The 144,179-nt window shown below is 39.0% G+C and overlaps 2 protein-coding genes across 2 annotated transcripts; one reads left to right on the forward strand and one right to left on the reverse strand.

The window, feature by feature from the left end:
- Positions 1-3,158: 3,158 nt before the first annotated feature.
- LOC110198147 (uncharacterized) lies at positions 3,159-66,355 on the reverse strand. Its single transcript, XM_078153259.1, has 3 exons — positions 65,481-66,355; positions 21,731-21,817; positions 3,159-3,533 (listed from the first exon to the last, which is right to left on the reverse strand). The coding sequence occupies exon 1, from the start codon at positions 66,108-66,110 to the stop codon at positions 65,529-65,531; it is 582 nt and encodes a 193-aa protein (XP_078009385.1). The 5' UTR covers positions 66,111-66,355; the 3' UTR covers positions 3,159-3,533; positions 21,731-21,817; positions 65,481-65,528.
- A 277-nt stretch (positions 66,356-66,632) lies between these two features.
- Positions 66,633-92,183, forward strand: MEX3C (mex-3 RNA binding family member C). The gene is made up of 2 exons (XM_020972317.2): positions 66,633-67,669; positions 89,110-92,183. Exons 1-2 carry the CDS (start codon positions 66,877-66,879, stop codon positions 90,333-90,335), a joined length of 2,019 nt encoding a protein of 672 aa, XP_020827976.1. The 5' UTR covers positions 66,633-66,876; the 3' UTR covers positions 90,336-92,183.
- The last annotated feature ends 51,996 nt before the right edge of the window (positions 92,184-144,179 follow it).

The following is a 144,179-nucleotide window of genomic DNA, read 5'->3' on the forward strand; positions in this document are numbered from 1 at the left end:
TCTATTACACTTCCCCATGCCTTCAGGGATGTAGAGTGTTTGACTAGTACTTCTGGTGTGAGAGTTGCTGAGCTCTTTTCAGGGCTGCTTTCTACCTTTGATGTCCAACTGGTCACCCTCTAACCTGTGGCTACAAGAAGCTGTAGCATGCACAACAGCCACACCCAGTACCTAGATGGGCAGGTGGATTAAACCAGGTTGAGGGCAACCAAGGGGTCTCAAATCCTTCAGTGAGGGGGGGAGGGGTGTCTACGCCAAGCATGTGAAAACTTCCCCCAGCAAAATGAGCAGATTTGTTCCAACAATTTGTTCCAACAACCATGAAGGCAGCTGAAGTAGGTGCTGTGGAGTGCTTAGAGCTTGGCTAGACATCAAAGACACCAAGATCATACACTGCATCTTACCACCAGTTGTCTTGACTTTTGTCTTGCCACTGGACTTCAATGACTCTGGAAGACAGAGTGAGCTGAAAATCTTACGCAACTCTGCCTCACTTAAAACCAATTTATACATGACTCAAAAGTCATCCTCCATACCATTTTACCATTTTTACCATTTGGCGACAGGCAAGTGATGAAGCAGCAGGTGTGGATACACTGGGAGTTGTAGCCATAACCCTACCCAGAGGTGGCTCAGACCATAGGGTCATCTTGTCACTGAACTGAAGCAGCAGTAGGATTTGGCAGCCCCCTATGTGTCTGAGCAGCCTTTTTGAAGAACCACACTAATTATCTCCGGCAATGAGAAAGGGGCTAGAAAAGGTGCCCAAAAATTGTCTGTTTCAACCTACCCTGGCCAGCTTGACATGGCAGACAAGGAGCTCACCCTGCAGATGAAACACCAAAAAAACTTTTACTAAGATGATTCCACTCACCATCAGCACATTGAACGTGCACATACTTATTACAGACAATGTGAAATCCAGTAGACCTGAAAGACAAATAGCTCTTGTTGGAAGAGAATTCAGCAAGTATTGCAACCAAATAGCAGCCTGAGTGAAACAAGGCTGGTAAATGAAGGCCAATTTGCTGAAATCAGAGCTGGATACTCATTATTCTGGAGGAGCTGCAGTGATGGGGAGTGCCATGAGGTTGGCATAGGTTTTGTAATCAAAACCAATCTAAGTCAACAAGCCTGTATGACAATGCAATTGCCCCTTACAGGAAAGTGCCATACCACTATCATCAGTGCCTATGCTCCCACCATGACAAACCCTGAGAAGGTTCAGAAAAATATGGGAAGAACTAGAGACTCTTATCAATGTGGTGAAAGAGGGAAAACTTAGAATTCTGAGTGACTTTAACACTACAGTAGGTGCAAACTATCAGACATGGCATGGAGTATGCTTGGGAAGAATGAGGTCAGAAACAACAACAGCAATGGTCACTTACTACTGAAGCCTTGTGGGTCTCATGACGTTCTCATCACCAACAATGTCTTCCATTTACCTAAATGCAATAAAACTTCATGAATGTACCCTCACAGCAAATATTGGCATTTACTAAACTATGTCATCATAAGGAGAAAAGACAGACAGGATGTGAGAGTGAGGAAGGTGATGTGTGGTGCAGAGTGCTAGACTGATCATAAACTTATTCTCTCTAAGCTAAATATTTGCATTCAACAAAAGCAGCAGCCCCAAGGCAAGATGACTACCAGAAGACTTAATGTCAACATCTTCGACTGCTTCTCCCTGCTGAACAGTCTGCTGCTAACTTGGAAGAAAAGATAAGCCAAAACATGGGTGGCAACAACAGAGCAAAAAAGGAGTCGGCAACTTTCAGAGATCTGGTGTATTGCACCACATCTACTCATCTGGGCCAGAACATTCACAAACATCAAGATTAGTTTGATGAAAATGATGGGGAAATTCAGAAGCTTCTAAGAGAGAAAAACAAGAACTCCACAGGGTTTATCAGCAGGATAGTCCATCCATCTCTAAGAAGGCAGCATTTAACTCCATCAAAAGTAAAGTGTAATGTTGTGTGATGACTAATATTGATAGACTTAACCCCTCTCAGCAATACAAGGATCTAAGACATCTCCAAAGGCCTCATGGTGGAAAATGCTATCCACAAAGAAGAACAAACTATAGAGTTTGAAAGCAGATCGAAACATACTATTTGCTATTTTTTTCTTCTGTTGTGTTTTGTTTCCTCTTTCTGGTGGTTCCTCCTATCGGTTCTAATTCTTACTTACAATATCACTAACGTAAAAATATGTTTAATAGGAATATATATGTATGGCCTACATCAGATTACATGCTGTCTTGGGGAGGGAGGTGGGAAGGGAGGAGTTCAAAAATCTAAAACTCAAAAGCTTATGGAAGTGATTGTTGGTAACTCAAAATAAATTAACTAAAAAAAAAAAAAGTAAAGTGCAAGTATGGAGAGATGCAGGATTCTTGGCTCAGTAAGAAGGCAGATGAAATTCAGTTCTACACTGATAGTAACAATCCAAAGAGCTTTCACAGTGCCTTGAAAGCTATTTATGGGCCAAAGATCTATGGTGCATCTCAACTACTCAGTGCTGATAGAGCCACATTGATTAGTGATAAGGACATTATCCTGGAGAGATGGGATGAACACTTCCCTAGTGTTCTCAACAGACTGTCATCAACCAATGCTAAAGCCACTGACCATATACTTTAGATGGAAGTCATCCCTCTCAAGTCAAACTTCTAACTGAAGAAGAGGTTTTGAATGCTATTAGGCTTCTCTCGTGTGGCAAAGTGCCTGGTGCTGATTCTATTCCTTTTTTGTTGTTGTTTTTTTGTTTTATTTTTTGGTGAGGCAATAGGGGTTAAGTGACTTACCTAGGGTCACACAGCTAGTAAGCATCATATGTCTGAGGCTGGATTTGAACTCAGGTCCTCCTGACTCCAGGGCCGGTGCTCTATCCACTGCGCTACCTAGCTGCCCCAGCTGCTGATACTATTCCAGCTGAGATTTACAAGGCAGAGGGTCCACTGTTCATACAAAAGCTGAAAAATTTTCTGGACTATATGGCAAGAGAAGGTTATCCCTCTGGAATTCAAGGGAGCCTCCACTGTCCATCTCTATAAAGGAAAGGGAAATAAGTTGTCTTATGACAATCATGGGGAGGGAGACGGGTCTCTCTCTTATTCACGGCCAGCAAAATTCTTGCCAGGGACCGCCTTAATAGGCTCATCACTCACCTTGAATCTACCTGAAAGCCAGTGTGGCTTCAGAAAGGGCTGAAGAATGGTTGATATGGTGTTTGCTGTTCAACAATTCCAAGAGAAATGCCAGGAGTCCAACAGAGGTCTGTATGCAATGTTCATCGATCTAAGGAAGGCTGTCAGTCATGAGGGCTTGTGGAAAATTATGGCAAAACTTTGTTTCTTGAAGAAGTTTATCAATAATTTGTCAATTTCATGATGGCATGCTTATATGAGTTCTGGATAATGGACGATGCTCTCACCCTTTCCCAGTCACCAATGGAATGAAACAAGGTTGTGTGCTTGCTTCTATGCTTTTTAGCATGATGTTTTCTTCAACGTTGTTGGCCACCTTCAATGAGGAAGAAAACAGTATTAAGGACAGCTACGACACTGACAGGACGTTATTTAAATTGAAAAGGCTACAAGCCAAGACTAAAGTGGAGAGAGAATTGGTGCATGATTTTTTTTGTTCATAGATGATTGTGAATTCATTGCAGCCTCTGAGTCTGCGATGCAACAGAGTACGAATCTATTCTCTGCTGCTTGTACTAATTTTGGCCCAAAAATTAACAACAAGAAAACAGAGGTTCTCCACAAGTCAGTACCATGAAATCCATATGTGGAACCATTGGTTACAGTAAATGTAGAAATTCTGAATACTGTGAACAAGTTCATTTATCTTGACAGTATACTTTCTAGGGATGTCCACATAGATGATAAGGTTGACACGCATTGCCAGAGCTAGCTCAGTGTTTGGGAGGCTCCAAAGGAAGGTGTGGGAGAGAAGAGGTATTATATCGCCTACCAAACTGAAGGGCTACAGAGTCATGGTTCTAACCTCATTGTTGTATGCCCATTAAAGCTGGACAGCCTATCATCACCAGGCCAGGAAACTGAATTGCTCCCATTTGAATTGTCTTAGGAAGATTCTGAAGATCATCTGGACAGCTAAGGTACTAGACACTGAGGTCCTTTCTTGTGCTGACCTGCCAAGCATTCAAACTCTACTGCAGAGAGTACAACTCTGACGGGCTGGCCACATCATTCAGATGCCAAAAGTACATTTGCCTAAAAGACTACTTTACAGAGAACTCACACAAGGCAAGCACTCACACAGAGGTCAGAAGAAGCAATACAAGGTCACCTTCAAGGTCTCTCTGAAAAGCTTTGGAATCGATTGTGAGATATGGGAGACATTGGCACTGAACCATCCAGCATGGCATAACCACATCAAAGAAGGTGCTGTGTGTGCTCCATGAGCAAGGCAGAATTGCAGTAGCTCAAAAGAAACATGAGATACACAAATTTAGAGACATCTTCACTCCAAATGTTCATTTGGACTATTTGTGCCCAACCTTTGGTAAAGCATTCCAAGCTCAAATTGGTCTGATCAGCCACAGTGGGACACAGTGTACCTTGACCCCAACATAGTGACGTCATTTTGGTCCTCTTCAAGAGTGAAGGACAGCAACCAACCATGCCTTTCCTGGAAGCAGTCTCCCCAGCCCCTTGCACATGAGACTGCATCAGCTCAGCAAACTGTGCATGTTCACCAGCACCCACCCCCTCTCCATCACATGTATGTGGACAGATATCTCTTATCTTTCCCAAATTTTTTTGCAAGTGTCTTGAGGATATGGACTATGTCTTACTGTCATGTAGGTTATGGAAAGGTGTACTGATAAAATGTTAGTGATTTTTATTGTTTGAAGGTGCTCCTATTATAGAAGCTTTCTATTTTTGAGTTCTTGATATTGGATGCTACAATGATTTCTTCAGTGGAAGTAGTTTCCACAGCAATAAAGATTATCATGTAGAAATCCTAATTATCCCTTGCTGATATTGATGTAACACTTTTTTTTAAGCAATACATATCAGATCTTCTTAGAAAGGAATAATTCTACATTTGATACAAGTAAACTAGAAAGCAATTGACTATATCTTCTATAATGGAACTCTCTAAATAGCTGCTTTGGAATATATTAAAGAGCTTATGCTAGCCATCTTCCTAGAATTTATGTGGTGAGAAACAGTCCTTCAACCTTAAACAAAGTAGTCCTGAATATAAAATATGTTACAGTCCATGATTGTGGGACCCAAACATATGCCACAGATAAAAGATTCTTTAATCACTCCTACTTTACCTAAGACTTAGACTTTGGAAACAGTAGAATTAGTGAAAGCATATTTCTCACCAGCACAATCAGTCACTGTGCAAAGAAAGAAATTTCACAAATACAATCAAGAGTCTAGCTAAGGCTTTCATTGTAGGGCTGTGTCATCTATTTCAACAACGCAATTTGGGGAATTTCCTGTATATGTGGTAGGGATAACCTTTTATATGAAGCTCATGATGAAGCATTCCCAAAATCCTCTTGACTGAACCAAATTTTACATTTGTAATTGCCTTAGACAAAGTGCTACCAATTACACCACAGTCTTACATCAGGAGAAAATGATCTCTTCTTTGGAATTCTATTAAAAATAGTGCCTTTTGTTTCCCATAATCTGCTTTGTAGACTCATAGGAACTTAGAGTTGAAAGGCACTTCAGAACTCATCTAGTCCAATCCTTTAATTTTACAATTGAGGAAAGCAAGGCTGAGTGAGGTTGTGATTTTCCCAAGGTCACAGAAGTAGTAGTTAAATGTCACAGGAACTATCCGCTTCTAATTCCATGCTGGCTATAAAACTCAAAGTGTGCTTGCCTACAAGTCAGTAAAATATAGGCTATGCATGCTTCACAATATTTACAAACCATACAAGCTCCTTCTCAAACTATGAAGTGTTAGATCAACATTGCTCACAGACAAAAGGATGTGGAATCCAGAAAAACTAGAAATTCACATGGTAGTTTATATCACCTGGAATTTTCCAGGTGTTTTGACTATTCAAGTAATAGTGAGACCCCCAAAACTTGATCATATTCAGACAGTTAATGACAGGATGCCTCAAGATACTTAAACATTAAGTGACTATGAATGCAACTCTAGTGTATCACGTATTTGCTCATAAGATCAATTGCCAAAACCGATAAGATACCCACAGGTCTTTCATAATTACAGTAATCTCCCAGGGAGTGGATATAGCATGTAGCTGAAAGAACACTTTACCTAGAGATCAGATACCTGCATTCAAATCCTGTCTCTGATACTTCCTCACTTCCCAACCACGGACAAGCAATCTGACCTCTCTGATTCTCAGTTTCTTCCTCATCTGCAAAATGTGGTTAATAATACTGATACTCATCTCATAGGGTCACTGTGGGGGAAAACACTTGTAGCATGATATAAACATGAGCTGTTAATATTATTACCCAGTTCATATTGCTGGGAGCTCTGTTGTATAACATGGCTCCTTCATGAGAAAGGTCTTGCTCAGTGTTTCCAGGAAGAGATGTAAAAACCTCTAAGAGGAAACTGGCTCATAGTACCAGCAAGTAATGCCTAAGCGTTTTTATGATTGAAAAAGCCCAACTACCAAAGGTTTCCTGGGGACTTTCCAAGAAACTAGGAAACCTTATAAGGAGAATTCAGAGTCATCCCATCCAGATAGAGACAAGGAAGCCAGAAATGTGCCTTTTGTGCTAAGGGGAAATAGTGAAAAGCTTGAGCATCTAACTAAAGTGCCCTTGAGGTAATAACACCTACCTAGTGGGCTACATCTAATGTTAATGTGAGGCTGTGTAAACTGCAAAGGCATTCTCAATAAATACTTGAGTAGAACTAAATGTGAATATTTTTCCCAACAGTTTAGCTCCACATCTTCTCATCCAATTTAACTCTTGCTTATTTCCTCCAATAAATCTTAGGAATCTACCCATCACCATGCTAGAAGCCTTCTTCTAAGTATCTTAACATTACATGTTGCAGTCTAGCATCATGTGGACTCACCATCTGTTATTCTTTATTCTTGCTACATGACCAGCTCATCTCCTTTTCCAAATATACATTTTCTGGGTGTCTTTGTAACTACTTTTTGGGTTAGGGTTAGGCTTAGAGCACAGCCTATTTATGCTTAACACCCCCCTCTTTGTCCTTTAGGTGACTAATAATTTAGATTCTTTAGATATTGTGATGAACCATAATTCTCAGCCATAGAACATTATTGGATGACTACTGATGTTAAAAAAGGTTTGGAGGGCAGTTAGGTGTCACAATGGATAGAGTCCTGGAGTTGGTTGGATCTGAGTTCAAATCCAGCCTCAGACACTTGACACTTACCAGCTGTGTAGAACTGGGCAAGTCACTTAACCCTGACTGTCTCACCCAAAACAGAAAACAAAACAAAACAAAAAAGCAAAGGGTTTTGTTACAAAGAGGATACTAGCTGGAGTCAGGAAGACCTGAGTTCAAATCCGGCCTCAGACACTATCTACATGGCACCGGGCAAGTCACTTAACCCTCATTGCCTCCAAAAGGAAAAAAAAAAAAAAGGAGATTAGCATCATGAATCATGACAGCATTGCAAAATTTCCCAAGTGCAATTCAGCCTGATAGCTTCCTTATATTCAATTTTGGGCTCTGTCTATGATCTATATGCAGTACATGTCCTGTACAGATGTGCTGAAGAACCAACTGGAGAGTCTGTCCATTCAACTGGACATCATAGTATGAACAATAAGAATTTTTATATACTTGTCTTTTCCTCTGTGGATTGTTGTGATAGAGTTTTTTAAGTGATTGTGAATTTTATTCAGAAGTCTCTGTTTGATGCAATAAATGCAATGTTGTTGTTTTTGTTGTTTTACAAACAAGAGCATATGGCAGATTTCACCATCTCTAGAGAATCCTTCAATTTGGAATCTTCCCTAGATATCTTTCAAGACAGTGACAAAACACATTCAGTGAGCATATTATGCCTCTATATTATGCTTTACTTTTATCTTTGTTGTGATATCCATCAAGGAATCTTGTATGCTCTTAGCATAAACCCATAAAGAGCCTTTCCAGAAATCCACCATGATCCAATGATGCTTTGGAATCAGAGAGACTCATTAGAAAGATGGTCCAAATGGGGAGACTGTTCTGACCATCCTGGCCCAAGAAGCTGCATGTAGGCAAGCATTGTGAAAAGACCTCTGAAGAGCAGGAAGATACTTCTTTTTTAAGGAAGCGGGGAATAAGGAATTCCTTTCCATGCAATGCTGCATTGAATCCTATGGAGTGTGAAACATTAAGAGCTGCACCATTCTTTTGAGCTAAAGACCTTTGATCTTCATCCCCTGCCAAAAAAAGATGTTGGCCCCATGTAGGTCTACTCTCTGTACCTCCCTGTTCTGTGATAGGAGTAATATTCCTGTGGCTAGTAGCAGAGCCTTGGAGATCCTGAAAATGCAGCTTTCCTGTGGTGAGCAGTGCTTAGTCCAGGCCTAGTCATGGCAGTGAGGAAGAGGAGGAGGAGGAAGAGAAACACTGGTTTTCAGACTGGACAGCTGTTGCATCCCTATGGTGTTGTTACCCCAGTGTTTTTGTTTCCTCCACACTGAGCACTGCAGTAATAACTGGGGCTTTGGTAAAAGGCCCATGTCTTAGAAGGTAAGAAATGGTTTGGTGGGCCATGAGTATTGCATAATTGTGTTTTGTTTTGTTTTGTTCCCTAAAAAAAACCTTTCTTTTTTAAGGAAGTTATTCATTATCAGAGGCAATTTGGTATAGTAGATAGTGTCCTCAATATAAGAAGGATCTGGATTCAAGCCCTAAGTATGATAAGATACCCCATCATTTAGAACAGTGACTGGCACAGTAGGCACTTAATAAATGTTTATTGATTGACTGATTCATTGGTTGATTTTCTTTAGGTATAGGAAAGGTAGAATGTATAGCATTCTGTTTCTTTAATCAAAGAAGTGACACCTTTTTATTTTAATCTTAATCTTCTGTTAATTTCCATTGCAGGTAGAAATAGTAGTTGCAAATTTTCAGTTGGATTGATTCCCTCTTTAGTTTATCCCTTGGATGATATTACAACTTCACATTAATTTAATTAATATTAACTGGAGGCAAGGACAGTAACAAGCAATCTCAGAACCAGAAGGGACATTCATTGGAGGCCATCCAGTGCAACCACTGCCTGAATGAGAATCTCTTCTACAGTATTCTTGACCAGTAATTCACCATAAAGCCTCTGTGGGAGACCTTTAAGGAACTCCACCCAAATGGGTTCATGAAGCATCTGACATGACTCAAAAATGACTGAACAATGACAACAAAAGATTTCCTACTGTACTGATTTTAATTGCTATTATAATTAGTGCCTGACATCTGACTGCAAATTGGATATTAACAAAGTGTCCACAAATCATTCACCAAACTAGGATAAAGATTATTCTTGTAAAAATATATATACATTCTTCTACCTCCCCCTCCACAGAGCAGGGGAAGGGCCTGAGCCTAACATTGCCTGTATCAGCTAGGCTTAGAGCACAGATTGCCACCTATTATATACCTAGCATATAATGGATATTTTTTACATTTTTTTATTAATTTATTTTGATTTATCAACAATCACTTCCATAAGTTTTGAGTTTCAAATTTTTCTCTCCCTCCCTTCCCACCTCCCTCCCCAAGACACTGTGCAATCTGATTAGGCTATACACATACATTCCTATTAAACATATTTTCACATTAGTGATGCTGTAAGTAAGAATTAGAGCCAATAGGAGGAACCACCAGAAAGAGGAAACAAAACACAACAGAAGAAAAAAATAGCAAATATTATGCTTTGATCTGCATTCAAACTCCATAGTTCTTTCTTTGGATATGGATAGCATTTTCCACCATGAGGCCTTTGGAGATGTCTTAGATCCTTGCATAGCTGAGAAGGGTTACGTCTATCAACGTTAGTCATCACACAACGTGGCTGTTACTGTGTACAACGTTCTCCTGGCTCTGCTCACTTCACTCAGCATTAGACCACACAAGTCTTAACAGGTTTTTCTGAAGTCTGCATGCTCACCATTTCTTAGAGCACAATAGTATTCCATTACATTCATATACCACAACTTGTTGAGCCATTCCCAGATTGATGGGCATCCTCTCAATTTCCAGTTCTTTGCCACCACAAAAAGAGCTGCTATAAATATTTTTGTACATGTAGGTCCTTTTCCCATTTGTATGATCTCTTTGGGATACAGCCCTAGAAGTGCTATTACTAGGTCTGCACATTTTTATAGCCTGTTGGGCATAGTTCCAAATTGCTCTCCAAAATGGTTGGATCATTTCACAATGCCACCAACAATGCATTAGTGTTCCAACTTTCCCACATCTTCTCCAACATTTATCATTTCCCTGTTTTGTCACGTTGGCCAATCCGATAAGTGTGATATGGTACCTCAGAGTTGTTTTGATTTTCATTTCTCTAATCAATAGTGATTTAGAACATTTTTTCATATGACTATAGATGGCTTTAATTTCTTCATCTGAGAACTGCCTGTTCATATCCTTTGACCATTTATCAATTGGGGAATGACTTGTGTTCTTATAAATTTGTCTTAATTCTCTTTATATTTTAGAAATGAGGCCCTTATCAGAGAGACTGGTTGTAAAAATTCTTTCCCAATTTTCTACTTTCCTTCTAATCTTGGTTGCATTGGCTTTGTTTGTCATATTATGAATATTTAAAGAATGTTTATTATTAAGAACAACAGTCTTGACTGGAATTTCTCATTTTCCAGTGGGTCAGGGAATAAAAAGCCTGTTTTTTCATTCCTCCCTGGCCACACACACACACACACACACACACACACACACACACACACTACTCATCACCCAATTCAAGAAACCTACTATGTGCAAGGAACTAGACCTATTATATATATATGTATAATATATTATACCTATCTATACTATATACTATGTCTATCTATGTATTATACCTATCTACCATATAAGGTAGGTATTATAGTTCCTTGCATATAGTAGGTCTATTGAATATATGTTTATATACACATATGTGTTTGTTTTCTAAATGATGGGGAATGTCTATCAATTAGTGAATGACTGAACAAGCTAGGGTATATAAATGTAATGGAAGACTATTTTGCTTTAAGAAATGATAGAGGGGATGGTCTCAGAAAAATTGGGAAGATTTGCATGAACTGATGCTAAGTGAAATGAACAGAATCAGGAAAACAATCTACATAGTAACAGCAATATAGGAAAGATAACCAATTTTGAAAGACTTAAGAAATCTGATCAAGAAAATGATCAACCACAGTTCCCAAGGACTTATAATGAAAGATGCTATCCACCTCCAGAAAGAGAGTAGATGGACTCAGAGTACAGATTGAAGCATATTTTCTTCTCTTTCTTTCTTCCTTTCTTTCTTTCTTCTTTCCTATTTTTTCCATAGCTAATGAAGGAATTTATTTTGCATGACTATACATCCCTGTAATGGGTTTTATTTTCCTTGCCTTCTCAATGGGGAGAGGAGGGGAGAGAGAGGAAGAGGATACAGAACTGAAAAAAATAACAAAATTGAATTTTTAAAAGAGAATGGGGCCACAGGGCAATAGATTGATACACCCTGTCCAGGAAAAATGGCAGAGTTGATCTGACCATGGTTCCTGGTTCTAAAACTGGAGAGGTGATAGAGAGTACTTGTGTGTTAATAAGGTCAATAGGAGATTGTTCTGAGATGGAGCCAGCCAGAGAGTAGGGAATTAAGTGAAGCATGGCTGGGGCTTTCCTGAAATAGTGGGACAGGAAAAGTAATCCCCACTAATCAGAAGAGTGGGGCCCCAGGGTGAAAGTTATTTTTAAAAATTTTTAAAAAGGTAAAAGAGAGAAAGAGACAGATGACAGAGAGGTTGTGGAGGTAGATGGTGAGCAAAAATGAAAAGTTGAAAATGACTTTAAGTGTACGAACCTGGGTGACTAAAAGGATGTGTCTTTGTACCTTTGACAGTAATAGGAAAGTTAGAAGTGGTTTAGGGGGAAAGGTAATGAGTTGCATTTTGGACATATTGAGTTTGAGGTACTTGTGGGACATCTAAGTAAAGTTGTCCAACAAGAAATAGAAACAATAATTGAACCCATGGAAACTGATGAAATCACAACTGGACTTTTCCTACATACACTCAGCCCTATTCACATTTAGCCACATTCTTTTCATCCTTTGAAAGGTCTCACCTTATTCCCCAAGTTACAGGAAGCTATAGAAACCTCCTGCTCCCACCTCCTTCATATCCATACCCCAGAATGTCTATCAGACAACGGACAGCTTCCTCTCCTAGTCAACTTCCCAGGGGTGTGGGGACCCAGGCAGCACTCTTCAGCAACTGCAGAGAATCTCCAAGTGTCCCACACACTTCCCCTTAATGCCCGTGGTCACAAGGTTCTGGGAAAGTATTTTCTACTGATCTCTCAACTTGTCACACAAGTTCTCCATTCTAACTGAACTCCTCTGCTCCTCATACCTCAAATTCACCTCCTGCTTCTCTACCGTCTTTGATGTTTTCTACATGAAATGCCCTACATTCCCTCCCCACATTTACCACCTCTCAGAATTCTTCAAGTTTCGCACATCCAGCTCAAATGTCACTTCAATCATGAAGGTTTTTCAGCTGCTACTCAGTCTCAATGCTAGCTTCTCTTTCTTTTGAACTCTTGTAACACTGTCTATATCATCCAGGTGATGGATGGCGCATCCAGGTGGCACATATTATTTAGTCAATTGGTCAGTCGATAAAAATTTATTAAGTGCCTACTTATGTGTTAGGCATTGTGCTAAGCAATGGGGATACAAAAAGAGGCAAAAGACAGGCCCTGCCCTTAAGGAGCTCACAGTCTAATGAGGAAGACAACAAGCAAATATATATGTACAAACAAGCTACATAACAGGATAAATAGGAAATAATTAACAAGAGGAATTGTTAATTACCTACCTTTTTTAGGTATTAGAGTTCATGGCTTTTGTCTCTACTACCACCAACACCCCTAATATCCCTCTTGGTTGTGGCCCTATTTACCAAATCTTGGCTACTTGATACAACTTGGCTTTTGAGGGGAGCCCCTTTCTTATACTATTATCCTTAGAGCCAGCTCAATTTGGAATGCAGTACTTCTCCAAATTGGGGCAGCAATTAATACTTCTAAAACTCAAATTGTACACTGACCACCCCTTCCACCACTACTCCCCTCCACACACACACATACACACACACACACACACACACACACACACACACACACACACACACACACAGAATCCCACATGCACACATTCACATATATACTGTGGCTAGAGCTGACATCTCTAAAACAAGACAGAGAAGGTAGGTAACCAGAGCAGCTGTTCTTGGTCACTTAGACTCTTCCCCGAATGCAGAGCTCTCCTTAGCTATAAAATAAGAGGGTTAGACTAAATAACTTCTAAGGCAGGGGTGGGGAACTTGTAGCCTTGAGAAAGAAAGGAAGCCCTCTAGGTCCTCAAGTGTGGCCCTTTGACTGAATCCAAACTTCACAGAACAAATCCTTTTATTAAGGGGATTTGTTCTGTGAAGTTTGGATTCAGTCAAAGGGCCTTAGAACCTCAGGGCTTACAGCTGTAACTCTGCATTCTTCAGCAACCATTCTCAAAGTTTACCATGTTGCCAAAACCTTGCCACTTTTCCACCCAAACTTCTTTTTAACTAATACCACCACATCCTCAGACCCCACAAGGGAAGGCCTGTCTGTATTCTCTCACGAGCAGGCAAAGACAAAAGCAAAGATCAGAGGCTCTATGAGCTAAGATTACTTCCTATTGAAACTATTCATAACTTCCTTCTGTCTCTCCAAAAACTGTTTACAGGAAAAAATTTTTGCTTTTGTTTTTTTAATATAATGTGGGTCAACAGATCAACCTCTCCTCCCAGTGCAATGATACATTCATTATGCACCATAATTTCCTAAATGGCCATCGTGAAGCTACACAAGGCCAAGGGAAACACAAGGAAGTGGAAATGTTGTTCTGTTTAGGCCTATCATGTTTATGAAGCTGAAATTCAACTGTTCAGGAAACTGAATTAGCTTCTTCCAGGCAATAAGGAGGCAACCCACCCGCAGGCTCTGTGTCTGTAACTGGCACACTTACAAAACACGCAAGGGAAAGGACTAAATCGTTATGTGGTCTGACCGTAAAATGAAATTACACTCTGGGCAAGAACGCTATTCTCTGAGGCAATGGAGACAGAGCAGCTGGTTCTTTGTGACAATGAATTATAGCTGACTGATACTACGCAGACCTCTCAATTTTTCTTTGGTCTTGAAAAAAAATTCATATTTTCCTACAGCTTCATTGTTGGTCCTATACAGATCATCTGTCCCATTCCCCTTACTCCACAAGCACGTAAAGTCTGATTATCCTACCTTTCCAGAGAAGACAACAGAGAGGGGTCACACCCTTAGTGATAGATAGACTAATACTGGAACCCTGGAATCCTGCCTCCTCCTTCACTATTCTCTTCACTATTAAGCACCATATTGCCTTTATGCAATGTATATGTCTAATTTGTGTTTTTTCTCCATCTTTCTAGGTTCCATACTTCTGAGAGAATCAGCAAATTAGGAAGGAATATTGATTACCAGCACTTATCCAAAAAGAGTACAGTTATTCCTTCCACATTGCAATTTTCCACACTGCAGTTTCTATATATCATGGGTTGGCATAAGAAATTAAACAGGAGTTTTGGGGGAGTTTTGTAGAAGCCACAGATGACATGAAAAGGCTAGCAGATAACACAAAAAAAGTTTAGAAACTCAGAAATGCATAAAATATATGTATAATATTGTATAATGTCAACATATTTTATCTTTTAATAACATAATAATTCAGATTTCTTCTTTGGTACAAAAGGAGGGCCAAAAAATTTTACATGGATTTTCCAGATTGTGAGGGTGCCATGCCCCTAACTCGCATGATGTGAAAGGGATAACTGCAATATGAAATATTGATTGTGCTAGTATAAAATTGCTGTAAGGCATGACTCTGAGAGCTACAGAATATTGTATGGGATGGCCACATTTTCAGGAAAAGGGGTAGCAGGGAAGAATTTTAAGACAAATCAGGATGATGGTTGGGATTGGAGGGCTGGGAATTATAGTATGAATAATTGAGAAAAGCAAATGGGAAAAGTAGCTGGAAATGACATTTGGAACAGCTAGAGACTGAGGTGGTTGCATAATCAGAGAAGGAGGTAAAATGACTAAAAAACGGTTGGGTTTGGACAGATGAGGAAGAAGGCTGTGAAGTAACTCATTTGGACTGAGAGTTTGAAGTAGTAACTATATCAGGGCCAGTAGCTATTCACCCAGGACCTCATAATCTAATGGAAGAGACAACAAGCAAACAAATATGTACAAACAAGCTATATGCAGGACAAAAAGGAAATAATGGAGGCAATAATTTATTACCTTACTTTTTAGGAAGATATATATGAGTTGATGCAAAATGAAGCAAGCAGAATCACAAAAACAATATGCTCAATGCCTGCAAGCATGTAAATGAAAAGAACAACAAACTACATGAAATGCTATGAAATAATAATGACCAAGATTGACTACCCCAAGAAACAGATATGAAAAGGCATCTCCCTCTGCTTCTTTTCAGAGGTGGGGTACCATGGGTAGAGAACGTGACACATGACATCAGATTTTTTTTTAAGTTAGTTTTGCCAAACTTTTTTTTCTTTATTATAAGAGACAGTTCTCTAGTAGAAGGAGAAGGGAGGAAAATGGAGGCTATGCTTTTTTAAAAAAAAAAAAAAAAGAGAGAGAGAAATCAATTAAATTGTAAAAGAAATTTTTAAAATTAATCTAGAAAAACCACCATAAAAACAATTTTAAAAATGAATGTTACAAAATTACAATGAACAGCATCAAATAAGAGATATGAGAAAACATCTCCCCCATTCCTCTGCAGAGGGTGTGAAACATTGCATATTAGGTCCTAATTTTGGTCATGATGTGCAGATAGTCCATTGATTCTTAAATTTTTTTCTCCTTGATCTGTTTTCCAAGTCAGTTGTTTTTGCTATAAAATACTTTAATTTTTTTTCCATTTTTTTTCAGCCTTTTGACTTCATTTTAATATTTCTTATTGCCTCATGGAGTCATTGACTTCTTTTTGGTCAATCTGAGTTTTCAAGGAGTTTGTTGCTTAGGCAAGGACTTGTATCTCTTGTGCCAAATTATCAATTCTCTTTCCAATTCTTTCTTTAATAATTCTCATTTATTTTCCATTTAATTTTCAAACTTTCTCATTTCATTTACAAAAACACTTTTAACTCTTTTTTCAAATCTTTCTTTATCTCTTTCAGGAATTCTAATTGAGCTTGTGCCCAAGTTATGTTTTTCTCTGAGACATTGTTTGTAGGTGTTTTAGAGTCATTCTCTTCTATGTTTGTGTCTTGAATGTCCCTGTCACCATAAAAGCTCTTTATGCTAGAGTTCTTTTTTTGTTTTCCCATTCTTCCAACTTATTTCTTAACTTCAGACTTGATGTTAGGAGCAAGCTCTGCCCCAATCCTCAAGAAAATATCTAGGTTAGTCTTGTTGTCTTTTGGGGATATTGAGTGTTGCGCTATTCCGGGATCCCAGAAATGAGCTGGGAACCTGTAACCTTTCAGTAATCCCCAACTGGTCTGATCCAGGGAAAAGTCTAATTCTGTTCCCCTGGTCTGAGATCTTCAAGTTCCTACCCTGGGTCTGGGCCTGAGCAATAATAGATGGCTGCTGGACTCGGTCCCTAGGTAGTTCTGCTGGTTCAGAATGACAGAACTGCAGGCTCCCCTTCAGTCTGGGATCCCCATTCCATTTATTCCTCTTTGGAGTGGGCCAGATGCTAAACGTGTCTCCTGAGGTCTGAGTCCAACCAGTTGCTTCTGAACTTTCTCCTCTCCCAGTATACTATTTAGCTCATCTCTACCCAGGAAGGTCACACCAATGCACACGTCCCTTTGAGAGGGGTATCTGCCTTAAATCTGTGACCCAGAACTGGGAGTGAGAGGAAAAGCTGCCAAGTGACACTTGTCTCCATCTCAGTGCCCCAGTGTGGGTCTGGAAACTTCTCTTGCCCTGGTGCACATCCCCTCCCTGGCCACTGCAATGCCCCATCACGCTCCTGCTCTGACCCAGTCCCCATTATCAGCAAACTTCTATCTCTATATGCTGAACTGGGCTGGACAAAGGACTCATTGTGATTTTTTTTTCTGTATTTGGTCTGGTGCATTTTTTAGATCTGTTTAGAGAAGTTGTAGATGGTAGCTCATCTGCACCGCTTCTTGCTATTCCACCATATTGGCTCCCCACCCTTAACATGAACCATGCTTGATAAAGTCATGCTGATTTTCAGTGATCATTGTTTCATGTCCACAAGTCCACATACCATTCCTTTATGAATGTATTCTGGGATTTTTCCAGGAACAGAAGTCAACCTACGACCTGGGTTTGCTTCCCTTTTTTTAAAATTTGTCACAATGTTTGCATTTCTCTAGTCCTATGGAATCTCTCCCATTCTCAAGGTTCTTTTCAAGACCAGCAACAGAGGCTCAGCAGCCACATCATCCAATCTTTTCAGTAGCTTGTGATATAATTTTATCTGGGTCTAGAAATCTGTACGCGCTGAGAGAAGCTAGATGCTCCTTGATCATTATATTGCTTTTCTTCAGTTTTCACTAACTGCTAACCAAAGTTTGTTCTATCCTTCTAAAAACAAAAGCCATTCTGTTTGGCACAGAAAAGAGAAACAAAACAAGTGCTCTGTCTTCTCTCTATTATCTGCCATCTACCCCAAACAGTTTAACCCCTTTCATGATCTTTCTCTTGCAGCCAAAATAGTTAAAAAGGAAAAAAAATACCCAACCCTTTCTGTTGTCCATAGTACTCATTGGCAGCCTCTGATCATTCTGGCCTTTAACAATCCCGACTCAAAGCTTATAGGATCTTATCCTGCTCAGTTATTTTCCCTAGATTCCATGATAGATAGATAGGTACGTAGATACATAGATAGCTAGGACAGATTTATGTAGCTATATATCTAGATACAGATAGATAAATACAGACAGATAGATATAGGTATCTATGTAAAAACCTAAGTTTGTCAATGAATTCATTGTCAATGAATTAGATCAGTCTCTTTAGGCATTGGTTCTTTTTCCTCCCCATCTGAATCATTTCTACTTATATCTTCATTTTCAGTCTCAGGTGTTTCTCATTTCTCTTAAGTCGATTTCCTCTTCAAAATACTAATCCATTGGGTCCTGCCTATTCTTTCTCTGAAACTTTTGACATTTGCTGTCCCCAAATCTAGGGTGAATCTCAAACCACACATAACTTTGATCTCCTTTACTATTATAAAGTCTGTGATAACAGTAGTCACTTGCCTCAAGGTTCCTTTTATTTATGTGTTAGGAATTATTACATTATTGTTCAAAATCAGATCTAGAATAGCAATTTCCATCACTCCCTCCATGTTTTGAAGAATGAAATTATCATTAGGACAAATCACAAATGTATGAGCCACTCTGCCCCTGGAAGAAAGAAAGCTACCACAGATGTCCAGATGATTAAATTCCCCCATCACTACAATATCATTCTTCCATCATAGCTTTGTAACCTGCTTCCCAAGATCTTTATCTAATTCTTCCTTCTGTTCAGGTGGTCTGTAATTTACTCCATGACAACCTTCTCTTTCTACCTCCATTGATCCTCATCCAAATGTTCTCTAACATAGTTCTTTCCTCAAGGTTCTGGATTTCTTCACATAAGCATATTGTTAATATATAAAACTGGTCACCCACTGACCCACTTTAATTGATTCTCTTCATTTTAAATAAAATATACTCTTCTGGAACCAAAATCAAGTTATACATTTCAATACTACCAAGTCTCTATGATACATGTAAAGTAACATTTGCCTCCTTACACTAGGTTCTTTATTTTTCCTTTTTTATTATCTATTTTTTGTGCATTTGCATATAAACATCTGAGGCCATGGGCCACTGGATTTGGTAACTTGGAGATCACTGGTAACTTTGGATACAGCAGTTTCAATGGCATGATAAAGTCAGAAGCCAGATTATAAAGGTTAAGGAGAGAGTGAGAAGAGAGAAACTGTAGTGCCATTTTTGAAGAGTTTAGCTATGAAGGGCAGAAGAAATACAGGACAACAGCAGAGATGGAAGGATCAAATGAAGGTTTTTCAGGCTAGGCAAGGCATGTTCGTGGACAGTAGTGAATGAGCCGCTGGGAAAGGAGAGAGCGAAAATAAGTAAAAGAGTGGGGATGACATAGGGGACAATCAGTTGTAGGAAACAGGATAGAATGGAATCACTTAATCGGGTAGAGGGGTTAGCCAGAGATATTTGGCAATTTTTAAATAAATAAATTTTACACAGGTAATGACTTCAGAGTAACCTAGCCTTTGGAAATTAAAATCAGGAGAGACAGAAAATGTTTACCATAAGCAAGGATAGAATAAAGGCTAGGACAGACAGACCCAACACCCTGAACCAGGAAGTCTAGTCCAAACAATAGATAGACTCAGACTTAAGAATAAAAATACTAAATACTTAGCTTTGACAGTTTCTTTTTCTAAAGAGTTTGGCACCTGAAGCTGAGAATCTACAGCTAAAACTGAGATACCTCTAGCCAAGATATAGAAGAAAATAAAGCATCATTTCATAAGAGGGAAAAAATCTGAGAAGGATATTTTCCTCAAGGCTGAGGACAGCTATTTCCCTAAAAGAGCAATAGCTTCTAACTATTGAACTAAAAGGTCATTAAAGAGCCTACTCTTCTGCTAAGAGACAGAACCATGGCCAAGGATTTCAGCTAAAAACCAGAAACTGGATGGCAGAGAAAAGCTCTACAGCTGGGCACCTGGTCTTGACTTAGAGATATTTAACTATATCATTTCTATCTGTAGACTCAACTTCAGGCACAAAACTCTTGAATATAAAACAGACTCTGTAGCTAAGTAGCTAGTTAGTACCCTAGGTGGCTAGTTCTCTAGGTAGTTTGTAACCTAGGGAGCTAGTACCCTAGGTAGCTTGCACTCTATGCAACTCATCACCTAGACAAGTAGTAGCCTAGGCAGCTAGTACCCTAGATTACTATTATATAACTAATACCCTAGGTAGCTAGGATTCTAGGCAGCTTGTACCCTAAGCAGCTAGTATCTAGTTCTCTAGGTAGCTTGTAACCTAGGGAACTAGCACATAGCTAGAACCCTATGTAGCTTATACCCTTTGCAACTTGTAACTTAGACAGGTAGTAGCTTAGGCAGCTAGTACTCTAAGTAGCTAGTACCCTTAGTGGATAGTGTTTTAAGCAGTTAGCTTCCAGCAGATAATACATGTCTAGCCAAGCAACACCTAACGGACCCTGTGTACATCAGAAAATAGCAGAACAACATCCAGAGTAGTAAGATCTGACACAGACTCCATGTCTGGTGGAGACCAGTAGGGAGCAGGCTAAGGGGAGCAGCAGACTATCACCAGAGACTTCTGCACCTTCCAGTGTAGATGGGTGAATGTCCCTTCACTTAACTTCTCTATATGTATGTCCAATCACACTTGTGGCAAAGACAACAACCAATGAGGAAAAGGCTGCTAAATGATGTGGGTGTTGGGGTGGAAAAGGTTGGGATGGAGAGGAGGAGTTCACTTCAGTCTTATAACTGGTAGTTTCCTATTTGAACTAATTAATCTTATTAACTAAACTAATAACAGCTAATGAGTATATAGTACCTACTATGCACCAGGTGCTGTGTTAAGCACTTTACAAATATTATCTCATTTTATCCTCAATACCAACCCTGGGAGATGGGTGCTATTAATAGCTCCATTTTACATGTGAGGAAACTGAGGCAAATGTGAGTTAAGTGACTTCAAAGCTAGTAAGTGTCTGAGGTCACATTTGAACTCAAGTCTTCCTAATTCCAGGCATGGCTTTCTATCTACTGTACTATCTAGCTATCTCCGCTATTGAAGGACTAAACTAAAAGTGCTGTCAGAGGGCACTGCCACTCTGATACTCTGGGGGCTTATGGCCTGTCCACAGGTATGCCTCTCTATACATATTCCTTATGTGCATCTACTCTTCTCATTGATGATATGTTTTTTCATGGAAACTGTGCCACCAGTTTATGGGGAAATATTTTGTTTTTCTTTTTCTTAATATGCTATCTCATTAAATACCTTTGCTTTGAACTTTGTCTTGTGGCTTACTATTAGAGGTAAGCACATTGATGGACCTATGTGGAACTACAAAATACCTTGAACCTGGGATAGCCAGCATCCATATGAATTAGGGTAGGGAGGGAAGATGCCCCCAGGTGCTACATAGACAAGACACGAGAACACCAGACAAATTCTAATTATCTAATGAGATCTACAGACTTTTCACTTTGTCACTTCTCTCCACTACCTTCCCTCTCCCTCCCTGGATCCTGGGTTTTTTGGCTCCACTTGGTAGAAGGCTTAAAGTATTTAGCAGACAGCAGACAAAGCCCATGCACACAAGACACAAGTACACAAGATAATCATTTAATGAGATCTACATACCTTGTTTCACCTTGTTGAGGTTCTCCAGAAGATTTCCTCTCTATCCTTGGATGCTAGGCTCTCTGGCCCCACTTGGCAGATGAGAATCTATTTAGCAAACAACATATGGCACAAGGTCACAAGGGGACACAAGATAAAATCCATTTCTATAACGCAGTCTACACATCTTATTTGACTTTATTGCTGTTATATAGAACTTTCCTCCTACTTCCCTACAAATTACAGCCTCCATTCTCTTACTGCTACACAAGATGATAATAAAGCAAAACAGGCAGAATAAGAATTTAAAATAATTCTAAAGACATTCAGAGAAGAAGAAAACACAATTATTAGCCTCAATCACATACCCTCATTCAGAATCTAACCATCAAATCTAGCTAACTTAAATTTGTCTTTTAGGAAATGAAGAACAGCTGCTCAGAACAAAGACATAGATGTAGATAAAGCTAGATGTATAAATATACATATGTTCTGGGAATATATATGTTCATGGATATGTACACAGATTTTTTTAACATTTATATTAATATGTGTAATAACCCCTCTCCTTCCTAATGCCTCATCATGTCGTGGAAGTGATTCTAGTTTCTTAAAGGCTACGCACAGAGTTCCTGCCAAGCTAGAAAAGTTTCAAATATGGAACCAGCATTAAACTGTATCAGAGTTGTAACTAAAGGCGGGCTGACAGGGCTTTGCCCCTAAAGTATCAGAGTGGCAGTGCCCTCTGACAGCACTTTTAGTTTAGTCCTTCAATAGCAGGGATAGCTAGATGGTACAGTGGATAGAAAGCCATGCCTGGAATCAGGAAGACTTGAGTTCAAATGTGGCCTCAGATACTTACTAGCTTTGAAGTCACTTAACTCACATTTGCCTCAGTTTCCTCACATGTAAAATGGAGCTTAATAGCACCCACCTCCCAGGGTTTGTGTTGAGGATAAAATGAGATAATATTTGTAAAGTATTTAGCACAGCACCTGGTACATAGTAGGCACTATATACTCATTAGCTGTTATTAGTTTAGTTAATAAGACTAATTAGTTCAAATAGGAAACTACCAGTTATAAGACTGAAGTGAACTCCTCCTCTCCATCCCAACCTTTTCCACCCCAACACCCACATCACTTAGAAGCCTTTTCATCAGTGGTCATTGCCTTTGCCTTCTTCCCCAGAACACTAGTGGTGCTTGCTCTGGGTTGTTTACCATACTTTCTCCAGACCAAAAAAAAAAAATTCCTAATTATAACTGAACTCTATGTCACCTGAGAACTAAGCTAGCCAAGTTCAGAGAAGGTCATCACCAGAAGGCTGTCAGTACTAGGTAATGAACTTTTGGCTATACAAGTGCCTGAAAATGGTCTCTTTTAAGTACAGGAGAATTATGATCAGGGTCAATGGGGGGGAGTACCTATCACAGCATAAGCTTTTGAAGTGTTGAAATATTAAAATTAATCATTATACAGGAAAGGTAATGTAAAACAGCAATTGGAAAGCTGGCTTCAGAATCAAATGACCTGAATTCAAGTTTCACCTCTAACATTCAGTAGCTTCTGACCTTGAACACATCCCTTAAACTTTCAATGTCCCAGGCAACTATCTGCACCTATAAATTGCAAAAAAAAACATGCTGATCTGCATTTGTGGAAAGACTTCCCCTTACTGGGAATAGCCTACCTCCGTGAAATCCCAGGACTACACATTGCCCCAAAATTTCTAGACATAAAGATCAACAGCTCTTCTTTTGTCTTCTCTTAAGTAATAAGACATCATCCTTTGTCTTCTGTTTTCATCCCTTTCAGCTTCATTGCCTTCCTCTCAATTCTCAAGTTCTCTATGAGAAGGCCCATAACTGAACATCTGATTTGAGTGGCAAAAGCAGCAGAAAGCTACTGGTAACATAGAGGAAAAGACTATATAGGAAAATCAATCAAGTAATTAATAAATATTTACTCTGGGAACTCATCAGTATCCATATCTATACAGCATAACCAAGTCAAGACAAATCATTTAAGTATTGTCAAAATCAAGCCCTACGCCATGGCTCACTCATCCAATAACCAATTCCAACTTGGTTGATGACCAAATTAAATGGACAAATTAAGATGACCAAGAGTTGACATTCTTGATTCAATGATGTACATGTATATGTGTATATGGTCTTGTGTGACTAATAAGGACTCAGTCTACCCAAGAGACTGAATCAACTACATTAAGGCTAATGACTAAGAAATGATTGGATCAAGAATGGTCCATCTAACTTGGTCATCTTAATTTGTCATGTGCATGCTAGTGATAAAAAGAGGTCCAGAAATTATGTTCCCTCCCCTCTTCCCAGTGACTTAAATTAAAATGAAAAGAAAAAACCAAACATTCTGCTTCATCTTTGACCTGACTTCATTTCTCTTTCCCTTCTCTCTATTCTCTCCCTCCAAGAACTTCTCCACTTTGGCTGTCACTTATCTCTCACCTAATCTACAATATACTCCATATGCTGATAATGTCTAAATCTATACCTGAGAGTCCTGACGGTTCTTCTAAGTTCCCACATCTCCAATTGCCTAATTTCCCTTGTGTCATCAGTATCTATCATCATGTCATCAGTACCCCAGATAACCAGGTTCCAAAAATCCTGCCGCAGCTTTCTGCTTTGGCTCCATCTTCAATGTCTCACTCCTCCCAATCCATCCTTCCGTAAACCATTGCCAGATTCATCTTCCCAAAATACTGCTTTTCATCATAGCACTTCCCTGCTCAAGAACCTTCAACTGCTGCCCATTCCTTACTGGGTTAAATCCAAACCTTCTAGCCTGGTTTTCAAGGCACTCCAGAACCTGGCTCTCCCTTGCCTTGCCTTGCCTCCCTTGGAAATCCAACGCCTTAATCCAATGCAACTGTAACCCAAAACTCTAGCCAGACTGATGTACTCACTGTATCCTGAATTCTTCTTGTGCATTTTTAACTCTGCTTTTGCTTACACTCTTCTGGGTAAGCCAGAATGCCCTCCCTGACCCTCCTCACCTCTCCAAATCCTACCCATCCTTCCAATTCAGTCCTGCCTCCTCCTTGAAACCTTCTTTCCCTCATCATTTCAGCCTATAGAGAGCTTTACCTCCTTCTGAACTATCATAGCACCTATTATTTGTATTATTAATTATATTATTATTTAACTTGTTATTCACGTATGTTCCACCTATCCTACTGGACTCTAAATTCTCTGAGATTTGCGACTACATCTTAGACTTCTTTGTATGCACACATAGCTTTACATTGTGCTAGACATGTAGTAGTAAGCACTTAAATTTGTTTTAGAATTAATGTGTTAGGGAAATGATGAAGGCAGAAAAAAGACAGAAAAAACTCAGTGGTGACAGGATAGCTGCCTTCTAATACTTAAAGGGCTGTCACAGAGAAGAGATTAGACTTGTTCTCTTGCTAGTGAGGGTAGCAGGGTGTTTTGTACTATATTTATTTATATTATATTTATATATAAGTATGCATTTATATAATATATAATAACACATTTTATAGATATAATAATATACAAATTTATACATTTATATTTATTTCTATTATGTTATATTTAACAACTGGCTCTCCAAAAAGGCACAACACAGTTTAAAATTTAATCTGCATTTTTAACATTTTCTCCATCACTTCCTTAAGTTTAGACAACTAACAAAACAATCTATCAAACCCTGATTTGTACCATTTGCAGATTTCCCAGGTATAAATGCTTACAATGAAAATTAAGCAACTCATAGTTAGAGCTGGCTCCAGCAAACCCCTCTGTGGCCTGAGGGGGCAGAACTAAGAGCAAAGGTAGCTGTGTGGTCCAGTGGATAGGACAGGAAGGCCTGAGTTTAAATGTAGCCTCAGATGCTTACTAGCTGGGTGACCTGGGCAAGTCACTTAACTTCTGTTTGCTGCAGCTTCCTCAACTGTAAAATGGAGACAACAATCGTGCCTGCTTCCCAGGGCTGCTGCAAGGATCCAATGAGATAATGTTTGTAAAGCACATAGCACAGTGTTTGGCACACAGTAGGTGCTATGTAAATGCTAGCTGTCATTACTGTTATTATTGATATGGAGCAGGGAAGGCCCTCTCCTACTACAGAGTTCTCAAGACACAGCAGGGGCTTCCTTGGAGTGCAAACATTTTCATATACATTATGGCTCCTTGTGAAAACACTGGGATAATATTAAGGAACAGTGTGCTATGGTGGAAAGAGCCCTACCTAGACTCAGAGTCAAGAGACCTGAGTTCCAATCCCTCCAGTGAAGAAGAAATTCACTACCTGATTTAGACTGAACTTGAACATTTCTCGAGGATAATATCTGCATGTGCAAGCCAGGATCCAAAATAGTTCTTTCATCTATCCCTATGGCCACAACCCTAATTCAGGTTTTCATTATCTCTCACCTGGGTTACTGCAATAGATTCTTTACTGGACTCCCCATCTCCAACGTCTCCCCTTGCCCAGAGCTCCCTACCCTCAGTCCATACCATGCGACACTTCGAAGTGGCCCTCCTAAATCACTGGCTTAGTTAATGTTGCCCCTCCCCTTCTCCCACAAAAAAAAAACCCTTCATGACTACACATTGTTGTATAGACTAAGTCTGGGATTCATAACCCTCTTTAATATGGCCCCAATCTATCTTTGCAAACTAATCTCCTACTTAACTCCTGTATGTATATATTCTACATTTTGACCTGATTTGTATCTTCTGACTCACAAGGCCACTCAAACTAATTTTAAGATTATAATCAGAAGATCTGAGTTTTAATCTCAGCTTTGATAATAGCTGTATAACCTTGGGCAAATCACTTCACCTTTGAGCCTCAATTTCCTCCTCTTTCAAATGGGAATATAAATACCTTCACTACCTGTCATACAGGACTGTTATAAGAAATGTGTTTTATAATCCTTAAAAATATAAATAAATTTGAATTATTATGCAATTGCTGATAGTTAGCCTTCCTCGACCCAAAACTGAAAAGGAAGAATAGAAAGAATTAACTTAAACAAGTCAAGACTGTCTAATCAACTAAAAAATACAATACGACTCTCCAAAATTACAGGTAGACTGGACTTTCTATCACACAAAAATATAGCCTGTGGTCCACCACTCCTTAAGCCTTAGGCTCACAGAGACAACAAATAGCCCACCTTGATAAGTAAATATCACTTTCTTTGTTTATTATGCTCACATCCAAAGTTTACTCTTGAAAATCAATAGAGTGCTTGACTAGATCATGTCTAGGTTTCCAAAAATGTGAATGAGAGTCCCCAGTTCTGATGCAAGTACTCAAAGTTTAAAGGGGGGGGGCATTTCAATTAGAAGGCAGCCTTTATTTCATACCACAGAAAATCAGAAAGTTCAAAGAATTCATAGAAGCCCATAAACATGTACCAAAAAGCATATACGATCACAGATTTAGAGCTGGGTAAGACCTTAGAACCCCATCAAGGCCAATCTCCACATTTTACAGATAAGGAAACTGAGGCATGGAAAAGTGAAGTGATTTGCCCAGGGTCAGTTAAATAAGTGTCATGAAGCAGGATATGAACTGGATCTATCTTGACTTCAACTCTAGTATTCTAGATATGATGCCATGCTGCCTCTCAGTAGCTGATAAACAATCAACGCAATTCTCCTTCCTCTCTTGCAGGCTCCACTTTTCTATCAGGGTCCTAAAAGTCTTCTGATTCCACCAAAGTACTACACCATGGTTGGTACCCTTAATTCCCCTTAAAAGGAAATTTAATTTGACTTGACAGTAAGGAAACATCTTCCCTCTCCAAGTGGGTCTTACACAGTCCCTCCCAGACTATTAGTGCTATCCTGAAGTTTGGACTTTCCCAGGAAAGCAACTATACTTTGGGTCTGCTGGACAGGCAATGCCTTCCAATTTTATTTGTGCTGCCAAATAATTCACTGTAATAGAAAGAGATGTCATGGTCCCTTAACCATGTTGTTGCTTTTAGTACCTTACTGAACCTCCAGCTATGAGGGTCATATAAGCAATCCGGAACAATTAAGAAATTAGGTTTACTTAGGAGGCAACCACCAAGGTTAGCACTAACCAAGAACTCTTCTTTCTCTGGATTAGGCTATATTTGGGGATGCCACAGACTAGGAAATCTATCCTCTAAATAGGAAGCAGGGATTCAGGAATAGCTTTCCCCAAATGGACTACAGTAGCAGGGTAACCCTCTTGGGTCATGTAGGTGAAGAAATGAGGCTCCTATGTGCTTCTTCAAGCTTCTTCAAGATACTACCTCACTGTCCTGACTGCTGCTCATCTCTTGGACTAGGAAAGTTCACTCTCAAGTCTCAGGTCTCTAACCTGTGCTTAGAAAAGGAAAATTAGTCAGAAATTCTCCTCCCAGGCAGCATGGCTAAGTATATACAACTTTCTTGTGTCTCTGCCTCAAAGTAACTGGTGGGATAGAGTGGAGAGGTAGGGGCAGATTATGCATGTATAGCCTCTTCTCTCATACCCTTCTCAGTAAGGGATAAAGGACTCGTTTGTCCAACCAGTTCATTTTAAAGCAGTACCAATCACTGAAGGTTAATCAAAAATTGTCTGTCTCTCTCGACATGAGGACAAAATAGGCATGTATACACTCAATACCGGCAACTAGGTGGCCCACTGGATACAGTGCAGGGCCTGGATTCAGGAAGACTCATCCTCCTGAGTTCAAATCTGGCCTCAGACACTTAACCAGCTGTGTGACCCTGGGCAAGTCACTTAACCCTATTTGCCTCAGTTTCCTCATCTGTAAAATGAACTGGAGAAGGAAATAACAGACTATTCCAGTATCTGCCAAGAAAACCTAAAATGCTGTCATGGGACAAAACTGAACAATAACACTCTCAAGGAAAAGAGGTGTTTACAACAAAGACTTGCCTCCTAGTAAACTCATCAAATTGATCAAGGAGCTAAGGAGACATGGTCAGGATCGGACATGATTTAGCAGCTATCATTGTAAAGAAGTGGAGAACTTAGAATATGATAGTCCAGAAGACCAAGACTATGGAGCTTTCAACTAAGAATAACTTGCCCAACAAAATGAAATTTAATGCTACAGGGGGGAAAGTAGATCTTCAATGAAATACAAGACTTCCTAGAATTCCTGATAAAAAGACCAGAGCTATAGAGAAACTTTGAATTTCAAACACAGAGGTGAAAAAGAAACATAAAAAGGTAAACATGAATGAACAATGATAATTTACCAAACAAGGATATGCTTACATTCAAATATCTGGGGATAAGGGCATCCCCTCTGAACTCCATTAGCATTGGGGTTCGTAGAGATAATATAATTAGACAAAGCCTAGGAATGATTCTGTTAGGTCTTGATAATCTTAAGAAAGAATGGAAAGAGAAGGGAGGAGGAAGGAGGCTAGGGAAAATTATTTCACATAATGAGAGTGCACAAGTAGACATTTATACAAAAAGGGGGGTGTGAGGGAAGTGGTTGACACTTGAACCTCACTCTCATCTGAACTGGTAAAAAAAAAGGAAGAATATACATACATACATACAGTTGGGTACAGAAACACATTTCACTCAACAGGGAAATAAATAGGAGGGAAAGGGGAGAAGAGAGGGAGGGGAAATTAGAGGGAGGGCAGATTAAGGGAGGGATTAGTCTTTTTTTAAGTTGTATTATACTTTTATTTATTTTATTAACATTTCCCAATTACATTTTAATTTGATTGGTTCTAGAATTATGAGGGAGTTTAATATCTCTCATTTATCCTTAAAAAAATGATGGAGAAAAGCTTTTTATATCCAATCATGATAAATTTACTGACTGCCCACATCCAAAAAAATTCATCCTATATTTTGGGCCCTTCTCCTCTCCATTAGGAGGTACCTGGAACTGTGATTGGTCATTATACTTGTAAGAGCTCAACATAATAGTTATTCCATCATATTTATATACCATTAATTTGATCATCCATTCCCAAATTTATGGGCACCCCCTTAGATTCCAATACTTCACCACCTCAGAAAGAGATATAAATACTTTTATATATCCTTAGCCTTTGTTTTGCTTAGGACTAATACCTTCCTTAATTTGCCCTCCTTCTGATTCACTCTTCCCCCTTCTTTCCTTCCACTTCTATTTCCTGGTTGAGTGAAATATATTTCTGTCCTCAGTTGTCTGTAAATGTGTATCCTGGAGGGGGAGGGATCAGTCTTAAGCAAAAAAAAAAAAAACCCAACCTCCAAGGATATACAAAAATATTTATAGCTCTTTTTGAGGTGTCAAAGGATGAGAATCTGAAGGGGTACCTATAGAGTGGATAATGGATGAACAAACTGTAGTATATTAATATTAATATGATATAATATAATTGTGCTGAATTTTATCAGCATAATGACCAATCAGGATTCCAGAGGACTATTAATAGAATTCATTATTTGTATAGTGGTATCTCCACCTGTCTCAGAAGAGGAGGGTTTGATCCCCTGACAAGGAACCAGGGCAACTAGGTAGTATACTAGATAGAGTACCAGGTCTGGAACCAGGCAGACCTGAGTTCAAATCTGGGCTCAAACACTTACTAACTGTATGCCTCTGGACAAGTCACTTAACCCTGTTTGCTTCCATTTCCTTCTCTGTTAAATGAGCTAGAAAAGGAAATGGCACACCACTCCAGCATCTTTACCAAGAAAACCCCAAATGAGGTCACAAAGAGTCAAACACTACTGAAATGACTGAACAACAACAATTTGATGAAACATGCTACCCACCTCCAGAGAAAGAGGTAAAGGACTCGGAATAGAGAATGAAACAATATTTTTACATGGCCATTGTGGAAATTTGTTTTGATTGACTATACATGCTTGTTGGGAGAGGAGGGAGGGGGGGAATAATTCTTAATTTCCAGGTATAATTACATTTATTTCCCACTTTACTTTGTACATGTAAAGATAGGCTAATAGAATGTTTTATTTTGTTTTATTTTTAAACAAATATAAACTAGAAAGTTAGGCTTTGGGATAAGATTCTGAAACTTACAATATTCATATTTCTGCCTTTGTTCTATCGAGGAGACACAGTCCTCAGCTGTTGTAAGAACTTGAGAGAGAAAGACAGAGAGAGACAGAGTTTCTAACCAGGTATCATTGTATAGAAAAATTCCTGTCCTGGGAGTCAGATCTGGGAAAAAAGAAAAGAACAAGCATTGATTAAAAATACCTACTATGTCCCAGGAACTGTGCTAAGCTCTTCACAAATATTATCTCATTTTATCCTCACAACCACCCTGTGAAATAGGTGCTATTGTAATTGTCATTTTTATATTGAGGAAACCTAAGCAAACAGAAGTTAAATGACTGCACTTACCTAAGTGTAAGTGACTACAGATGCTTAGACCTAGTAAGTGTCTGAGAATGGGTTTGAATTCAAGTCTTTCTGACTCTAGGCCCAGTACTCTATCTATACTGCACCACCAGCTGCCTCTGAATTCTAATCTTACCTGTGCTACCATTGGAGTATTATTTCCTTGAAAGCAAGATCACATTTTTACCTCTTTTTTTGCATCCCCAGACTTAACACAATGCCTGGCACAAATAAGCACTTAATGAATGCTTGTTGATTGATTCACTACTAACCAACTATGTGACCTTGGGCAAAGTCACTTAAATCCTCTAATCTCAGTAGCCTAAATTGTCAATTAAGGGAAGTAAAATACATGATTTCTAAAATTTCTTTCAGCTCTAAAATTCTATGGGTGATAGCAATTGTATGGTATGAAACAATGTTATACCTGTCATTTAAGGTTTCATTAGTGCCCATTGGAAAAGCTATGAGTTTATATTGAGATTTTTACTTATCTTCAAATTTTATTAAGACACTGGATGACAGGAGTTCAAATCCTGCCTTTGATCCCTAGGATGACATAATTACGAATTTTAAGCCAGAAGGTGCTTTAGCAATCTTCTGGTGCAATCCAAGTTGACTGCTAGCTTTCAGGACCACCTCCTCTTCAAAGGGCATATAAGCTGCCATCACAGATCTTTGGTCTAAGAGAAATGGCCAAATGACCACCCTTTTATTAATAACTTGCTGGCCCTATTAATAAAATGATTAAAAAAGAAAATCACCAGAAAAAAATCATCCAGTCCAATTCTATCATTTTGCAGATGAGGAAGGAAACTGAGGCCAAACAAAGTTAAGTGAGGCCATGTCTGAAGCCACACAGATAGTAAATGGCAGAGGCAGAGTCTTACTACTCCAAATTCAGCAGTCTTCCCACATCACCACACTGTTTCCCCCCTAGTAGCTTTGGGATTTGGGGTGTTTGTTTTTCTTTTTGAACTTGTATAGTTCTTTATATTCAAATAGATATTTCAAAAAGTTGTCAGCAATAGCATTTATACATTTCTTAAAAGAATCAAGATGCTCAAAGTTGAAGAGACAGTCCTGGATTTCTGGGAGCTGAAAGGGCAGCACTTTTAGAGTCACAGAAAGCAGGAATCAAATTAAGAATATGTGGCTACCCACTGATGAGGTCAAATGGGAATAAGATTCAGTTCCTCTTCCCAATACCAAGGTCATAGAATTTAGAGTACAAATGAATTACACAGTCAGTAAGCAGGTGATGGGACAATAGTTACTACCCCAACAGGGCCTTATACCATATCTTGCTGTCAAATAGGACAGAAGGTAAAGACTAAAACAATAGGAAGTTGTGCAGCTCAAGAATCCATCATACAGGTCCAAAAAATATAAGCATGAAGTGTCTCTGAATAGAGATGATAGAAACCTGTCATCTAGTGACATCACCTAAAGCAGCTCCCCAAAGCCTTGGCCTTCTTGTGGAATAAAACCAGCATTCTTCTTATTCTTCTTGGGATTGCTCAAGTCCATCTCTTTGGTGATCACATAGAAGTCCTCATGGAGCACAAGTGACTTTCAGGCACTCAGCCTCTTCAAAATCTTATTAAATGTTTCACTGTATCATGTTGGTCTTCCAGTCAAACTAGCTCCTATCCTGCACTGGGCTCATATAGTACCTCAAACTCAGCCATTATCCCCCAGCCCTCTTCCTCATGCTCTTCCTTACCAATGTCAAAGATGATATTGAGTGGGCAGTGATGGGAAAGGAGATTCCCCCTCCCCCCAAGTGTATTCTTCTTTATTGATGGCTGAGGACCATCTATCAATCATAGGTTAGTCCAGGCAGGTTCTGAGGCTCAGATATAGCTTATTCTCTGAACATTTGGTCTCTCAAAAGCAAGGGATGTCAGGTGTTTCTTCCTGTATCCAATCCACACTCTTTCTTGATCAAGGCCTGGAGCCCATCCACACCCTAGGAACAAATTTTGAACTTAGCAGGTTTCCTATCAGTTGCAATTCACTGCTCTAAGGGAGCGAAGGGGGAAAGGTACAAAGCAGATCCTCTGCCTGCCACCTCCTTTTTTGCTTCTTAGTCTCTGGCTCCTCACTGATCCCATCTTTCATAGATGTTTCCTTTTTCCTTCTCAGGCAACCTCTTCACCCAGAACAAAGCCCCTTGGCCTAAGCTCCCAGTAGTCAATTGATAAACATTGATTTTTGAGTTGTTTTTCAGTCATATCCTACTCTTCATAATCCTATTTGGGGTTTTCTTGGCAAGGATCCTGAAATGGTTTGCCATTTCCTTCTCCAGCTTATTTTGGAGATAAGGAAACTGAGGCAAACAGGGTTAAGTGAGTTGCCCAGGGTCACACAGCTAATAAGTGTCTGAGGCTGGATTAGAACTCTGGTGCTCTATCCACTTCACCGCCTAGCTGCCCCAAACATTAAGCTCCTACTATATGCCAGGCTCTGTGCTAAGCACTGGGGATACAAAGAAAGGCAAAAGACAACCCCTATCCTGTAGGAGTTCACAATCTATACACAACCCAACATAGCAGGATTCTCATTTTGTGGACACCTCCCAAAGTGGATTCTGGTTATGAGATAAAAGTTCCTACTTCCTCCCTCTCCCCCAACATCCAGTAGCTTTGTGATCAGGGGGAAGTCACTTTAATTTCTAGTTCTCAATTTCCACATCTGCAAATATGGCATAATATTTGTACAAACCTACTTCGCAGGGTTGTTGTAATGAAAATTCTATTGTAGACCATGAAACCTTCTATACATGAGTTAATATTATTTATGGAATTAGGATTATATGATATATAGATATGATATATATTGATATATATGATATAGAGAGAGAGTATACAGCATGCCTGCTTAGCTTATATTTTAGAGTCTTAGTCACAGAGACACATAGGCTTTAGATAGAGTGCAAAAATAAATAAGGGGGTATTTCATTACTAGCCTCTATGCTGAGGACACTATTCTCTGAATCACAACCAGAGGGTGTCTCTGAAGTAATTCTGAGTCTAAAGTCTGTAAACTGTTGGGTCTCACTAATTCGAATCTGATTGTCCAGTTTAAGGGATTTTTATAACACTCTAATAATTTATCTTTTGGCTCTAATTCTTTATACTTCCATCAAGAGGAAGATAAAGAAAATAAAAGGAAATTAAAATCACTATGCTGACTACTTGTTACAAACTCTAGTAAGGTAATATTGATAGCTGAAAAAGAAGATAATTTTAGTCAGAGTCATAGCATATTAGAGTTGGAAAGAAACCTAGAAAGCATCTAATCCAACCTGCTCAATTATGGATTAATCAATCAACAGGTATTGATAAATGCCTGTGATGTGCTATGTATGGATATAATGACAAAAATGAAACAGTTCTGCTCTCAAGAAGCTTACATTTAATTGGGAGAAGCAACATACATACATATAAGTACAGTTTTTTAAATACAAAGTTAAAGGGAGAGTGGAGAGACTAGACCCTGTGTGGTGGAGGGGGGTCAGGAAAGGCTACATGTAGGAAGGAACACCTGATCTGAGCAATGAAGGAAGCTGGGGATTCTAATAGGTAGGGGTGAGAAGGGAAGGTATTCCAGGAGTTGGGAAGGACCTATTAAAAAGCACAAAGTCAAAAAATGCAATGTTGTTTACGAAGAACAGTAAGTAAGGCACATTGGCTAGAACACAGAGTATGTAAAGGACAATAATGTACAATAAGCCTGGAAAGGCAGGCTGAAGCCATATTGTGAAAGGCTTTTAATGACAGAAGACTTTGTATTTTATCCTTGGGGAAAGAGGAAGCCACCAATGCTGCTTGAGAAGGGGAGTGACATGGCTTTAGGTTATCACTTTAGCAACTGTTTGGAGAACAGACTGGAGACGGGAGAGGGAACCCAATTAGAAAGTTACTGCAATACTCCAGTCTAGGAGGCAGCTGATGAGGACCTAAACTAGAATGGCCATGTGAATATAAAGTGATGGATGGGAGAGCTGTAGTAGAGGGTAGAGATAAAACTGAAAAACTTAACAACCCGACTGATATCACAGGTGAGGGAGAGTAAGGATTTGAGGATGATACCAAGGTTGCAATCCTGTAAAAGAATGGTAATGCCCTCAATAGAAACAGGAAAGTTAGAAAGATGAGTTTCAGGGGGGGTTGTGGAGGTAGGGGAGGGGAAATACCCCTTTATTTACTTTTGCAATATATCTAAGCCTGTGTCTCTCTGTGACTAAGATACAATATAAGCTAAGCAGGCCTGCTATGTACACTCTCATCATACAATCCTAATGTCATAAATAAGAGGTTTGTTTTGCACATACTGAATTTGAGATGCCTACAGATACACAGTTAGAAATGTCCAAAAAGCAAGTGGTGATGCAGGATTATTGCTCAGGAGAAATGGGATAGAGATGATATTTGAACCCCTGGGAGCTTGTGAGGTCACTGAGGGAGTATGCAGAGTGAGAAGAGGGCACAAGATAGAGATCTGGAGGATACCCACAAATATGTGGTATGACAGGGATGATGATCAAGAAGAGGAAGTAGAGAAGCCAAACAAGTATAAGGAAAACCAACAGAGAGTAGTAAAGAAAGGGCTGTCTGCAGTGTCAACCACTGCTAAGGGGTCCTGAAGGATAACTCACAAAGGGTCTTTGGATCTGGGAATAAAGACATCATTGTTAACCTTAGAGAAATGAGTTTCAGTGGAGTGATAAGGTCAGATGTCAGAATGGAAGAAGTTTAGAAGGGAATAAGGAAACTAGATCCCAGAGAAGAGAAATGATTTCCCCAAGGCCACAACATGGTAAATGGTGAAGCCCTGATTAGAATCCAAGCGTCCTGCTCCCGACACAGTACAATTCACACTATGTGATAAGTCTTATTATGAATACGTCATTATCGAAATGTGGATAAGTCACATTACCTCCTATCATATTCCTTCTCTTTGTTTATATGTTTATTTATTCATTCATTTTAATAAATTTTTATTGATGCCACTTTTATATCATCATTATTTCCCCCAGTATCCTTACACTCCCATCAACTCTCCCAGAGAGCCATTTCATTAAACAAATGATATTTTTAAAGACAAAAAAAAGATACAGAAAAAGAAGAGGGGGGGGATCATCATAACTGATCAATACATTAAAAAAGATTAAAAATATGTGCAATGTAGCTGGTGGACCTGCTACGTCTTTAAAGGAGTGGACGAGGAGTGTCTCCTTTTATATCTTCTTCTTCTTTATAATTTTGCAACATTCATCTTTGACCTTTTTGTGGTAATTCCTTCCATTTTCATTGCTGTCATCATTGCATATATTGTTTTCTCGGCTCAGCTTACTTCGCTCTGTATTAGTTTATATAGATCTTCCCATGCTTCCCTATGTTCATCAGATTCATTACTTCTTACAGCACAATAGTCTATTCCATAATGTATTTAGTCGGCCCCCAAATGATAGGCATATACTTTGTTTCCAATTCTTTGCTATCACAAAAAGTTCTGCTATAAATATTTGGTGTATAAAGAAACTCTCTTCTTAACAGTGGCCTCATTGGGACATAAGCTTAGTAGTGGAATCTCCAAGTCAGAGGGTAAGGACATTTTAGTCACTTCATTTTCATAATTTCACATTAATTTCCAAAATATTTGCACTAATTCACAGTTCTAGCACAGTTCTATGCCTATCTTCCCACAACCCCTCCAACATTGACTTGACATCTTTCATCATCTTTGCCAATTTTCAGGACATGAAGTTAAACCTCAGAGCTGTTTTGATTTTCATTTTTCTTACTGTTAGTAAGTCTGAATACTTTCATATGATTTTGATTCTACTTTTGAGAACTGTTCATATGGGTGTGTATCTTAGTTTTTTTTTTACATCTTAGATACCAAACTCTCATAAGAGAAATTTGATAGAAAGATGCTTTCCTTAATCATTTTCCTTTTCATCCTGGGTGCATTAATTTTATCTGTGCAGAAGCTTTTCAGGAATGTTCTGATGGGGATGGATCTGAACTCCTAAAAGGAAAAGAACATGTCTTTGGGATCTGGACCCCAAAAAGGAAAAGCCTTGGACTTTCCCACATGGTCAAGTCTCTGGTGTTCCACCTGAGGCTATATAATCCACCCAGCTGGCCTTTCATTATGGCTAAACCCAGTCTCCCAATTCTGTTCTGTTCTGTTACCTCCTGTTCTCTCTGTTATTGCTCCTGGACACTTTCCACCCTTAATCCTATCTAGACTCCATTCTCCCTTGGCCATGGTGGGTCATGTGATTACCTCACAGTCACCTCAGCTTACTGGCCACTCCCATTTAGATCCTCTCTAGACCCCTCCTCACAGTCACCTCAAACAACTTGGCCACTCCTAGATCCCTCCCACAGACCTTCTGTATATACAATCCATCTTGGCTACCATTAAGGTGCTTAGATTCTTAAAATCTGGCCAATGGCTCAGACTCACTAGGAATCTCGCTCACCACCAAAGTGTTCTAATAAACCTTGTCTTTGGCTGAAAAAAGGCTTGGGCCAAATTCATTCAGGCGGGTCCCAAGTGCCATTATTTCAGGGTCCCAGCACCCCTAAACACCCCTACACCTCAACAGTTCCTCCAGCTATTTAAGATGTTCTTTATATCTTTAAGGAACATGTTGTAACTGAAGCTATACAAATATTTTGTGTGCTTTAGTAGATTGATGCCCAGATATTTTACACATTTTGTAGTTACTTGGAATGGTACTCCCTTTCTATGACTGCCTCTTAGATTTTATTATTACTATGTGGAAATGCTGTAGATACAATAAAAGTGACACATATTCCTACTATTCATTCATACATTTTTATAAGAATTTATTCTCTCAATCCTTCTGATCTCCCCTATCAACTGAATTTTTTTTTAATTCTCACAATGAACACGAATAGTCCAGCAAAAATATTTCACACATTGGCCATGTCCAAAAATGCATATCTCATTCTAGATTTTAGGTTCACCACACCTCTCACAGAAGGTGGGTAGTATGATTTATCTTCAATATCTGGGAATCGGTCAGTTAGGGTTAATGGTTACACAGAAGGAAGCCAGGGACTGAATCCAATCTTGTACTAATCATTTACAATACAGTTCTCCCCTTAATTTCCTAATTCTCATCTAAGTAGATCCATAGCTAACAACATTAATTCCTAACCAAAACCCTAGTGCTCTCTTTCTCTCTCTCTCATTCTCTCCCTCACCTCATTCCTTTCCCTCTTCTCTTTATCTCTGTCTTTCTTTCTCCTTCCTTTCCCTCTCCTTCTTTCTCTTACTCTCTCTCAAATTTCTCAAAAAATGGCATAGACTATTTACTAAAGAGGCAAGGTATTGTGGAAAGAACACTTCCTTTGGAGTAAGAAGATGTAAGGTCTAGTCCTGATTCTACTATTAACTATTGTGACCTGGGGCAAGTCCTTTAATTGCTGTAAGTTTAATATCCTCAGATGTTTAAAAAAAAAAGGGGGGAAGGAAGGAAGAAAGAAAAGAAAAAGTAAACACTACTTACTACCTACACTACTTATAGGGTTTTTGAAAAAAATATATAAAGTATTATATGTATAGATATAAAGTGTTATTATCATCATTATCACAAATGGCCAGATTTTACTATCACAGTGAAACTCAAATAAAAATGGAAGCTGAACATAAGGATCCTAGCTGGCCACAAATTCGCTTAGAAAACCACATATTAACATTAACTATAATCCACTGTATTTTTATTTATTGTGTTAAATACTTCCCAATTATATTTTAATCCAATTAAGCCCACTCCAACACCACTGAGTTACAGGAACTGCAATATCTTGAAACATATAACCAAATCTTAACCAAGGGTTATAAAACAGGAGGGCAAAGATTGGGCATTTTAGGAAAAATGGCCTTTCTCTTCTCTTTCCTCTTTTGCCCATCCTCCAAGACACAGACAGACAAAGTCCAGTCTTATCTGTGAAGTCTTTCCCAACTATTCTAGTCCATTGTTTTCTCTTTCTCTGACTTTCTTATAGGTTTACTTCCTGTCCTACACATTTCACTCTTGATCACGCAGTCTTTGATTGTTATGTTTCCTGCAAGTATCATTTATCTCCCCAGTGAGGTTATAAGCTCCTTGAGGCACTACTCAGGTCTTACATTTCTTTTGTGTTCTTGTTAGCACTATGTAGAGCACATAGCAGGTACTTAATAAAGCCTTAGTGGATATAATTGAATAGGAGAACACAGTTCCTAGAGTCAGAGGACCTGAGTTTAAATTCCATCTCTGATGCTTACTTGGATAAGTCAAGTGTGGCCATGGGTAAGTCATTTAACCTTCCTGAGCCATACCTTTCTCACCTGTTAAATGAAGGAGTTATACAACAGGGATCCAGAGATCCCTTGCAGAATTTTTCTAGGTCCCTTTAGAGCAATGATCTAGTGATCTTATGATCTAGCCCAACCCCTTCATTTTATAGGTGATACATACCAAAACTCAGGTTAAGTGACTTGTCTAAGATCACTCGGGTAGTAGGCATGAAAGGCAAGACTTTAATAAAGGCTTCTAACTCCAAAGCCAGGGTCTTCACTGTACCATAAATAGATGACCTATTTAAGGGAGAAATATGGGTACTAAAAGCAAAATTTTTGAGATACAAATCTAGAAAGTTGGTGGTTGTTTAGCCAATTCTAAGTCTTAAAGAAGTCATTGCAATAATAGACTAGGATACCTGACCATGAAATCAAAATGATGGGAGGATGGGAGGATTCTCTCCACCCACACCCCAGCACTGATAATCCTCTTGTCAATAAATTCACAAACCACCTTCAAGCTCATAAGCCACCTCCTTCTCAAGCTAATTCTAGATGAAAAATGTGTTGTCAACAAATTTCCTTGGTTTGGTGGGGAGCGGGGGAGGTATATCTGCTTTAACGTAAGTAGGTCACTCTACTCAACAAAGGAATGGAATGAATGAAAATGAGAGAAGACCTGGAAGATACTTAAGTGTTCGTTGAACTGAATTTGCTGAGTAGTTACATATATATGACTAGCCAGACTGGCAGATTCCAACTTCTGTGAGATCTTAAAAACAAAGATCTGAGTCTGCCATCTATCTCTAAATGCTTCTTCTATAAGCCAGAGAACAAAAGAAAATTCTAAACTTGGGAGTCACGTACTTTTTTGAAGACTGAAGAAATATCAAAAAGACAAAAGAGGTGGAGCTGTAATACCTGTAACATAGAGCTGAGGTAACTAAAACTGTTGGCTTCCCATAAAAAAATCATATAATCTACTCTTGTTCTACAAGCAGCTATAACAGCTTTACCTCTTTAATAGCATATATATGGCAGAGGTGACAGCAGAGCCATCCAGAGGCAAGTGAAGCCAAAAGCAAAGCATCCACCCAAACATTTGTAGGTAGGATGGCCATTATAAGATTAAATTTAATAGAAATGTAAAATCAACTTAAAATAATAACAAAGGAAGACCTTGAAGGCCTGAAGGGGGTAAGTTATATTATTGTAATGGTTCTTAATGAGTGTGCCTGCTTGTGCAGTTTTGGTTAGATGTGAAACTTTGGGTTGTTTGCTTCAGTTCTTTTTAGTTTTGGTGAGGTCTAGGGGTGTAGGGAACCTCAAAATTCAAGGGCAAAAGATGAGGGTCCTGCCTCAATAGAATTCAACTAAAGCCTTCTATGAGTGAGGGACAAGGTTTAGTAAAACGCCAGTTGAAGTGGGTGAGATTTTAAGAATCCATGCTATTGAACAGATTTTAAGAATCTGAGCTATTGGCCAGATTTTAAGAATCTGAGCAATTTAATGAGGGGCAAGGTGGACCTTATATACAGAAAGACTGTGGGAAGATCTGGATGTGATCTAGGAGTGGCCAAGTAGTCTGGGGTAACTAGGAAAAGGGGCCTAGATGGAATTAAGGGTGGGAAGAAACCAGGGGATCTGGAAGTAACAGATATATAGTTTCACAATATGCTCATTGTTCATGATATCCTTGTGAATAAGATGGAGAGATGGCACATGATGACAGTAAAGTTGCATGGATTTAGAAGTGAATGACCAGACCCAAAGAGCAGTGATTAATGGATCAATGTCAACCTGGAGAGAGGTCTCTAGTTTCACTTTACAGGGCTCTGTTCTTCCCATACTGGTCAGTGGATTTTTCTACTTTTCCTTCGCCCTCTTGTTCTAATATGTCTCAACAATATTCTTTCATGATTTCTTGAAATATGATGATCAAATTCTTTTTTTGTTCTTAGCTTTCAGGTAGTCTAATGAACCTTAACGTATCTCTCCTTGATCTCTTTTCCAGGTCAGTTGTTTTTGATAAAATGTGTCTTACACTTTCTTCTATTTTTTTAATCTTTTGAATTCATTTTAATATTTTTGGTTATTTCATGAAGTCATTAACTTCTATGTGGTCTATTCTAATTTTCAAGGAATCTGTTACTTGGGTAAGGTTTTATGGTTCTTATGCTAAGCTATTAATTCTCTTTATAAATCTTTCTTTTAAAAGAGACAAACTTCAGGACATAAAGCAGTTTGCAAGACTGTTGGGTAGGCATTTTTCATTTCACCTCGGCTCTTCTCTGTCTAAATAATTCCCTCCAAGTCCATGTGTTTAGGTAAGTCAGGCCATGAGTCAAGCTCATTCTCTTGTGATAGGCATCTTCTCTTAGAAGCTCTGGAGCTACAGAACACTCCATCTGTTACCAATTATGTCTGCTTGAGGGATTCATAATTTAAGGAATTCTTGAACTCACAAGGTTGCCTCAAGGCAAGATGTGTCTATCCCAGGGTCATTATTTAATCACATATGCCCAGGAAAGAAACATGAAGAAAAAAAGATAGCCAGAGGTCTAAGTTCAGGGTCAGTTCACGTAGTACAGCCCCTGCTTTAGCTCTACATGGCCATAGCTACCATGGTGCCAAGCTAGGTTGTAGGAAACATCACAATCCCTTCTTTATCCCTTCAACAGATGTCTAAGAGAGATAGTTGTTTGCCATGCTGGAATCAAAGAAAGAGAACAATTATAGAATATCTCCCCTTTTTAACTGACACAAAACCCTACCTTTTGCCACTGTGGAGGAATAGGAGTGATAAAGATGGAAGGATGACTTAGGATTTACTATGACATCTTAAAACATCCTTTCAGCACTCTTAAACTGCTTTCCTGGAAGTGACCAGGGCCTAAGTGCAGTATTCTATGGAGCATATTCTAGGGGGCCTTAAATTTGCTTCTTCATACGAATAAATAAGTTATATGGCATGGTTATCAAAATTTTCAATGACATAAAATCATAGGATTAAGGTGAAAGGGACCTTAGAAGCCATTTGGTCCAATGCCCTGATTTTACAATTGGGGAAACTGAGGCCCAGAGAAGCTAAGTGAGTTACTCAAGGTCATACAAGTTGCCAAGTAGCAGGAACTCAAACCCAGGTCCTTGGACTCTATACCCACTGATCTTTCCACGGTACCACAAGAAGCTTGGAAAGATACATTGGACAGCAGAATCAAAATTCATGAAGATCTTTCTAAGCTAGAACAGAAGCACTATGAGGCTAGCTATCCACCTCATCACCTAGCTGCCTCATGAAATACTTCACATGAAGCATTTTACAAACCTTAAAGCACCATATAAAATTCCTTTTATTATTATTACAATGGGCCAAATCTTATAAAATGAAATTTATAATAGGGACTAGGATTAAGATTTCATCGATACAGGGAATTCTCAAGTAAGGAAACTTGGATCTAGGGTATCTCCTCTACAATTTAGAGCCTTATAGACTTGCCTAAAATAGTAGTATCAAACTCAAATAGAAACTGACCCCTGCAGGCAGCATACTGACTTAGAAACACACAAATTAACATTATATGTGTTGCATTACATTTTTTTATTTACTTTGCTATTTCCCAATTGCATCTTAATCTGGTTCAGGCAGAAGTCCGGAGTTTTGCTAGCCAGGGGTCAGTGGGCTACAAATATGAAACCTCTAGCCAGGAATACCGAGAGGTTAAGTGACTTGCCTAAGATCACACAATTATAAATATCAAAATAAACAGTCAAACCCAATTCTTCTGACTCCAAGTCTAGGTATCTTTCCACTGCACACACAAAGCAAACAGAGGATCTATGACCACATCCTTTCAAGGAACCTAGAGGAATGCATCGTGATGATAAAATACGCCACCCACCTCTTGGCAGGGACATGATGGACTAGAGGTTCAGAAGAAGACATACATTTTCAGGAATGATCAATGAGAATGTGTTGATTTGTTTTCCTTAATTATACTTGCTACAAGGCAGGACTTCTATTGGGGGTGGGAGGAATGAGTAGGTAGTGATAGAGAAGCAAGTGAAAAGGAAAGAAAAGAGCATCAAAAAGTATCCATATTTTTAAAAAAGAAAACAAAAAGAAGTTCAGAAGGGAATACAAATGCAGTTTTGTTACCATGTGTTAAACTTAATACACATTTTGAAAAAGAACGAATTAGGTCATAAAAGTTTATAGTTTCAAATGAAGTGGGGTGTGGGTGTGTGCTAGGGGTGGTCTAATGCCACACAAGACGCAATATCCAAAGATGCACTGAGTTATGGATAACCACAGCACCACCCAGACTGCTTACAGGCTTTTCTTCTTTCTAATGCTGAGTCCAAAGGTAGGCTAGCAGGTATTCTCTGGAATAGACTCATAAGTTACCAAAAATCTCTATAAATGACTTGAGCTCCATGGGCTGGCTTCCCCTCTTAATTTCATACTCCAAAATTTATGAGATCAAACAAACCAATTTTAAATGGCCATGTAATTTATTAGCAATATCAACTACCATAAAAAAATACAAATAACCACTAAAGCAATATACAATAGCTGCAACAGGGATTAAAGCTAGGGTTGGAATTTTCCTTTCCTACCACCTCTCTTCTGAGCCAGATGGGAATATTGGAAAATGGATTGTGATTTAAACCCTAGTTAGAAATCTCCCTGCACTGCACTTTGTAGAAACTAGAAAGAAGAAAAGAAGAAAGGGAAAAGACTAACTCCTGCTAACTCTTACTATTCACCACATTCACTTACCATACCTAGATCTTCCTGACACGGTCTTGGCTGGACTCTCATCTTTTTTCACTTCTTCCTCATCCTCTTTTTCCTCCTCCTCCTCTTTTCCTCATCCTGCACTTCCTTTTCTCTTCTTTTTTTCTTCCTTCTCCCTTTTCTGCCCAAAACTATGTCTCCCTATCTCACCCAGGTTGCAAGTTAAGTTGTCATTTAAGCCGAGTTCCAAAACTGATCTTCATGGAAACTTCGTCCTCTGTTTTTGCAGCCTGGGACTGATTACTGCTCCTTTGGCAGCCTCATGGCCCTCACTGTCAGGAGCTCACCACACTTACCCAGACTTAGCGCAGACAAAAAATGGGCTTCAGCCCTAGTGCAGCGCAGAACTCCTGAAGTCTGACTGTCTGCTAGCAAGATGGATCTTCTTTCTTCTTGCTCTTCTCTCATTACCTCCCTGCATGCTCAAGTGCTGCAGTCTCTACTTGCAAGGGGCAACATCCTATCTCTTGCTCCCTGCCAAGAGAAGCATAGACTTAGATATGCTTATACTCCTCCTCATTTCTGCTATGGTCCAAACAACCTGGATGAGGGAAAAAACCCTTTAAAGCCATCAGGACCAAAAAAATCATGGGTTTCCTATACATACATATGTTTTAGCCCAGAAATCTCTACAATCCCAGGAAAGTCCTTCAAAGACTGGGCAGGCAGTCCAGCCCAGAATGACATCTTTTATGCCCTTCTCTGCACACTGAAATGTATGTTTGCTGATGACTGTTGTTTATAATAAATTTTTTTTAAATCCATAATTCCTCCCCTCAGGGCAGAGCTTTAGAGGACCACTACAACAAAATGCACAGACTCTTTATTGACTATTTTTGCTTGATTGTTTTTCTGTGTCACAATGAAGAGTTCAGCCTAGAACAGTGGGTAGGAAAAGACTGTGATGTAAGTATAAAAGGTATAAATAAAATGTATTTTAAAACAAAATCAAGAGGCAAAAAATCTTACCCCTAAAAAATGCATTGTGAAGCTCCAGGCTTGCAAGCACATCTTCATAACACCCATTCTATGTCCCGGACTAAAATTCAAAAGTTTGGGGTATTAATACTCTGTTCCACTAATGACGGTGGTTACTTTGGTGAACCTCAGAGTTTGCTCAGAACTTATGCATTTTTTGTAAAATTATAAAAATGCTTTCTATTTATCTCAGAGGGACAGTAGAAGATTAAAGTAGATATCTATTTTTCAAAATCAATTGCTGCTCTGGGATAAATGTACTTTATATACCAAAGTTATGAAGATGATGACTGAAATTAACTTAATTACACCGGCCCTGGAGTCAGGAGGACCTGAGTTCAAACCTGATCTTAGACATATAACATTCACTAGCTGTGTCACTTAACCCCAATTGCCTCACCAAAAAAAAAAAAAGAAAAGAAGAAATTAACTTAATTCAAATTTTTCATGAAGACTGAGGTCCGAGAGGAAAAACTCCAAACCAGAAAAGGAAGATATATAAGTAAAGTACCAGAAGAAGTTTCTATTTCCATGATCTCCTATTAAGATAAAGTACTTGGAAATAAAGAGCAAATTATAATGTTAAAGTATGAAAATTAAAACGAACAAAAAACTTAGAACACCTGATTCACCAAAAACATGGTCCTAAAGTTTGCAAATTCTGCTTAAGACTCAAGAGTTGTAACTTCTGTAAGCCTGGAAATGACATTTTTTACCAACGAAAGAATTATGATATTCATGACTTCCATGAAATGGGGCACTGTAATTGTGATTTTAATTACAATTTTCATTTACAGAGAAGTTCCAGACTCACAGCAGAGTTTATGACTGTTGCTAGGCATCTCACGAAAGTGCTTATCTCCTTTAAAGAACCTAAGGAATTTGACCTTGAATAACTTTTTATGTTAAGAAGTAAAATTTTCCCAAACTATTCCTACTCATTAGAAACTCCTGCCTCTTTTACTGCTCCTTTTCTGCCATCCACAGAGCACAGATGTCTTTAGAAGTTTTGTCCTTGGCCCTCCTGTCTCTCGACTCTCTCTGTTGACGATCTCCTTTCCTTCCACAGCTTCAGTTGTCACCTTTGTAGATGATTCTCAAGTCTCTATTTCTACCTCCAATGTCTCTCCAGAGCTCTAGTTGCATAATTCCATGCCTGCTTCCTGCTGAATACCTCCAGGATCCCAAATTCAACATTTTAAAAACTGGAGATAGAGTAAGATAGTGGAAAGAACTCTGGGTTTAAACCCTCAGACCTTACTAAGAAGCAAGGTGCAACCTTGGGCAAGTCACTTAACTTTTCTATCCCTTGAGTTTTATTTTGTGTATATTTTATCTTTTATTTTTTCCCAATTATAAATAAAAACAGTTTTAACCTTTTTTAAAAATTTTGAGTTCTAAATTCTCTCCTATCCTCCCTCCTCTCCCCCCTCATTGAGAAGGCAAGCAATTTGGTATAGGTTATACATGTACAGTCATGCAAAACATATTTCCATATTAGTCATACACTTACCATTTCTAGGCCTCCGTTTCTTCAAATGCAAAATGATAGAGTTAGACTAGATGGGCCCTTGAGGTCCCTTTCCAGCTCAAGACTGATTATCTTATGAATTCATCAAGTCCCCCTGCACTCAAAAAAAAGCCTTCCCCTCCCCTACAATTTGTTTTGTTGATGGTATCATATTGGCCTCAAAACTTTATATTAATCATTGGCTTTTCCCCCATTCCCTCACCAGCCTTCCATTCAATCTGACACCAAGTCCTATCAAGTCTACACTCACAATTTCTCTCCCACCTGCCTTTTCTTTTCTCCTCACACAGCAACCACCCAGGTTCGGGCCTTTATTTCCTCTCATCTAAGCTATCTGCCACTGGATTAGCTTCCTAAGTGATAGATTGAAGCTTATTGCTTCTCTAAACCACCCTTCACACTGCTGCCCAAATAAGTCATTGTACACTGCTCAGATACACATCTCTGTGAGGACCAGAGTCCTGCCCCAACCGCTCTAATCATGTCATTCTTCTGCTTAGAAATTTCTGTTTCCCCTCATTGCCTAAGCAAACAAGTATACACTCCCAATCCTGCCATTCAAGGCCCTCAATACCGCGATTGTCACCAATTTTCCCCTATTTTCTCATGCAAGTCCTCTTCACAGACTCTCCCATAGGTGCCAACCTAGCTGGGTTATTAACTGTCCCCTATTCTTGTCTCGCCCTCTCCTATCTCTCTCCTTTTGTTCACTCTACACCCTGTGTTTGGAATGGGCTGCTTCACTAACTCTTGCCTGCTGAAGATTTTTTTTCTTACTTCAAGGTCCTATTCAAGTGCCCCCATCTCCATAAAGCCTTCCCTGACCTCACAGCAACCCACTAACATCCTCTTTCCCCACTCAAATTCCTTTCCTCTGCACTTCTCATTTCTCTTATATTTTAGCTATTTGCTTGCATGCTTCACTTCTCCTAATAGATTTTTAAGCAACTTAGAGTAGTATCTGTGTCAGTATCTACTTTCATAAATCTCTATTTTTGCAACCCCAGTGCCTTGTATAGTATTTTGTACACAGACCTAAATAAATACACCCAGCCCATAGCCAACACTTGACCAGCACCCCCTTCATTATGCCAGAAAAGAAGGGGTCAGAACCTCATACAAATTCTGTCAAATCCAGAATAGATTCAAAATCATCATGGTAAAGCCTATTTTTTTCATCTGTAGTCCTAATGAGTATACCCAGTGATTAATAAGGAATGAGTATAGGCAGCAAGCATATGGGTAACAATAATGAAACTGAATGAGGCTTCCAAAATCTAAGTATTTTTTCAAAGTCTCAAAAGCTAAACATAGGTTGTCTGATTGACTTCATGATCTTGCCACACACAAAACTTGCCTCTGGTTTGGAATTCACTACAAATGATTACTGATTTATAAATGGTCTATATTCCAAAAGCTACTCTATTAATTTAGTGTGGAATTTGGAATGCATTTTCCCCAAAGAGACCATATTACAAAAGATGGTTAGTGCCCCTGCATAGCCCACAAACACCCATAATATAGTGGAAATGTAATATTAATAATATTGTAGAACCTAACAGCCTTTATAATATCAGTTTTATGAGAAACAGCCCTGAATTCCTACTCAAAATAACAGGAACACATATGTGGTAGGGCCATAGTCCTATCACTCCAATTTTTAGCCCAGAAATTTCCTCTTTCCCTGTTGAGGAGGATGAGGATTCTGACAATTAGAGTTGTGGGAGAATAAGGCATGAGTTCCAGGAGCTCAGAAAGAAGGCAGGGAGGGTGGGGGGTTTGCTGGACAGAATGGTCCAGCCACATACTGGGATAAGACAAGACAAGGTGCTTGTTCCCGTAATCACTCCTCTTATTGGACATCTAGCACTCAGCAGCTTTCACAAAGGAGATGAGGAAGGCTAAAGCTGCTGTTGTTTGTCCTTTGTTCTCGAAGAGGACCATGACATCAGGGAGGTGATGCCAGGACACGTAAATGTATTGGATTTAGGTGATGGAGGACTACACAACACTCTTATGGAAAAGGGGCAACAGTGATGGAGTGGAGGGCCAGCAACAGTCCTTATTTTGAAGTGGCATGTAACTAAATGTCACATTGCTTGTATAAGAAATTCCAAGAGTTTCTTTTTTTATTTGTTTTTGATGGTATGGCTGAACTCAGATTAAACACAATGGGGTAGAGAGGTACAAGGGATTAGTGTCCAGGTGTGGTTCATGCCCTTCCAACTGTGAGATTTTTTGATTCTGTGATTCTGTAACCAATTCTCGTCTTGGAAAACAAACAACAAAACATGCATCCCTCCTTTCTATTAAAAGGTAAGAGACTGCAGGTAAAGAATGTTGCACAAGCTGTCAAAACTCCTCTGTCAGTTGGTTTTATTTAGTTAGCTGTTTTTCTTTGGTACACTTAACCCTGTTTGCCTCAGTTTCCTCATCTATAAAACAAGCTGGAGAAGGAAATGGTGAACCACTCTAGTATCTTTGCCAAGAAAACCCCAAACAGGTCACAGAGAGTTGGACACAACTGAAAATGAATGAATAGTAACAACAAAAAAGGTTCTATAGATAGACAAGGGAGATGAGATCAGTATATAGGGAAATAACTGTATTGTTTGAAAAAAAAGTATCAATAAAACTTTTTTTTAAAACACTAGTTAGTGAGTTTCTGTGTAAGTTTGAATAAAAGGCTTTCTGACAAAAATCTCCTGTCCTTTAACTTTAATAATGGATCACTATCTTGACGTCAAAATATCAGCTGTTAGCCAAGGCTAATATAATTTAATATCCTGTGACTGACTACAAAACAAAATTCAAAGAAAGTTGCTGGGTCTATCAATCTGACAGGATGTAGCCTTTAAAGGTCAACTCAGAAGCAGAAATCTTATAAACTTGGGGATTTGAAGATAATCTTGCCCTATTCCTACCTACTCTTTTCTCATTTTTGTACTACTTTGGTCTTCAGGTCTTCTTTAAAATAAGAGAAGAATTTATAAACAGACCAAAAAAAAAGCTAGTGTAGAGAAATCAAGAAAGAAGGCTTCTCCTTCATTCCCCTAGACTAGTTCAGAGAGCCAAAGAAATCAAGGTCTTAACTTCCTAAAATTTATTTTTCCCGGGGTTAGGAGAGGGTGGGGGAGAACAATTTCTCTATTCATAAATAAAAAGGCAGCTAGGTGGTTCAGTAGATGGAGTGTGGGACCTGCAGTCAGGAAGACCTGATTTCACATCTGGCTTCAGACACTTACTAGCTGCGTGACCTTGAGCAAGTCACATAACTTTTGTTTGCCTTAATTCACTGGATAAGGAAACAGAAAAACATTTGAGAATCTTATTAAGAAAACTCCATGGACAGCATTAGCATGTTATGGTCCACGGGATCATGAGGAGTCAGACACAACTGAACAATAACACAATTCATAAACAATATCCCTAGTTAAAGAATACACAAAAATAATGATTTTAATATAATTGTGAATTGTCATTATTAAGGGAAATATTTTTTAAAGTGGGAGTATATACTTTATGTTAGAGGCAGCTAGATAGTACAGTGGATAGATCACTGGACTTCAAGTCAGGAAGTACTGAGCTCAAATTCTGCCTCAGACACTTATTATGTTACCCTGGGAAAATCACTTAACCTTTCTGTACCTTAGTTTTCTCACCTGTAAAATTGAGATAATAATAGCATTTACTTTCCAGAATTGTAAGGAACAATAAGATACTTTTTTTTGGTAAGACAATGGGGTGAAGTGACTTGCCTAGGGTCACACAGCTAGTAAGTGTCAAGTGCCTGAGGCCAAATTTGAACTCAGGTCTTCCTGAATCCAGGGCCAGTGCTCTATCCACTACCCATCTAGCTGCCCCATAAGGTAATATTTTTAAAGCATTTTACAAACCTTAAAGTGTTATATAAATGCTAGCTTTTATTGTTATTATAACTACCAGCTCTCAAACTACACTACCAAAGCAAATCACAGTTATCAAAACCATACCACAAAGTGGAAAACTGCAAATATTTTCAGACAGAAAGTTGTGTTAGTTGTTGCTGCTGAGCAATGAGGGGAGAGGGGTTATTTTCTTTTTTAATCTTTACTTCAAGGGATAGCTCTGTGGATAAAGGAAGAATGGATATATTTGAAAATGATGGTGATGTAAAAACAAAAGATGTCAAGAAAAACAGGATTTTTAAAACTATAATACAGTGGGGAAAAATCTAAAACTTTTGCAATACTATAATATTATCATGGAGATACTTGTTCCCATCATACTCATCAATTAAATTAAATTAAATAAGGAAAAAAATGCATTCAAGTCCTAATAGTGTCAAACAGGATAATTCAGAAAAAAAAAACAGGGAAGAGAAAATGAATCAGAAAGTTCATTAGGTATACGCAAGACTCGGCAGACAATTTTTTTACCCTGTAGTCTTTGTTCCCCTTTATCTGAGTTACACAATAAGTAATACCTAGACACAGCAGATTCAGTTGAGTTCAATCAAGAATGTGTTAATCTGAATGTCTGTTATGTATCTGTATCGTGCTTCATGATAAGGGAGTATATAAAAATAGAAATGTATATATTTAAAGTTCATTCAACAAACAGTAAACACATATCATGGAGTCTGAATTGTGCCAGGTGATGAGGGGGCCAAAATATATATATTTGACATTCATTCAAGAAACACTTATACATATAATGTATGTATATGTATGTAGCCTCTTACATATAACGTACTGTAGTACTAGGTTCTAGAAGAGACAGCTCAAAAGCTAAAAAAAAAGAGAGACAAATGACCCTTGCCCTTGGTGTGCTTATTTCTACAAGAGGCAAGACTTAAACATAAGAAAAAATTAGAGGGCAATTTAAGATAATATGTAATAAAGTCTCAAAATATGTGCATGCACGTGTGTATGTGTATTTCGGTTCAGGTCCCACCTCTGACATTTACAGGCTGTGTGACCCTGGACAAATCACTTCTTAAATTAATCTCTAGGAGTAAAAGTTACATAGAAAGCGGTGATCTGCACTGGTGGAGGAAGTTGCCCACGCCTTCATAAATGAAATCACCAGCCCTAATCCAATCCCAATCCCTATTTCTATTCCTTCTCTTAGATATTATAGAGAATGTTCTAAAAGTTTTAGTTTTAGGCTTTTATAATATTTTTTTTGGCTTAGGCTTTAAGTTTTAGGCTTTAATAATTTTAGAAATATAAATGCTATAAAATTACCACCCAAAATTGAAAAATTTATTGTTTAAATTTCAAAAATATTGGTGTTTTTTATTAAAATTCACATAACCACCATCTCGTGCAGTACATTACTCTAGTCGATTTTTTTAACTTTTTGAAAACTTTCTTCAGCTGCTTCTCAGTGACTGAAAGGATTGCATTTGTAATCCTAGCCTTAAAAATCATCCACAGGTAATAAATATATTCGGTTTTGACACAACTCCACAAGAAAATGTTTAATGGAGATAGAACAAGTGGCTGAGGTGGCTACTGGTCTCAGAAAGTATCACTGTTTCTGTTTGTTCTTCGTTTTGGCAGAGGACCAATGAAATCATGGGGGGGGGATGTCTTGATTCTTCTGTGGATTGGATTTAAATGAAGCACACTTGCATGAAGTCATCACCCTTACTTTCTTTTCCTTCAGATACTGTCATACCTAAAATGCATAATGGCAGGGTGCCTTGTCTTGTTAAAGCTTATTATTCAAAATTCATGAAACTAAATAAGTATAAAAGAAATATAAATAAACTTTTCAAGGATTTTTGTCCATTTACATAGCATTTATATTTCTGATGTTATTAAAGGTATATCTCTGCTTCCTGCAGGATGGTATCTCCTATCAAAAAAAAAAGGGCTCTATTGAAAGACACCATGGACAATGGAAGGTGGGCAGAGAAGCTGTACAGAAGAGAGGGGAGAAAATTTCCTCCCCTACCTATTAATCTCTGGTAGGGTTTCTACATTGGAGTCACAACGGCTCTTTGCCTCAAAATCCTTGACTGTTCAACTGTCTCCAGAGCTGGGAAGGCTGAGCTTTGTAAGGCCAACCAGCACATGGCCAGTCCTCACCCAGCCAATGTCCAGCTGCATTTCTAATCTATCAGGGAGAACTCCTTCACACATGCAAAGGGACAGCAAGGCATAGCCTCAATCCCGTACTTCTTTCACATATTAATAATTGATTTCCTCTTTATGTGCTCCTTATTTTCTGTGACTGTGTCAACTATCTGTGATAGAACAGCAGGAATCAAATACACACACACACACACACACACACACACACACACACACCCATACTGACCAACCAAAAGTAGCTCCTGAGAAGTTAGAGCTGTGAAAATGTATGTCCTCTAATTTATTGTGGAAGCAAATGGCTCCTGATGTATAATAATGCATACACTCTCATAGTTTCACTGAACTGCTTTATCTCCTTATTTCTTTTTCATTCTTTGTTACAAGGAGATGACTTGATGGGTAGGAGATGAGAGACCCCTGTGGCTCCAAGAAGCATACACAGCAGTCACACCCTGGGAAGATGGGCTAAACCAGGTTGAGGGAAACCAATAGGCCTCAAACCCATTGGTGAGTTAGGGGGATGTCTACCCCAAGCATGTGTAGACTTCCTCTGTTGGAAAGGGCAGATGAGCACAATTTGTTCCAACAGCCATGAAGGTGGCTGAAGCAGGTGCTGCGGAGTGCTTAGAGCTTGGTCAGACATCAAAGATACCACGGTCATCTACTGTACCCCAGGCCATCACCAAACATCCTGACTTTTGTCTTGCCACTGGACTTCAGTGACTCTGGAAGAGAAAGTGAGGCTGATGACTTTGTGCAGCTCTGCTTCACTTCAATCCAATTCACTTGAAAGTCAAGACATCAGGCATGAAGTTACTGGTCCTCTTTAAAAATGCAAACTGCCCCCCCCAAAAAAAATGAAGGATGAACATATACAGTCAGAAAATGACATGACGTTAAAAATAAAAGACATCAATAAAAATAATATTTTTTAAAAGAAAGTCCAAGTAGAATGTGGCAGAACTAAAGCTGTATCTTAGGAAAACAGGAGAGCCTGAGAGCAAGCAAGACTAAAAGCAAAGAAAACAGTTATAAAACTCTTATTCCAGGGCTAGGTGTTGCAGTAGATAGAGTACCAAGCCTAGAATCAGGAAGACTCATCTTCCTGAGCTCAAACCTGTCCTCAGTCTCTTCCTAGCTGTGTGACCCTGGGCAAGTCCCTTAACCCTGTTTGCTTCAGTTCTGTCATCTGTAAAATGAGCTGGAGAAGAAAATGGCGAACCACTCCAATATCTTTGCCAAGAAAACTCCAAATGGGGTCATAAAGAGTTGGACAAGACTAAAAACAATTGAAAAACAACAAATGGAAACTAGAAAGAAAGGAATTGATATGTTAGACACTTCAGAGGAATTGATTGAATGTGATAAGATTTTGCTACCCTCTTATCATTATAAACGCTTACTATTCTACTTCTCTGACCATTCCTTCTGACCATTCCGTTCCTTCTTTTTACTTGTCTTATGGCAGCTGGAGTTGCAGTTGGTAGAACACTGGGTGTACAATCAGGAAGACTAGTTCAAATCCAGCCTCAGACACTAGCTCTGTGACCCTGGGCAAGTCACTAAATGCTTGCTTCAGTCTTCCCAACTACAATATGGGGATAATAACAGCAGGATTATTGTAAGTATCAAATGTTTAAAATGTTTTTTAAAAGTGCTTAGCATGGTGCTAGCACATAGTAGGTGCTATATAAGTACTTATTCCTTTTCCCTTCCCCGTCCTAATTCTGAATATAGGCATGTCTCAAAGTTAATCCTGAGTCTTTTCCTCTTCTTTCTCAGTACTTTAGTCCTTGGAAATCTCATCCTGACAGATGACCAAACATAGCATTTCCTTAAAAAACTTGTTTTTTTCCACCTAACCGATTTATTTCTGTTACTGGCACTACTATCTTTGTAGTGGTGCCAATTAGAAAATCTGCCTTGGACTCTTCTCTCTCCTTAACCTTCTATATCTAATCAATCACCAACTTCTATAGGGCTGACTTCCATAACAGTTCCTGAATCCCTCCCCTCCTTTCCATTCTCATTTGCCATCCTACTTAGGCTCTTAATACATCATGCTTAGTCTTAGTTATTAAGGTCTTGGATAATAAAAAAAAAAAAAACAACAAAAAGCTACTAATTTCAGCCTACTTCTTCACTCCATCCAAATTTTTAATTCTACCTGATTATCCCATTTGGGGCTTTTAATCATCTTGGCAACACTAAAAAATTTTACACAGATTCTCCTGAGAATAAATGGCTCCCCCCACCCCAACATGGAAACTGAATTTTGAAATTTATAGACTAAATATGAGGGAAACCTCTGACTCTCCTGAAATGCAATGAATGAATTTGAGATCTATGCATTATTGAACTGTATAAATCTGACACAGTGAGGTGTTGTTCTGGCAAACAGTTCAAAGTAATGATTTCAGAAATGGTTTAGAGCTTTAAGTCTCTCACTCTCTCTCCTCTAATTTATCCTGTCACATACATACCATCACCAGATTAGTATTCCTGAACCACTTTCAACTAGTTATTCATCTGCCTTTCTTAGCATGGGATGCAAGGTCCTATATAATGTGGCCCTGTTCTACTTCTCTGGCTTCATATCCTCTATTGCAGGGGGCACTTGAGCTCTTTTGTATCATGGATTCCTCTGGGCGGCTGGTGAAGCTTATAGACCCCTTCTCAGAATGATGCTTTTAAATGCCTACATACAGGGATTCCACTGGTCCCTAATGACTGAAGGCCACGTATGTTACATTTCAGCCCTCCCTCAAGGTTCCCTGGTATCTTTGGGGGGGTTGGGAGTGTCTCCTCTCTCTGGTAGTGACTCAAGCCCCCACCAATTGTGTTCCTCAATTTAGGGGATTCCCAAGCATCCCAGTTCCATTTAAACATTTAACAGTCAGATTAACTTCTACAAAGTACTATTTACTTTAAAGGTATAACAAGAACAAACCTAACAAAGATTCCCACAACACCTGAGGAAGATACAATCCCACTTTCTGCCACCTCAGTCTTTGGGGAAGAGGGTGATTAGGTTCCCAACTTTACTTAGTTCCCATGTATGTGTATATTTATATATAATATATATAGCATGGTACCACCAAGTTCCAATTCCAAAGTTCCCCTGAGCTTATAGTCTGGTACCTTGGCTTATGAGAGCTTCCCTGCTAGGCTGTCCGCAACATATCTGCCCTGAGATCCTAGCTCTAAGGGCGCTATGGCCCCAGGTCTGGGGACTCTACTGCCTGTACCTAGGACCGAAACAGACCACGGCCCCAAAGCTGATTCTCAGGGCCTAAAAAGGAGGGCACCCCAGTGAGGTGCCTTTGCAATGGATGAACAGTACTGTATACACTGCCAAAAAGAACAATACTCCCAATATGGTATTTTTAAAGACTCATCTTGTTCCAAGTATAAAGTCAATGTAAAGAGGCTGCTCTTCCCCTGTGGTAGGAGATGTCTTCTTCAGAAGTAGGCTCATATCATTTCTCATATGGATGCCTCCATCTTAGGAGACTGGAGAATGCACAAAGCCCAATTACATATAAATTAAAATATATAAGATTACAAAGGAATATATTTATAAAATATTTTTTAAAATAACAAATTTGTGATGCAATAATATATATCTAGTGGCAGGTCTAATAGCTAAAGTAATTTCAAGGTAGGGATATATATAAATGATACTTTGAGATATCTGTGACAACCGCAATATGATATGAAAATATCCGTTGCTTCTATGGGTGACAAAGTCATGAATACTGCTAATATTACAGTAGTTTGTTGCTTATATTCAAAATTGAAGGAAATACTAAATTTCATTTAGAGGTTACTGAAAATAAAAATGTCATTTTTTCCCCCATCTAAGTTCCTAGACCCCCTGAAATCTATTCCTGGACTCCAGGTTAAGAACTCCTGCTTGATTTAAACCCTCCACTTTAGCCAAACTAGCAATCTCATTGTCTCTAGAGACAGCTTTCCTATTTCTGTACCTATATTCACACCATTCCTTACAAATTGAATGTCTCTCTCTGCAGATCCAAATTTTACCCATGCTCCCAGGAACCCTAAATATAATATCTCCCTCATATAAGCTCCTGAATATATCTATTGTATGTGCCACTCATTTAGTCGATAGCATTACTGCTTTGTATTGACTGTCATTCATGTCCTGTGTTTGTGACCTCCACCAATGTGCTACTTTGACAGTTCACTGTAGCGTACAGGTGACTTTGAGTACCAAAAGGCTATGCCAACACAATATAAGTTCTAGCAAGACCTACCCAAGGTGAAAAGAGTTCAAGTGCCTACCTAGCAACAGCTTAAAGTATTCATAGGAGCTAAGTTTAGAGAGGCTCACCACTAGAAGGGTGGCCATGAGAGGATGAATTTTTTGGCCAAAGCAATTAACTGCAGAGGGGTTACAACATGCATTTGTAGAGGGAATGCCCATGCCAATAAAATCACAGATCTTTGGAAGTACTGACCTATATGTGTCTACAACTTGATCACAAATTCCCCCTTAAGACCTAACATGCTGTTTCTCATGTAATAGGTGCTGAATAAATATGTTGATTGATTTCTCTTCAAAAATGCTAGTATGAGGGGGCAGCTAGGGGGCGCAGTGGACAGAGCACCGGCCCTGAAATCACAAGGACCTAAGTTCTAATTTAGCCTCAGACCAAACACTTGACATTTACTAGCTGTGTGACCCTGGGCAAGTCACTTAATCCCAACTGCATAAAAAAAAATGCTAGTATGAGAGACTTTCCAGGTCTGTGGTATAGATCTGATACTGAGAATCTCACCTCTTTCACACCTTTTCAAGTACGGCCATTGATTTTCATGACAGAAGACAGGAGCAACAGTTAAATGCTGAACCTTAAGAGACTTCAAAGTAGTATGTCTTGACTTATAACAAATACACTAATTATGCTGGGAGCTTTTACTGCTAAATTTCATTCGTAAAATGGGGATTTATAAAACCCATCTGCACCAACTCTTAGGATTACTGTGAACTCAAATAGGATAACAGATGTGCTCTACAAACTTCAAATCACTGTAGGCTGGTCATTATTATTAATATCTATATCATAAGAAGGAGGAAAGGGAACGAGCATTTTATTAAGGCCAACTATGTGTCAGGCCTTACGCTAAGTGCTTTACACATATTTTATCTCCTCCTCGTTGCAACTCAGCAAGACAGTTATTATTACCCCCATTTTCCTGCTGAGGAAATTGAGGCAGACGGGTCCAATGACTTGCCCAGGGCCACGCAGCTAGACGTATCTAAGGCCATATTTAAGCTCGTGGTCTTCCTGACTCCGGGCCCAGTGCTCTATTCATTACGTAGCCTAGTTGCCCCATGGCATCTCTCTCTCCTGGTTCTCTTCTTTTCTATGTGACCTTTCCTACTCAGTTTCCATTACCAGACTATCATCCACCTACCCACCGAGGTTTACACTAAGGCTCTGTCCTGGACTCTCTTCTCTCTATATTGGCTCCCCCCCCACCCACCTTGATCTGTGATTTCATTAGAGTAGGGGACTCCTACTCGGGTAACTTCTACCAATTTGTAGTTTTCTGAGAGCTGCTTGTGGTCATTGGGAAGTTAAGTGACTTGACCAGGATCTCACTGCTGTTATGCATCAGAGACAAAACGTGAATCCAAGGCTTAATGGGTTCTAGGGTGGCTCTATTCATTAGGCCACACTGCCTCCCATTTAAGAATTATTAAATTTTTCTCTCTAAATTTTATTTATATACCTTTAGTCCAGAGAAACAAAAACTGTTTTTGTGTCAATGATCTTTTTTGCTTTAATACTATTCACTTTCCAGAAGAATTACCAGAATTGTTTGGTACATGATGGGAAGTTTATTGGGGAAAGGGAGGTATGGTATCCAGTTGAGAAGACATACATGCTATTCTGGGCTGGGACTAACATAGGCACATCCCCTGACAGTTTAGGTTCAATAATGGAACAAAATGAGACACCTGTAGGTCATTCAAAAGTTAACAAAAGAAGATTTATCTAGTGGTATCTAGCAGGAGAAGAGTATTCAACAAGGACAAGCACTAAGCTGATTCAGCCGAGTGAAGCTATCTTTCCATCCAAAGATCTCCAACCCCCTTCAGCTCCTCATGGCTACTCTGTACTCAGGCAATGAGGAAGCGACACCGGCAGTCAGAGTCTCAGTCTGACCCCTAAGCTGGCTAAATCTTAAGGAATGTCTCAATACCTTTTAAGAAAAGACCAGCCTAACCTGTAGTTTGGGGTCATGAAGTCAGGAGTGTGTCTGAAGGATGTGCAGAAATGGTTTGTCGACATTTTTATTTTCGATTTATTGATTTGGGAGCAATGGATACTGCTGTAACTTTTGGAATGACAAATGTTTATATAACTATGAGCACAATATCCTTTGGCTTTTTTTGGTAATTTTATTTTTTATTTCAAACTTTGAAAACATCAAATAAAATGATCATTTCCACATACCACAACAACCTTTTAATAATGATATGAATATGAATAGACTACAGGCCAACCACATTAGTTGGGGGGGGGGGACATTTTTCACCTATTTTAATTGCTCCTTTGGCACCAATAGTCTGAATGTGAACCATAAAAATCTAGCCTGCAGGAATTTTTATTTTATAATGACTTTAGCATAAACCTGACAAAGGGGACCAGATGTCTCTACCATAGTTAAACAGACACCTGGATAAAAACAGGTCAGCAGTTTCAGGTTAGTTTCCAGCAGACAGCAAAAATCACCTAGCCCATACAGCGAAAACTCAAAATTCCCACTCACACATTAAAGCAATTAACTGGACTGACGTGTAAACAAAATTCCATGTTCATTCTTATATGAGGTATTTCCAGATGAAGGTTGAAGAATATTCTTAAGATAATAAGAAAATTATACTTGCCAACTCTCTATTATCTTTACCTCCGGAAATTCACCCTCTAGTACTATGAGACAAGCATTACACTCACTTTCCAAAATTAAATTATCATAAAGAAATGATTAATTTTAAGAAAATAAAAGTTCAAAGAATTAGGAAATATGTTTACATCTCTGAGTGATCTGGGAGTCATTCACATACAGGAGGTAATTGAAATCTCTTGGGGGATGAGCTCCCTCAGGGAATTAGTTTAGAGGGAAAAATGGGCCAGGGACTGAACCTTTGGAAAAGAACCTTAGCTAATGAGGAGAGAACCAGCCCCACCTTCTGGGGCTTTCTTAGACTTTTGAGGTACTCTCTCTCCTAATTTTCTTCCTGACTCTCAAATGGCTCCTTCTCTGTCTCCTTCACTGTCAATAATTACTTATAAATATATTAATTAGCACACAACTACATACTTACACATTGACTCCTCTGATAGAATACGAGTTCCCTGAGAACTTGAGGGACTGTCCCATTCCATTCTGTAGCACTAGGCCTATTGGCTGTTTCCTGGACTGGGTGCCCAGGACTGGGTGCCCATGACTCGGCACCAGCTGCTCCCCATGCGAGGAATGTATTCTTCCTCACCTCCAACCGTTGGGATATTCAGCTTCCTTCAAGGTTCAACTCAGAGGCCATCTTCTAGGGGAAACCTATTCTAATCTGTCAATCGATGAGCATTTATTAAACTCCTGCTATATGTGAGGCTGTGTTAGAAAGATGAAAACATGGTCCCTGTCCTCAGAAGCAAACATTTTAATGCCAGAGCAACACTCAAACAACTATGTACATAGAAGAAATGTTAGGTTAACATCAAAGAAAAGGCATTAGGAGTACCATGATTGGAAAGGACCTCTTTCAGTGAGCTGGATTTGAGTTTTGGTTTTTGTTGGCAATCGGGGTTAAGTGACTTGCCCAAGGTCACAGCTACTAAGCTACAATGTGTCAAATGTTTCGTCTGAGGCCAGATTTGAACTCAGGTCCTCCTGACTTCAGGGCCAGTGCTCTATCCATTGAACCACCTAGTTGCCCCTGAATTTGAGTCTTAAGGAAGCCAGGGAATCTGGCAGATGGAGTGACAGAATCCAGAAACAGTGTTGGTGTGAGTACAACAAAAAAGGATCGTGTCTCTAAATTATAGAGTACATGGAGGGAAAGGTAGAAAGGTCCCAGATCATGAGTGGTTTTAAAAACTAAACAGGATTTTATATTTGATTCTGAAGTAATGGGGAGCCACTAGAATTTAATGGGTAAAGGAGTGACCCACATTTTAGAAAGATCACTTAAAACAGTTAAGTAGACAGGAATGAGGAGTGATTTAAGGCAGGGAAATCATCTAGAAGGTTACTGTAATAGTCCAGGTATGAAGAGGTCCTGAACCAGGATGGTGACTTTGTGAATAAAGGGAAGGGGACATATATACAAGATGTTGTGTAGAAACAAGATTTGACAAGATTAGATACGTGGGTGCTGGTGAGGAGTTAAAAGATGACACTGAAGTTGCCATTCTGAGTAACTGGATATTGGTACATAGAATATCATTGTTTTTGTCCTTTGTTCTTGAAGAGGACCATGACATCAGGGAGGTGATGCCATGACATGCAAGTGAATTGGATAACAACAGGGAAGTTTAGAAGAAGCAAAAATTGATAAGGAAAAATGGGGAGGAGATCATTAATTCTGTTTTGGACATGTTGAATTTGTCTATGGGACATCCAGTTTGAAAGGTTCAAGAGGCTGATATGGGACTATAACTTAGGAAAGAGACAAACAGATCTCTCCCTCTTTAAATTACCTCAAATTACTTACGTTAGCATCCCATGGTAGACCTAAGCACTTTAGGGCAGGAACTGTTTTTTATTTTATCTTTGTATTTCTAAGAACATAGTATTGAATGGAGAAGCAGAATTTAATTGTACTCGAACATAGCATTTTAAAGTTAAATCATCCAATCTGACCCTTTATTTTCAGATGAAGAAATTTAGTGGTTAAAAAAACTCATCCAAGGTTACCCAGCTAGTTTGTAGTAGTACAAAGACAAGATACCCTCAGTCCTAAGCCCAGTGTTCTTTCTATAACTCCAATAATGTGCTGGGGAATACCCTCAATTTCAGGCAAAGGAATCTGAATTTTAATGGACAAAAAGGAACTACTGAAAGTTTCTGAAAGAAAAATTATTAGACACTTAGATGGTACTTTGGGAAGAATTTGCTCCCTGGTGGAATGGATTATATAGCATGGGAGTTAAATCTGCTGAGTATGGAGATCATTTGGGAGGCTATTATAATAATCTGGGCACAAATTGTAAAGGGCCTGAACAAGGGTAGTAACAGTTGGGATGGAAAGAAAAATATAAAGAAACTTTAAGAAAAAGTTGTATTGATGCTTTTTGCTCTTTACACCAGTTGTTTTCCAATATTTCTTTAGCCACAGAATCCTCCTTTGTTACAAAGTTTTAAAAATGAAAGCTTCTAATACTGTCTGCAACAGCCTAGCCTTATGTGAGAAAAGCATTTAATCATGTTTTCCAGTACCAAAGTTGATCATTGTGTTTAATCTGAGTTTACCTGTGTGTGTTGTTCTTTTCTACATTACTGTGGTCATTGTGCATATGATCATCCATGTTCTGCTTTTCCCTCTACATCTGTTCATACAAGTTGAAAAAAACATTTTGAAGGGCTATCTACAGGATCAACAGAGAGTATAGATCATTTAGCTGTTTGTGAATCTGGAACACGTGCTAAATTAATAGAAGGTGATGGTTTGTTTTTAGAGATAAACGAGTTCTATTTTACATATTGTTTGAAGTGATTACAGGATATTCAAATATCTAGTTGGCAACTGGAATTATAGAGTTGTTTCAAATGCCATGATCAGTATTTACAGATGACTGATGCTAACCCACCTTGGTGAAGAGGGGGTATTTTAGAGGTCAGAAATGTTATCTATCCTGTCTAGGATCTTTTTACGTAATTGTTTTTATTGTTGTCAGAAGGGAGTTAGTGGTACTGGGAAATGATTGTGGTATTAAAAAAAAAGCATTATTCAAATTTTTAAAAATACTTTTTTAAATGTGAGGCATAGGATTATATATGACTTTCATCATAGAGATAACAATTGGACCCACGGGAATGGATTAGATTTCAGAGGAAAGAAAATATTGAGAAGCTCCAGTAAGCAAAAGGCAATATATCACAGGACTCAAGTGTAGACCTTACCTCAATCCTCCCAGTGAAAGCAATGTGTCCAGTAATACTTCTATTTTTTCATCCTGACCTACAGAATTTCTATATCATTGTACCTGGCTCTGAAGAGAGAGGGTATCTTTGGTTGTAGATCCAAAATCCTGACCTTGGTAAGCAATGTCTTCATGGTAACACTAGAAACCCTTCAGATGGTCTATATACCCTTTTCTCTTAATAGAATCTGATTAGATGGTGTCTGAATCAAAAGTTGCTTTTTTATTTTGGTTTGAACTCTTTTCAATAGTAACACTGTTAGAACTAGATAAAAAAGTAACCCAAAAGTCTACTTACCATTCAATCTGACATACTTTTTACTTCTCACCTATTGACAAAGTTCAAAGGTTATCAGCCCCAAAGGAGTTTAAAATCTAGTAATTAGATTAATTAATAAATGGGGAAAGCATTTATTAAATGCCAACCCCTGTGCTTGGCATTTGGGATTCAAAGAGAAATGCAAAGGTAGTGCTCCTTAGCTTACATTCTAAAGAGGAAGACTACCCGAATAGGGGATTAGTGTGTTGTGAGGGTGTCAGCTATTAACAGAGCCCATTTCCAGCCTTATTAAAGCATATTAGGCTTCAGTATCGGGATTTGCTCACAATTGCAGAAGGAAGGGACACAACAAGCTCTGGATTTCCAGAACAGATAAAAATATATCAACAAATAAATATCATACAAAGAAGAATGAGCTAAGTGTATGAAAGAAAAAAAAAACAAAGTGCTAGGAGAGGGCACAATGTTCAATCTAAGATTCATAAGCAAAAAAGCCTAAAAAAAATAGTGGATTTTCTCACACTAACTTCATACCCTAGGGCTAAAAACATTCATAAAAATACTATTTGTCAGCCAAATGTTATACAATATTAGTGCTGGAGGAGTTAGTACAGAAAAGGAATGTTTCACTAAAAATTCTCTAGTTAAGGGTTTGGTGGAGATAAATTTTCAAGAAAAAAAAGGAATTCCAAACATCTATATGAGATCACTAACAAAAGTATTTTTTAAAGTTGTTTCATAGTCAAATAGGAATGCTCATGGGTTAATTTTGTCTTATTCATATATCACACTACTAATCAAATAAGAATGTAGTAATGTATAAATATGCATGCATGAAAATGCATTTATTATCTGTGACTGAAATACTAGGTAATTATTTATAGTGATTACACTAAAATTCAAACAAGCTTTCTTTTATCTTATATCCTTTATATGTCAAGAAACTGAAACTTTTTATCCTTTAACCCTGTGAGGCCTCCTGGAAACATCTAGTCTCAAAATCTCCCTCTCTCCCCACCCCCAAGAAAAGTCTGACAGGATTTCCTTGCTCCTAGTAGATGAAAATGGTAAGAGCAGTTTTTGTTTGGCTCTAGGGAGAAGAACCCAAAGCCAAAGGGACTATAAATAAATGACAACAGATGAATCTGGCTGGAGGAAGCAGTTATGCTAAGGAGTCTCTTGGTTCTGAACCCTACACACTTCTCCTTTCCAACACTGATGGAATTGCCCCTAGGACACTCTGGGAGTTGCCACTGTATGTTTCATTTGGTTTACTTCCTTGATCCCATTTACCTTACAGAAACTTCTCAGATTCAAGTCAGGGTTATAAAGTAAGCTGAGACAGCAAATTCTATTGTAGAGATAAAGCAACAGATTTTCTAGATATATGTGTAAAATACACTTACAGCTATTCACCAGTATTTCAATAATCTAGTATAGTCCGCATATGCCACGATAGTTACTACATACTTTTTTTCCTTGGGGTATCAAATATTTAGTTGAGTGACATCATTTAAATTTAGAAGTGAATAAAAAGGGAATAACAAAAAGTGTGGATGAGGTAAATCAATAAACAACTGTCCCATATATGGGCGTAGAGAAGGGATAGCAAAAAAAAAAAAAGCTACAAATAACCAATTCATACCCTAGGGCTAAAAAAAAACCCCATCTCTCCATTAAATTATTAGTTATCAGCCCAGTATCATATACAGCATTAAAGCCTGAGGTCCAGGGAAAGGTTGGAGCTGCACAAATAAGACTTGTTAGTGAGAGAGCTTCTACAACCTATAATTCAGAAGGGTTTGCTTTTGTTTGGGGAAGTTAAGGGACAGAGCTGTCAAAGCAAATGCAAATCTTCCCAAAAAGAATAACTTAATGAGGCACAGCTCAAAGAACACACCAGGTGTAGGAGGTGGGATCGGAGACAGGAGGGTGTGTGAGGAGGAGGAGCAGGCAGCGGGGTCAACAGACCTTGGTGCAAAAACTAGCTTGGGGGAATGTGATTAATCATCTAACTGTAGTGCTTGTCTTGGGGTCGGTGAATTTAAAAATTGTTTTTGTGACAACTCTATGCCAACACGCTTGGTTTGCTTGGAAATCCTACGGATTTTATTTTGTTCACTTTAAAACATTATTCTGAGGAGGGGAGTCCATAGCGCCACACAAAAAGGTACCTGCTTTGAGGACTGGGGGCTGTTTCCTCACCTTTAAAGTGGGGTTGGACTGGCTGGGCTTCTCAGCTCTTGCCCGGCTCTAAGCGCCACGACCCCTTATTGACTCGGCCGCGCTCGGGCCGGGGTCGGGGGCTCCTCCCGGGCCGGCCACGAGGCGCGCGGGGCAGGCGAAGGCAGAGGGCGGCCTGCGGCGCGCGGGAGGCAGGGGAGCGGCGCCCTCCCACGCAGCCCAACTTGGGGTGGCAGGAAACTCTGGGAGAGGAAGACGGGACCCCGGCCACTGTCCGACCGGAAGGACGCTCCTCACGGGCGGGGAAAGCACCGGTGGCTTCTCCGCGCCGAACTTCGGCCTCTGGCCCGGGAGTGCCCGGTGCCCAGGAACCCATGCCCAGGCACCAAGGTCAGCTCCGCACCGGAGTTCCCCGATCGCCGCTTCCCTGCCCAGGGAAGAAACTCCGCCGCCGCCGCCAGCTCCAGAGCGACCATCTACCGGCGAGCCGTGCCGGCCCTCCACCGCGAAAGCCTCCGCCTCCTCTCTCCGCAGAAATGCCCCGCCCTCTCTCCATACGCACCGCCCGAGCCCCCTCAACGCATGAGACGGGTCGACCCCACCTGACCCGCGCGTGTGAGGGGCGTGGGAAGAGAGAGAGGCAAGCCCCATCTGCCGGCCCCCAGTCCAGGAAGCCCCTTCCCCTCTGCACCACCCAGGCGACAGCGGGGACTTCGTCCCTCCTCCTTTCCCCGCCCACGCCCTTAACGTCACAAAGAGTGACGCGGCAAAAGAACAATCACAGTCTTTCTCCCTACCTTAGTCGGGTGTAGAGGGCGGGGCAAGGGGAGAGAGCGGAAGGAGAAGGGTTCGGGGTTATTGTCGGAGCCCAGCCGTCCAATCAGTGAGCCCAGGACGGGAAGGGGGTGGGGCCCCAAAAGGGGTGGTGGGGGTGGGGCAAGGGACAGGGTAAGGTTCTCCGGGAGGTGGGCGGGCGGCCGGCGCTTGAAAGCGGCCAATCAGCGCGCTCCGGCTTCATTCGGAGAGAGGCGTGGGGCGTCGCCTCCGCCGCGCGCGCCGGGGGCTGGTTGGGGCCATGAAACAAAAGAAACCCTGAGAGAGGAGCCGCAGCCTCTGCCGCCGCCCGCCCGCCCGCCCGCCGGCCACTGCCCCCACCCCCGGCCACCCCGCCTTCTCCTTCCCTCTCGTCTCCTCTCCCCTGCCACCGTCCCTCCTTCTCCTCCTCCTCCTCCTCGGGTCCCCGGGCGGTGGTGCGCTCTCCGGCTGCCGCTGCCGGCTCCCCTGAGGAAAGGTGTTTGCGCTTTGAGCAGGGCCCGGGCCCGGTCGGTCATGGGGCTCGCCGCCCGCCTCGCCTGACACGGTCTCCCGCCGCCGCCATTGACAGCGCGCTGCTGCCGCCGCCGCCGCCTCCGCCGCGATGCCGAGCGGCAGCTCCGCGGCCCTGGCCCTGGCGGCGGCCCCGGCCCCCCTGCCGCAGCCTCAGCCGCCGCCCCCGCCTCCCCCCCCGCCGCTGCCGCCGCCGCCCCCCGGGGGTCCGGAGCCTGAGCGGGACGGGCTCCTGCTGCGGGAGCGCCTGGCCGCGCTAGGCCTCGACGACCCCCACCAGGCGGACACCACCGACCCGACGCTCCGGGCCGCGGTGGCGGCGGCTCAAGCTCAGGCCCGGAGGATGGTGGGGCTGTCCCCGGAGGAGCGGGCTCACCCCGGCCGGCCCGGGGCCCCGGAGACGGCGGAGCTGGAGCTGGAGCTAGAGGAGGAGGAGGAGGAAGCAGAGGTGGACGGGGACCTGCTGGAGGAGGAGGAGCTGGAAGAGGAGGAGGACGACGAGGAGGAGGACCACGACCGGCAGCCGCTGCTGCTGCTCTCGCCGCCCGCCGCCGCCGCCGCCGCCACCTCCCAGAGCCACCCGATTCCGGGCGGGTCCCTGGGCTCGGTGCTACTCCCTGCCCCGGGCTTCGACGCTCGGGAGGCGGCGGCGGCGGCGGCGGCGGCCGGGGTGCTGTACGGAGGGGACGATCCCCAGGGCATGATGGCGGCGATGCTGTCCCACGCCTACGGCCCCGGCGGCTGCGGGGGGGCGGCGGCGGCGGCGGCGGCGGCCGCGCTGAACGGGGAGCAGGCAGCTCTCCTCCGGAGAAAGAGCGTCAACACCACTGAGTGCGTCCCGGTGCCTAGCTCCGAGCACGTCGCCGAGATCGTCGGTCGCCAGGGTGAGTAGCGGCCGGGCACCGGGGCAGGGTGGGGACAAAGGAGCGGGGAGCAGGGCGGGCGTGGCGAGGGGGAGGAGAGACGGCCCCGGGGCCTCCCCCATGCGAGACCCGCCGGCTCCCCTCTGTGCTTTCGGGGACCAGAGTTTGTTCAGGTCCGGGGGCTGCATCGGGGCGCTCCGGGGCGAGATGCCCGGCTGGCGGGGTGGTCTGGGGAAGGAGGACTTTGGGTGTAGAGTCCAGGTGCCTCTTCAATGTTGCCTAAGGTAAAAGGTAATCAGGTCTATCCCCCCGAAAGTAAAGTGAGTTACAATTTGGCTGGGGTCCGTGACAGGAGGGGTTGAAAGGCGGGTTCAGTGGGAAGTAGACCCGCGGACTCGGGGGACCGTCCAGCTGCAGGTTACAGAGGTTTCCATAAACTTGCTCGTATCAGACAGACCGAGCCTGCAGTTTTCGGTGTTCTTTATGTAGCCTCTTCTGGTAGTGGATTGACCAAAGCAGACATTGCAGAACTAGTTAACTTTGAGAAGGGAATGTTGGTGTGATACATATTTGCTCTTCTCTTCGGAAACTTGCCATTTGAGGAGGAGCTGCCTCTTCCGAGATCTATGTTGGATTGGTGATACTTAAGTGTGTTTCCGAAGTGCATCATACAAACACTCAATACCTTGGTTTGTTTTGGTGGTGGTGTTTTGTTTTGTTTTGTTTAAAACACGATTAAATATATCTATAATGGCAACTGTAATGTGCATTCCAGTTAACAAGGTTCATAAATGTATGTATTTAAACAGTATTCGGTAAATTCTCCTTTTGCCAGCACCTCAGTACTTCAGACAAACTCCTCCCACGTTGCTGAGACAAAGAACCTAGGTCTCACATTCCAGGAGTAGATTTGTGAAGGTATAGGGAACGTGAGGCCCAATCATTTTAATATCATACATCTTTTTGGCAAAGAGCGGATGGTTTTTGTGTAGTCTATATGAATTAAAGGAATAAAAGTCATCCAGTATCACCTACCAGAGTTGGGTACGTTTTTAACTAGATCTTTAGCCTTACCCACTTCTCTTGCTCTGCTTGGCTGACAGCATTGTTGGGGTCATTGAAAAAAGATGGTGGCGCTGCAGCCCAAATGAGCTCATCTTTCCCAAGTGGTCTAAAGTACACATAAATAAAAGGTCTGTTAAAATGGTGGTTTCAAATGTCAAGATTTTCTCATTTCATTCCTTTAGGATTTTAAAAGGCAAAATCATCTGAAATTTAGAGAGATTAAGTGGCTCATTGCAAACTTCCCTGTGCTGTGGTATCGTTGAGAGGTGGTACAGTTAAACTGAAAAAGGAGTCCTACAGTTTTAGCCCGGTGAGACACTTTATTTGAAAGTAGTGGTCATCTAGATTCCAACCCTTCTTTTTACAAAGGGGGAAACTGAGATTTGAAGTGCCTTGTACCAGTAGTAAATCGGTAGAATTTGGATTCAAACCCAGGTTTTCCAACTCAAAATCCACCATACTACCACTACTTTTTTTGTGAAAAATTAAGCATGAGGGATTGTGCTTAGCTCAGAGTGCTGAGAGGGAGGGGGGAAAATTTAGTTTCTATCTTCAGGGAGCTTATAAAACTTGTATGAAAGCTGCTGTGTGCATAAATAACTACAATACAAAGCAGTATATAAGTGTCATTAAAATGGTTCCGCCGAAGTGGGATGGGAGTTGAGGTAAAAGTTCTTAGCCAACTTCACCATGGCTCAGGGTGGTGGTGATGGTCCCCCTGGAATAGGAGCTAGGTCTTAAAGAATAGGGAAGGATTTTGATATCTAGATATAAGACAGGAAAGATGCGAGTACATGTGAAGAGAGATAGGAAAGAATTGCAGAGCCTGTTTAATAAATGTGGACATAGTCTACTTTAACTGTAAAATAGGGCTCTTAAGTCAGTTACTAATAGCTGAGGCTGGAGAGGAAGGTAAATGCAACTGGATCAGAGTTAAATGCTGTGAAGAAGTGGGGGACATTTATATGGTTCCTATTAAGTAATGGACAAAATGTTACCTATTTTTCAGAATATTAGTTTGGAGGTTTTGAACTTAATAATACATACTAATTTTCAGTAGCCTCTCATTAACTGTTTCCCTTTTGTTTTAAAACAGTATAAAGTTGACGTTAATCAGGTTTTCATTTACAGTACTATCTAAAACCCATAAACCAAACTAAATGAGTTAATCCCAGGCTTCTCACTGTACTGAGTATCGAGACGTAGTAAATAAGATTGGAGTTCTAGGTTTTTTTTTCCCCTTGGGTGATGCTAACTGTGGCCATATTTTCCAAACCAAAATCACAGACTTACAAACACATGGTTTGACAAAAGAATACTTCAACAGCATAGCCTTACTGAAAGTGCTCTTTTCTTTAAATCCTTTTCTGGAGTGTATAGTAACCAGAGGTACACTTAATTAACCAGGAAACAAACAGGATCGTGTTTCTTAGGGATGTGGGTACAATTTAAACTTCATACTTATTAATTATTTTCCATTTAGTATTGAAGTCACAACTTTAGGGGGAAATAATAAATTTCATGTTATTCTGTGTCTTGTTTTAGAGTAAAGACTCATTCCCTTTCTCATAGTTTATACCATTTCACTGGCATGAACCTAATTTGGTGTTGTCATTGACCTAAAGAAGCTCCTGTAACAGCTAGGTATTTCTACCCATTTAATTAGAGAACTAGAAGAGATCTGTTATGCTTTTCAAAAACATGTTTCCTTTGAACAGTGTAGTAATTTGTCCCCTGTAACAGGGGTCAGCAAACTATGGCTCTTGAGCCAGCTCTGCCAAATCTGAGCTAAGGGTGATTTTTACATTTACCACCCCTGCCCTCTAGGATGTAAAACAACAACCTCATTTCATATTTCATAGGATCATAGATTTAAATCTGGGTGTCAGAGTCATTCTTTCTCATTTCACAGAGGAAGAGGCTTAAGCTAAAGAGCTTACTTATCTTAGAATATGAACCCAGGTCTTTCAGACTCCCAAGTCCAAAGTTTTGTCTAATATTCATCACTGCTTCTCTTTTTGTTTACTTTTTTTTAAGTGACTAAAGCTAGATGATTTTTTCTATTCTTGGAGTTTTGTGTTTTGTTTTGTTTTTTAATGGAAAAAAATTTTTGTCCTAAAGATCTGTTCCTGCCATTTATTCATTACCAGAAGCCACCATGCTATTTGACATCTCTTAATTGGTTCTGTAAATTATGTCACCAATGGAGACATTTATGACTTCAATTAAGAAGCAGGTCATAGTACAAATGGAATTCAAAGTCACAAAGAGCCTTTCCATGTCAGTAGCCTCTGGGTAATGTCTTTCAAAATTTTAAGAAGAAAAACAAAACTTAAATTTATTCCAACCAATATGTGGGTGTTTGTAAATATTTAATTGGTCTGGGAGTAGTGGTTTTCTCTCATTTTGAAATGAAAAGTAATGTGGACTAATTGAAAGGATAGAAGTGAGAACTCTATCAAATGTAAAAGCTCTATAAAATTGGATTATGAAAAGACATCATGGTACTTAAGTTAGCCGTGGAAAACCATTATCAATATTTGTTTAGTTATGGGGTTGTCCCCTAGTTGCCAATGTTCTCTTTCTTCCAGTTATGTTGAGTACTTGTACATCCATCCCCACCCCATAGCCTTCTGCTTCCAGAGGGCAGGTTCTCCTTTTGTGTTTGCATCCTGAATGCCTACCGCTTTTATATTTGTTGGATTGGATTGTCACTCAGCAAGCATTTATTAAACTCTTAAATATGTGCCAGATGCTATTATTTTTAAGGGAAGGCCCTAACAGCTGGAGGGACTGAGAAAATTAAATGTTGAATGAAGCCAAGGAAACTGAGGCAGAGCTTTCCTAAGCATGAGGCATAGCCATTACAAAGGCATGGAAACAAGAGATGGAATGTAATGTGCTAAGAACAGTAAGTACACCACTATGATTAGATCCTAGTGTGTGAAGAGAAGTAAAGTGTAAAGGAGGAAAGTGCCAAGTTATGAAGAGCTTTAAATGCTAGACAAGATTTTATATTGGATCCTCAAGGGAACAGGGAGCCATTGCAGTTTTCTGGGTAGAGATTGACGTGTTCAGTCAAAATACCATCATTTGCTTAGGTAGATACAGAATTGACTAAAAGAGGACAAGTGGTAGAATTCTGAGCACTAGGTTTCATTTATAATGTTACAGTAATGGTTGAGTCATCTTATTGTCTGGTAACTCAGGGTTTCACTTAAGATATAATCTGCTGTCTACACTAAAGTCAGATCAGTCAGTAAACATCTATAAGCGTCTTCTATGTGCCAAGCATTGTGCTAAGCTCTGGAGATTTCAAGAGAAGCAAAAGACAGTCCCTCCCCTCAAGGAGTTCACAGTCTAACGGGAGACATAATAGGCAAACATATGTACAAACAAGCTGTATACAAGGTAAACAGGAAATAATTATCAAAGGAAAGGCACGAGAATTAAAGAGGGTTGGTTGAGAAGGATTTCCTGTAGAAGATAGGATTTTAGTTGGGAATTAGAAAGGAAGTCAGTTAGGTGGAGATAGGAAAGAAGAGCTTCCAGGCATGGGAGACAGCTACAGAGAATGCCCAGTCTTGTCTGAGAAACAGCCAGGAAGCCAGTGTCACTGGATCAAAGAGCACCTGTCAAGGAGTAAAGTTAGAAGGCTGGAAAGGTAAAGGGATGGATTGGGGAGCAGGTAGGTTATAAGGGACTTTGAATGCCCAAAAGAGGATTTTGTATTCTTTTCATTAATGGCTAGGATGTTTGTAGCGCTTATAGATGGAAGATAGTTCTTTAAATTCTCTTCCTGCTTTATGCTCCACAAATGGAAACATCACTTCTCTGTTGACCCAATGGTATGGTATATGTTGCTGCCATAATTGTTATAATTATGTTCCAAAGTAATTACTTTGAGTTTCTTCCCAATTTCCTGGGGTAGTCCTACTTAAGATTCTCTTTGTGGATCAGCTTTCAATTTTTAGCACAGCTAAACTGTAGTTATTACTACACACTGTTAATAATTATCTTAGCCTATACAATTGGCAGGGTTTAGAATTGGAAGAGACTTTAGAGATAATCTAGTCCAATCCCCTCATTTTACAGATGAAGCCCAGAGAACTTCCAGGTCTTCCTCAAGGACACACTAATAATAAATTACAAAATCTTAGATCCAACCCATACATGAACAAGAATCTTCTTCTGCAACATACCCAACAAGTGATCATCCAGCCTTTGCTTGAAGATTTTCAGTGAAAGGAGAAATCGCTATCTCTTAAGTCAAGCCCATCTTTGAATAACTGCAATCTAAGAAAAAATTTCCTCATGGCAAGCCTGAATTTGCCTGTTTGAGATTCCCACCCATTGCACCTGCTGTGCTTTCTGGGTCCAAGCCTAAACCCTCTTCCACCGGACAGGCCCTCACACACTTGAAAGACAACAATTATGTTCTACTCTGCTTCTCCTCTCCAAGCCACCATGATCTTATCTTCACCAGTTTATATGTTCCCATTTCCTTCAGCTGATCTCAGGGCCATTCATGATCCTAGTTGTCCTCCTTTGGCCACTATTCTAGTTTCTCAGTGGCCTTTCTCAGTGCTGTGAATAGAGCTCTGGGCCTGGAGTCAGAAAGACTTGAGTTCATATGTGGCCTCAGACACTAGCTGTGTGACCCTGGACAAGTCATAAATGTTTGTTTACCTCAGTTTCCTCAACTGTAAGCTGGGGATTATAATTGCACCTAGCTCACAGGATTATTACGAGAATCAAGCAAGATAATCTTTGTAAAAGGCTTATTATTAGCACAGTACCTGGCACATAGCACTTAATAAATGCTTATTTCCTCCCTTTTTAAAATCTGATATATGTAAATAGTTGCAGTATTCCAGATGTGATCTGCAGAATACTGCTGTACTGTTACCTCCTTACTGCAAACTACAATGCATTAGATTTTTTGACTTATATCAGTGTTGCCTAGTTGAGTTTATGTTATATTAAAACCCACGAATCTTTTTAGATACATGCTGCTATCTAGCCAAACATCCCCTAGTTTGTCCATATAAACTTGTATTTATTCATATACCCAAATCTATGATATTATATATGTGAGTATTCCCTCTATTGATGCAGCTCACAACCCAAATATTCAATTTTAACCTTATCCCTATTACATTTTGTTTTTTCAAATTTGGCCCAACATTTTAAGCTTTCAGGATATTTTTAGGCTCTTTCATCCAGTGTTAGCCATTTCTCCTACATTTACCATCTTATAATAATTCCTTTAAGTATCCTATCATAGATGAAAATTTTAAATTTAGATCCTCAGGAGAACCTGGATTAAAATTTAAATTTCTGTGCTATGTTGACCATTTCATATGTGATTGACTGAAGCAATAGTTTCAGTGTGTTCAACTTCATATATGTACATATGTACATTCACTTTTCTGATTTTCTTACTCTAGAATTTTGATGTTTGACAGGGAAACATGAATAGGGCTAACTTTATGGCTTGAATTACATTACTAAAAATCTCATTCTCTGGGAGAAATATTTTTTTAATGAATGCATCATGGTTTTAATATAACTCGTATTCTTAATTTAAGAGCAAGAGGAGGAGGATTAAAAAAGAAGGATGACCTAATGGATAAGATGGTCTGAAAGCTAGGAAGACCTGGGTTCAAGTCTAGCCTCCTAATAAATGTTGATTGATTGACACATGCTAGGTCATGTGATCATCACCCTCATTGCCCTTTAGGCAACTCTCTAAAATTAGAAATTTCTAAAAAAAGGTCTGATCTTTTATTTTAAAGGGAATTTCCTCTCCTCGGAGTTCTTTATGACCTATGAAGTTCGTAAATTTACCTATGGAGTTCGTAGGTCCTATGAAATCATAGTTCTAGTTTCTATTTCAATTTATTCACTATTAATAAAGAGTGTATCGTTTGCAGAAAGGTAATGGTGTGTTAGGTTAATTACTGATTTCAGATACTGTAGTAAGTAAGGCTTGTTGAAATCATAATTGACTGTATCTCATCAACAACATCTTTAAGAAATATACTTCGCTAGAATTTATATATTTAATCTTAATAGATCAGTTTGCACTAGCAAACCATTGGGAAAGACCAAGTGACTGTAACTCTTTTGCAAGTGGGTGGAGATTGTCTTGCCTTTTCTTCCTGCCTTGTTCAGCTAATGAACAATATTATTCACTGGAGAGGAAATGGAAAATAAAAACAATTGCATTTGAAGGGTGTTTTCTTTACCCCCTAGTTACCAGCCATTTGGAAGATTATTCAAGAAGTTCAAGTGTCTTAAAATTCTTCTGCAGAAGATTTGTACCTATTTGTCTGTCCCTGCAACCTTTCTAAGGTGGGGGTACACTTCTTGGTTTGTTCTTTTGAATGTTAATATGCTGTTAATCAGTGGTATCAGACTCCAAAAGGGATGGGGTCCATTAATCTTTATGTAAGGATCCCTTCAAATCTTTTGTGTATTTATTTTGTATAATTTATCACAGTGATACTTACCTTTATAGAAAAGGTAGAAGTTTGCCACCAGAAAATGCTTACTGCTATTTTGGAAAGTAGTAGCTTAAATATTAAATGTCTTGTTCTTTAAGCAAACTGAATGCTTTATGAAAATTGTTCTAATTCAACTAGCAGTTTCTGGAATGTGATTGTTTTAATTTCACAGAAATATACATTGTGAACTTCAGATTTCCTTTATCTTGCCATTCTTGCTTCTGCACAGGCAATATTAGTATAGTGTAAAGAACATTTAACTCCCTATTCCATTAAGTTCTGCCAAATTCCCTGATGTTCGGCAAGTCACTTTAACTTCATTGAGCTTCAGATAGGAAGGAGAAAGTGCCTACCCCATCTACTTTTAAGGGATGTTCTAAGGATCAGTAGAATTGAATCCGAAAGCATTTTTTTGCTATACAAATGTGAGGTAAGGCTCCTAAATTATTTTGAATGGTAAATCTGATTTTTAGTCATTATCCTCAATCTTTTCATCACTATTGCTGCTTTTTTTTTTTTTTACCTTCCAATATCCTTTAGCATTTTCCCCCTACTTGTCACAGGTCTGGCAATTTGTCTGGGTTTAATATTTGAGTAGCTGTTAGATATCTATCACTTTTCTTACTGTTACTGCTTGTAAGGGGAAGAAACAATGTCTGCCTTCTAGGATCTTGTAATTTTAAAGGAAACAAGAATGTGGATTGCAAGTGGATGTTTATCATTATTTAAAACAGAGGAATCAAAACACATGACCACCAGCAACTCCCCAAGTGCCACAGAACCAGATTACAAGTAATTAGGAAATGTTTAAAAATAGAAATGCAATAAAACTTTAGGAAATGTTATATTTTAAAACTGTCCATATGCAACCCACAGTACAATGTAGTACTGCATATAGACTTATAAAGGTACTAATGAAGAAAACTTGAACTTTTGTTTTAGGAAACACCAAATTGGCTCTGTGATAATCTCTTTTGAATCATCTGTTGATAGGAATTTTAAGGAGCAGTACATAACAATTTTCATTGCTTTTGTTTAAAATAAATTTCATTTCTTGTGCTTCCCTACTGGCTATTATGCTTTTTAATTTCCTCTAATGCTATCACTGGTTACCATAGAGATTTGCAAAGATTAACACTGGTGATGATATTTAAGTCTCTGAAAATAGTTTTCTAATGGTAGTGCTGATAATCTTAACTATAATGATGTGAATGAATGCACAAATTAATGCAGCATTGTTATAAAGTAACATATGTACTCTGTTAATTTAGTAACTAATGGGGAAGCTTTTCTTAATAGAAACTCTTTACTGATTATTCTGTGTAAATATAGTAGAATATCTTTTTAATGTTCTTTAATAAATTATTTGTGCATATCTTCTTTCTCTTTACCTCCCCAAATAAACTGTAAGCTCCTTGAGGTTAGTAATTGTGTTTGAGTCTCCAAAGTTCGATGTATAGATAGTAAGCACTTAAATGCTTAAAATCAATTTTGTTGAATGCTAATGCTGGAGTATAAAGGGAATGTATTTCTGTATCATTGAATTTGTGTGGTTATAAGAGTAATATGAATTTACTTCAATATATATGTGGGGCATATGGTCTGACCTTAAGTAAAGCTGTATAACTAAAACCGCATAGTGTAGTGAAATTGGTTTTTGTAATTGAATTTTACTATAGTAAAAAAAATTCTTTAAAAAGTGTTAATTATTTGAGGTTTGGAAGACAGCTGTAAAAGTGTTTTGAACATACTAGTTTAAGGATAGAGGGAAGATTTAGAAAATTAAGCCTACAAATCTTTAAAATTCATTTTTACCAACTATTTTTCTAGTTTGCCTGTTCACAAATATTTTTGGCACAGTGGAAAAGACTGGTGCTGATTGATTCTGAAGGCTGGATTCTGATCCCAGCTCTACTACCTGCTGATGGAGTGACCTTAAACAAATTATTTAACCTCTTTGAGAGGCTAGGTTTCCTCTCTGTAAAATCCCTTCTTACCTACCCTTTCCACCTAATCAAATGAGATAATAATGCAACGCAAAAAAACTCAACAAATATAAGGATTTAATGTGAAAATAAATGGTGAGATATACTTTCTTTTAATTAACATTGTCAGATTGTTTTTGTGCTGTCAGAAAGAGATAGGGTTAGAGACTAAACCTGTGATTTCCTTGACATAGGAAACTCCTTTTACCAATGCCAGTCTGTACTTTTTCTGCATTTTATAATCTCAGAAAATTGGCTACCTAGAGCATTGAAGTTAAGTGACTTGCCCACAATCGCAGCTAGTATAGGTCTAAGTCTGTGGGCAGATGATTGCCCATTAGAATGGCTAGTGTTACTTTCAAGTAGTAACTCAATCCAACAAGCATTTTTTAAGTGCCTGTTAGAAAGTGAACAAACTCTGGATACAAAGACATGTAGTCCCTGTCCTTCAAAAAACCTGGCATATGTGTAGTGGAATAACCATTTTATAAAGTTTGGTATGTCAAACTTGGGGGCTAGGAGGGACAGTTTGGTAGTTTATATGTTGTTTTTTGGGGGGGTTTTTTAATTAAAGGTATTGTTTTGAAATCTTAATTTTCTAGGCAAGGGGATTGAATTAGTTTGAGAGAATCATTGAGATAAGTCAGAGATAAAATGTTTACTGTTGAAAGTGATATTTCTTTAAAATTACATTTTACATATATAAAAGGCATGAAAATACGTTTTTATCTACCCTGGTTAAGATGCATAAATCTACAAATTAGGCTACTTTTCAGGAGTTAAACAAAGATCAGTATAAAATGTTTGCAAAATGAAATTCTGCTTTCCCCTTAATTTCCATGTTTTAATTTGAAAAGTTCCTTGAGGACAGGTGCTACATTCAACCCATTTATATCCCCTACACTTTGTACATAGGTACACAATAAATTAATTTTAGATTGGTTAAGATGGTGGGTAGGTCTCATGGCATTCTGGGCATTAAAATAAAAACAGTAATAATATTATGCCCTGGTTCTCTCCTAAAAATAGACCTCCTTGTAGCACTTACTGAAACTCTGGGATATCTTTTAACTGCCACTCTTCAAAACCACAGAAAATTCATCCAACCCAGAGGAATATATGACTTCAGAACCACAGCTTTCTGGCATTTTCTTCTTTTAATGTATGTTTACTGCAATATCTAATAAAATTGACTCCTGTTTCCCCAGAAGATGTTGACATATTCCTTTTATGTTTCTATGGTGCTTTTATCTTTTTTTCAAAATATAGTCACATTTATTTTCATTTTAGCCTCACAGTAGACTTGTGACTTAGATAAGGCAAGTGATTGTATCCCATTTTACAGATGAACTGCTTAGACTCACATGACAAGCAATTGGCAAAGTCAAGTAAAATCTGGTCTATTGTTACTAGCCCTTTGTTTGCACCAGATAGACAACACTATTAACTTTTAATTCGATAGACTGAAAAATACTTAGTTCTTGAAGTTTCAGTTTAAGAAAACTGATTATGCAGTTTTCTTATGTACATTTTTTTAAAACATGGTTTACTGCTTAATCAGAAATCAATCCTAGTCTGGTTTACTCTTGGTTTTTAGAGTAATGTGGGACAAGTTTCAGTGTGACTTGAATATTACAACTTTAGAGTTAAACTTCCAATTGGGTCCCAACTATTCTGTGGATTTTGTTGTACTTTAATGTAAATTGTTCTGTGGGCTTTTTTTTATTCCCCAAAAAGATTGGGGGGGGGGAGAATAATGAGATATTGTCTCTTAACTAGTTCACATTCATGAGGTTACACAAACTTGCAAAAAACAATTTTTAAAATCTTTTTTATAAAAATTGTGAAGGAATGAGTGTGTAGAAGAAGATTTGCTAACCTAAATTTCAATTCTACCTACGTAATAGGTCCTAGGTATGAGTAGATATGGGGCAGCCAGGATAGAGCACCAGGACTGAAATCAGAAGACTTATCTTCCTGAGCTCAAATCTGGCCTCAGATGACAGTGACTAGCTATGTGACCCTGGGCAAGTCATTTAGCCCTGTTGGCCTCAGTTTCCTCATCTGTAACATGAGCTCAACCAGGAGATGGAAATCACTCCATTATCTTTGTCAAGAAAACCTCAAATGGGGTCCCAGAGGCAGACATAACTAAAAAACAACCAAACAATAAAATTAGTAGATGATGGCCTGCTCCTTTTTTAAGAGGAGATAGTTTGCCCTGAACAACCTAATTCGTTATTGGTAATGCTCAGAACAAGTACTGAAGGTATTATCTATGTGTAGCTAAAAAGAGATGTCATTGACAAAGAATAGAGCAGATAAAGTTTATAGCCTTTTAGAACATCAGTTAGCAAATTCATGAATCAGCCTCCTTTTTACAATTTTATATTGTCAAATGTCATTTGGTTTCTCTTTTGTGATGCTTCTAACTATGTTCAGATATTTGTAAAGAAAAATTTGTTAGCTTTTGAGTATTGTCAATGTTACTGTCAATCTTTTAGATTCATATAGTTTATCACATATAGGATATTTCTAATTTTAAACTCAGACTCACTGTCAAAGACCAATCTGCAAGCATTTATTAAGTGCCTGCTGTGGACTAGATACAGTGATAAGTGCTAGGGATAGAAAAAAGGACCAAAGATACTCTAATAGGGGAGATAATCATGCACACAGCTAATACACAACAAAATAGGTAAGAGAAGACTTGAAGATAATCAACAAAGGGAAGGTATTAGCATTTTGGGATGGGGGTGGTGGGGATATGGTCTGAAAAGCCTTCTTGTGGAAGGTGGGATTTTCCCTGGGACTTAAAGGAAGCCTGAAAAGCTAGGAGGTGGCAATGCTGTGGGAAAATTCCAGGCTTAGGGAATGAATAATGAAAAAGGCCAGAGGCAAGAGTTGCCATCTCTTGTGATAGGTAGTGGAGAGAGAAAGATCAGATATAGGAGTCAGTAAACATTTATTAAGTGCCCACTATGTTCCAGACCCTGAGCTAAGGGATCTGAAAAAAGTTCATAGATAGATCTTGCCCTCAAGGAGTTCACAATCTATTTGGGGGGCCAGGCACGATAGTCATAATCTGAGAAGGTGATAGTTACTAAAATTGATTTCATCTTGTAGAAAGTTGAGTTTCTGGATATAATGAAGTCCATCACCTCCACATCCCACAGAGGGGGACTATACAACCCTTTTAGGGGCATGAAAGGAAAAAAAGCATGAGGGGAATCCTTTTAGAGGAAGAAATAAGAACAGATGGACACAGTTTTGCAACAGTGTACCATAAATAACCTGTAGTAAATTTAAATTATCTGGGAACTAACTCCGTATTACTACATGCTAATAATAGGTTAACCTGCTTATAGCTATACATAGAAGTTCAAGTCATGATTGCTTACTTCCATTTGTGTGTGGGGACATTTATTTTTTGTTTTTAAGTTTTGGAAACTTGAGAAAGGGTGGGTAACTTAGAACTGAATACAGTAAGTATTTTCACTGCATTTGTGAAGTTGTAGCATTTTAATGACAAATCACTTTACCTCTCCGCCTTCCACTTTATAAATGGGAAAACAGTTAACCTGTGATAAACTATTCAAAGTAATTAATTTATTAGGAAGTGCCATTTTAGTATTTAACATTGTATTGAATGCAGTTCTACTTTAGTATTTATATCATTATTTTCTAATTTCTTAACCTTTTCCCCCAGCCCTTCTACTGTATCATATTAGTTGAATTTAAAGTTAAATTTTAGAGGATAGTTGCTCTATAAATATGCTTATTCACTAAGGTAGCAGTAAGAATTTTGAGGTCTTTTGACTTGGTGTGAAAAATACACATTTGACTTTAAAATTCTGTTTTCTTAAGAACTGCTTTATATTTTAATACTTCAGTGGGTTTGTCACCTGCCAGTTTTGCAGTTTGGAGGCAGCTGGTGGTACAGTGCATAGAGAGCTAAAGAGTCAAGGAGATCCGAGTTCAAATTTGGCTCTAGATGCTTATTAGTATGGGACCCTGGAAAATCACTTAACCTCTGTTTGCCTTAGTTTCCTTAGCTATAAAATGAGAATGAAAATAAATAGTACCTACTTTTCAGTGTTGTTGTGAAGATAGAGTGAATTTTTTAAAAAGCTGTTGGCTTACGAGTGTCTCTGATAAGGGCCTCATTTCTAAAATATGTAGAGAATTAAGTCAAACTTAAAAGAATACAAGTCATTCCCCAATTGATAAATGGTCAAAGGATATGAACAGGCAGTTCTCAGATGAAGAAATTAAAGCCATTTATAATCATATGAAAAAAATGCTCAAAATCACTATTGATTAGAGAAATGCAAATCAAAACAGCTCTGAGGTACCACATCACACCTATCAGATTGGCCAACATGTCAAAACAGGAAAATGATAAATGTTGGAGAAGATGTGGGAAAGTTGGAACACTAATGCATTCTTGGTGGAGCTGTGAAACGATCCAACCATTTTGGAGAGCAACTTGGAACTATGCCCAAAGGGCTATAAAACTGTGCATACCCTTTGACCCAGCAATAGCACTTCTAGGGATATATCCCAGAGAGATCATACAAATGGGAAAAGGATCTACATATACAAAAATATTTATAACAGCTCTTTTTGTGGTGGCAAAGAATCGGAAATTGAGGGAGTGCCCATCAATTGGGGAATGGCTGAACAAGTTGTGGCATATGAATGTAATGGAATACTATTGTGCTGTAAGAAATGACGAACAGGCTGACTTCAGAAAAACTTGGAAAGACTTGTATGGTCTGATGCTGAGTGAAGTGAGTAGAACCAGGAGAACGTTGTACACAGTAACAGCCGCCTTGTGTGATGACTAATGTTGATAGAGTTGGCCCTTCTCAGCAGTGCGAGGATTTAAGACATCTCCAAAGGCCTCGTGATGGAAAATGTTATCCAAAGAAAGAACTATGGATTTGGAATGTAGATCGAAGCATGCTGTTTGCTATTTTTTTCTTCTGTTGTGTTTTGTTTCCTCTTTTCTTGTGGTTCCTCCTATTGGTTCCAATTCTTACAACATCACTAATGTGAAAATATGTTTAATAGACATGTATATGTATAGCCTATAACAGATTGCATGTCATCTTGGGGAGGGAGAAGAAAAATTTAAAACTCGAAAGCTTATGACAGTGATTGTTGATAAATCAAAATAACGTAATTTTTAAAAAAGCTGTTGGCACAGTGCATGGCACGGAGTAGGCTTGTCCTACTTATAAATTACTTGTCCTTTCCCTACCCATATACCCCTTCATATCATGTATGACTCTTTTTTGTGCTTTCTCCATAGATCTACTCAGGTAGCTAAATACCTTTCCATAGTTTCGTTGGTTTGTTATTGTTGCTAAACAGTTTTTAAATAAACCGGCACACCTTTGAGCTATATATTCTTTGTTACCAATTTTCCTTTTCCAAACATTACTTTGATGTAACATCTTTACGCAAAAAAAAAGTCCCAAGTAAATGGAGCTATTTAATTTCCACAAAACCATTAAATACATTATGTGAAGTTCAGCCATAGTTACACTGTAACATGGGGCATGATAAAAGCATTTCATAAATTGATAATTATGCCTTCCAAAGAACCTTAAAAATCAATAGCAGAAGCAGTTTGGTTTTATACTGTGATAGCAAATTACAATCAGCAGACTAAGTAAGTTTGTTAATTTTACTAAAGGATGTAAATATTACAGTTCCATGATACGTTTTTAACTGATAGGTTTGTTCTTTGCTTTAATACTTTCTAAAATATCCAACACTGAATAATTTAAGATAATGAACATGGAGTTTTCTTCAAAATAATTGAAATTTCTTAAATTTTCCTCATTGTTATACCAGAAAGCAAGTGAAAATATGTCCCTTTAGATGTGTACTCAAATTGTGAAGCTCAGTTCATTTCCTTATTTAAAAGTTTATTGGGGCGGCTACATGGCACAGTGGATAGAATACTAGCTCTGGAGTCAGGAGGACCTTAGTTCAAATCCAGCCTCAGACACATAACACTCACTAGCTGGGCAAGTCACTCAACCCTAGTTGCCTCACCAGAAAGAAAAAGTTTATTGAATAATGTGGGAATTTATTTTGCTTGACTGTATGTTTATAACAGTAGTTTTGTTATAAACAAACACCAGATATTGACTTCATCTGAACAATTTAAAGCCTTATGGAGAATAATATAATTATAATAATAATTGCTAGCATTTATATAGTACTTTAAGGGTCTGCAAAGCGCTTTAAATATATTCTCATTTGATCCTTACAACAATCGTGTATTATCTCCATTTTACTGATGAGAAGACTGAGACAGAGAGGTTCCTAGGGTCACATAGCTTAGCATCTGAATTCAGACCTTTCCAACTCTAGCTCTCTCTTCACTGCAACCACCTAGCCACCTTTGAATAGACACTGATTTATGAAAGGTTAAGGTTAGTCAGTAGCTAAGCATCAAATGACAGTATGTTGTCAGAGTTAAGGTTAAGTTAAGTTAAAGAGTTAAGAAGGAAAAGGTTACAGTGCTCTAGCTATGGTGGTTTAGAATAATAGAATTGAAAACTGGAATTTCAACCTTCTTATTTTGTAAATGAGGAGGAAATTAGTGAAAGGCAAGGAAGACTAGATCAAAATAATAGAGCTTACTAGAAGTGAAGTGACAGTCAATAAACATTTATTTAGCACCTACCCTGTGCCCGGCACTACACTACCTGAGGATGCAAAGGAGCTCGTGGTGAGTCTAATGGGGGAGACAATGTGCAACATAGGTAAGATAAGTGAGAGATAATAATAACTAGCATTTTAATTATAACTAATAATAGCTAACATTTATATAGTGTTAATATGTGCCAGTCACTATGCTAAGTGCTGTTTACAAATATCTTCTTATTTGATCCTCACAACACCCCATCGAGATAGGTGCTGTTTTCCCATTTTACAGTTGAGAAATCTAAAGTGAACAAAGGTTAAACTTGCCCGAGGTGTATGATACCTGTGGTTTGAACTCTAATCCTCCTGCCTGGAATTAAGGAAGATTTGGAAAGGCTTCCTGAACAGATGGTGGGATTTTAGAAGGAACTTGAAGGAAGCCAAGGGAATTCACATTTCCTGACTTCCAATCTAGTGTTTTTTCTACTGTGCCATTTTAGCTGGCCTTTTTAAAGGACAGATATTGAGAACAGCATGAGCCAAAGATACAGACCTGGGAAAGTGTAATGAACCATTTGTCTGATCTTTAGTTTTATGGGGTAGGGACAAAAAAAAAAGGCAGTTTGTAGCTAGCTTGCAGAGGGTCTTTAGCCCTACGCTAAGGAATTTGGATTTTGATGGACACTTCCTTTAAGGAGAATGAGATTCTAATACCCCAAACTAGCCACTTGACTGCATGAAACCTACTGATGGCTTGCTCTCACTACCAAGAGCAACAATGGGCTTTCAGACTTCGCAGAAATGCTCCTTAACTCTAAGAATGTTAATTCACTCAGCTCCTAGGCCTCATCCTGAGACAAATTAATCTTCTCTGTTGCTCTAGCTGTTAAAGTGGTGAGAGAAGTGAAACCAGAATTTATCAAGCTAATCACATCCATGGCACCTACTCTCTGGTATCTTGCCATCTGCCCTGAAGGTGCTTATCTCTCCCTCTCCCTACCCCGACCTCCACCTCTTGCTCTGGGAATAATGAAAGATTTCCTTAGCTATTGGAAAGGATAGGAACATGTGCTATAACTTCCCCCGCTTCCTTCAAATCTCAGCTAAAATCTCACCTTCTACCAAAAGCCTTTCCCAATCCCACTTAATCCTAGTGCCTTACCTGTGTTAATTTCCTGTTTGTCCTCCATATAGCTTTTTATGTATATATCTGTTTACTTCTTTTCTCCTCCATTGAATTGTCACCTACTTGAGGACAGGAACTACCATTTACCTTTCTTTGTATCCCTAGGGGTAAGTGTCTGACACACAGCAGATGCTTAATTGACCACTAAGAATCCCTAATACACTTTCATTCTCCTCTAGAAGCTTATGTGGCTCCCAGTTATCTGTAGAGTAAAGCCCTTCCCAATCTGATTCCATGCTATCTTTTCTGATTACATACATACACTTCCTCTCACACTGTGCTGTAGCCAAATTGACTTACCATGGTGCTGTACACTGTATCTACTTTGTGCCACACACCATGTCGATTAACACTGGGGGATGCAAAGAAAGGCCAAAAAAAAAAAAGTCCAACCCAAACCCAACCAGTCAAGTCCCTGCTCTTAAGGAGCTCACAGTGTCATGAAAACATGCAAACAGCTATGCACAAACATGATAAATGTAGGATAAATTGGAGATGGGAAGAGGCACTAAGATTAAGAAGGAGACTGGGAAAGGCTTAGTGAATAATGTGGGAGTTTAAATTGAGGCTTGAGGGAAACCAGGAAAAAGCTCCAGGCATAGGGGATAGCCAAAGAAAATGCTCAGGGTTGGAGGGTCTTGTGCTAGGAATATCAAGTAATACAACCACAGTGGATGGAAGAGTAAGTGATGGAGAAGGGCAGAGGAAATAAGGTGAAAGAAGACTGCAAAGGTAGGAAGGGATCCTCCTTGCTTCTTTTCTGAGCCTACGGTAAATAAGACATAGCACCTGCAGGTGAAAGTCTGCATCTCCATAGAAGCTGTTTCCCAGCATGATAAATGCAGCGAATGGGCTGGAACCATTGCTATTCCAAAGGTACTTGGGTTCAGGGGCCTGGACTATCTGCTTTGGGGTTTGAGGGGAGGTGGCAGTGGTGGCTGTGGTGGTGCTATGACTTGCCTGGCACATGCTGTCTTTCCCTAAGAGTGTCTTGCTCTGCTTCCTGATTTAAAAAAAAAAAGGGTTAAGAATCCTTTCCTTAGAAGCAAGATTTATACAGCCTTTACTGTATGCATGGATTTATTGCTGTCTCCTCATCTTTTAGGGATTGCTAACACCCAGGATTCAGAAGAGTCAAATCTAAAGCTCAGCAAGCTCCAAAAGTGTATCAAAAGAAGCTAAAAGGCAAGGCTGAGACTAAATCTTTGGCACTAATATTTCAGAAATGACTGCCATATCTGACTTGGTCTAGTGCTGCCTCATCTTTCCTATACTTCATCCACAGATAGAAGTTATAAAATGACAATGAAGTTCCCGGGACATTTTTATTCTATTTCTTTTCTTCTCTGCTTTTCCTTGATAACCTTATCTAGTTGACTTTCCACTTCTATCCTGGTCTTTTTGCATCATGCAAATCCACTAGTTGATTAAAGCTGCTTCTACTTGTTGATTAAGCCCTGACACTTCACCTGTTTTCTGTTTATCTGGTGTACATGTGGCCTCAATATCATCACTAGAGGGAGGGGGAAGTAGTTCTAACCCTTTCTTTCCCTATGTCTACCTCACCCCACTCCACTCACTTCCCTAGCATCAAGTAATTTCGGTTTTTTTTTTACAGTAGAAAGAAAACTTATACAGTGATGACAGCTCCCACCATGAGTACGAGAACTGTTCTGACACAACTTCTTACCCATAATCTCCAGACTTCCTGTGACTCCCTTAACCTGTAACCTTTCATTGAATTTGGTTCGCTTAGCTTGGCAGCTGTCCCTAGATAGAGAATTGGTTTTCCATACATCAAATATAGCAAACATTTTATCTTAGCCATCATAAGTATTGGTCTTGGAAGAAGGTGAGATAGAAGGAAATTAAGCATTAAACATTCCATGAAGCAGCTGATAGGAAAAAAATAATACAAAAAAAATCCCAGAAGTGAGCTTAATCACTTTTGAAATTCTTTGTTGAGTTAAGATAGCATAAGTGGCAAGAATGCCATTCCTTTTATGTTGATATGTGTGGGCTTTTTTGTTTTGAAATTTTGAATGATCTGGTTCTCTGAATCTGTTGTTAAGTATTAGGACCTGAATGAATCTGTATGCTAATGTTCCAGGTTTCTGACCTTAGAATTCAATGAATGTTATATATGAGGTCCTTATTATATATTATTATTTCAGATACATAGAAAGTTATTTAATATTGATTATAGACTCCCATTTCCCAACCCCCAGTTTGAGCTGGAGGCAGAACAAAAGCATGGCACCATGCCTTTCAGCTCCTGTAGTGTTGTAATAGAAATTTGATGTCATGCTTTACAATCTTTGCTTGCGTTAGTAACCTTTAACTTTTTGTTTTCACATTTTTTTTCTGTGCAGCAGTTTTGATATATAAGAATTGGGACAGGACACACAGTAATTTAGACTCCTCTTTTCTTCATTCCATCTTCTACATGCATATCTGAAAATCTCAACCCCTTCCTTAAAAAAAAAAAAATACCGCTACCATAGATACTTATTGCCTGTAGGATAAAGTACGAACTCTTCTGTTTTCATTCAAAGTCCTTCATACTTTGGCTCCAACCTCTCTTTCCAAACAGTTCTCATGTCCCTCTGTCCCCTCACCCCCACTTTATGTGCCAGCCAAATTGTCCTACTTATCCCATACATGATATTCAGCTGTCATCTTGTCTTTGCACAGATTGCCACCTCCCCAAAAGCTGTCCCTCTTTCCCATTTTCCAGAATCCCTAGCTTTCTTCAAAGCTCAACTCAGATACTTTCAGACCTTCTTGATCTTTGTAGTTCTTAGTGCTCTATGGCTTCCTGCCTACAAAACTACTTTGTATTTACTCTGTATGTGTTTTGTAGTTATTTACCTACATACATGTTTTCTCCTAGGAGGATTTTGTAAGACCTTTAATGGATAGGTAGGGAACTACAGAGTAGGTTGGTTTTGTTTGTTTGTTTTTTGTTTTTTCTTTGTAGCCCCCTGTGCTAGGCACAGGATAAATAAATCCTTATTGAATTGAATCATCTTACTGTAATTATAAGTTGTTGACCTAGTTTTCCTATATGTAATAGAGTTTATAGTGTCTTAACATTGTCATTGTATGAATAAATAAAGCCAAACTAATTTTTAATGAGCAAGACATGAGATTCTTTAACAAATTATTGACCTTAAATTACTCTGCTTATGAGTATTTCAAAGAACTATGTACTCAAGTGGCTGTGTCTTGCCTCCTTATAACATTTACAATTTTCAGGTAGTTTTTGGATCTGCATTTTATAAATTTATGTGTCAGAGTTATTACTGGAATTTTAGAGTTTTTAGCCATCATGAGCTATCTGTACAACAGGATAATCTCTTGGTTGATCCAGATTGTCAGCTTGGACAATGTGGGAGGGGGGGCCACTCATGTTCTGTTGTTTCCATGATTCAGTTATTATAATTGTAACTGCTGAGTGTAAGAATGTTCATTCATCATGGTACACATACCTTATTATTTAGCTATAGGTACTTTCCTAAAAGTAGCCCCTCTTCTAGGACCCTTAGTTTTATAGTGCTGTTGTTCGTTCTCACAAGAATCTCCTTCTGCTTGATCATAGTCCTTAACAGTTATCTCTTCCTATGCATGACAGTGGCCCTCTATCTGATAATAAAGGCCACCTTCCATTACTTGGAGTGACAATCTCTATGTGTTGCATCCTGAATAAAATACAATATTTATATTGTATTTTGTATAGTTGGTGGAGAAAAATGCATTTCATTTTATATTCTCTTTCAGTGGCTATGCACTTGTACAACAGAGGACACAAACTAAAAATTGATTGTTTTTGCCAACTATCTAGTTAAAATAAGTGATAGATACTAAATGATTCCTTGATTTCTGGCAGTTATTAGTATTCAGAATAGGAAAGTGTTAACAGTTTTCCAGTGATTTCCTCTGGTTCCAATACCACAAGTCATTTGGCATTATAAAACATAAAAAAAAAGTGTTGATTATTGGATCCCCTCCCCCTCCCACTAAAGGCTATTTTTTTTCTTTCTCTGACAGGTTGTAAAATTAAAGCACTAAGGGCCAAGACAAATACATATATCAAAACACCTGTTCGTGGTGAAGAACCTATTTTTGTTGTCACTGGACGGAAAGAAGATGTAGCCATGGCCAAAAGGGAAATTCTCTCAGCTGCTGAGCACTTCTCCATGATTCGAGCATCTCGTAATAAAAATGGTCCTGCATTGGGGGGGTTGCCATGCACACCTAACTTGCCAGGTCAGACCACAGTCCAAGTCAGGGTACCTTACCGTGTTGTAGGACTGGTGGTTGGACCCAAAGGAGCAACAATTAAAAGGATTCAGCAGCAGACCCACACATACATAGTTACTCCAAGCAGAGATAAGGAGCCTGTCTTTGAGGTGACAGGTATGCCTGAAAATGTAGACCGAGCACGTGAAGAAATAGAAATGCATATTGCCATGCGTACTGGAAACTACATTGAGCTAAATGAAGAAAATGATTTCCATTACAATGGTACAGATGTGAGCTTTGAAGGGGGCACCCTTAGCTCAGCATGGCTTTCTTCAAATCCAATTCCTCCTAGCCGCACCAGAATGATATCCAATTATCGAAATGATAGTTCCAGTTCTTTGGGAAGTGGTTCTACTGATTCTTACTTTGGAAGCAATAGGTTAGCCGACTTCAGTCCAACAAGCCCATTCAGCACAGGAAACTTTTGGTTTGGAGAAACACTACCATCTGTGGGCTCAGAAGATCTTGCAGTTGATTCTCCTGCCTTTGACTCTTTACCAACATCCTCCCAAACTATCTGGACTCCTTTTGAACCAGTTAACCCACTCTCTGGTTTTGGTGGTGACCCTTCTGGTAACATGAAGACTCAGCGTAGAGGAAGTCAGCCATCAACTCCTCGACTCTCTCCCACATTTCCTGAAGGCATAGAACATCCACTTGCTCGGAGGGTTAGGAGTGACCCACCGAGTACAGGCAACCATGTTGGCCTTCCAATATATATCCCTGCTTTTTCTAATGGTACCAACAGTTACTCCTCTTCCAATGGTGGTTCTACATCTAGTTCACCTCCAGAATCAAGACGAAAGCACGACTGTGTGATTTGCTTTGAGAATGAAGTTATTGCTGCCCTAGTTCCATGTGGCCACAACCTCTTCTGCATGGAATGTGCCAACAAGATCTGTGAAAAGAGAACGCCATCATGTCCAGTTTGCCAGACAGCTGTTACTCAGGCAATCCAAATTCACTCTTAAATATATATATATATATATATATACATAATATTATATCTCTATATGGACTCTTAAAAGCATGGGTATAATGGTACCCCCAGTAAACTTCCTAATGAATTCTTATGACTGTTATCAGGCTTTATTGGGATTAGGCTAAAGTTGTTAGTAAACTTGTATTTTCTAAAAGGCTGCTATGGTAACACTAAACCTAGGTGGTCTCTGTCTCCTAGTTTGGTTTTAATTACTGTTCTAGTAAACAGAGACATAGCTCATGTAAGACTGATTAAAAGTTGAGTTCAACTCGGCTTTCATAACATAGAGATGATAGGCTTTGTAGGCCTATGAGAGAAGTTGTGACTTCCAATATTTGAAGGCATTAAGTCCCGTAGCCTAACCATATTAAAAGTTTATGGAGGGTACTTGGCATTATTGATCTATCAGACACTTCCAGTGCTGCCTTCTTTACACTGCCAGTTTTGAAAAACAGGTTTTTTATTTTACAACAACTTATGCCTAATTCTGCAGGATTGCAAGTAACTTTTTAATGCATAGTTTTGACTTATTGGAATGGATAGGGCTGGTGGCAGTTAAATAGATCACTGTTAATAATTTGGGAAGAAAACTGCTGCATTGACCTTCATCTCGCCCAGAGTTCTTGTGGATGGTGTGATCAAAGGATCAGGAATGGATTTGTCTCAATTGTGAATTCCTACCCATTGTCTCTCTTAATGTAATGTGGAAAAATCTGTTTGGATTTTTCTCATTTCACTAAGAGCTTTGGGGTGCACATATTTTGGCTAATAGTGAGGATGCTAACATTCCATTCATTAGTCCGATCAAGCTATTATTAATTACTTTTAGAGAGTATATAGATCTAAATGTGAAACATTTTTATGTTTGATCCATATTTGTCTTGCACATTATAAATATATTTTATTTTTAGTAATCGAAAGGGGGGGTGGGTGGGAGGGATAACAGTGCCCTAAGCGTGATACACAAAAAGCAGCTGTGACAATTACCTGCAATCAGTTTACTTCATTTCAAACCTATTTCCAATCATAAGGAAAGATTTATTTAAAATGAGCTTTTACATTTCAACCTGTGGATGTCTTTAACTTCATCATCCTCAGTACAACTCCAAATCTGTGTTGGCATCAAAAAGGACAAAACGGTATCCCAACGGATTTTTCTACTAATTATTTTTGAAGCATTATTTTCCCAAGGCGCAAAAGAGCTTTTTTTCTCAGTATAAAAAAAAATGAAATCCTATGTGTATTGAACTAGTAAATAAACAAATTTTATTTTTTATTTCCACTTGAAGAGTTACATTTCGTATAAAAGTTTACAAATAACGGTTTTTATTTTGATTTTTTTCAGTATAAAAGTTGCCTTGATGGCATATTATGATGTAATGCATACCTTTAATGCTAATTGCTTGTAGGATAGTTAAATGTCAGTATTGAAGCCTAATCTTTAGCTGCCGTCTTGTAGATATGAACGAATGTTCACCAAGCATGTATTTTGTATTTTATTGCATCGTACACTGCAACTAATAAGCCAAGGAATCGACATATATTAGGTGCGTGTACCATTTCTATAAACTACAAACTAAGAATGATAAAACTATCAATATAGTTTAGTATTTGCTAATTTTACTACACTTTTTTGTTATGTATATGTAGGGAGGTCATAGGGATTATAAATTCAATTTGAGTAAAGTTTAAAAACCATATATTTTATGATAAAGGGCCTTTAACTGAAGATGGCCAAAGCACTGATATTATATATTTGCTGTAAAGAGAATTATAAGAGTTTTATTTTTCTGATATTAAAAGTTACTTAATAAAGACTTGTTTCCATTAACTTGAATGTATTCTCCTTGCTGTTTTCATCTTGTCATTGGCAGTTTGAAGTAGCATGACACATAATTACCAAATGTAAATTTTCTTGTATGGGTTCTTCCCTTTAAAAAAAAAAAACACTTCAATCCTTTTGTACCATACCTATTTATTTCAGCAGTGATGCTATACCTTTCTTTACTGATACCAAAATTTGGCTATTCCTTTTACTGCCATTTGGGGAGATTTTTTTTAGAGTGAGGTGAACTGATTTTTAAGACCGTTTAATTACATTTTTGAATGATAGTGTTTTTGCACAGTTGTGAGAAAGTTATTATCTACCCTTGTTTACACCTTTCTTAAGCTAATATTCTTTAAAATCCCCAAACTAAATAAAAAGTGTACTTAATTTGCCAAGCACCCACTAAAAGTTTTTGTGGTTGAAAAGTTCTCCTACAGTAAAATTGAATTGGTAATATTGAGAGGAATTGCTGCGTTATTTTTAAAAGCAAAAGAAAAGGTGATTTCAAAATTTTTAAATGTTTATTTTAGAAAAAACAACTTTGAATATGGAAATTGTTATTGGGTGACTGCTGTAAAGTTATTTTATAATAGTTTGACAAATGTTCTTTAGTACATGCCAGAATACAGAACATATATGCCTAGAATATATGGATAGAGTAGACTAAAACCAGCTACTGCTGGTTTTGTTGTTTTAGGATTACCCAGGAAAAGCATAAGACTTACATAATTCCTGGATTTTTTCTAATATTTTCATACCACTTTAGATAGAACAAATTTTTAAAGCTCCTTTTTTGTTCTATCAACTTCTCTTTGCTACATGGTCAAGATTTCATTGTCTTTACATGAACTGTAACATTTTATTCTGGAAACCTCCATTTTACAACTAGAAAATCCAATAAGTCTGATTTTGCATTTCATGGAGGGGAGGGAATCATTTTGAGATTCAGTCAGGTACTGTATACCTAGTCCTTTCACAAAGCTGAGGAACCTAGACCACCACTTAAGAGATAATTAGCAATGCATATACAGAAGGTGACCAAACTTTAAAACACAAAGAACTTTTCTTCCCTTTCTACAAAACAGGAGGAATGGATGCCCTTGCAGTAAAATTGGTCTAGAAATTTTACTTTTACCGTCTAAAGGATTTTTTTATTTAAACTATAATAGCTTACCACTTATACATTGATTTACATTGTGGTTTTGCATACATTTTCTTGTTCCTTTCTCTTAACCAATTCGGGTAAGTAATGCATATATTCCCATTTTACAGATTAGGAAACTGGTCACACAGCTAGTAAAAGAATTGGAATTTGAAACCTCTTTCCAGTGTACTACACTACTTTTTTAAAAAATCCTCTCCACCCCCCCCCCAAAAAAACCCTCAAGATTATTTCATCAAGAACATTGAGCCTTATTTAAAGTAATTCTGTACTGTGAAGCATTTAGGGAAGGGAGGGAAGGATTATTAAGAGCCCAAACAAAGAGAGGGAGACATAACAAATGTTTGTTTCATTATTATTGTACCAACTGATTATTCAGTTGCTGTAAGGGAAGAATAGTGTACAAAGTATGCAGAGGTGAAGAAGCACTTATGAAGTACAATTTCTAACTGCTCTGACTTTTTTGCTTAAGACTCTCACTTGCAAACTATTCATGTTTACTTGTTCTTTACTTCTAAGATTAGGGCCTGCACAATAATGCAAGAAAGAATCCAAATGACAGGACAGGTGGTTATAAAAAGGAGTATTTTAATTCTTTCAGTTTTGCATATAAATGTGCCAGATTTATGTCAGTGGTAATGCTTGACTTAACAGTTTAAACCCTTCCTTAAACTATTAATATATCTCATAAAGAATAGGGATGCTTTGTAACCTATGCCTAAAATAAGAAAGATAAAAATAAGCAACCATTTTTTGCTTTTTGCTCTCAATGCCAATCTTTAAAATTAAAACCCCCTAACTCTTAAAAGAAAGTATTTGCTTTGTGACATGCATTGTTCCATGGTAAGACCTTAAAGTATAACATTTCAGTTGTATATAGATTAATATTTTTTTAAAGTTCACTTTTTTTTTTTTGGCTAGGCAGTGGGGTTAAGTGACTTGCCCAGGGTCACACAGCTAGTAAAATTCACTCTTTGTGCAGTGATGCAAATGTTTAGCTCCCAGAGAGGTTAGATTACTTGCCTGTGGTCACACAACTCATGTAACAGCCAAAATTTGAACTTGATTCCCAAGTCCAGGGTCCTTCCCACTATACCATATCACCTGTCAATTTGGAGCTGCATTAAACAATTTAATTCTAATCAAAACTAAGAAACTCCTATGGAAGATAATGTGTTGAGGAATAAGGATTTTGTTAAGAATGTAAAGAATATTAACAACAATGTACCACACAGCTTGGCGTGTTTGCATGAATTTTAATGTATATTAAATAATACCATAGGAGGGGGAAATCTAGCTACATCTCCCCTTACAGACTACACAATCCGCAGAAAAAGGCTTTCCCAGTTTTGGAGGTACACTTAAATCAAGATATTAGGCAAACTGACTAATGTCAATGCATTCAGAATAAGATTACAAGCTGATTTTTTTTAATGGGCTAGAAAACTTATGAATTTAAAGCTGAAATGGAACTGGTAAATGAATTGCAAATATTTCCCCATTTGAATGCAAAGACACCTAAATCTTTTCTAAACAGACAGCCAATATCAGAAAACATATTGTGTCCTACTTTTTACTTGATATTTCTTCTCCAAGAGGTGAGGAATCCCAAGGCACTCAGCACAAGACTAGAATAGGGTAGGGATTTGAGTTGCTCATGTATTATCTGTCCTGAAGTATGGAAACTAGAGATTACAGTTAGAAAAACAAGGATTTTCTGTAGTTTCCAGAGTGGAGTTGGAGAGAAGGTGGGAATAGCTGACAAGCTACCATATGTTTTGGAAATGCTAACCACTGGGAGTTGTCCATAAAGGAAAATTTCCATTTCTGGTGTTTTGGGGTCTCTGGTATTGTGTATAGTTGGTAAGGACACACCTCCCTTGAAGAAGAGTAAAAATAGTTGAAAGTTTTTGGCTTCTAATGCAGAGAGGTAGATACGGTGGTGCTTTTCATTACTTGTTGTTAAGGAATATAATATAGACTTGCTGAAATTAATGAACACCATCCTTGAAAAGCATTTGACTTTATTTTCTTTGACTATGTTGCAAATCATTCTAGGTTAGGTGCTGTAGTTCTAGTGTAGTCACGTAAATAAACTAATGATAAGAATATTAACTTTCTCTTTGCTAAGGGGTTGTGTGGAGAAAACATTCCTGTATATAGCAGAATAAACTCCTAGAAGATACTCGGGGAATCATCCGAGAAGCTGATTTGGGGGGGGGAGTGGGGGCGGGGAGTGAGGCCATAGATTACTAATGGATTGGAATAATCCAATATTGACTAGTTTAATTTGTCCTCCCAGTGTGGTGTCTTCCTACTGATATGCCTTAAATTTAGGTATTTAGTCAAGAAAAAGTTATGTCAGAAAGCTAAATTTAAATTTTCCTGTGTTTGCTTTTAGTCTATTCAATGACATTAAATGCCTTCTGTGTGTGAAAAGTAGTATACAATCTATGCCCTGTAGGAACTCTTCCTACTGTTCTTTTCAGGGGCAGCTAGGTGGCGCAGTGGATAGAGCACTGGCCCTGGAGTCAGGAGGACCTGAGTTCAAATGCGGCCTCAGACACATGATACTTTCTAGCTGTGTGACCCCAGGCAAGTCACTTAACCCCAATTACCTCAAAAAGGGGGGGGGGAGGATTAAAGGCCTACTATTCTTTATCTTCTGGGTGCTGGAAGAGAGAACAAGATCCATCTTTGTTTTTTAAAACTTTATTTCATCTTTAAAATGAATTTGTGTGAGGAAGGTGTGGAAATTCATAAGTAAAGTATTATCTTAAAGAGCAAGAGTTTTTTTGTCTCTTTGGGAGGCTGGTTAAATGAATAAAATAGTATTTTACAAAGGATGCCAATTATATTGAAATAATTACTAAAAAAAAATTAGGTACATAAAACCTCTCCTTTCGAGAGTTATCTGGGGAAGGGTAAATGACTTGCCCATGATCCCTGGTAAGCCTATGTCACAAGACTTAAAAAACCAAATTGAACTACCTACTACCCATATTTATACTGTCCAGGGCCAAATGGGAATCTATACTGTAATAGCTTGTGTACATAGCATGTCATAGTCTGCAAAATACTTTCTTTAGTTTTGTGAGTTAGGGTTGGAGAAACAGGTATAACTGTTCAGAACATTTTTGTCTTTGTATTCACAGCACTTGGCATATGTTAGATATTTAATGCTTATTAAGTGATTCATAAGTTGCCCAGGGAAACAACTAAGTATTGAGCCCAGAATTCCAGCTAAGTTGTCTGACTTAGAAATCCAGGTGTCTTTCCAGAAGTATGTCTGATTTTTAAATATTCCAAAAAATTGCAAACTACTTGAGAGGAGGGAACAGTAGTAGTCTTTAATTTGAGGGCAGGGGGAGGAGTTTAGGGTTTTTGATCCTGTATCTCTAGTACTTTGTGTATGGTTGATAACCGTAGAACAGTGTGGGTCAATTGATATAATATTTCTTTGCCTTATGGACCAAAAAAAAAAATGCATTAGGACAATCAACTCAGCTTGTCCCCTCAAGTTATGGCTAAATTCTGGTCCTTCGAGGTGTTAATAATGTTGAGTTAAATTTAGACTTTTTCTTGGGTTTTCCCAGCACCTTTGGCTCTTTGTTTAATCAGCCTACGAAGACAGGGTCAGTTCAGAGAGGAGGGACACAGTTTAGGTGGGCGACTTTTCTTTTTAGACTTATTAATTTAGGTTGTTTTTGGTAGGCCCATCAGTTTAGAGCTTGAAGGGACTTCAAGTCCAGTGCCCTGTTCACTGTCTCTTCATTAAGTGGTCTTTTAAAAAAGAAAATTGGAACAAGTTACATACCACATTATTTTTCCACCCTGCAAGGGGTAAGCAGAGTGGAGAGAGAGATTCTGTTCTTAAGCAAAATTAAGAATGGAGAAGAAAGGTCTCAAGTATCAACCTTAATACACACTGTTGCCAATGCTACCCTAAAGTCTTCCATTTCACCAAAGTATCCTAGGCATCTCATTGATACCTTTTTGTTTGCTTAAACAAATAAACAAATGTTTATTTGTACTTTTTATATTTTTTACACTCCTCTGACTTTCCAATACTATTCCCCTTTCCCTCCATAAAGCTCTGTTATTGTAACAAAAAGTTGTGCAAGACATTTTCCCATGTTTCTTTTAGTCCCTTATATTTATCTTAGGGCAAAGCAATATTTTGTTTTGTTTATATCTACAGTTTGTTCAACCATTCTCCAATTGAAGTATACCTACATTGTTTAGTTTTTTGCTACTATAAAGAATGTTGCTGTTACCTTTGGCGTTAAGTGAGATTGGTCTTTCTGTCATTCACCTCCAACAGCCTAGTGCCAGTAGTGGGATCTCTGTGTCTAAAGCTATATATATTAGTAAATTTTCTTTTATTGGACCATATTACCACCATGTGCCTCATTTCCCACAGTTCCTCCAACACTGACTCTATTTTTTATCTCTTTTCCAAGCATGAGATGAAATCTGAGTTTTAATTTTCCCAATTCTTTTACTATGAGTGATTTGGAATATTTCCCCATGTAGTTATTGATAGTTTGCATAGCTTTTAAAACTTTTATTTTTTTTTTTACTAATTACCCACTAAACAGTTCCTCTTAAAGGGAGGAAGATTCTACTTTAACAAAACTACCTTTTACACTTAAATTTTGAAATTAGCAGAATTTCTGTCCTACCCTCTAATTCAAACAGACCACCAAAAAAAATTTGCTCAAAATGTTGTGTTCAGGCATGTCTCTAATTGCCTTTTGATCATAAATTTAGCTAGGAAAACTTCTTGGCAAATAAATACTAAAGGTGAGTTAGTAAAAGAGATGAGGTTGTAACACAGGTCTCCTGACTCCATCCTGTACTCGATGTTGTACATTGTGTAGTGGAGATGGTTTTGTCTAGTGGAAATAATGGTATATGCAGAGTCAGGAGAAATGTGAGTTCAAATTCCGTCTCTGGTGCTTACAATCTTTGTGAATAAACATGGGCAAGTCCCAACCCCTTTGAGCCTCTATTTCTTCAGTAAAATAGGGCTTATAATACCTGCTGAATATACATCACAGGGTTGAGGATCAAATGAGATAATGCTTATAAATTGTTTACTGTATAAGTAAATGTCAGCTGTTATTACACTTCACTCCCCTCCTTGAAAAGAAGCCATTTGTTTCTTTGTGTAGCTTGTGTGGACATGTTTGCAGATACAGGAATTGAGTGCTTTCTGCTTTTGGGGTTTTCTATGAGAAGGAATTGTTGGGCAAGTTGGTCTAGGCACCTAGACCTCCATTTCCTTCCAGCTCTGAGATTGTGTAATCTCAGGGCAGAGGTTACAGTATAAATTTGATAGGATTAGATTTTATGTGTGTAGATCCAAGAGAGTGGTATTTGCTAAATTTGAGCCAAATATGATTTAAAAAGTAGAGATTTGTTCTGAGAGATAACAGAAATACTGTCTTACAGTATCTAATAAGTGCCAGGCTTTTATTGCTTTAATGTGAAACTCCAGTTAAGCAATAAATCCTGCCTAAAAGGATTTATAATTTATGAACAATGATAATCCAGCCAGTAATTAATGTGTGTTTTATCCTCATAAGGAAGTAGTCAGGTCGGTCACTTGTCTTACACTAAGAGCTTTGTAGCCACATGTAAATGACCGGCTGAAAGCAGTTCCTTTTTTGACTACTGCTGGGCCTAATGATATTGAGCATCTTTAGTGTTTCAACTGGGGAAGTCCTCCAATGCCTTTTAACAGAAACTCCGTAACCTTTGTCAAGACAATGTAATCTCTCTGGACCCTAGTTTCTTTGTAAAATAATAAGGGGGTGGACTAAATGACCATAATAGTTCAGAGTTGAAAGGGAACTTAGATAGTATGGTGCTGTTCAGGAGTGCTGAACTTGGGGTCTGGAGAGATGTGGGTTTGACACACAAAAATTGACTAACAGCTTTTGCATCAAGGAGTTCAGGAGCCAAGATAGCAGATTAAGCAGTAAATCACAATAACTGTCATATTCACCTCCAAACAACCACAAAATAGTGTCCCCAGACAAATCCTGGAATAGCAGAACCATCAAAAAGTCAAGGTGAAATAATTTTTTAACCCAAGAAACTTGGAAGATCAGCAGGAAAGGTCTGTTTCACTTGCATGAAAGGAGAGTGCAGTCCAGGACAGAAAGCCTCCCAGCAAGCTAGCAGTAAGCCACACCTCAGCAAACCAGCAGGAGATCCTGATCCCAGTGTGCTGACATTAGGACCAGCCACATGCTTCCTTCAGCATAGCCCTGGACAAATAGGCAACTTCCAGTGGCCAAGCCACTGTGCTTCAGCAAAGCCCCAGGCAAACAGGTAGCAGCTACCAGCACAGGGCCACCACCACATGCTTTAGTGTAGCCCCAGGGAAATACAGAAACACCACACTGGCCTCAGCACATGCCAGACACCAGTACTAGGACCCCAGCTCAGCACCAGGTAAGCTGCCAGACCCCTACAGCCTCCAGCAGCACTAGCCACCACCCCACCTCAGCTCAGCACCAGACACAAGGGTCCCCCCTGGGCCTCAGTGCAACATCAGGTAAACAGCCAGGGCCTGCAGCCCCTAGCACAAGATGCCTGAGACAGTGCCTGTTCCACCCCAGGAGCAGCACTCAAATTTAAAAGAAAGGAAAAAGGCTGAAAAAGGTGAGCAAAAAAAATAAATAAAAATCTGATCACAGAAAGTTACAGTGACAGGGAGGATCAAGACACAAACTCAGAAGAAGACAATGTCATAACACCTATGAGCAAAACCCCAACGAAAAACAGGGAGTGGTCTCAAGCCCAGAAAGAACTCATAGAGGAACGCAAAAAGAGCTTAATAATCCTGTAAGAGAGGTAGAAGAAAAATTAGGAAAAGAAATGATGCTTCTAGGTCTGTATCCAAAGAGATCATAAAATCAGGAAAAGACACATATGCAAAAATATTTATAGCAGCTCTTTTTGTGGTGCCAAAGAATTGGAAATTGAGGGGATGTCCATCAATTGGGGAATGGCAGAACAAGTTGTGGTATATGAATGGAGTACTATTGTGCTATAAGAAATGATAAGCAGGCAGACTTCAGAAAAACCTGGAAAGACTTATGTAAACTGATGCAGAGTGAAATGAGCAGAACTAGGAGAACATTGTGCATAGTAACAGCAACATTGTGGGATGACTGACTTTGATAGACTTAGCTCCTCTTCGAAACATGAGATTCTAAGACAACTCCAAAAGACAATGGAAAATGTTATCCACATCCAGAGAAAGAACTTAGGAGTTTGAATACAGATGGAAACATAGTATTTGCTCACTTTTTCTTTTGTTGTTTTGCTTCTTCTTTCTCACAATTCCTCCCATTAGTTCTAATTCTTCTTTACATTATGACTAATGTGAAATATGTTTAATATGAATGTATAAGTAGAGCCTATATCAGATTGCATGCCATCTTGGGGAGGGAGGAGGAGAGAGAGGGGAAAAAATTTTTAAACTCAAAATCTTATGGAAGTAAGAGTTGAAAACTAAAAAGAAATTATTTTAAAAACAGTGATGCAAGAGAATTATGAAAAAAGAGTCAACAGCTTGGAAAAAGAAAACAACTGCTTAAAAAGTAGGATTGGCCAAATGGAAAAGGATGGAAAAGGAGATACAAAAATCCGCTGAAGAAAACAACTTCTCAAAAGTTAGAATTGAGCAAGTGGAAGCTAATGACTCTGAGACATCAAGAATCAAATTCCAAAGAATGAAAAAAATAGAAAATATAAAATACCTCATTGGAAAAAGAAAATCTGACCTGGAAAATAGATCCAGGAGAGACATGTCAGAATCATTCAGTTACTTGAAAGCCATAGTTAAAAGTAGGACCTGGACAGAATCTTTCAAGAAATTATTGAAGAAAACTGCCCTGATATCCTGGAACCAGAAGGCAAAATAGGTTTTGAAAGAATCTGCCAATCACCTCAAGAAAGAGATCCCAAAATAAAAATTCCAAAGAACATTATAGCCAAATTTCAGAACTTCAGGTCATGGGAAAAATACCCTTGGCCAGAAAGAAACAATTCAAATATTGGGAAACCACAATCAGGATTACACAAGATTTAGCAGCAACAACATTAAAGGATAGGAGGTCATGGAACATGCTATTCTAGAAGACTAAGAAGCTAGGACTGCAACCGAAAATCACCTACCCAGTGAAATTAAGCATAATACTTCAAGGGAAAAAATGGTCATTCAATGAACTAGAAGAATTTCAAGCTTTCATAAGGAGCAGACCAGAACTGAACAAAAAAAAAAATGATCTCCAGTATCAAGACCCAAGAGAAGCCTAAAAGTATAAAAAGGGAAAAGAAAACATAAGGGATTCAATACATCCTTCCATGGGAAGATGATGATTGTAATTCTTAAAAATTGTGCTACTCAGAGTGCAGTGGATAGAGCCAGCCCTGGAGTCAGGAGGATCTGAGTTCAAATGTGGCCTCAGACACATAATACTCACTAGCTGTGTGACTCTGGTCAAGTCACTTAACCCTAATTTCCTCACCAAAAAAAAAAAATGTGCCACTAATAGTACAGCTAGAAGGAATATACATAGAGGGTACAGTGGATAAGGTAAATTTGAGGGAATTATATAAAAAAAAATTAAGAGATGAGAAAGAGGAGTACACTAGGTACACTGGGAAAGGAGAGATAGAATGGGGTAAATTATTTCACAAAAGGTGCAAAAAACCTATTATAGTGGAGGGAAAGATGGGAGGGTGGGGTAATGGGCATTGCTTGAACCTTAACTCTAATCAGTATTGGATCAAAGAGGGAATAATATATACAATCAGTTGAATATAGAAATCTATCTTACCAAACAAGGAAGTAGGAGGGGAGAAAAGTAAAGAAAAGGAAGAGGGGGAAACTGACAGAAGAGAGGGCAGACCAGGGAAGTGGTAGACAGAAGCAAAACACTGTTGAGGAAAAGGGTGAAAGGAGAAAGAGGATAAACAGGAAGAAAAATAGGGAAGAGAAATACACAGTTACTAATCATAACTGTGAATGTAAATGGGATGAATTCTACCATAAAATGGAAGTGCATAGCAAAGTGGATCAAAAACCAGAATCCTACAATATGTTGTTTACAAGAAACATACTTGAAGCAGAGAGACACAGAGAGTAAAGCTAAGGAATTGGAGCAGAATCTATTATGCTTTGGCTAAAGTTTTTTTTTTAAAAAGGGGGTAGCAATTGATCTCGGACAAAGCAAAAGCAAAACTAGACCTAATTAAAAGAGATAAAGAAGGAAACTACATCTTGCTAAAAGGTACCATAGACAATGAAGCAACATCAGTATTAAAATAGTCTGTCTGTCAGATCTGTGGAGAAGGAAAGAATCCATGACCAAACAAGAGATGGAGAGCACCGTGGAATGTAAAATAGATAATTTTGATTATATTAAATTTTAAAAGCTTTTGCACAAACAAAACCAATGCAAACAAGATTAGAAGGAAAGCTGGGAAGCAATCTTTACAGCAAGTGTCTCTGATAAAGCCTCATTTCCCAAATATGGAGAGAACCGAGTCAAATTTATAAGAATACAAGCCATTCCCCAATTGATAAATGGTCAAAGGATGTGAATATTTCTTCAGATAAAGAAATCAAAGCTATCTGTAGGCATATAGAAGAGCTGAACTAGTAGAGGGTGAATGAAAAAAAGTATGCTTCCCTTCAGCCACCTTTGGGATCCCTGGCTTCCTTCAAAGCACATTTCATTAGTCGTATCTTATATGGGACCTTTCCTGAGCCTTCAGCTTTTAGTACTCTTTCCCTTTTGAAACTTCTTTTGTGTTTTTATATGCTTCTGTGATTCTCTGTATACTTGCTGTGTGAGGCAGAATGAAGTAGTAAATAGGCCCACCTTGGAGTCTGGAAGGCTTTTCACCACCAATTAACAATCTATTTGTTTCTCTCCCTCCCACCATGGCAGGGTGTGGGAAGGGGGAAAACAATCTGTATCATATGCATAGTCAAGCAAAACAAATTTTCACATTAGACATGTCCAAAATGCATCTCATTCTATATCTTGAGTCCATCATCCCTGTTGGGAATTGGTTAGCATGTATCAGTCATTGGTCCCCTGGAACCCTGGTTGGTCATTGCATTGACCAGAGTTCTTAAGTCTTAGGAAGATTTCTGTTAAAGTCCTTTCTCTGGCACAATGAATGACTGGCTGTATGACCACAGGCAAGTCACAGCTGACCTCTCTCAGTGCCCCACTTACAGACTTTACTGATCTGTGTAGAGAGAGTTTCTACACTAAAAGTTACTTGTGCTGGTAAAAATCACAGGTCTGGGTTCTCTCCTCACCCCATCCCCACCTCCATCCCCATAATATCCTTCCAGTAGAGGGCAAGTTCTTGAAAGCTAAGTAATGCTGCACATATATTAGAGGAGCTTTGGAAAATTAGGTGCACAATACACTATTGCAGGAGCTGTGAAATGATCTGGCTATTCTAGAAAGCTTTTTGAAATTGTGCTTTGTAATAAATGCTTAAATGTTCAGACTTTTTGACCAATCAGTCTCACTGCTAGACATACTCCCAAGAAGGTTTAAAAAAAAATGGGAAGGACCCATATAGCACTTTTTGTAGTGGGAAAAAAAAGAAGATAACTGTCAGCTTATTGGGAAAATCATAAAACTGTGGCACATTAATGCATTGGAATATTACTGCCCTATGTGAAACAACGAATTGAAAATTTTAGAGAAGCACAAGGGAAGGCTTACATGAACAGATACACAGTGACTGCTGTGATGCAATTTGAAAGAACCAAAAAAAAGAAACCGTACCGTAATTAGGATTAAGCTTGGCCCCTGAGAAGAGGGAAGGGACTATGACTGTATAGGACATTGCATAGATTGTCAGATAACATCAGTATATTTTCCCCCTTTTAAAATCTTTGTTAAAGGGGCTATTCCCCTCGATAAGGGAGTACAGAGAAATATATTCAGAAATAACTTGTAAAAACAAAAGACCTTTCTTCACGTACTCATCATCCTGACATCAGGGTTACATGATTATGAATTTGCTTGCTGCAAACAGCCAGGCATGGCCATGTTGATCAGTTACTTTTTTAATCTGGTCACTTAACCCACTTTTGAACCTACTATACTATACTGTTATCACGAAGAGGTTTTGTCGAATGGTTGGTTGGAATCTCACACTGATCGATAGGGACAGAGTAGAATAGTACAAAGAGTGCTTCACTTGGAGTCAGGATAGAGCTGAGTTTGAATCTCACCTCTGAAACAAGTTCCATCTGGGCCTCAGTTTCCCCATCTGTAAAATAAGGATGATACTTGTACTTCACGGTGATGTTGTAAGGCTCAAATAAGATCCTTCACAAATCTTAAAATATTATGTAAATGTCCATTATTGTAATGTATTAGTTTTACCAGCCTGGTAAGCCCATCAAATAAGGAAATGCAGTAATTCTATTATGACCTGCTTTTAGGAAGCTGTGCTGTTACTTAGTGATCACTGCTTCTCTTTCACAAATTGTCCCTTTAATGTAATACTTTTCAGAATTTTTCCAGGAATTGAAGTTAATTAAACATTCACCAGTCTAAAGATTTTATCTTCCCCCCTCTTTGGGAAATTGGAACATTTGCTTTTTTTTAGTCATATAACCTCCAATTGTGTATGATCTTTCAAAAATCACTGACAGTGAACCCCAATTATATCATTCAAAAATATTTTGCTCTATTTTGGTTTTATATTGTATCCCTTGCCCAGCCTCCTTCCAGAGAGCCACCTTTTTTGTATGTAATGTAGCTATACATACATGTATTAATATAGTTTCTCCCTACATGTTCCCCAGGCCTCTACCCAAGGTATTGAAATACAACTGAGATGAAAGCTGTCAAAGAAGATAGAAATCACTGATGTATCCTAACCATAGAATACTTGAGGGTTGTGACTGCCCCAGAAAAAGAGTTTCCCTCTCCCCTCATCAAAAAGAGTAGATCATAAATCACACAAGAGGCAACAGGCACCTAGGGGTAAGATGAAAGTGTAATTTGGCCAGGGCAGGGGTGAATGGAGATCACCTGACTGTGAAAGGCTGTTGCTATGGCCTTGAATTTTTTAGAGAGAATGAGAGTAAGAGGATGGAGATTGAAAGCTGCTCCCTGTCTACTGGGGACCACAATGTGGAAATTCTCATCCTACCATCTTTTACTTAAGTACTAACTCTCTCACAGAGTCTACTTCCTGTTCCTTATTTCTTTAAAACGGTCTATTCTATTTCTGTTTTGGCCAAGTGTTCTCAAAAGTTTCTTTAATTTATCATTCTCTGTGGGGGGGGGGGGTATCTTTGTAGGGGTTAAAAGAAAACAATCCAAGATAGGCTATGGTTGCTCTGGGACACACAAAAAAGGAAATTCTCTTTCCAGATTGTAGGAGTGTCCAGCTTGGACTTTGACATAAACCAAAGGATTCTTTATTGAAAGCATATTATGAACCTTCCCCAAAGCAAAGAATCTCAAATGAATCTGGACCTAGACATCAAATGAACTAAGTAGTGGTATTTGGTGGGAAGGAGACTTGGTATGGAGAAGCTTTCTTTCTAATCTCCTCTGAGGAAGTCGGCCTCTAGAAAAACACTCTTCCTATTTTTTCTTTCTCAGGCAGATTAAAAGACTTTCATAAACTTTTTCCCTGTGTTCCCCCAAAATGTAGGATGGTGACTGAAGGCAAATCAGACTTGCTAGGACCTTTGAAGGGAGAGTTGGGAAAGAGTGGTTCTGCCCACACAAGAGTAGGGGTCATAAGGCAGGAGCAGATAGTTTTCTTCTTCAGCCAACCATCTCCAACTCCAAGCCACAGTTAGAGAAGAGAAAAGAGGAGGGAAAAAATGTTCAGCAAAACTAGTCAACAAACCAGCGAAGTCAGACATTTATAGGCTTTCCCACATGCTTAGTCACCCACCTCTGCAAAGAAGGGAAGGTTGGAAAGTGTCTTAGCTCTTCTCTGGAACCAGGCTTGGTCATTACAATTTTACAACATTCAGTGTTGGTTCTTCGTTGTTGCTCTTTCTCCATTCTCTCATCCTTCACCCTGGTTTCAGACGAAGAGGTGGTCATCCTTCTTTGCAAAGCAAATCCTCTGCATGCCCCACTGGTCCCATCATCTCTCAACTTCTCCAGAAAATTGCAACCACGATTATCCCCATTTTTTCTCTTCTAACTCCTGATATTTTTACTCCTTCCATGCTGCCTACAAACATACCCATATCTCACCTATCTTTGAAAAGAATTCCATCTGCTCTCCTGGCTAGCTACTGTCCTATATCTCTTACCTCTCTGCTGAACTCCTTGAGAAAGCCATCTACAATTGGTATCTCCACTTCCTCCCCTCTCTGTTCCAAATTCTCTGCAATCTGACTTCTCATCATTCAACTGCAATTGCCCTCTCCAAAGTTGTCACTGATCTCTGAATTGCCAAATCCAATCATCTTTTCTCGATCTTCGTCCTCCTTAACCTGTCTTGCAGCATTTGATAGTATGGATTAATCACCATCTCCTCCTAGAAGTTCTCTAGATTTTTGTAACACTGCTCTCTCCTGATTCTCCTATTATCTGTCTGGTCTCCTCAGGCTCCTCTGGTTGTTCTTCATCGATGTTGTTGTTTAGTCCTTTCAATCATGTCCAACTCTTTGTGACCCCACTTGGGGTTTTCTTGGCAAAGATACTGGAATGGTTTACCATTTCCTTCTCCAGCTCATTTTACAAATGAGGAAACTGAGGCAAACAGGGTTAAGTGGCTTGCCCAGAGTCACACAGCTAGTAGTAAGTGTCTGAGGCCAGATTTGAACTCAGAAAGATGAATCTTCCTGGCTCTAAGCCTAGCACTCTCTCCACTGTATTACCTAGCTGCCCCAAATCTATCCTCTATTCATCCACTAAGGTGATTTTTCTAAATCATAGGTCTGTAACCATTTCACCCCCCTGCTCAGTAAACTCCAGTAACTCCCTTCAACTCCAGTATCAAATGTAAACTGTCTGGCATTTAAAATACTTTATTACCTGCCCTCTTCTTTACCTGTCCGGTCTTCTTGCACCTTACTCCTCTCTATGGCCTACCTGCATATACAATAACTATCGTCCTTTCTCTGATCCTTTGCATTGGCTGGAGTGCTCTGCCCCGTCGCTTCCGCCTCTTAGTCTCTCTAACTCAGCTCAAACCTCATCTTCTACAAGAGGCCTTTTCTGGTCCCCTCAAATAACAATGTCATCCCCTCTTAGATTATTTACTCCCTAGAAATTCTGTATGTGCCTAGTTGTTTACATGTTGGGGTTTTTTTCTACTAGAATACATACTCTCTGAGAGCAGGGGCTTTTTTGCCTTTCTTTGTATTCCCAGCACTCAGTGAAGTACCTGCACATTGTTACAGTACTTATAAATGCTTGTTGACTAATCTACTGATTACCTAAAGCCTCAGAATTTCATCTTCATATCTTTCCATTCCTCTGGGCTAGTATAAAGGGCATTTCTCCAGGACCTCCATTCCCACAGTAGTTAGGGGCCTAGAGAACATCAATCACTGTAGGAGGTTCTCCGGACTATGTTTCCCAGAGGTCTGTATTTGAGACTGTAATATGGAAATGTCACCAGATGAAGATTCTGCTGAGGAAATCCTCTACCTGGCAGGAGGTTTAAAGGGGGGCTGCCAGGGGAATGGTTCTCTAAATACTGGAGTTACAACTAAATTATACTCTGCAGCACTGAGGTAAGTAATTTCAACCATTTCCCACTCTGTTATGAGAGATTCCTAGGAAGGAAACTCTTGAGGCCACATTCTAAATATTTACTAATGGGGCCTTGAGTTCTAAAGTGATGGTATTCTTTTCCTGCTATTGTAACTCCCCCGATGGTATAAATGATTGGTATATAATAGTACTCATTGATTACCTTCCTTGTTATTTACATAATTGAATGCCTTAATTAAATGTATTTACTATTGAATCTGTGAAGCTATAGTGGAGAGTGGGAGGAGTTGAGCAGGACACCCCAGCCCCTTGATAAAATAATAGAAGTGGCAGGCAACAAGAAACCACTATATGCTAATGTCTTAAACCAAGGGCAAAGAAGGGTTTTCACTTTGTTACCTCTTTATAATATGTGAAGTTTTTCTTGATGAAATTAGATGGCAGCCAGCCTTTGGTTTAGAAGGATCCTTCAAAACAAATTGAGACATATTCTCTAAATAGTTTAGGTGGCTCTGAGATATATGATCCTTGGTAGCAAAATAGCCAATTATGGGAGGGGGGGAAATTTAGTCTTTAAAAGGATATGGGCCTTGGCCTTTCCTCTTGAGCCTCTATCAAAGAATGACCAGACAGGGGTTAGAGAGAAGGGAAAGGAAATTTTTTTTCCCCTTCCTCATGCCATTAGCCATGGCACCTTTTGGATGATGGGCAGCTATAGAGTTAAGAAAACTGGTAATTAAGAATTAAGCTACCAGAGATGGATAGGCCTAGGGCAAAGGTGTCCAATATGTGGCCTGCAGCACTCCTGTGTGCGGCCCAAACCAGATTAAAATAAGTGGGAAATATCTAACAAAAGAAAATACAATAAAACAAGATTGTATTTTAAAACTAAGTCAACATGCAATCTGCACATATCCTTATATACAGTGGTACCCACTTCTATTTGAATTTGACACCACTAGCCTAGGGAACCCTGCCGAGCAACTTGCCCAGCACTGGAGGCATAAGTTACCTTGGCCATGTGTTCTTTACACTTGTACCTCTCTACTTCTCATGTACTATGCATATACCCCCTCTTCCCACTAATACTGTATGTATTTGTGGAACAGTAAGCCTCAGATTTTTTGCAGTAAATATGTATTACTGTCATTCTTATTAAGTCTTAGTCAATCCCTATGCCATGAGTTAATTGAGTCTACTGTCTAACTTTTAATAAGCACACCAGTAGGGACTTCATACCTTTAGCTTTAAGGGTGTAGCCCAAAAGAGTACCTTGAACCCTGGATAGTAGTGGCCCCCCTGGGAGCCCAACCTGCAACATTCAAAGTGCCAAGTTGGGAAGATTACTCAGAGGGAGGTATTATATATCGTACATGGTCTAGTTAGAGAGAAAGAGTTTTCATTAGATGGAGTTTCTAGGCCATAGAGCTTAAATAGTTGATTGTCCAAAACAGCCACCCTGACCTTGTAGTATCAAGAAGCAACACAGTAACTTTCTCTGTAGAATGAAAATTCTAGCTAATTTATCCTTATAGCAGTCTAAAAACTGATTTTTAATATTTTCTTCCTTTCCTGGCATTCTGTCACTGTCACTGCAGAAGAAGCCAGAGGCCACACAGGAATTACTGCCATCTGTTTCATTGATCACCACAACCAAAGAACGTAGTACCTAATGGCCATGGCACCTGATAGTGATGAGCCTCCATTTTTGGCCTGCCCAGTCCTCAGATAGCACGTATAGACACAGAGATACTGGGATGCAACATTTTATAGTCAGCATGGTAATTCACAAAGCTGCTTGCAGTATTTCATTTTGTTTCGTGAATGAGTAAATGAAAGAAACATTTATTAAGCTCTTATTTTGTGTTAAACACTTTGCTGAGAACTTGGGATTCAAATACGAAAGCAGGACAGACCCTGCTGCCAAGGAGCTCGCTTATATAGGAGCACTTGTCGGCAGGTCAGATGAAAAGTCCCCGAAGTCTTTAGGCCAGGGTGGGCAGGGCTTAATGGCAAGGCCTAGGGGTCCTGAGGATGTAGCCATAAGGCATGGTGGTTAAGTTTAATTATTCAGAGTCCACTTAGAAAACTTTGTATTCCACAAATCCCTTAACGAATGACAATTCAAAGGATGAACAGGCAGTTTTTGGATTGAAGAAATCAAAATTAGATATAGTCATATAAAAAATGCTCTAATGTAATTCTAAATTGAATAGAGAAATGCAAATTAAAATAACTTTGAGATATCATCTTATACTTATCAGACTGGCTAAAATGATAAAAGGAGAAAGTGACAAATGTTAGAGGGGATGTGAAAAATTGGGACACTACACTTTTGGGGGAATTGTGAAATGATCCCACCACTTTGGAGAGCAATCTAGAATTATGCCCGAAGAGTTATAAAACTGTATAACCTTTGACCCAGAAATACCACTACTAGCTCTGTTTCCCAAGGTGTTTAGGGAAAAAGGAAAAGGACTTATATGTTCTAAAATATTTATAGCAGTTTTCCTTGTGGTGCCAAAGAACTGGAAATTGAAGGGATGCCCATCAATTGGGGAATGGCTAAACAAGTTGTGGTATAGGATATATAAGAAATGATGAGCTGGTTGATTTTAGAAAAAAACATGGAAAGACTTACATGAAATAATGAAGACAGAAACGAGCAGAACCAAGAGAACATTGCATACAGTCATAGCAATATTGTTTTAACAACAACTTTGAACAACCAAGCCATTTTGACTATTATAAATATCCAAATTAACTACAAAGGACCTCTAAAGGAAGATGCTATCCACATCCAGAGAAAGATCTAATAAATAGAAATATGTATAGTATGAGTTCACCTCACATATTTATACATAGTTGTATCTAATTGGGGGTGGCAGAAAGTTACGTGATAACTTTATTATATTTAAAAGGAAAAGCAAGTTATGCATAATATATTTGTAGTTTCATGTGCAATTCTCTTTTTCTATTCTACTTTGTTATGCAAATGCTTGTCTTATTTCTTAAGTTCAGGATAAAATAAATTTTTTAAAACTATTTTAAAAAAAGAATGATAACTCTCTTGCCCAAAATAAGATGTCTGGTGTCTTAAACTGTACTTTGATGGATCTAAGATCTCACTGATTCACTGATGCAAGTACTGCCTCCAGGGAGACAGTTTGCAAAGGCATACTATCTCATCCTGCATTGCAAAAGAAGGGAATGTCATGTTCAAACAACAGCAGGTAGGTCTGTGCTTTTGGGGGTTGAGGAGGATGGGGATAGTGGGGAATGGCATAAAGTACAAGAAACACAGGGTAGCTAGGTGGCACAGTGGACAAAGCACCAGCCCTGAAGTCAGGAGGACCTGAGTTCAAATGCGGCCTCAGACCAACCACTTGACACTTCCTAGCTGTGTGACCCTGGGCAAGTCACTTAACCCCAATTGCCTAAAATAAATAAATAAATGAATGAATAAGTAAAATGAAGTACAAGAAACATGGAAATGTAGGAAGGCACTAGGTTATGAAGAAGAACCAGATAAGTCCATGAGGCACATTAAGAATTGTGTTGCTATGGGTTGGGTATGGTTGCTCCCCTATCCTTAATTGGGAAAGGCATTTATTATAAATATCTCTAGAAATGTTTTAACCTTTTTTTTTTTGTCTGTTGCCTTCCTTGCTTTTAATGTAATTGGAAATTTTTAATGTAATTGGAAAGATCTCGTTTATTTAAGTCTCTAACCAAGCTTTTTGTAATCTCATTCCCCCCAGTTACTTTGTTGTGTAAGGCATACCACTTGTAATTTTCTAGCCTTTTCCATAAGATTTTACTAATAAATTTTATTGTAAATGATTATTGCCCTTGGCTACCATATGACTACACGTGACAAAGATAATAATGGGTTTACTGAATGAAGCCGTTTTTAGGCTCCTTTTGCCTTCTAGTTGCAAACACTTGATCAGTTAAATTTCCTAAGATGCAACATGGTCTGGGGGATAAAGGGCGTCATATAAGTATGGCGTCAGTGTCAGGAAGACCTAAAATCAAATCCAGCCTCAGACACTTACTGGCTCTGTGACCCTAAGCAAATCTCCTTGACTTCTACCTGCCTTCAGTTCCCTCATCTAAAAATCGGTGATAATACTTCCCTTCTACCTCTCAGGGTTATTGTGAGGATATAATGAGATAATATTTGTAAAGGGTTTTGCAAACCTAAAAGTGCTATATAAATTCTAGCTATTATTATCATATTATATTTTTATTTTACACATTGCCATGGTCAGAGACCTCATCACTGTATAGCATATTTTCCTTTGCCATAATCTCCCAGTCCCCAGGGTCAGTGACCTCCTCTTGGTGATGAGGTGTGTTACAGTAGACTTTGATCTATCACAAAGACATCTGTAGATGCTTGCAAAATAATATGGGGCTTTTCTTAACCTGATTTTGAGCTGGAAGCAGACTTTCATCTCCATTGTGTGATCTGACCATGGAGGTGACCTTGTTGGCCATGTTGGCAGAGTATAAGCTTGGACATATTCTTTTTTCAAAAAGCCTGTATTGGAGGACCTACCTACCCACCTACCTAAATTGGAAGAGGCTCAGTCTTAGGAGGTTTAGCCACCAGATGATGTTTCATTTTTTTTGGTTTATTTATTCATTTATTTATTTGTTTTAGCTATAACAGCCCCTAAAGACTATCTCCCAAGGTGGATAAAGTTTGAGATCTATATCAGTGAAAAAAATGCTCAGCAGCTTGTCACAGGTCCTTAAAGGAAACTAACTGCCTGAATACTTATGAAGCTCATCCCCTTGAGCTTAGTTTCTTCTGGGGCTTTAAGAAACAGTATTCTTTTTTTAATGTAAATTTTCATTGATATATTTTGTTTTTAACATTATCTACATTTCTCTCTACCTTTCCCCTCCCAGAGAACCATCCTTTATAACAAAAATATTTAAAAAGAAAAAAAAGGTTAAAAAAAATCCAGTTCAGCAAAACTAATCAACACGAAGAAAAAAGTCTGACATTATCTGTAGTATTCCACCTATAGCCCTCCCCCTCTTAAAGTGGTGGCATGGTGGTACCTTCCCATATATCTTCTTTGGGGCTGATCTTGATCATTATACTTTTATAACATTGGGCTTCAATTAATTTGTTGTAAATCATGTGCATTGTTTTCTTCTTTCTGCTTACTTTGCCTTGCTTCATTCTGGTGCTTCTAGGTATTCATTATATTCATCATTTCTTTTTTTGTTTTGTTTTTTTGCTTTTTGGTGAGGCAATTGGGGTTAAGTGACTTCCCCAGGGTCACACAGCTAGTAAGTGTCACGTGTGTGAGGCTGGATTTGAACTCAGGTCTTCTTGACTCCAAGGCTGGAGCTCTATCCATTGCGCCACCTAGTTGCCCCTTCATCACTTCTTAAAGTACAATAATATTAAATTACATTTTTGTAGTAAATACTCTTGTTGAAGACATAACCTCTACTGTTATCGCCAGATTCCAGGACTAAATGATTATCACAAGTCTAAGATACAGATAGATAGATAGACAGTCAGATAGATAGATAGGTAGATAGCATTTGCAATTGGATGGTAGGAGAGGGGTTTGTCATCTTCAGCTGCTGGGAAATAGGTCTGTGGAGAAAGATTGTAAGCAGTGAGGGAACCCTAGAAAAAGACAGAGTGATTGGGAGGATGGGGATACCTTCCTCAGTAAAAGGCAAGTTAGAAGGAGAAGGGGGACTGGGATGGGGGAGGGAGGACGGAAAACAAGTTTGTTTTGAGCAAGTTGAGTTTAAGATGTTTACAGAACATCCAGTTCAATATGTGAAATAGGTCCGCAAAGAGGTTAGGAATAGAGAAGTAGATTTGAGAATCATTAGCATAGAGATGATAATAAATACCATGGGAGCTGATGGGGCTTCTCTGAAGGAGAAAAAAAATTTTAATGTTTCTTTTTAATAATATTTTGTTTTTTCCCAATTGCACATAAAAACAATTTTAGTATTTGTTGTTGTTGTTAGTTTTGAGTTCCAAATTCTATCCCTCTCTCATGTTCCCCCTCCCTGAGACAGTAACAAATCTGATATAGGTTGTACGTGTGCAATCATGTAAAATTTTAATGTTTCTTGAATAGGCTAAATGTTCAATCAGCAACTCAATTTGTCCCCCTTATTTCAAATCCCCTCTCCTTCCCCATTATGAATCCCACTATAGGAAAGGGGTTTGGAATGCCAACTTAATGACAGGCTATTAAGTGTGAATAATTACTGTCAAATTCTCTATCACCTGCTTATCATGAATGTGATATTTCACATAACATCATACACATTTCTCATTTGATTATAGATTCTAGAGTTGGAAGGAACCCTAGAGATCCTCCAGTCCAGGAGTTCTTAACCTGGGGTTTACCAATTTTAAAAAAAAATCATAACCACATTTCAAGACAATTGGGGTTTTTTTTAATTCTACATATTTCATTCTATGTATTTTAAAACATTATTCTGAAGAGTCTGTAGGCTTTATCAGACTGCCAGAGGGGTCTGTGCCACAAAAAAAAGCTAAGAACCTTTGCTCTAATACAGCTCCCTAGAGGAGGTCCAGAGAATTGATAGGATTTGCCCAGGATATGCAGGTAGCAAATAGCAGATGTGGGATTGGAACCAAGATCCTATAGTCCAGAAACAGTGCTTTTTCTGCTATAATAAGCTAGTAAATTTCTCCCCTATAATTTTAGACTGTATCCAGTCATCACAGGAACATGCCAGCCCAGACACATCCAGCCCTGACCTAAGTTAAGGTGATAGTTACTAAGAAGAGCAAGTAGTTCCCCTTAGAGTCAACCCCATCAACCTCAACCTCCACATCCTGCCCTTTTCAATTAAATTCCACAAACATTTATTAAATGTTTATTATGTGCAAGGCATTAGGGGTACAAAGATTTAAAAAGAGTTTAACACTCAAGGAGCTTATTTCTTGGAGCCTATACAAACAGATATATAATTAAGCATAATATAAAGTCAAGTGGGCTAGGGGGAAAAGTGCTCCCAGAAAATTTAAGGAAGGGAATATTTTCTACTGAGAGGATCAAGGAATGCTTCATGGAAGAAGTGGCATCAGAGCTGAGCCTTGAAGGTAAAGAGGAATCTCAGCCAAGGAACAGCTAGTAATCTACTTTGGTTATACTGTAGGGTTTACAAAGGGGATAGAGATGAAATGAGACATAATAAAGCTCTTTGAAAACCTTTAAAAATGCCAGCCATTATTATTAATGTCTTTAAAGTTGGCAGAGCACTTTACAAACATGTCATTGTATCCTCACTACAATCCTGGAAAGTAGGTGCTGTTATTATCTCCATTTTACAGTTGAGGAAACTGAGGCACAAGAGAGGTTAAGTGATTTGCCCAGGGTCACACAGTAAGTGGTCAAAGGACACTTCACAATTTAAGAATTTGAACCAATGACTTCTTGGCTCCAAGTTCAGTTCTCTATCCCGTATGCCTCCTACCTACCTATTATTATAATAGGTACTTGGACCTGTGATTTTATTAGTTTAGAGAATGTCCTTGAGGGGTGCCCATCAACTGAGGAATGGTTGAACAAGTTGTGGTATGTGAATGAAATGGAGTACTGTTGTGCTATAAGAAATGATGAGCAGGCAGACTTCAGAAAAACCTGGAAACACTTGTATGGACTGATGCTGAGTGAAGTGAGCAGAACCAAGAGAACATTGTACCAGTAACAGCCACGTTGTTCAATGACTGACTTTGATAGACTTAGCTCTTCTCAGCAATGCAAGGATCTAAGACAACTCCAAAAGACTTAGGATAGAAAATGCTGTCCACATCCAGGAAAAGAACCATGGAGTCTGAATGCAAATGAAAGCATACTATTTGCTCTCCTTTTCTTTTGTTGTTTTGTTTTATTTCTTCTTTCTTGTGGTTTCTCCCATTAGTTCTAATTCTTCTATACATCATGACTAATGTAAAAATATGCTTAATATAAATGTATAAGTGGAGCCTATATCAGATTGCATACCCTCTTGGGGATGGGGGAGGAGAGGAAGGGGAGAAAATTTAAAACTCAAAATTTTACAGAAGTGAATATTGAAAACTAAAAATAAATTATTTTCTAAAAAAGAGAGAGAAGTTCCTCCACCAACTCAAGTCTCTGCCCCTTCTTTGCAAGACACTAAGAGATGAAGACATTTGCTGGGGGTCACTCAGACAATATATGTCGAAGAGAAGACCTGAACACAAACCTTCATGAAGGGGAGGAATGTGAAATAAGGCTCTTATTGGTCTACCAGAGGTCGGAAGCCAAAGGTTCCCCATCCCTGCCCTAAACTGTTCCCCTCTTTGGGTTTTAGTTTGCTTACCTGTAAAAGTAATTGGTTGGACTGGATAGTTTTATTTTGCTCTTTGTTCTTGAGCACCCTCTGAACCCCTCCTCCCTTTTCAAGGCCCTGGGTTCTGACTTTTCCTCAGTCCCAGGTGTCACAAAGCATCTTACTAAACTCTCACAGGGAGATGTCACTGGCACTCTTCCTCCAACTGTATTTGCATTTTTTTTAAAGTTCTTGAAACTTGCACAAGGGTGTGATTTCAGGTGTCAACAACTGAGACTTGTGGATAGGGGCTTGCTAATCAAATTAGACTCAGGATGAGACCTCTGCCTCCTTCAACTCTTTTTCAAAACAAGTTTCTCAACTTTTATAAAACTTCCTTTTACCATCACCAACTACTACCAAGACTCCGCATTTCCACCTCACTTTCTAAGCCTTCAGTATTTATCTTTTCAAACCTGAAAAGACTTACATGAACTAATGCTGAGTGAAGTGAGCAGAACCAGGAGAACACTGTGCACAATAACAACCACCAACTTTGATAGATTTAGCTTTTCTCAGCAATACAATGACCTAAGACAATTCCAAAAAACTCATGATGGAAAATGCTGTCCACACCCAGAAAAAGAACTATGGAGTCTGAATGCAAACTGAAGCAAACTATTTTCCCTTTTTTTTTCTTTCTCATGGTTTTTACATTTGGTTCTAATTTTTCTTTACAACATGATTAATGTAGAAATATGTTTAATATGATTGTACATGTGTAGCCTATATCAGATTGCATACCATCTTAGGAAGGGGGGGAGGGAAGGAAGGGGGAGGAAATTTAGAATTCAAAATCTTTTAAAAGTGAATGTTGAAAACTAAAGATGTGTATGTGTGTATTTGTGTCTGTGTCTGTGTCTGTCACACACACATACACACACACATTTTCAGTTTTCTTGCTTGGGGAATAAGGTGAAATAGAAACTTTGTAGCTCTATGATTGGCCCAAAGCTGTCCAAAGCCAAGTCAACAAGCATTTATTAAGCAACTGCTGTGTGCCTGGCCCCCTGCTAGGGATACAAAGAGAGACAAAGGTAACCTCCAGGCATACAAGGAAAGGCCAAAACAATCCCTGCCCCTCCAGGGCTTTCAATCAAATGGGGGAGACAACATGCAGATACCTATGTATGAATAAGATACATAGTAGTCAGAAAATATGAGATACAAAGAAAGATCCAAAAGATGGTCTCTGTTCTCAAGGAGCTCACAATCTAATGGGAGAAACAACTGTGCAAACGAGATAAGTAGTAAGTCAATAAACAAGCTCAGTTGGAGATAATCAACACAGAGAAGGCACTAGAATTAAGTGGAGTTGCCATAGGCTTTCTGTAGAAGGTGAGATTTTAGCTAGGCCTTGAAGGAAGCCAGGAACTGGAGATGAGGAGGAAAAGCATTTCATGTATGAGTGACAGCCGCCAGAGATGGAGTATCTTGTTTGAAGAACAGCAAAGAGACAACATCACTGGATCCCTAGATTTGTGTTGTGTGGGGGAGGGGTGGAAGATTTAAAATGTAAGAATACTGGAAAGGGTAAGGGAAGAAGGCAGATTATGAAGGACTTTGAAAAACAAACCAAAGTATTATATTTGATTCTGGAAGTGATAGGAGTCAGTAGAGTTTAATCAGAGAAATGCTGAGAAGGTAAAATTGTTGTTCAGTCATTCCTGACTCTTTGTGACCCCATTTGAGGTTTTCTTGGCAAAGATACTGGAGTGGTTTGCCATTTCCTTCTCCAGCCCATTTTATAGATGAGGAACTGAGGCAAACAGAGTTAAGTGACTTGCCCAAGGTGCAGCTTGTAAGTGTCTGAGGCCAGATTTGAACTCAGGGAGATGAGGCATAGAAGGAGAGCACATTGAAGGGCCAGGAAAGACTATTTGTAGAAAGTAGGATTTTAGTTGAGACTTCAAGGAAGCCAGGAGGTAGAAACCAGGAGGGAGAGAATTCCAGGCATGGAGGACAGCCTGAGAAGACACCAGCTGTCAGGAGATGGAGTGTCTGGTGTGAGGAGCAACTAGGAATCCTAGTTCTCCCTCTTACTGGCCTCTCTTAGCCTCAGTTTGCTCACTTGTAAAATGCGGTTAAAATGCCCATTTTCCTCAGTTTTAAATAGCTTGTTCCTTCTCCTTTGTCACTACTATAATTTTGAGTTGTTATTATTCTTGCCAAGGGCACACAATGCAAGCTAGAGGAATGTAATTCAATCAGAATAATAATTACTCACATTTATGTAGATTTTCCCAGCATTTTACTCAAAGAAATTTATATTTTTCAGGCTTTATACTTTTCACAGTACTTTAACAGCTCTTGTATCACTTGAGGTTCAAAGCAGGTCAGGAGGACAAAAATCGGCATTTAAAAAATTTTATTTTATCAAATGAGGCTTGCATAGCTAGCTAATGGAGGAAAGCCAGAACTAGCTCTCCATGTTTCCAGTCATCAGTGGAAACCTATATAAATGTAGCTTATTTTGATGCTAACTGAATTCCATTTCTTCCAAGGGAGCATTCAGTGCTCCTGGTATGAAGTGACAAAGAAGCAAGCGGGACTGGAAGTGGCCAAGCCAGAGCCCCATTTAGGGAGAACACTCAAAAACAAAACAAAACAAAAAATAATGATGCAATTTGTTGCAACCCTGTCATCTTTCTCAGCTCTGCTCTTGCCTGGGTGTGGGCTTGAGTTTCTTCCAGAGCACAGATGTGCCATTAGTGGAGCATAAGTAAACAATCCAAGAGGTATTTCTGTTGTGTGTGCACTTGGCACATTCCAGGGAAGGATTGCAGCCCAGGAAGCAAACAGCTTGTTGCCTAAGACAAGTGTAGGTGGCATCCTAATTGAACATCTTCAGGTGCCTTGTGGAGTCAGCAGCTTCTACCACAACTCTGAACCTGTCGTGGGAAGGAAGCTCCTTCCTGGGAGACCTTTTTAGGAGGACAGTGGATTGGGTGGTGGGTCTAACTTTGCTGAATAGAGGAGTACAGAATCTTGTACAGAGTCTTAACAGAGTGATTCATATTTGTACTGTTATTGGGCTTTATATATATACTGTCTGAATTTTAAATTTTCTTTTTAATTTTGAACTTAATCATCAATAAATGCTTCAATATACAAACATCATGGGCCAGATTATTGCTGGAACTGAGACTCAAATTAGTCCCTAACACTCTCACTGTACCAGCTGAGACTGGGACTACTGCAAGCAACTAAATCACGTTGCAGATCTGGGGTAACTGGGATTACCTTCCCCCAGGTGGATTGATCAGGGATGGAGCTGTGGGCCCTTTGGGTAAGAGCAGTAGATAAGAAGTTTTTAGAAGTTTGACAAAGCCCAAGGAATCTCCTTCATGGCTGCTTTTTAACCCTCTTTCCAGTATTTTTATTTGTTTTTATCCTCAGTTTATCCAGCTGTTTAATCACCTTGCAAACTGTTTCTACCTGTTGGTGTTGGAGTATGATTTTACTAAAAGGACTGTTTGAATAATCAGGTTACAAGTGATCCAATATATTAGATACAGGATACAGCTAAGTCCATATTACTGCAAATAATGAATCCTGTAAAGTGGCTGCATTATTTAAATTTACACTGCATATTGTGCTGGAGACAGTTACCATATCCTACATATCATTATAACTTCAAATTGTGTTCATTCAAAAAATGTCACTGCTTCATAGAATACTTCATTTGCATTCATTGGCAATAAGCTCACCCATCTCTCACAACAAAGAATAAAATAGTTTTATCATGAAACTATAAACTTTTATTATGTATGGTTTGTTTAACAAAATGAATATTAAACTTGAAAAGGTAGTAAATGGGCTGTATGTGGTGGCCCAGGAGTCTATAACAGGCTGAGTGAGACTAGAGGATATTGACCCGTGGAATTCTGTACTGCAGAGGGCTAAAATGATGATGTGTCAGCATTAAATTTGGCATTAAAATGATGATTGGTCCCTGTTTAAAAAAAAAAATCTGACATCTCTGATTTCTTTTTTTTTTTGGACAGGTTAACTAGGCTGAGAGGTCAGAAGAAGAAAAGTATACTTAGATTTCAGCAAAGCATTTGACAATCTCAAGGAGAGTCAACTGGCGCAGGTCAGAAACCCAGCAGATCAAAGCTTCGGGGCTGATTAGAGTAAACCGAGGCCCATCCAGCTACCAAGGTTCCAGTCATCATCTATATGCAGATAACTCTCTTGCTTAGCCCTAATTTTTCCCTGGCCTCCAGTCTCACATCTCTAACTGGATGAGAGATATCTTAAACTTGGCATGTCCAAAACTGAATTCATTATCTTCTCTTCCTGATTCCTATCCCCAATCCTTCCCTCTTCCTAACTGCCTTTTTACAATTTAGGGCACCACTGTCCCTCCTAGTCACGCAAGCTTACAACCTTGCTGTCATTCTCAATTCCTTACTCTTTCACACACACTCCATCCCATCTCATATCCAGTCAGTTGTCAAATCCTGTTATTTCTGCCTTTGTAATCTCTCATCTATGTCCCCTTCTCAATTCTGAAACTTCAACCACTTCAGGGCAGGCCGTTATCACCTCACTCCTGGACAATAACCTTGCCCCCTCATTTTCCAGATAAGGGAAACCCTGAGACCCAAAAAGGTTAAGTGATTTGGAAGCAAGATTTGAATCCAGGTCCTCTGACTCCAGACTCAGCTTTCTTTCCATTCTATCACACTACCTTAAATCTATACTTGCTTACATCAGATTTTCAGTGGACTCCAAGCTGAGAGAGATAGATAATAAAATGCACTGGCAAAGTCAGATACCACAAGATACCAGGTTAGAGGATGGGGCAAATCTAAAAGTATAAAATTTTTTGTGGATAAATATAAAATCCTTCATTTGGGTTCAAGAAATTATCTGTATAAGTACAGAATAGGGCCGCCAGCTGCTTTGAAAAACAAGGGGGCTTTAGTGAATTGCAGGCTCGATACAAGTCATCAGTATGAAATGGCAGCCAAAAATCTTAATTCAAACCTAGACTACATCAGGAAAGAAAGTATAAGTGGTAAAGGTGTTTGAATCAGCAGGCAACATTAATGAAAGTCACATTTTCATAGCACTTTGTAGTTTACAAATAACTATATACATGATCTCATTTGATTTTTAAACCACCCCATAAAGTACATAATACATGTCATTTTATACCCATTTTATTGATGAGACTTAGAAATGTTGAAGGATTTGATAAGGTATCGGGCTTATCTATTATGTCAGCTAGCTGCATTTTTATCACAACCCATATAGTTGATTGAACTTGAAGAGATTTTTTAAATCATCTAGTCAATCCCATCCTATCAGATGAGTAAAGACACATAAAAATCAGCACCTAGTAAGTGCTGAATTAATATTAGTAGACTTTTATTCTGTGTAGTAGAGGGAGAGGGGATTTGAAGTCTGCCCTCCTCCCTCCCCCACTGATGTATCCATGAAAAGTAAGGGGATAGTATTAATGTTAACAAAGTACAGAGACATATCTATACCTCTCATACCTTTACTAAGTGTGAAAAGTTCTCTTGATTGAATTGGAAGGTGGCCTGGCCATTGACTAGGAAAAAATAAACCATGTCCTTCTTGAAGCTTAGAAGACAAACCTGCTAGCCCTGAGACAGTTTGACTGTTAAACATTTCAGTTCAAAGTGTTAAAGGGGTTAAAAGCATTCAGGGAGTAGCTTTATGGCTGTGACCCCTGTACCTCTACCCAACGCTCAGCCATCTATTACTCAACCAAGAGGAAACATTGTCTTAACTGGGAGCAGGTCAGAGAATAAGGCAGCACATGCAGGGAGTAGAGGCACACATTTTCCAAACACATAAACACAGGCAGAATTCAAGGCAGGGAGCAGCTACAAGGAGTTAGTCCTCTGGCAGCACAGAAGAGAGCTGCTATGGATTTAAGAGTCAGCTGAGCCACCTGCTAGCAGGCAGCAATGTGAAGACTGCTCAAGAAGGGAAAGATTGTTTGTTAGGCATGGGGTGCTTTGTCTGCATGTGTTAACCCTGTGTTTTACTACCATTTTACTCTATTTGTGCCCCCTTTCTCATGGATACTATGTATATCAGCAGAAGAGAGTATCCAGGGGGGCGGAGCCAAGATGGCAGAGTGAAAGCAATGACTTGCTTGAGCTCTCCTCCAAACCCCTCCAAATACTCATAAAAAATGGCTCTAAACAAATTCTGAGGCAGTAGAACCCACAAAAAGACAGAGTGAAACAAATTTCCAGCCCATGACAACCTGGATAATTGATCAGAAAGGTGTATCGCCAGGCTGGGAGCGCAGCGCAGCGCAGCATAGGCGCACAGGCTGCAGTGAACCTGGAGCAGGCCTCAGAGGACTGAGTCGTGGGCAGCTGTGGAGATTTCCAGACTCCTCAATCTACCAATGCCAAAGACAACTTAGAAGGTCAGTGGAAAAAGTCTGTTTCTGCGGTGCTGAGACAGGAATGCGGGGTTTCAGCTGCGTTCCCCAAAAGCGTGGCGGGGGGGCAGCAGCTGCTTCCCGAGCTTCCGGTCCACAGACTGAGGGGAAATACAGTGGCTGATCAGAGAGGGATTGCAGGGATCTCTTTGCCAGTGCTGAGGCAGGAATCTCTTGCTTTGCCCGTGTTTGGATCTGGGTCACAGTTCTGGGCAGCGGTGCTGGGGTGAGGAGGAGCGCTGGCGTGGTGGAGCTTGTAGTGGCTGTGGAGCAAAACCCCTCCTCACAGTTACAGGACAGAAAGGAGTACTTGTGGTCACAGGCCAGGAAAGCAGTAAACACCTAGCCCCTTATCATACCACCTTGGAAGAACTGAAAATTTACAGGTCCCTACAAGTATCTCTGAAAACAGCTATACAAACCTCCGAAGCTTGGGACAGTACATTCTCCACGTTTGGATGCAGACTCTTACCTTAACAAAGAGTTTAAAACTCAAGTAATTGTCTGGGATCATGAGCAAGCAGTGCAAAAAGAGTCAGACTATATTATCTTACTTTGGTGACAAAGAAGATCAAAATATACAACCAGAAGAAGACAACAAAGTCAAAGCTCCTACATCCAAAGCCTCCAAGAAAAATATGAATCAGTCCCAGGCCTTGGAAGAGCTCAAAAGGGATTTTGAGAAGCAAGTAAGGAAGTAGAGGAAAAACTGGGAAGAGAAATGAAGTTGCAAGAAAATCATGAAAAACAATCAACAGCTTGCTAAAGGAGACCCAAAAAAATATACTGAAGAAAATAACACCTTAAAAAATAGCCTAACCCAAATGGCAAAAGAGGTCCAAAAAGCCAATGAGGAGAAAAATGCCCTAAAAGAAAATTGGCCAAATGGAAAAGGAAGTCCAAAAGCTTACTGAAGAAAATACTTCCTTAAAAATTAGAATAGAGCAATTGGAAGCTAGTGACTTTATGAGAAATCAAGACACTGTAAAACAAATCCAAAAGAATGAAAAATTAGAAAACAATGTGAAATATCTCATTGGAAAAACAACTGACCTGGAAAATAGATCCAGGAGAGAGAATTTAAAAATTATTGGACTATCTGAAAGCCATGATCAAAAAAAGAGCCTAGACATCATCTTTCAAGAAATTATCAAGGAAAACTGCCCTGATATATAGAACCAGAGGGCAAAATAGAAATTGAAAGAATCCACAGATCTCCTCCTGAAAGAGATCCCCAAAGGAAAACTCCTAGGAATATAGCCAAATTCCAGAGTTCCCAGGTCAAGGAGAAAATATTACAAGCTGCCAGAAGAAACAATTCAAGTATGTGGAAACACAATCAGGATAACACAAGATTTAGCAGCTTCTACATTAAAGGACCACAGGGCATGGAATATAATATTCCAGAGGGCAAAGGAGATAGGATTACAACCAAGAATCACCTACCCAGCAAAACTGAGTATAATCCTTCAGGGGAAAAAATGGTCATTCAGTGAAATAGAGGACTTTCAAGCATTCTTGATGAAAAGACCAGAGCTGAATAGAAAATTTGACTTTCAAATACAGGACTCAAGTGGAACATGAAGAGGTAAACAGGAAAGAGAAATCATAAGAGACTTATTAAGATTGAACTGTTTACATTCCTGCATGGAAAGATGATGTTTATAATTCATGAGACCTTTGTCAGTATTAGGGTAGTTGGAGGGAAAAAATTATATGTATGTATAGATAGATAGATAGATAGATAGATAGATAGATAGATAGATAGATAGATAGAGGCACAGGGTGAGTTGAAGATTAAGGGGTCATATCTGGAGAATAAAATTAAGGGATGAGAGAGGATTATACTCAGAGAAGAAGAAAGGGAGAGGTAGAATGGGGTAAATTATCTCACAAAAATAAAAACAAAAAAAGAAAAGTCTCTTACAGCAGAGGGGAAATGGGGGAAGGTGAGAGGGAATGAGGATTTGGTTTAAGGAGGGAATAACATACACATTCAATTGGGTATGGAAATCTGTCTTACTCTACAGGAAAATGGGGAGAGGGGGACAAGAGAGCAGGGGGATGATAGAAAGGAGGGCAGATTGGGAAAGGGTGTAATCAGAAGTAAAAACTTCTGAGGAGGGACAGGGTCAAAAGAAAGAATAGAATAAATGGGAGGGCAGGATAGGATTAAGGGAAATAGAGTTAGTTTTTCACAACAAGTCTACTGTTTTGCATAACTGCACATGTACAACCTATATTGAGTTGCTTGCCTTTTCAATGAGGGTGGGTGGGAGGGAGGAAGACAGAAAATTTGAAACTTAAAGTTTTAAAAAATATGTTTAAAAAAATGTTTTCACATGCTACTGGGAAATAAGAAATATAGGAAATGGGGTACAGAAGTCTGTCCTGCCCTACAGGAAAATAGAAGCGGAAGGGAATAAGAGAAGGGGAGAGAGATAGAAGAAAGGACAGACTATGGGAAGGGATATTCAGAATGCATGCCATCTTGGGGTGGGGGGAGGGGCGAGATGGAGTGAAAATTTAGAACTCAAAAACTTGTGGAAGTGAATGTTGAAAACTAAAATAAATTTCTATTAAAAAAAAAAGAGTATCCACAAGTTTCTGGGAGGAAGGTTTTATTGCTGTTGTTCTTATTATACTATCTTAGTAAATACCTTTGCTTTGAATTGATTAAGTCTAGCTGACTGCAGTGCAGGCTTCCTGGTAAGGTTGGAATGTGGACCTTCAGAGCATTCTTAGAACCCCAAGGTAGTAGTTTTACTCTGGGGGATCCAATTCATCAGCATAAGTGGGAACTGGGGAAGGAGTAGTTCTCAGAGGGGTACAACACCAGGAATGTTTTAAGATGACAGCACAGGAAAATACTGTTTGTTAGCATCTATAAAGATGGTGATTTTTGCATTAAGTATTGGGTTTGGGTTTTTTTATGCCTACAAAGAAGAGGTATAACCCATTGAACAGAGCATGAAGACTTTGTCTCTGGATTGTGATGTCTTTGTAGTTGGTTAGATATAGAATAAGTATAGAAGAGGAGCCTCAAGGTTTTTATTTCCCCTGGGGTGGAGAGGAAAAATCCAATCAGAATTTAAAATCAACCCAAAGATTGTGATCAATCTGTGAGGGATGGATTCCCTAAGGAAGCTCATAGGTAGCGGGGATGGGGGGGGAGGAGCTGGAATTCACCAGCATCTTCACCAGTGGCAAATGTACCTTTTTCAAAAAACTAATATTAAATTGATGTATTATCCCAAGTGGCTCTAATACATTCACATTGTTTATGTGCTATTTTGTGTATGAAATGAGTTTATTGGGGTTTTTTTTGAAGAATGTTTTACTGTTCCTAAAAACAGAAATCAGTATAGAAGAAATAATACAAAAAAATCATGAACAAATTAGGAACCTCATGAAAGGGGCCAGATGGAACTCTTAAGATCTGCATGTGGCCCTAAGGGAGGATGATAGTATGTCTGTGGGGTACCCATGAAAGCTAGGGATTAAAAGATTAACCCTAAAGAATTTATTTATTTTTATTAACGATATGCATTCAAACAGCACAATTTATGTCAGGCTAATAGTTGGCAGTGCTCACTTTGCGGAGATCTGAGTACTGCCTCTGTCTATCTCTGTCTCTTTTTGTGTCTCTCTGTGTCTGTTTCTATTTCTGTGTTTCGGTCTCTGTCTCTTTCTAACAGCTATCTCCAGATTATGTTCTGTGCACCGAGCAAAAGATTCTGGACCTCCTCCTCTGCCCCTTTCTCTACCACTGCTCTTTAGGGTTTCTGGGTCAATTTTCCTAAGTCATTGTGGTATCTCACCCCAGTGGATATGGACAGGAAGTCAGTCATCCTGCATGAATAATCCAGGAGGATTTGTTGGGGGGTTTTTCCCCCAGGGACTCTCAGTCAGGGCTTCCAAGGCCTATTCCTGGATATTGTATGGTTTAGGGCAGGTTTCATTTCCATACTTTTCTTTTTTCTTTCAGGAACCCCCAGGTAAGGGGAGTTATAAAGGAGCTAGGAGAGGCAAACAAGTGAAGGATGAAAGTAACCTGCTCTGTGATGAGATAGATCACTTGAAACCACCCCAGCAGGAAGTGTATGGCTGTATCAGTCATGACTAACAGGGACCTTTTTATGGTTACCTTAAGACCACTGCCTTGGGTTTTTTCCATAACTGGAACGCAGACAGAATGCAGAGTCCAGAAACATAAATCTACAAACATTTATTGAGCATTTATTATGTTCCCTGATTAGGTGCGTTAAGTCAAACTAAAAATTATAAAACTAACTTCTTTCCCCTAAGAAGTTTGTAGCCTACTTAACAGAAGCTAAGACACAAACACCTAAAGGTACCATAGGGCAGTGCCTTCTCCTGCTTCACCTTTCTAGATCTGTGCCATGAGTGTCCTGGGAAGATACTTGTGAAAAATCCGAGGCCTTGAAGTATTGCTCAAGAAATACGTTCAGAAAATTTGTCACACAGCTTAACTGTGAAGTGGCAAAACCAGGAGGAGACCCTTGGTCTTCCAACTCCTGTGCTCTTCGTGTTTGTCAGGAAGAATGGGGTCCTCAGAGGTGGCCATCTTGACTTAGCCGCAGATTACCTATGGCTGCAAGTAGGACACTACCCTGAGCCTAGTGACCAGAGGGGAGATAGGCTTGTGAGATGTCGGAATAACACTTGACCCTCCTCACCCTGCCTCAGCCAGTTGCTACCAAGGGCAGCCTAGGGACCAGGTTTAGTATCCATTTGTTGGACATTTATTTGTTTCCAGATTTATTATGTTACTCCCTCTCACTGCCACGTCACTATCTATCTCTGTCCCATTGGCTGTTCCCTATAACTCTGCCTCCTGGAATCTTGTTTCCACTAAGAAACTTCAATATGCAGCTCAAGCCACCTTTCTATATGACACCTTTCTTGATCCCACAGTTGCTAGTGCCGCCCCTATGCACCTCTATTTATTTTGTCTATGCCTCTCTCTATATGTTCATTATTTATATAAATATATAATGTACAAAAATATTGGTATGTTTACATCTGTTTAAATTATGTAAATGTATGTATAACTGGCATTTACATGGTGTTTCAAGGTTTGCAAAACACTTTATATATAATATACATATATACACACACATAAATTGTACATATGTAAAGTACATAATTTGTTTCTTGCAACTACCTATAATGCTATTATTATCCCCATTTCACAGATGAAACTGAGACTGAGAAATTTTAAGTAACTAGCCCAGGTTTATAGAATTAGTATCTGAGGCAGGACCCTAATTCCAACAATCTGTTCACTGTACTACCTATCTACCTCCCCTCAAGAGAATATAAACTCCATTTTTGTTCTAGCAACTAGCCCAGTGCCTAATGTGTATTAGGTACTTAATAAGTGCTTTTTGAATTTCATTTAAAGAGAGCCATTTCAAAAACCCAGGAAAGCAGGACTCAAGCTGCAAAGTGACAGATGACCCATACAAATCCTCTGGGCTTAGCACCTTCTGGAGTCCAGCAAACAAAACTTGGGAGCCTGAGGCTTCTGAAGCTGTAACTGGGGCCAGCCTTACCAACAGTCAGCTGCCTGTGGGGGATGACTTTTACTGAATTGAGGAGGAGGGGCATTAAGCAGATCCCTCTCCCTTCTAAAGAATATTTTCCTCACAAAAACCCCACCATAAAGATTATTAATTCCTTTCGGTCTTGAAAGCCTTGGATCTTCTCAAGTCCCCTGTGAAAATGCAGGTGCATCTGAAGAGAAAATCTTTTAATGGACATTAGTTGAAAGCCAGCTGAAAGTGAGGCCTTGCAAAAGTGAGATTTGAAGAGGGAGGCAGTGATGACCTACTTCCCATTAAAGGACACAAAAATTTGGCCTCAAATTTCAGCTCTGCCACTTTCTACCTTTGTGACCTTGAACTAGATACTTGCCCTCTCTTTCCCTGTTTCCTTATCTGTAAAACGAGAGGGTTTTACTAGCTTTGGATAACATCTAAGGTCTTTTTGAGATCAAAATCTATGATCCTGTATTACCAAATAATTTATTAAGATCCCACCCCTTATTCAGTTAGAGCTGAAAGAGCTTGGAGTGATTCTTTTAAACCTTTCCAGAGTGTTAGGAGCAGGGTCACCTCCAACCAAAATAGTGACCTTGACTAGAATTTGTCAGCCAGCATCCTCTGCCTTCATACTTTTCCCTGGCTGTTTGTGGATCTGTTCTCCCGTTTTTCTTCAAAAATGCTGTGGATACCTCTTTCTTAAAGCTAATCAGAGCCTTCTAAATTCAGAAAGAAATAAGCGGGCAAGGGGATAGGGTGGGGAAAAGGATAATGGAGGGACTCTTAGAGGGGGTGAGTAGGTTAAGAAATAGGAAGGCAAGGTAGAGAGTAGAACTAAAGCAGAGTGAGGAGAGATAGGGTAAATAGGGTAAGAAGGATAGTGAGGAAAAATAGGAGGGAGGAACAAGTAATTGTAGCTTAAAATGTGAATGGGAAGAATTTACCCATAAAACAGAAACAGCAGATTAAAATTTGAATTCTGCAACATACTACTTTCGGAAACATTATTAAAATGAGAGATACACACAAAGATAAAATAAAGGGCCAGAATAGAATTTAGTGTATGAAAAAGCAGAGATAGTAATCATGATCTCTGACAAAGTTAAAGTTAAAATAGATTTAATCAAAAGTGAAAAATAGAGAAACAACACTATGTGTCAGCAATATTATTCAATATTGTTTTAGAGTAGACCATTTGAAATACCTAGACACTATAAAATGCCTGAGCATATACCTGCCAAAATAGACACAGGAACTATATGAATATAAACATAAAATACTTTTTATACAGACAAACTCCGATCTAAATAATGAAGTAATATTTATTGTTCATGGGTAGGTAAAGCCAATATATTTTTTAAGATGACACTTTTACCTAACCTATTTATTCAATGTCATCCCAATTAAATTAATAAAAATTATTTTACTGAATTAGAAAAAATAAAAACAAAGATCATTTGGAAGAACAAAGGCCAGGAACTTCAAAGAAACTAGAGGGAAAGATGCAAAGGAAGTAGATTCAGCAGCATCAGACTTCAAACTATATTATAAGGTAAGAGTATTGTTGAAGTGTAAAAAGGATAATTTTGATTATTTTAAATTAAAATTTTCTTGTATAAATAAAACTATATAGCCAAGAATAGAAGGAATGCAGAAAACTGGGGTGGGGGGGAGGTGGGGAACTTTCATAGACAGTCTTTCAGATAGGATGTGATTGGGTTGGAATATTGTTGTAGCTGGTTGATTTAGAAAAACATGAAAAGACTTAGACTTATGAAGGAAGGTGCTGTCCACCCTCAGAGAAACAGATAGTAGGAGCAAATAAGCACAGTATGGTCTTACATATATGTGTGTGTGTGTATATGTGTATATATGTTTATAGATATCTTTGTATATATGTATATATCCATGTTTAATTGCAGCCTTCTTTAGAGTGGTGTGGAGAGGGAGGAGATAAAAATAAACTAAAAAGTGCACAGTAGAGAACAAAAGAAAACCAACCAGAAGCAAAGAAAAGCTGGACAGCTCTGAAAACAATGTGTAACATTTATTATATAGGTTTTCTTGAAATGGAAATTTATTGTTTTATATTGAATCCTCTCTTATGGTGTGCTGTGTACATGGCAATGTTTTTTTTCTTTTCTCATTTTGTATTTAAGTTTAAAATTAAAAAATACAAAAAAGGGGCAGCTAGGTGGCACAGCAGATAGAGCACTGGCCCTGAAGTCAGGAAGACCTGAGTTCAAATCCGGCCTCAGACCAAACACTTGACATTTCCTAGCTGTGTGACCCTGGGCAAGTCACTTAACCCCAATTGCCTAAAAGCAAAAAAACAAAAACAAAAAAAACCCAAAAAATACAAAAAAATAAAGCTGATCAGAGTTTCTTTTAGTAATATCTGTGCTAATTTACACTAAGGTATTAATGGCTTCTCATGGTTTGGTTTTTAAGTGCCATCTTTGGACATTTTCTCTTTCTCTTTTTTCCTTCTCTTTCTTTCTTTGCTTCCTTTTTCCTTTCCTGATACTGAATCTCCCTAACTTGCCTAGGCTAGAAGTCCTATGTGACCACTCATGGCATGATTGGCATGGGAGTGGTTGCTCTCTTTTTCCAACATGGGCCAATTCACCTCTCCCTGGGCAAACTGGTGGCCCTCCACTCCTAGGGACTCATCATTTTTGTGCCAAACTTAGCTCATACATCTGATAGGCTTTAGCCTACTGTAACTTAGAGCTCTGGAATCTGAGGGATCTGCCTGCCTTGGCCTCCCTCAGAATCAGAGATTGCAGACATGCTTCCTCATCTAGCTTTGGATCATTTTCAGTTTAACTGGGGACTATTAGAAGAATGAATCTTAGGGAGAATTCCAAGCACAATAGCAGGCTAATGTCAGAAGAGGGACAGACATTTTTAAATACGATCCTTCTTTATGCCACCAGGACCTGTGGCTAAGGCTCTCTCTGATAGAATTCTTACTCACATTCAACCAACTTTGGGTTTATGCTGGCAGTATTTCTATAATGTTAACATACATCTCTCTTCCACTTCTTCTTGAAAGTCCTGTTTTAGAGGCTTGTAAGCAAATGAACAACCTCAGAAGATCAACTCATTCCTAATAATAAAATGCCAGATTTAGCTCTGTGGTGTCATAGAGAACATATTTCACCAAGATTCCAATAGACTTGAGAGCAAGAACAGAGATCAGGAACTGGGAATTTATCCCAGAGGGATGAGCTAGCTGGGCAATCATATCCAATTCTCTACCCTAGAATATATACATAAGGAATGGCAAACAGGAAGACTACAGAGAAACATGAGAATACATATGAAGTGGTATAGAGTGAAGAAAGCAGGGCCAAAAGAATAATATAAATCTTAATTACAGTGTAAATAAAATCACCATGTGATCCTTCAGTGGAAGGTGTCTTGAGGGCAGGGACCTCACAGGTCATCCATCTCCTCCAAATTTCTCCTTTTTATAAAGGAAGAAGCTGAGGACCAGAAAGGGTGAGCAATTTGCCCAAGTCACAGAGTAGAAAGCATCAGAGGTCCCTCTGCCTCCAGAGCCAGTGTCCTTTTCCACTGTTATCACGATCCACAAATACTTGTTGTGAGCTCCTTGAGGCCACAGACTGTCTTTTGTCTTTCTTTGTATCCCTAAACTCTTAGCACAGTACCTGGCATATAATAAGCACTTAATATGTGCTTATTGACTTAACATGGGCCTTACCCTCAAAGAACTTAAAATCTAGTGGGGGAGACAACATGCAAACAAATACATACAAAGCAAGTTATGTTCAGGATAAATAGGAAATAATTAAAAGAGGTAAAGCACTGAAATTAAGTGAGGATGGGGAAGGCTTCTTACAGGATGTAGGGTTTTAACTGGTACTGAAAGGAAGCCAAGGAGGTCAGTAATAAGAGCAGAGAAGAGAGAGCATTCCAGGCATGAGGGACTGTCTTGTTCATGGAACCTCACGTAGGCTGTGTCACTGGATCTAAGAATATGTAGGAGGTTGCAGAGGAGGCACAGCTAGGTGGCACAGAGGATAGAGCACCAGCCTTGGAGTCAGGAGGACCTGAGTTCAAATCTGGCCTCAGACACTTGACACTTACTAGCTGTGTGACCCTAAGCAAGTCACTTAACCCCAATTGCCTCACCCAAAAAAAAAATTGTTAAAAAAAAAAAGAATATGTGGTAGGAAGTAAAGTATAAAAAATATAAAAGTATAAAAAGGCTGGAAAGGTAGGAGGGGGGTTGGTTACATAGAGCTCTGAATGCCAAGCAGAATATTTGGTACTTGCTCCTGAAGGCAATAGGAAGCCACTGAAGTTTATTGAGTAGGGGGAGACATGGTCAAACTTGTGCTTTAGGAAAATCACTTTAGTGGCTAGAGATGGACAAGAGTGGGGAGGGACTTGAAACAGGCAGACCCACCAGCATGCTATTATGATACCCCAAGTGTGAAGTGACAGGAGCCAATACTAGAGGAGTGGCATTGTCAGAGAAGAGAAGGGAGCATATTGTAGAGGTGTTGTAAAGGTGAAACCAACAGATTTTGGCAGCAGCTTGGATATGAGGAATGAGAAATAGTGAGGAATCCAGGATGGCTCCTAGGTTGTGAGCCTGAGGGACTGAGAGGAGAGTAGTGCCCTCTACACTAATAGGAACGGTAGGAACAGGGAAAGTTTGAGGGGGAAAGATAATGAGTTCCATTTTGGGCATATTGAGTTTAAGATGTCTACTAGATATCTAGTTCAAGATGTCTGAAAGGCATCTTTCATCGAGATATGGGATTGGAGGTCAACAAAGAGATCAGGGCAAGATAGATGGATCTGGGAATCATCAACATAGAGATGGTAATTAAATCCATGAGAGCCGATGTGATCACCAAGTGAATTAGTAGAGGGAGAAGAGAACCAAGACAGAACCCTGAGAGAAACCCATGGTTGGAGGATATGATGTGGAGGAAGATCCAGCGAAGGAGATAGAAAAAGAATGGTCAGGTAGGAGGAGAACCAGGAGAAAGTTGTATCCTGAAAACCTAGAGAGAAGACAGTATCAAAGAGGAGAGAGTGATCAACAGTATCAAAGGCTGCAGAGAGGCCAAGGAGACTGAGGAATGAATAAAGGCCATTGGATTGGGAACTAGGAGATCATTGGTAACTTTGGAGAGAGTAGTTTTGGTGGAATGATGAGGTCAAAAGCCAGATTGTAAGGGGTTAAGGACAGACTAGAGGAGAGAAAGTGGAGGCACCTATTGTAGGTAGGCTTTTCAAGAAGTTTAGCTACAAAAGGCAGAAGAGAGATAGGATAATAGTTAGCAAGGATGGAAGGATTGAGTGAGAGTTTTTTCAGGATAGAAAAATGTCTATGTTTGTGGACAGTAGAGAATGAGCTAGTAGAGAGAGAGAGAGATTGAAAATAAGTGAAATAGGGAGCAAGATGGTGGAGTAAAGGCAGGTATTCACCCAAACTCTCCCCCAAAGCCCTCCAAATACCTTTTAAAATAACTCTAAACAAGTCCTAGAGCAGCAGAACCCACAAAAAGATGGAGTGAAACAATTTTCCAGCCCAAGACAACTTGGAAGGTCAGCAGGAAAGGTCTGCTGCACTAGGGAGAGAGAGGAGTACATTCCACCACAGGCCATACCAGCACAGCCCTGGCCCCAGCAAACTAGGAGCAGGCCTTAGGAGTGACTGAATCAGTAGCAGCAGTGGCAGTGGCTGCTTCCAGAGCTCTCAGCCCACAGATGGTAAGGGGGTCAAACAACTGGTCAAAAGGACATCACAGGGGTCTTTTCGCTAGCACTGAGGCAGGACTCTGTTGCTTTGCCTATACTCAGATCTGGGTCACAGTTCTGGGTGGCAGTCCCACAGTGAGGAGGAGCACTAGTAGCAGAGCTTATGGCCACAGTGAAGCAGGAACCCTTCTCACAGTTCCAGGGCAGAAAAGAGTGTTTGTGGTTGCTCACAAACCAGAGCACAGCCCAGGAGAGTAGTAAACACTTCTTAGATCATATCACCTTAGAAGAACTGAAAACTTGCAGGTCCCTAGAACTATCTCTGAAAACAGCTGCACAAAACCCTTGAAGCTTTAGACAGTATACCCTCCCCCCTGGAAGCAGAGCCCTACTTTAACAAACCATTAAAAGTCAACTAATAGGTTGGGAAAATGAGAAAACAGAAAAAAAACCCTGACTATTGAAAGTTATTAAGGTGTCAAGGAAGATCAAAACACACTCAGAAGAAGACAACAAAATCAAAGCTCCTAATCCAAAGCCTCCAAGAAAAATATGAATTGGTCTCAGGCCACGGAAGAGCTCAAAAAGGATTTTGAAAATCAAGTAAGAGAGGTAGAGGAAAAATTGGGAAGAGAAATGAGAGAGATGCAAGAAAATCAGGAAAAACAAGTCAACAGCATGCTAAAGGAGACACACACACACACACACACACACACACACTAAAAAACAAAAAAAGTACTGAAGAAAATAACACCTTAAAAAACAGACTAAGCCAACTGGTAAAAGAGGTCAAAAAGCCAATGAGGAGAAGAATGCCTTAAAAAGCAGAAATGGCCAAATGTAAAAAGAAGTCTAAAAGCTCACTGAAGAAAATAATTCCTTAAAAATTAAAATGGAGCAAATGGAAGCTAATGACTTTAATAGAAAACAAGAAACAATAAAACAAAACTAAAAGAATGAAAAAATAGAAGACAATGTGAAATATCTCGTTGGAAAAACAACTGACCTGGACAATAGATCCAGGAGAGAGAATTTTAAAATTATTGGACTTCCTGAAAGCCATGATCAAAAAAAGAGCCTAGACATGATCTTTCAAGAAATTATCAAGGAAAAGTGCCCTGATAGTCTAAAATAGAGATTGAAAAAATCCACCAATCCCCTCCTGAATGAGATCCCAAAATGAAAACTCCCAGGAATATTATGGTCAAATTCCAGAGTTTCCAGGTCAAGGAGAAAATAATATAAGTAGCCAGAAAGAAACAATTCAAGTATGGTGGGGCCACAGTCAGGATAACACAAGATTTAGCAACTTCTATACTAAAGGATCAGAGGGCTTGGAATATGATATTCTGGAGGGCAAAGGAGCTAGGATTACTACCATGAATCACCTACCCAGCAAAATTGTGTATAATCCTTCAAGGGAAAAATAGACATTCAATGAGATAGAAGACTTTCAAACATTCCTGATGAAAAGACCAGAGCTGAATAGAAAATTTGACTTTCAAATACAAGACTCAAGAGAAGCATAAAAAGGTAAACAGGACAGGGAAATCATGAAGGACTTAATAATTTTAAACTGTCTATATTCCTACATAGAAAGATAATATTTGTAGCTTGTAAGATCTTTCTCATTATTAGTGTAGTTAGAAGGAGTATATATAGACAGAGGGCACAGGTTGAGTATGAAGGGATGATATCTGAAAAATAAAATGAAGGGGTGAGAAAGGAATGAACTGGGAGAATGAGAAAGGGAGAGGTAGAATGGGATATATTATCTCACATAAAAGAGGCAAGAAAAAGCTTTTACAGTGGAGGGGAACAGGAAGGAGGTGAGGGAGCATGAGTGAACCTTACTCATCAGAATTGGCTCAGAAAGGGAATAACTTACACACTCAATTGGGTATAGAAATCTATCTTACTCTACAGAAATGTAGGAGGGGAAGGGAATAAGAGAAGGAGGGAGGGTGATAGAAGGGAGGGCAGATTTGGGGAGGGATGGTCAGAAACAAAACACTTTTGAGGAGGGACAGGGTGAAAAGGGAGAGAATAGAATAAACTGGGCAGAATAGGATAGAGGGAAACACAATTAGCAATAGTAACTGTGCAAAAAAATTTGAAGCAAGTTTCTCTGATAAAGGCCTCATTTCTCAAACATATAGAGAACTGGGTCAAATTTATAAAAATAAGAGCCATTTCCCAATTGATAAATGATCAAAAGATATGATCAATTCTCAGATGAAGTAATCAAAGCTATTTATAGCCATATGAAAAAATTCTCCAACTCGTTATTGTTTGGAGAAATGCAAATTAAAGCAATTCTGAGATGCTACCTCATAGCTATTAAATTGGCTAATAGGACAGAAAAGGTAAAGGACAAATATTGGGGGGGGATGTGGGGAAAATGAGACTTTAATGCATTGTTGGTGGAATTATGAACTGATTCAACCATTCTGTAGAGCAATTTGGAACTATGCCCAAAGGGCTATAAAACCATTCATACCCTTTCACCTAGCAATACCACTATTAAGTCTATATCCCAAAAGAGATTTAAAAAAAAAAAAGGAAGAGGAGTTATATGTACAAAAATATTTATAGCAGCTCTTTTCTGGAAGTAAAGAATTAGAAGTTGAGAGGAAGCCTATTAATTGGGGAATGGCTAAACAAGTTGTGGTAGGTGATTATGATGGAATACTATTGTACTATGAGAAATGATGAGCAGAATGCTCTCTGAAAAACATGGAGAACTTGCATGGGCTGATGCAAAGTGAAATGTACTGTGTACAAAGGAATGGCAATATTGTAGCATGATCAACTGTGAACGACTTAGCTATTCTCAGCAATACAATGATCTAAAACAACTCTGAAGGACTTATGATGAAAAATTCTATCCATCCTCAGAGAAAGAGCCAATGGTGTCTAAATACAGATTGAAGCAAACTTTTTTTAAACTTTATTTTTCTTGAGGGTTTTTTTTCTCTTTTTTCTCTTCTTTCACAACAAGAAAATTATGGATATATTTCTCATGACTACAAATGTGCAACTTTTATCAAATTGCTTGCCTTCTCAATGAGGGAGGGAAGGAAGGGAGAGAATTTAAAACTCAAAGTTTTAAAAACAAATGTTAAAAATTGTTTTTACATGTAACTGGGGGGAAAATAAAATACTAAATAAAAGCTAAAATAAAAGAAAATAAGTGAAATAATGGAGATGACAGAGGATGGAATGGGATCTCTTGAACAGGTAGAGAGGGCTTAGCCATGGCAAGAAATTAGGCTACTTCATCCTGTGAGACCGGGGTGAAGGAAGAGATAGTGGCAGAAGGCACCTGAGTGATAAGATGTGAGGAAGAAGGAAGAAGATGGAGTTCAAGGCAAATGGTTTCAGTTTTTTTGCTATGAAACGTAAGGCAAGGTTTTCAGCTAAAAGAAAGGGGGTGGGCAGAGAGATGATGCCCTGAGAAATTTGAGGAGGGATGGAAAGGTTTGTGGAGGGTGGAACAGCGAGTTGATAATTGATGTAGGACTAGTTGAGCTATATGGCCCAGTGGATAAAATGCTAGGCTGGAGTCAGGGAAACCTGAGCTCAAATTGCCTTCCACACTTACTAGTTCTATGACCCTGGGCAAGTCACTTAACCTCAGTTTGCCTCAATTTCCTCAATTGAAAAATAGTGATAATAACAGTATCTCCACCTCCCTCCTAGGGTTGTTGTGAAGTTCAAATAAGATAATATTTACAAATTATATTAATAATATGCTAAGTGCCTGACACATTGTAGGAGCTATATAAGTACTTATTCTCCCACTTCCTCCACTCTACCAGTGGTTCTCAATGTATTTTGTTCTGTGAACCCCTTTCAACAACAAAAAATATACATATAATATCCTTTTAGATTTATTCATTATGTGCTTACAATAACTATAACCACTTTTGCCCTCAAAAGCTCCAACTTAAAATTTGCATTATATGATTTTGGTCTACTTGTAATTATTAAAATGATAAAATTATAAACTCTAATTCTAAAATAATTATGAATATTTTATGCAGAACATTCCATAAGAAATAAAAGTAATCCAGCAAGACCTCAAGTGCTTATTATTACCTATAAGATTTCAAATAAAATGTCTCTATTTTACAAATTTTGTTGAACATTAATGTTTTTAATGGAATAAGTAATAACTTGGAAGGTGTTTAACATGATATGATAATTAAAGAAATTTCAATGTTGGACTCTTTAAGTTGAACAAAGGTTTGCAATATTTAACTCAACATCAGACAAGCGCAGTCTTAAATTTGATTGCACATTTAGTTTCTTTCCATATTTTGATTTAAAACAAGAATAAAGTGAAAATGCTCACTCACACAAATATGTGGTGGAAAATGATAGGGTAATTTTGCTACCTCTCTTACAAATGAGAATATGCATATACATCTGACCATCAATCGGGAACCAATTTGCCCTTGAATGTTGAACTGTTACGTTTTGGAAACAATTTGATGACAGATTGAGAAACTATAAGAACACATTGTGTATTGTCAGAAGTGGTCAGAGTTTAATATAATTGCTATGGAAACAACAAAATCTTGGTCTGCATGTTCAATACTATTTTTTAATTACTGTAGAAACAACCTTAGAATGCTTTAAATATGCACGTTTGTTGTCACAGAGGGAAAATATGTAACATAATTGGGCAATCATTTAAATTTATTTAAAGTATCATTGAAGAATTTTTAGCTTGAACTGCTTAGAACATCAGCCCAAGTTCTATATGGTTGAGCAAGAGCACAAGAATGTGACCTTTGGCATCTGGATATCATGGTTATTATAAATAGCAAAACAACTCATTTATACAATTATCCATGAGAAAACTCACATGACCACCCATGTGACCATGGGCTATCTTTTGGCACTCTGCCTTCTTTTTTCTGTCTCTATATAATATCTGGCTAGACCTGGATATGGTACGGAGGTCTACTGCTGTCCTGCTGCTGTCTAAGACTGGCCTTGTAAGTAAGCTCCCCAGAATAAAACCTACTTACTATCACACTGGTGAGGACCCTTCTTTCTTTGGTCTCTTGGTACCTTCTCTTTATGATGAGACAATCCCTCTAAACCAGGGGTGGGGACCTGCAGCCTCGAGGTCACATATGGCCCTCTAGGTCCTCAAGTGTGGCCCTTTGACTGAATCCAAACTTCACAGAACACTGTCTAGACTGTCTGCCACCTGACAACCCCCAAAAGGGTTCAAGAAACACCAAATTAGAATCACTAAGCTATACCATGATGCCTTACATAGCAGGTGCTTGATAGTTGTTAAGGAAATTATTTGAAGGATGAATAGGCTTCAGAAAGGTTGAGGGAGGAGTGGAATTTCATATCTTTAGGGGACAGTAAGTAGATTAGTCTGATAGAATCCATGTCCAACTTTTTCAGGGGTGGAAAGAAGGAATTAGGTCAGAGAAGAAGGCCAACAATGATACCTAAAAGGACTTAGAGGAGGTGGCAGGGAGAGAGATATGGACCCCTGCTCCCTGAGGAATCTGAATGGAGAATTCTGAGTGCCTGCAGATGCTGTAATAAATTGCACAAATCCTCAAAAATAAGAATTGTCTTGTCTGTTTAGGAAGTGAAAGAGGGGAAGGGCCATTCCAGCATTTGTCAGATCACACTACTACATCTTTGAGGAAGGAAGTTGTAATACATTTTAGTGATAGATCCAATGGCTAGCCCCAAAATTTGAGTTTAATTAGCACTAAGTCATCATCTCTGATTATGGTAAGACAGATTCATAAGCCTGTCTGGTCATTCCAGAGATGCTTACCTCTTTTGAGGGGACTGAGTAGTGATAAAACATCTTATTTACACCTCAGCTGGAAGGCCTCAGGGAGGGTGGGGGAGGATGCAATGAGAAAGGGCAAACTGCAGAAGTTTTCATGAGAAATGGGTGCTCAGCTATCCAGAGGGCATAACAACCTTGATATTTCTGCAAGTAGACCATCATTTTTCCCCTTTGGCTTTTTACCCATTCCCCTGCAGGAAAAGCTCACTTTTAAATTCAGCATTTGTGATAATTCAGATAGGGAATGAATTGAGTTATATCTTTGGAGAAAGGATTTGCTGAGGAAATAAATTGCAGAGGGAATGTTTAGCCTACTAATTCAATTTCAATTTTTAGCATACTAATTCAAGATTTAATAAATGATTGCTGTGCAGGACACTATTCTAGAAACTGAGCAAGATAAAACTTTTTGATTACACAGAGGCCCTGTCCACAGGGAGCTTGTAGTCTAGCATATGAATACAACACATGGACAAATAACCATGTAGTTTTGTGCTCTATTAAATGAAATATAAAAGGATCAATGATTTTGTCCCTAGTAGATATGTGTAATAAAGGCAGGAAAGTAAAGCAAGATGGAAAGTGATGCCCACGTGCTCCTTATGGCATTATTTTTCCCTTTGCTCTTACAAAGGAGCAAAAGTAGCATGCTCATTCTAGCCCCTTTATAGGCCTCTTTTTTTGGGGGGGGGGAGGGGAGGCTGGTTCCTGAAATGCATTTTATGGATGCAGAGTCACAATCTCACAGTCAGAGATTATCAATTCAAAGGAATTTTCTAGTACCAAGTCACATAGTTATCTGAGACCAAGGACATTGAGTCTGTGCCAGGAAAAAAGTAGTCACAAAAATAAACTTAACCTTAACTGTCTGCCTGGGTAGGTTGTGGTGGCTCATAGCCTTCCTTTATGCACCAAAAGAGCTTCACTGAGTCCTTACCAGCCTTTCTAGACATTATATCCCTAGCACATAGTAGCAGGAAGCAATACCAGATGACAGCAGATAGCAGACTGGTGACCTCAAGAACATCAGATACGTCCATTAGAAATAAGACCATGCTTGTAGAAGAGAATGGTGTGATGACAATGCTAAAGATGTCAGTAGCTTTGCAGCACCACTGCTTATGATTGCCCCAGTCATGTGAACACCTTGGCTACACATGTCTCTATGTGGGTGCCCTTGCCCCCAAACTCATTCTGTGTATGCCTGATCATGTTCTTTATGGGTGTGTGCCTTCTGTGGGTTCCTTTGTCATTTATGTTATATGTGTATTCCTTTATCTGATTATAGTCTTTGGTCATTCCCTATCTTCCTGTGTCTTACAACCCCTAGCCTTATTTTTTGTCTTCACTATGACCTCTGATGCCGCCCCCATCCCCCACCCAACCTGCCATTTCTTCCCCAGGCCATCACCCTTGTACCAGCTATACTTTCCTCCCTTCCCTGCCTTTGTAGATCCAATTTAGCTCTATACTGTACTATCCTCCCCTCCCAAGTCCTGTGTGCCCTTATCCTGTTGCTGATCATACCTGTCAAGACCTAGCCTTGGATTATTCTCACTATCTTCTGCATTTCCTGCTATCCATAGGCTGCTAAACAAAGATGAAGAAATTATGTCTGGGTGGGTCCGCAACAAATTTATATTACGTAATCTCAACTGGGCTCTCACTATATAGCAAGCCTGTCTTGTTACATTTCCTTAACTGATATTTTTCTGCCACTCACCACTGCAGCTTTTTCTTTAATATATATGTATGTGTGTGTATGTATGTATGTGTACATATATATATTATATCTCTTATTTTTAATTTTTATTTTCAGTTCCAAATTCTCTTCCTCCCTCAGCTCCTTTCCCCCACCCATTGAGAAGGCAAGAAATAAGATACCCATTTATATATGTGAAGTCATGCAAAACATTTCCACATTAACCATCTTGTGGGGGGAAATAACAAGAAAATTAAAGAGAAAAATAGTTATGCTTGAATCTGCACTCTGAGTCCATCATTTCTTTATCTGAAGGTAGATAACAAATTTTAATCATGAGTCCATTGAAATTGTAGTGAGTCATTGTATTAATCAGAATTGCTAAGTCTTTCATAGTTGATTATCATTACAATATTGCTATTATTGTGGAAATTGTTCTACTGGTTCTGTTCCCTTCACTTTGCATAGGTTTGTATAAGTCTTCCCAGGTTTTTCTGAAGTCATCCCCGTTGTTATTTCTTACATCATGATAGTATTCCATCACAATCACTTATTCAGACATTCTCCATCAGGTGAGCATCCCCTCAGTTTCTAATTCTTTGCCACCACAAAAAGAGCTGCTATAAATATTTTTGTGAATATGAGTCCCATTCCTCTTTCTTTAATTTCCACAGTGTATAGACCTAGTAGTGGTACTGCTGCCTGAAAGGATATACACAGACTGAGGCTCTGAGAGGTTAATTGATTTGCCAAAAGTGATATAGCTAGAACCCTAATCATTGGTATTTATGTGGTAATTTAAACTTTGCAAAGCACTTTGCATACATTAACTTCTGCACAAACCTGTGAAATAGTTCTCATTATCTCAGCCCGTAGAGCTTAGGTAAATTATTTCCCATTTCACCTATAAAACTAAGGAAAAGGAGGGTCTCCCTAGAGCAAATACTTAAATGATTCTGAGAAAACACCCCTCTGCACTTCTTCTAAGTGAGGCCTTTCACAATTTTACAACTGAACAACAGCTGAAACATTTTGATCCTTTAAATTGAGTTTCCTCAAATTTTTCAACAAGCTTTTGACTGAATGAGTAAGGTAAGCAGCACTGAAATGCTTCACAGCCCTCTCCATTTCCTTAATTAGTCTCATCTCTATCCTGTGACAAGAAGGTAAAATCTTCATTTTACAGATGAAAAAAGTGAGGCCCAGAGAAATGAAACCACAGCTGTCATCCAGTGAGTCAGTGGAAGAGCCAGCCATGGAATCCAGATGCCTCTGGATACCAAACAACCACCTGAGTTCTTCCCTTGATCATTATCCTTCTAGTACATCAGCATTCCAGTTCGGTCATTGGTATTTGTCCAGCCAAATCTAACAGGTGCTTTGGCCCAGGGCAGAGGATGTAACTTTAAGGAGGTAAGTTCTAGTATAGTCATGTCCCCATAGTTTTTAATCAAGGGCCACATACAGATGTAGGAAATAGTTTACCTGGGCGGCAAATGAATATGAACTCAGTATGCCCTGAGCCATCACATCCGTTCAGGGTCAGAGTTCTGTTGAGAAAATCAATTTGCCTTCTCTGAAGACCTGTATAAACTTGATCAGGCTGTCTCTGATACTCTATATGCATGGGACTATTTCTGTCATACTTTGTTTTGTCAAGAATACCAGGTCATCTGTCAGAATCATAGAATCTAAATGTTGGAAAGGGCCTTAGTTCATCTAATAAAGTTTCTTTTTTTTCATCATCCTAGAAAAAAATCAACTCCCTTTTTCCAGCCTGCAGGAATTGGGCTTAGTTTTCCTGGACACCTCTAGTCCTGAATTGTCCATTTTATAAATATATATCATGTGGCATGAGAGTCTCAGCACACACTCATCTCTACTACTGGGGAAAGATCTGAAAACAAATGCCTCATCATATGGAGAACAAGAACACATAGAATACATACTTTTTAAAGACTTACAGGAAGGGAATTATGTGACCCTGACGACTTCTTGGTGCTACTGGCAACTCTTGTAGACTCTTCTCCAAACCATTTTGAATCCCAGCACCTGAGAAAGGCCTAAAACCTGAATTGGCCAATCAGGAGAAACATTTCAGACTGCTCTGGACTTAATCTACCATAATGCTTTGCATTGCGTTGCTCTCTGAATGAACCCAGAATGCCCCTTTCTGTGTCAACAGCTGAAGCTGACCAAGAGCATTCTTCTGTTTATGACCACAGAGGTGCCTTGACCCAGACACTACCTTGAATAATGGGACTTTTCTTATCTTAGTATTTTATGGACATATACTATGTTGTGTCATGTTAATGGTAAAAGAAACGCAGATATCCTGGATCTATAATTTCAATTGACACTTTGACATTCTCCTATCTTATTGTATTTACAACCTATTCACTTAAGAAATTCCTTT

This window comes from Phascolarctos cinereus, unplaced genomic scaffold (genome assembly GCF_003287225.1).
Source record: "Phascolarctos cinereus isolate Bilbo 61053 unplaced genomic scaffold, phaCin_HiC Scaffold_4;HRSCAF=312, whole genome shotgun sequence".
In the NCBI taxonomy this organism is placed as follows: Eukaryota; Metazoa; Chordata; class Mammalia; order Diprotodontia; family Phascolarctidae; genus Phascolarctos; species Phascolarctos cinereus.

Coding starts and splice junctions, on each gene's coding strand:
- LOC110198147 (XM_078153259.1), bottom strand. CDS start 66,110: ATGGGGCTTGCCTCTCTCTCTTCCCACGCCCCTCACACGCGCGGGTCA.
- MEX3C (XM_020972317.2), top strand. CDS start 66,877: ATGCCGAGCGGCAGCTCCGCGGCCCTGGCCCTGGCGGCGGCCCCGGCC. Junction 67,670..89,109: donor CGAGATCGTCGGTCGCCAGG/GTGAGTAGCGGC, acceptor TTTCTCTGACAG/GTTGTAAAATTAAAGCACTA.